Genomic DNA, 144,179 nt, shown 5'->3' with positions numbered 1-144,179 from the left:
GTGTTGTGTTTCTGTGGATGTAAGGAATTAGGAAGACGGCAAATTGCATTCTGTATAGTCTTTAACTTGTGTTATTTTTGAATTTCATATACAAGTAACTAAAATTTTTCTTTGTAAAGGTATTGAGAAATGTTCTTAAATATCAACAACCTTGTAAATTTCTTATATTGAAGAGCATTTGAAATTTCATTTATATTTATATTCTAAAAATTGTAATATTGTTTTTTACGAAATATTCAAGTGACAAAGAAAGCAGCATTATGTTCAGGAAGTTATGATAGGAAATACAGAAAGCTCTTATATAATATCAGGAAAGCATCAGAATCAAGCAACGGTATACTACAGATGAGAGATTCAATGAACTCTCACAAAAGTTCTTCTACAAAAGTTGGAGAAGGAAGGTTAACAATATGCTAATGAAAAATCTTAAATCCCAAGAATTCAGACTAATCGATTTAATGGTAAATAATCTAGATCTAAATAAAGCTAAGTCTTCTCATACGATCTCCGTTTGCTCATCCGGATAAATTACCACATTGTTTCTTCCTTGAAAGTGATGTTTTCCCGTGCTCCATTAGTTTTATTCCTGTCTCCATATTCTTTCACTAATTTAAATACCCCGCCTTAATTCATTAAGTTTCGTGTTTATATCATCCACATTTCAAAAACTATCACAAAAAATAACAACAAAACTATGTAGCTTCGCTTTGTACAATCTGTCTGAGAGAACGCACAACACAGTGTTCTGAAATTTATAAAAATACTTCTGATGCAATTAGACCCGAGCTAGGAATATTTCAAAGAAAGGAGTCTTTTAACTAAAGATACTTTTTGAAAATCCTTGCTTGAAGACGTGTGAAACAGTTTTTAACACTTCATACGTTTATTGATTAGACATAGACCAAATTCCCTTTAGTTATGAAATCTTTGTTCTATTCGAGGAATAAAAACTGAAAGCGAAACAGTAAATAAATGTACAATGTACGTTTCCCAAGTGTTTAGAATAGTGAGAACATGTTCTTCCTGATTTCACAAATTGCTTTTTAATTGTAATGAAAGTTTTCATGGATAAAAATTTGATCAGAGCTACACCAGTATTCCAGTGTAGCTTACTGAAATTTTAAAGAATCACACGATTAAATGTTATAACAATCAAAGTACATTTACCTCAGGAAGAAAAATGTTTCAATTGTAATATATGAACGAGATGCTATTTCAAAAGGAACTGTAGTGAATATTTCCGAGAAGTTGTGGTATCTATCTGTAATAAAAAGAGAAATAGAAAATGTTAATGAAAAACTATTAAATAATTCATATTTTATATTCATATCCGTAATTCAACTATAGTTTTAATATATACACATCTCAGCCGTCGATGATGGAAAGTACAGCTAGTTTCGAGAGGGTATAAATTCTTCTTTCTCGGGGGATTCTGCTTTGTACTCTTTAACGTTCCCGCTACAAAGCTTACAGTAAACTGTCCATGTATGAAAGGGTGCTTCTCAAATCTATGACCCTCTCATACACGATTTTCTCATGGAATCATTACCTCTCTCTAGGGTTATTTTTAGTTTTTTCGCCCTGTGAGCACTAAGAGAACTTTTAAATCAGGCCCACAATGAAGGCGACCGGATGTTGAGGAACGGTGTCTGACATAACCGGGTTGGACATCCCCGAATAATTCCTGAGTCGACACATCTGGATTCATTCTCTGAACTCCCAGAACGTATTTTGACACTCTAATTCAGTATTTTTCAGCATTTTTCTAGTAGTGGAACCTCCAACCTGTTAGTTTTCTTACGGCACCCCTATTTCTTCATCAATGTGTTATTGTCAGCACGTCAGCACTATATTTTACTGCCCTTCTGATTGAAAACCACTGCCGTAACCGGTCGGCTATTTTGTCTGTATCGCTAGGACTAGACATATGGATTCTAATTCCTGGCTTTATTGTTTAAATTTTCGTTCACATGTAACTTCTTCGAACTTTTTACCATTGCAGACTGGAAACAGTCTGCAATGTTTCTGTCTGCAATGCAGTGTGCAATTGTTGATGTTTTAATTGTCGGATATCCTTGATTAATTAACATACAGTGCTTTTTCTTGGCATTGGCTCAACATTAAATCTTTGAAAAAGTATCTGCGAACCCAACGTTTTCACTTTGCATCAGGAGCCGCGCGTAAGATTTAGCCTTTTATAGGCGAGGAGAGTTGAGGATACGCCATCAAATAGCCTACAACAGATTACCTATACTTTCGATAGTGACAGAATAGACCGCCAGACGACTAAGTTAGTTGAAGCATCATCTACTGTTTTGCAGGATTCGGGATGGACTCCAGAGATCAAAAACACCAGAAATTTTTCATACATGAACTAAGAGCATTTTTCTAGCCTACCTTGGCTTCGGTCAGGACTACTGTCAGGTGATAAAGAAAAGTACCCAACATATAAGCATACATTTCTTTGATGGTAAAAACTAGATAAGTGAGACGGTAATTATATATTATGGTAAACTAACTACAGTTTAAATGTTTTCATAACTATGCTAAGATGGAAATCTTAAGATAGTTATGAAATATGTATTTATAACATTTTTCTAAAATTCAAGTACATTGAAATTTTTATGATACCTAAAATAATATACAGTATTATAAATAATAATTTTCTTAAATTTATATTAATTTTTTTTGAAACTTACCTGCCCTTCCAAGTTCCAAAAATAAAGTCTGAGGAATGTGTCCAAATACTAACACATTTATTAATAAAAATTTAATTCCACAAAATGCAGCAGTTTTCACTTCATTGCAATTATGAACCAATTTTCGAGTTGATTGATGCAACGAAACGGAGGTTATATATTTTATTGTTGTATCTGATTTAAAAAAACATAAATGTATTTTTCTTAAAATAGAGAAATCTATGCTGTATAAAAATTAAATTTAATTTGTTTTTGTTATAGACTATATGTGTTTTAATTTTATGAAAATAACCTATATCAATTTTATACCAACCGATCAGTGGATGAATGGATAACACTGGTAAGTGGCACAAATCCTCAAACACTTGATTGTGGGTTTGCACCTGACAAACGGGCTGGTCACGTGGAATTTTTTAAGTTTTCTTCATAACAGCTAACTAAGTGCCAGTTAGCAGATCGTCCAATGTGTGGCGTTGCCTTATCTCATCAAACTAAACCATCCTGGACCCACCAGTTCTCGAGCAGTTCTGTACCCTTAACAATGAGAGTTCGCGCCTTGCCCGGACGGGCAGGCGAGAACCTATGACAGACGTAACGACCATCATAAACGCATACAACTACTATTACAAGACAATAACGTCACACTTTACCACGGAGCGATATAGCCTAGAAGCTCATGCCGATACAAGGCAAGACAAACCATCGTCAAAAACAGAATTAATATGCATTGTTATTATTATTTCATAGAGAATGTAGTGCCTCTTGTATGTCGTAGCTTAGAACCACAACTTGTTTAACTGCACGGCCACTGGTAGGAAATTCGGAGAAGGATGCCTGGAGTTTGGCAACAATATCTAATTCATTTTAGTGCTATTTTATATAGTTTGTGAATTTATAATTAAAATTATCGTAACCATTTATTTAAGATATAAAATTATTAAATATTCAAATCATCTAAATTATTGAATCATCGTTTAAAATGTATATGTTACTCATTTAAAATGATCGATTTGATTATTCTGAAATTATTTGAAGAAAATTTTATATTTACCTTTCTCTCTATTTGAAGAAATAATATGTAATTTAATTAGAGAGTCTGCAATAGTTGAGATGACAACCCAAACGGATAAAACAGCAAAGATTGTTCTATATGAATATATAATTATAATGAGACAATTTGAAAAATAAAGGAATATATTTACTATAAATTGAGTGGCTACTTTATTACATAGGCCATTTTCTCGAGTAGATGGGTCAAACATGCAAGTTGTGTTTGTGAGTCATACGGGAAAAGCTCTAGTCTATCGCTCTATGGGATCCGAGTTTGGTCCAGATCGCAAACCTTAAGAAATTTTCATGGGTGATCCTTTTCTGTTATATGAAGTCTCACCATTCGGCCCTTTCCATTGTTGACCTGGAGGAATCTATGTTGGAATCATTATTAAGGTCATCTTAGTGCCCAAAGGATTGAGTTAAAAAGAATACTAAATCCCCTTTCAATTGCACGAACTAGTTCTTATGTAAGAAGGCTGCATCTTGTAAAATATTTCATATCAGTGAATGAGCTAGTTAGGCCAAGAATGCAGCCTATGTATATATTTATTATACCGGTACTTGTAAAACGTACATATTCAAATACTAGAAAATATTTTAATGTATGGTCGTATACAATATATATAGTAGGCTACTCGTATATATAGTAAAGTTATATATAGTATATAAAGCTAACACATACATGTGTTGTTTTTTTTAGCCTTACGAACTTACTCATTTACTAACATTTTTCTTACCTAAATGTTATTAATTAATATCATTCTCATTACAGTCGTCATCAACCTAGAACTTATTACAAATGCAACAACTGACTGAGAAACTACTCACTTAACAATACAGGGCATTGTCGCTAAGTCAGCAGGTGTAAAAATTTCCAGTGGACCTATTTCTATATCTCAATAAATCCTTGCGAAAAATGAAATCATATTGTTCTGCAGAAGGGTACACCCGAAATTAGGAGTGTTCGTAATATGGTAACCACTCAATATATGTATTAGCGTAAAGAGCAAAACTAAATAGAATAAATACATTGAAAACTAAGAAGCTTACATGCATATTATTTGAGCAGTAGTGTATTTCATTCTTTGGAACTTGTCTGTGCAATATTCTACATCAATAAGTTTCTCATTTAACACTAAATAATGTTTAATAGAAAAACAGTATTTTGATAATTAATATACATTAAAATTTATCAAAAAATAAACGAACGAACGAAATCTTATGATGAATTATACTCACACCAATCTAAAACATTTTTTACATCATTTTCATTTTCATTACATTATTTGGAACACAAAGGTCGAAACGCAAGTCGTTTCTCGAGTTCACAAAAGATTTTATGAAATTCGAGAGTGGCATGGGTTTCTGAAATTATATTATTAAAATTCAGTTTAAAAGATGAATGACCGTAATTTAAGTACCATTATCTAGACCAGTGGTGGGCAAACTTTTTTAATGGGGGGCCACAAAGTTTAAGAAATTTTAGAGGAGGGCCAGAATTATAGAAAAAATGTATTTTGTGTTAAAGCTTTTAATCATAATATTATAAAAACATTACAGCATTACACACAAATGTTACAAATTACCTTTTACCTTAAATAGTAATTAATTTAACTTTTATTCGAAGGCCCTGCCATGGTAGGCGTGTGAGACATATGGAATTGTTTTTGATTTTCCATAATATTTTCGAAAGCAGGTTCCAGCTGTGACGAAGCAACTTTCAGCAGTGCGAAAAGGTGTTCATCAGTCAATCGGTTTCTGATTGAGTTTTTCCGCAATTTCATGGTCGAAAAAGTCTGTTCGCACACATAAGACGACGCAAACATCGCCATAATTTTCTGAGCGTGAGCAATCATCTTTGAAAATTCAGCTTTCCGCAGTGCTCTATAAAAATCTGGTTTTGTGGAATTCAAGAGCAATTGCTTTAAATGGGTACTGCACTGCATTTCAATAATTTCCAACTGCAAATTCTGCAGATACATTTTCCGGATCCACATTAAACGGCATCGAGAAAACATCTAGCGATGATTGAATGTTCTTAAAATCTTGAAACCTAGTCTCAAATTCTGTGTGAAGTTTTTTCAACGCCTGACTGAATTCTTTTAGTTTGTTCTCACTCACTGGTGACATGGATTTTAAACGCAGAAAGTGAGTTAAATCGTTCTTTGCCATGCAGTTATAAAACAGAAAAAGCTGAGTTTTAAATGATTTCAGACAACCCCAAGTCTCATCTATAAATTGGTTCTTTCCTTGCAATTTTTTATTTAATTTGTTATAGTGTTCCAGCAAATCGGTAAAAATGCAAAATCGGTACGCCAATCTTTGTCTTCGAAGATTTGGAAATCAGACCATTTTTCTGTTTTATTCTTTAAGAAATCTTGTATTTCCTCTTTTAAATTCCAAACCCGTTCAAATGCATATCCACAACTTAACCATCTTACTTTCGTGTGGTAAAGGTCAGAATAATCTGCGTCGACTTCAATAAGAAATTATTGGAATTGTAGGTGTACCAAGTCCCGAGATCGAATCGTATTAATTAGTATTAAAACCACATTAAGTACATGGGTAATATCTATTGCAGCTTTACAAAGGACGTCCTGGTGAATTATACAATGTAAAAATACAACATCGTGATTAGGATTCTGGTTCCGAAAAATACCTGAAAATCCCGCGTTTTTTCCAACCATATTTGGGGCTCCATCTGTAGTTATATTGCATAATTTTGAAATAGGCGCATTTAAATTTTGAAGACCTTCGGAAAATTCGTTATGAATTATTTGCCCCGTCGTTTTTCCTTTTATCGATTGCAAACAAGCTAGCTCTTCAGTAATATTAAATTCGTCGTCAACGCCTCTAATTAAGATTAATAATTGAGCAGTGTCACTTCTATCCGTACTTTCATCCATCGTCACGGAAAAATATTTAAAGTTTTCTATACGCTGCCTAAATTGAGTCGACAAGTTTGATGCAATGGCATCAATTCGCGTTGTTACTGTTTTTCGCGATAAGCTGACAGACTCAAACTCTTTAATTTTTTCTGGACATAAAATTTTACTCATACTCACCATACAATCTTTTACAAATTCTCCTTCCGAGTATGGTTTGTTATTTTTAGCTATTTTATAAGCCACAACATATCCAGCCAGTGAAGAAGCCTTTTGAGCAGTGTTTTGCTTTATAAACACATTCCGTTGAGCAGATATTGTTTTTTTTAGGTTTTCCGCATTTACCTTTTTTTCTGCGTCATTCATCAAAGCATATTTGGTTTTTGAATGTTTGGTGTTGAAATGACGAGCAAGGTTAAAATCTTTAAATACCGCCACTGCTTCATTACAAATAAGACATACTGGCTTACCGTTGTATTCCGTAAAAAAGTATTTTCAAGCCCACTCTTCTTTGCACAGACGACACTCGGAATCGACTTTTCGTTTTTTATACGCCATTATCCCAAAAGCGCAGATTTTTTTTAAACGATTATGAATGTAAAGCGTTACGCGAACAAGCAAGAACAAGAGACAAAATTAACGTAAAACGTGCGGCTTGGTCAGTGACAGCTGGCGAGTGGCGAGTGGCGACTGAGTTCACTCGCCCGCGCCGCCCGCGCCTCTCATTTCACCACGCTTTGCGCCCCGTATTACGCAACACATGACCTACGCGGCTAGTTTAGCTTCACCTATAGATTATGCATCTATTATTCTACTAAGTAGAATCTACTTTATACTTCTCGACTGTCAAAACGTAATTATAGCGGGCCATATGCTATCCATGTCGATGAACCGTCGGCGGGCCAGATTAAATACTTTCGCGGGCCGGAGTTGGCCCGCGGGCCGTACTTTGCCCATCACTGATCTAGACAGTTAGTAGTCCGATTTTTCCAAATGCCAATCGAATTTGGTATAGTGACAAGACTTGCCACTATAGCACTATTAACTCACACTCCTCACGTGTGATTCAGGCTTTCAAGTCACCCAAGTTTGCAGCATGTTTCGATGTTCCTAACGTGAATAAAACCCAAAAAACTCCATGAGGCAGTCTCGTTGGCAAGGCGCGAACCAATTACAGTTCAGTGGTAGTTGGTTGACCGAGTACATAAAACAGTAGTTTTAAGTATTCGGCCACTGACGGGCCTGATTGATCTTAGATGTATTAAACACTTGAAAGATAATTTATAAGTTTTATCTTATGCTGCTTTTTCGTTTACTTTTTTCTGTCTTGTGGACAATAAGAGGGCCTTTATCACGACAGAGCGATAAAAGACAGATTACCCGAAAAATTCCTGGGAGTTTTCGACCGTTCGAATTCGGTCCCGATCCCCAGTCACCTTAACAGATTTAGCCATTCCTTATCCTCACTTTGCATTATATTATAAATTTTCAATATAAAAGTACTGTTAGTTAAGAGATACTTACAGTAAATGCTTCCAATAATTGTATTATTGTATTGTTTGTAAGAGATATAATTGTCTCTAATGCTTGAAGACTCAGATTAAATGGCCTAGTTGTAACGGCACAGTATTTACCATAAATATGTTCAGATGCCATTCTTGGAGGATTTATTATGTTTTTTTCATTTTCGATATTTAGGCATTTGTCATAATCCCATGAATCCAAAGAGTTAAGGATGTCATACCAGCGGATGGTTTTCCAACAGAGTCTAACACTGAAATGATAAACGATAATTGTTAGAAGATTCTTGAAAATTTCTCCTATAAATTTCAAATATCCAGTATCAAAAGAATTCTGGTTACCATATCCTATGGAAGTAGTTTATTCAGCCTAATACATATGTATTTCATATTTCAGATAGGCCTACATATTTCAATAATGGAAATATGTGGTGTGTCTAAAAAGTTCGGCAAATCTTACGATATCTCGAATGCAAAGCATGCGCACGGACATTGAGGGACATGCTTAGAAGTGCCTTCTAGCGTGGAAAACGTGTGACTGCAAGTAGGTTTCTGTTGCAGTCATTCGAGCACAGTCTGTATGAGAGGTTGCGTCAAAGATCAACGGAACCGCCATCAAGAAGTTTTGCTTTAAATTAGAGAAAACAACGACGGAAACGTATGAAATGTTGATCAGTGTGTACACGGAAACGATGCCGTGGGCAGAAAATGTGTGTTTAAATGATTTTGATAAGGAATCAGAAAGTGATCCGCATTCAGATCGGCCATTTTTGGACGAATATAGAATATTCCACAAGGGATTTGTTCCTGCAGGTCAAATCCTGGATGCCTCATTCTATCAAGTTCTGATTCATAATAATTGTTTCAGAATTTTAGAAACAATTGTTATAAATTATTATTGCTTTGTTGTTGTTGTAGTTATAGCATATCCGACGCGTACGACTAGAATTCGATGAGACTGGAAAGTGGGTTTTGTTGCATATTGTGCGATTCTTGTGCGCCAGTTCTTGGCTTAGTATGGCGACTGTTTTGGATCAACTTCCATATTTTTCGATTTATCATCTACGGACTTTTTTTTGTTTCCTCGCTCGAAAGAGGTCATTAAGGGTGCATGTTTTGCTTATGTCTCTGCGATTCAGTCCCTTGTGACAGTGGTTCTTAACCGCTTCGGTCATCCGATTATCTATACTTTACACTTATTTTACAGTACGATTTGTCTAGTGCAGTGTTCTACGTAATTAAAGTGCTGTATTTATCTCATTAGAAGAATAAATCATACTCTGGTCTCTTTCAATGTATTATATTATTTACCATTTGGGCTGCAATTTGAAAAAATTGCAGTATTTGTAAGACCAATTGTAGAGCCTATATTTTAACTGAAATAAATTAAATATTGTAGCCCGGCATTGTGACGATGTCACAATAAATAATTACTCATTAATATAGGAACTTAATTTTTAAAGTGTGACTTGCATTTTTTAAAAAATGTGAAAAATAAATAAAATAATGTAGATAAAAACACTTACTCTTTAACGTCCAAGGTTTCAAATGCATGAAATCTCTCATAAAAACCATTCCACTTTTAATGCAGGATGAGGTCAAATTAGTTTCATCCATCATTTTCGTTGCATACGGAAGAATGAACATAACAGAAGTTTTTACAAATTCCTTTAACTTCCTTTCAGCTTTGTCCATCATCCCGACCAGTTTTCTCAAGTCATTTGCAGTAATATTATCATTCCTCTTCTCTATTACCTGTTCAGAGTTCTGTGAAGAACACGAGATTACAAAGAAGAGCAATAAAAGTGAAATCCAATCTACTTTCATCTTATAACCGTTGAGAATGTTGAAGTGCAACTACGTAAAAACTTCCTTCTAGATTTTATGAAATCAAATTTTAAAACATATTTTCCTGTTGTTTACATCATTCATTGGCTGGAACGATTTCTATTATTTTCTATTCATAAATTTCCTTTCTATTCCTGTTTAAATTTCTACTTTAATATTATTGTAGTTATAATTTTTTTTAATTTTCAATAAAAATGTATTTAACAGATGATCATTGATGTATTTTATTATTTGTTCATTTCGATAATTATATATATTCTTACTTTAAAGGAAAGCCAAAGATTGAAGCAAATTACGATTAATCAGTATAATAAATCAGCAATTGAAGATATCTTAAGGCCAGGAAACACGTGGACAATCTGCCAAGGACTTTCTACGGAAAACTGGCCCCAATTTAGATGTTAGACACGTGAAGTAAACCCTGCAAATTCTATGTACGAACCATTCACAACTGACATTAAACACTAGATAAAACTATTGAATGCCGGTAACTGTTAGTGTTGAATGGGATAGTGATCAGAACAGCAATTGCCATTATGGCATTTTTAAAAACTGAAATGCAATTCTCACGTTCCTTAGTTGCAGTATTTTATAATAGTAAAGATATTGTTGACATTCAACAAAGTATAACAGATTTCCCTCAATGTAGACATGGAAATACACAATACAGTAATGAACAGGTGGTAATGTTTATTCTTCTATATACAATCCAGCCTCCATCAACGGCTATTGTGAATGGCAACCATTTTTCAAGAACTTTTTTGAATTAAAATGCACGCAAAGTAACCTCTAAACAATGACCACTGTTAATGTTTCCTTCAGTGGGCATTGTTCAGAAGATTGATTGTATTTAATTAACAATTATTATTTTCCTCGCTTCCCGGAAATTTATAAGTAAAAGCGTTTTACCGAATACAGCACAAATGGACGACTGTCGCATAAGTAAACGAAAACTTTCAAAAATCATTCACATCCTTAAATATTTTAGTGTTTATTTTGATCAATTGGCTTATTGAAGTGGAGGTAAGAGGAAATTTTAATGGAATCCATTATGAGTTGGACAAGGTTCTCGTTGAGACTCGAATTCAGACACTAGAGCAGTTCACTGATTTCATAAGCCGTAAGATGTGTATGAATTATTCTTAAAACACGTTACTGAAGTAAATGGCCGCTGTTTGTAGGTGGCTGTTGTTTGAGGTTCGACTATATTTATAATTGCGGCATTCTATTGAAACGTTCTCCTATGTCACTCGTCCTCTGTTGCATTTATGTAGGATTTGAGGAACAATGAATGAACTTCCAAAATTTGACCACCAGTGACTGATTGAATAGAACCACTGAACACTGCTACATAATCGTGGGTGTCTGCCTGATCTACGAGCTGGACACGTAGCGTTTTCGGATTTTCTTTACATGTCCAATGCTATAAGTTTTTCCTATAGACATATTGCCTTGTCAGTTCGCCCATGTGTTGTTGCTTTGTTCCATCAACCTAATCTAATGCTATAATTTGTCTGTGGAATTAAAAGAATTTTTGATTGAATTTATAGATGATTTCTGGTGTATCAAAACAGAATTTTCTGAAGGACATCGACTCGAATCTTTTTTGAAATATTAATAATAATATAGATATGAATATATTATTATAACCTTTACAAATATCAAAACAATTGTAAATGATTATCCTCAATTATCTGAAATTAAGAACAACAGATCGCTTAAAAAATAGATAACAACACATGTCAAAATAAAATTATATGATACTAATACGTATGGAGTGAAATGACCCGATAGAATTACACAACGTAGCACGTGAGTATTCGCCACGTGTTGCGTGAAGATCATTCACGTGTTTCGCCCACAACACCTTATTGAAACTCCGAGTTGTTTCCACTTTAATCAGGCGCGAACCCGTGACTCGAATTAGCCACTCGATATGGCTCGGAAAAGGACCTTCTATCGAAAATTGACCCTATTTATGTATTACTAACATGGACCAATTTTCGCAAGTCTTTAGCATTAATATTATCTTTCTTCTTCTCTATTACCTTTTAGTATTCTGTGAAGAACACGATTACAAAGAAGAGCAAGAAAAGTGAAATCTAATTTACTTTCCAAGAAATCCAAGAAAATACAGAAAACCCCACTTTGCTATCCATTGGCGACGCCCGAATCCACGACCAATGTTCGGCTGTTTTATTTTTTCGGCTACTGATGGGCTTCCTTTCATTCTGATTTCTACTGAAATTATATTTTTATTCTCTAAATTAACAGGTGTGTACTACTTATAGTTTTATTTCTTCTTAATCATTTCATCTACGTGTAAATGTACTTCCATATCATAATTTGCAATTTGTGAAAATAAAAGAAAAATTAAATAATATTTTTAACTAAATTTACAGGTATTTGAATAAAAGTTTGCACAGGAAACTTCCATTTTATTTCTATTGAATGTAAATGATATAACCTTCAAGAAAGTATAAACCTGCAGATAATCATTTACTATTGTTTACGGTAAGAACAATAGACATAATTAATGTCATTACGATAATACAACGAGATTACAGAAATGTAATGTATTGTTTATTACGAAAAATTAAACTTACGTTTTACGAGCAGAACTCTTGAAATCTCTGGATTAAACATATTCTCGTTTACATTTGCAAAGTATAAAAATAACAATTGAATTAATTAATGGAATAAGGCAACGAAACACGTCAAAGAATATGTCAAATAAGAATACGTAAAAGATATGTCAAAAGAATAAGTAATATATCAAAGAAGAATGCCTGCCCAGAGATCTTTCTGTGGGAAACTGGCCTTTTTTTTGTGTTAGACCGATGGAAATATAGCCCCTATTTACGCGTTAGACAAATGAAAAATCACAAAGAGCTGTAGATGATCAACCCCTTCGTGGTTATTTCTTGATAGTCTGTCGGCCCCGGGTCAACATCGTTGGAAAGTTCGTATGCGGCGGGAGGGAAAATTGATGGCAGCACATTGGAGGCAGAAATAGTGACGAACAAATGTGATGGCAGAAGCGAAAGCACAAGAACACTAAAGAAGTCTTTGTGCCGCGTCTTTGTCCTTGAAATTCGGATTTTTAAAAAGATCTGCCCTTGAAACTCTGTTTTAGCTCCAAGACAGGCTGGCCACTTGAAATTTTCTGGGTTTTCCCACGTCTGTAACGCCTGAATTGCCAGTTACCCTTAAAAGATTTCCCGGAAGGCATTATCCCTCGCTCCTTGCGTATGGCCGAGCAATAAGCTTCGGCCGGCTTATCGGATAGTAACATCACAGCTAAATCAAAGAAATAAAGCCACATAGGTTGATCCTTCAAATGAACCATGTGAATAGAGAATAGAGAATAGAATAGGAAGAATAACTCTATTTTAGTTGGTTCGGACTACTTTTGCTTCTGCTTTAGGCTGTAAGATGGATTGTTTTGCTTCATCCATCTTACTGTTCAGATTTAGAGCCTGCTGACCACCATCTATTTTGCGCCCTGCAAGACCACATTGACAATATACAGTTCAGTGACAATATTCATTCGAGACTTTCTTAAAAGAGAAAACCCAATTATTTTGTACTGAACAGATTTAAAGTTTGCAGCAAAAGCAGCGAATATTCCCATTTTTAGTTGAAATTACTGGATTAATTTGGATGAAACCTAGTAATGAAATACTTCTTATAACGTAACCGTGTGACATTCAGCTGCAGTACTACAGCTTAACAATTAACAGAACGCACGCAGCAAATGATTATTACACCATCAAAATACACTTTATGTTGCCGAGATATGTCACAGATTTTCCATGGCATTCACTGTGATCCCAGTCGTAGACAGTGCACAAATATTCTTGAAGAAAAAAGAAATACTGGGGTGTTTCTATCCTTGCATTTCGCAAGAACCCCACCATAGAAAAACTTATTTATCAATCAACCCGCGTATTTTTTTTGAAAATTACTATTCTAATTAAAATGTATCTAGTAAATATGCTCTTCTATTGCTACGTCAACCTGCCATTATGAGGGACCCAGAATGGAATCGAAGAGAGATGATACGAGTATTTTATCGGTCATCTGACTAAGCTATATTAGGTCCACTATCTTGTCGCATTGTGGGCCTAGCGAAAACCTCAGTAGGCACGATTAAAAATATCCCATTATACTGCTTACAGAGCGAAAATAGACCCCTAAAATAACAGCCAAAATCACTTTGACCTATATAAATATGGCGGCGAGATTATTTCTTTCCTGTACATCATTTATAGATTTTTAATAAAAATTTCATTTTATTCAAACTGTATAAAGTGTAAATAAATGAAATAAAATCCTCATTTTCGTTTGAATGAAAAAAATTCGCCAATTTCGTTCAAATTATGGAAATTTGTCTTGAATAATTTGTCGATAATTTTAATATTTGAACGTCAATAAATGTATTATAACAAATTTATGCTCGTTTTTATTTATATATTATTATAAAGTATTAAATCAAAAATTTTTTGATTATTTTAAATTCCCTTTTAGGAAAATTTCAGTTCTTAGGGAAATTTCTTAGGGATTTTTACCTATTTAGTTGTGGGTGTTTGTTACTTCGTTGCCATGACAGCTACTACCATGACCAGGTAAAGTTACGTGTTCTAAGTTGTCTCGAATTATAAAATTTACTGAAATTTTCTTGTCGTTTTATTCATAAATAAATTTTAAATAAATATTTACACGATTTAATTGTAAAAAAAATTAAAAAGTACGTATTTAACATATTAATAAGCACGCGAATTTTCGCGTCGCTTGTCGCGCCCTCGAAGCGACGAGAACATGCTGTTGAATTCGCACGTGGATGAAATTATTTAGCAATTCCTTCAAAATTTCAAATGTGTAAAGTTAAATCGCTCATATAATTATTCTAGTTTTTCTCTATTAAGTGATAAATCGATATAAGTATCCAAAATTTAGAAATCGCAGGTAGTCGAGCGCGACATCTCGCGACGCTATGTATCTAATATGACTTGTATTGTTATTTTATTATTTTTACGTTCTTAACGACAGGTAATATAATTTTTTTTTTACTTAATTTTATATAAATAATATAGTTTTAAATCATTTATATATAATGTTCTTGCAAGGTATATATAAAATTTAATAGTGATTTAAAAATTGCTGTTTTATGACGGCAGATGGCGCTATGAATTATAAGCATGCTCTATGTTTTCTACGCCACGTGTGCGTTTAGAATGTGCGATTGTTTATGACATAACTACCGAAAATCTTTATGTTGTGACGTAGATTGTTTAACACATCGATGAGAATAACAGTAACAGATGAAAATGTGAATCGGTCGAGTGGCTAGACGGAGAGAACTTTGTAAATAATCGCACGTCCTTTCTCAAACATGGCGTCGAAGTGATGGTGTGTTAAACTCTATTACTTTAGTTTATAGAAAATCTGATAATGCATTCTTAATTACAAAACAGAATACTTTGAAGTTTCACATTTATTGTAGCTGACAGAGATATGTTACAGTAATTAGACCTTTGACCTTAAAAATAAACTTTCAATAAATACAACAAAGTTTAAATAGGTACAACATGAATTGTACAACATACTTTCAGTAAAATGAAAGTTTGTTGTACAATAACCTTCCTGTTCCTACTGTTGTACAAATTCCAACCCTTCTCTTTCTTTCTGGTTACAAAGTGTTTGAAGCATTGAAATTTGATAAAACTGGATTCATTATGCTGCTAAAGTAATGTCAGAATGATAGAACATTCTTTAAATACCAAACTCGCCTTTGATGTTTCACTTATTAAGCAAAGAGATGTGATACTTGTCTACAAAATACTTCTGCGTTATAACAGATCCTGTTATATGAGCTAGCAGGATGCTAATAAATGAAAGATACAACTATTTTATAACATTCCACAATAAAATATATTATTATTTAATACAAACAAATGGAATTTTTCTTCATTTAATATAAATAAATATATTAGTAATACCATTAATTTGCATATAGACTACATTCCTGTACAGTGGTGGACCGGTGTAATGGTAAATTGGGAACTTTTCGGTGAGCTGTTTACTTGCTGGCTTTTCTTTATTTTAGTATAACCTATTTTATATTTCACTTGAGAAAAATAATAAATAGCACTGGTATTTTGTTTATTAATTTATGTTTATGTAGTTGTATGCTAGGGTATATTGGCCAGATGTCCCCTCTTTTTAGTTTGATTGTTCTGTCTTTGCAGTTCTGTTTGTAGGTATTGGTTGTATTTTGGAATGTTTTGTGGTATGTAAATTGTTGCTCTATAATTTATTTTTATTGCTTTGATTCTCTGGATGGTATGCAGCCTTGCATGCTGATGAATAGACTAATTGAATGGCTTTGAGTCAGCATAGGTGTTTGAATGTTTTATTTTTGTATTGAATTCCCCTGAAGATGGATTTGTAAGCATGAAAAGGGTTATATTTACACTTAGTACCATCGGAGTGAAGAAAATGCATAGTCATTGGAAGCACGGACAAAACAAATTCATAAAAATGTAAACGATTAGTAGATTAGTATGTATGATGAGCATCTGTATGGATTATGATACTACAAATATTTTATATTTACTATTGTCCAGAGATATATGAAACAAAACTAAATAAATTTTTGTATTATTAGTAATTTTAATAATTGTTTTAAGTATAGGAAATATTCTGTATGCTGGAATGGGGTTAAAAAAGGTTAGAAGGGTTTCTTTTATTATTACAAGTTCCGGTGAATAGAGAGATTATATGGAATGTACAGTGTTTTTCATTTGTAATGATTTATTCCATTTAATTATTTGTTAGAAATTTGCCTTTAGTTTACTATGTAGATTTTTTTAGATCCTTGGGTCATTGCCAAGTGTACCTTTTTTCTCAATAACTATATTTCTCTGAGGTTAACTACATTTTTCTCAGACTTTGCAGGTGGTTCATTTCTTCTCAATCAAATAATTTGTTCATTGTGCTCTTATTTGAGATTAGTATCACATAACTGGCAAATAATTTCCCTTTTGGATAGGCTATAATGAATTTTTCAATATACTCTTGATAGTGAAATTGCAATGCAAGAAAGCAAAGGTATAGAATGAACCCAACTTGACACTGAGCATAGAACATGTGGCAGTTTTTTCTCTCTTGATTCTGTAGGTAATAACTAAAAATTAGAATATTTTCGTAACTAAGTCAGTCTTGAGAATGTTTTATACAAGCTGCAACAAAACACTTGAAATTTTTTACACTTATGATTAAACACTTACAGAACCAGTTTTCAATGTTGAATTTAATACAGAATGCATAAAGTGCTGTTTGTTGAGTCAGTATATATATCATAGGTAAGTTTGACATAATTTATTCATATCATCAAATTCCATTATTAATTTTCCATGTTCAGTTTGTAAACTAATTTAACTTGAGAAATGCTGCATTTGTTTTATGTATTATTATACATTTCATCAAATAACAAACCCTGTTTCTGTTCATGCATCAAGAGACATCTGTGTTGTCATTTTGATGACAACACAAAGCAGTTTCTAGGACACAATAACATCACAGACCAGTTTCTCTTTTTATCACACTCCCAGATTACGATTGCACAGTCTGTTTGTCTGAACACATTCTAAAATTTGAATAATGCTGCAGCATAATTTTTATGGTCTAGCAAAATTTTAGAGTGGTTTACATCCTACGACTCCTCTCTGATGATCTACATTGTACTTTATTTAAATGAGGAATTACTACATTATTGAATTATGTTTCTATTTTAAGCTCCTAATTTATAAATATTTCTATTTTATAAAGTTTTGTGATAAAATAACTGTCTATAAAAATATCTACAAGATGGATATTCTGTGTATCTTGTGTTTAATTCTTATCAAAAATGTTCGTTCATACAAAAAATACACACAAATATTTATCAACAGATCTCTTATCTTTTCTCGGATACAATTTCAGGATAAGCCGAAACGTGACTGTTAGGAAACACAGATAATCCAGTTTTATTTCTCTACATTATTTCTGTTAGTTGAGAGAAAAAATTCAGAAATTATTAATATAGAAAATGGATCTGATTTTTTATAAATTCCTGCTACTCTGCACATTTGAATTAATATTTTAAATGCCTTTCTGTTTGCTTTGACTCCACCTTCCAAAAAATTTCTTCTTGTTTTACATCTTCAACTTGGATCTTCTTTTTCTCTTATCATCATCTCAGTTTGGATTCGCCTTTTCCAATTTTCTCTTTAATCTTTCACTATCCTTCTTACTTTAAGTATTCTCAGGATTATAAAAATCTCCAAGAGTGTCCAAGACATTCAAAAATTATCAATTATCATCAGACATTTCCAACAGCATTATAAGTCTTTTGGCTAATTATTGATGTTACGAATGGTTTACTATGACAAAAATTAAGCATGTGATATTACGCGGTTCCAGAAGAAACTTATTGAATATTTATCATTTTAAATAATGGATCTCTCTGATAACTGGTGAAACCTTGCTCAATACTCTACAGTTTAGTAAGTTTTGACCTATTTTTCTTAGTTATCATTGAAGTTTTTCCCAATTCTTTTATTATAAAATGTATCAAAACGATGCAGACTGCAAACTTATGAAACCACACCTTGGGAATCCAGCAAACTATTTATAACCACTTTGCTGGATTCCCAAAGTGTGGTTTCGTTTAAAAATTTCGAATCACGTCTAGTTATTTTAGGTTATTCAATTTTTTATTGCATAACTTAAAAGAAAATTGGAAATTGACCTCATTTTCACTGACAGTAATGTTGCCCACAATGAAACCAATAGTGCCATTTTGTATTCCCCTTGGGAAATAGCTCAAAAATATGCATGTTACAAAAAAATATTTGTCTCAATGTACTGTAGGCCTTGTACAGTGTATGTATATATGTAAGCCCCAACATTACTTTAAATATATAATATATACACTTACACACAAACACTGGCTGTGTTCCTGATAGTTCACGGCCATTGTGTGTTCACGATACTACATTTTCGTACATATAAAAAATATTCCATAAAAATTATGGAATCATCTTTCGATATTAAATTATTTTTTGCCGGTTTTATTGTTTTTAATTAACGAAGACCATAAAAATGAGTTGCAGTCTTTTTTAAATCCTGTGTACAATTTTATTATGTGTGTGTATTGTTTTTAATTGTGTACTGTCTGTTCTTTTTAATGAAGATTTTAGTATTTTATCTTTAAGTTGTCTGCTATCCCAGGTTTGTGTGGAATTGTAGCTTTAATTGGTGTTAAGTGTCACTTTAATTTGATTAATAGTAGTAGTAATAATTGATGATAGTAAGACCAATGAAAAAGCACTGATTTCATAAATGACACTAGAATTGACCATTTGTACATTTAAACATTGTGTTTATGTACAGAAGTAAACTCAAACTGCCTGTTAAGGAAGCCAAAAATACTCCTAATAAATTTTCATTTGGTTTCCTTTTTATGTAGATATGATGCCATGTTTCATTCTGCCTCGATGTTCATGTGCATTTGATATTGAAACAATCAGATAGGACAGTTTTGCACGTTACAACATTAGATTACAGTAGTCGCACAAGGAACCCATTTTTTCGATAATAACTTACAAGAAGAGAATGGCTGACAGTGTTAAATTTTGACTTTGAGTAAATTTTTATTTATTGCAAGTAGAAAAGTGCGGTGAATTTCGTGCATACTCATACATTACAGTAACAGCCAAATTGCAACATTTGTTTTTATTAAATTTCATGATTTTAGAGTATTTGTGCATAAATAAGTTGGCTTCTTTGTCAGATTGAATGGAACCAAGACATTTTTGTTCGATTTGACTTTTTCTATTTGGCCAAAAGTACTATTTTCTATTTGATGTTCAGTGCATATCTTTCCTTATGTGAAATCTGTCAATAAAAATTACCCAGCTACCGTTGGAATAGGAGCGCCGGTGTTTGATCTAAGTATAGACGAGCTAATAGTCGATATTCAAGAATGACTATCTTGTAGATAACACATTGGACTTATGATTACTTATCAGACAAGAGATTTGATAAACTTGTTTTTCAATATATTATCCCAGTTATGTTGAACTTCTATCTTTTTGATTGCATTTTTATGGATATTCAGAAGCAGGGGAGTGCTCGATTCAGATAAAAACATATATAAAGTGAGTATTTACTTTAATGCGTTCGCTAAAAAGACAGAATTTTATGTTAAAAGTTAAGTCTTACTAAGCTCAAAACATTATTTTCTAGTTGCGGCTATCAATATTTGGGATTTAATTCTAAAAATTTCAGGTTAAAAAAACACAACTAGTCTGCGATGAAAGTCAGAATTCAGAGTTCTCTTACGGAACCGGTGAGCGGAATTCTGGATATTGAATGCAATCCTTCCTCCACACCGGGATCGTTGATCCAATCATTCTTCAGGAAGAAGGGCGTGCAGTTACTCCCCCCAAATGTCAGTTTATATAATTTGTATTATCAACCGCTAAAACCCGGCGCCACTCTAGAAAGTTTAGGAATTAAAGACGGATCTACTTTGCTCTTAGGCTGTAGGAGTAAGATATATATTTTTTTAAAAATTCAACTCAAATTGTTCTCTATATTTTTAATGGCAGAACATATTTTTAAGTAATGAATTCTGTATTGAAATAGAGGTGGTAGTGTTTTTTGATTTGCGGATTTACTTATTTTAATAGGAATTCTTATTTCAGGTGATGCTGACAACGTAAGCGGCATGTTGAAGTGGAGGGTCCTAGCTTTTATCATCTGCATTCTTGCGGTTTGTGGAATAGTTACAGTGTGCCTTCTGCACAGTTTAAGTGGTGGAGAAATACCTTACGATGTGAGTAACTGCCTTTAAAATGTATATATAAAAGCAACAAAAGTAAGAACTATGAAATAAAGGTACAGTAGTGTTGAAAATATGAATTTCTAAAATATATTTGTTACGGACAATAATATATCTTCTACTGAAGGTACTTCTAGCTTATTGTGAATTGTATCAATGCTGACTGCTTGTCCTTCATCGCCATTGTTTCTAAGACTTTTTTAAGAATTTTATGTTTGCAAAATATTCATTCAAAATCTGTACGCTAACATTTCAGTATGGAATCGTTATGGATGCTGGTTCGACGCATACGCAAGTCACCTTATATCGATGGAAAGGAGACAAAGACGAAGGAACCGGAGAAGTGTTGCAGATTGATACTTGTAAAATAAATGGTAAATGATTGTCTTAAAACATGTATTGCTTTCCGAATGTGTTTTGTTCTGCTTGTTTCTTTATAAAAATCGACAACTGTGCCACAGTAAAAGATCCAGTTAAATGTAAAATGCCAATTTGCATAGAATGGCCTTAATAGTGTAAATTACCCAGTGATCATAATTAAAGTTGTCCTATTCAAAGGACATCGTAGCTCCAACCAATAAGCCAACTGATGCCAAAATTTGTTCCACCATTGTTCAGGTGTAAAATTTGTAGATGATGCAGTGGTCAGTGGCTGACTGCACCTGTTCCCCCATGATGTACACGCAACACAATACTGTCCTTTAGGTCTGTCAATGTTACAACATTATAACAATTTCACATTTCTTTGCTTGCAGTGGCATTTATCTGCTAGGGGACAATTTTGGAAGTAAAATTTTTCTTTGCAAAATCCTTTTGTGTGTCCTCTTGACACGACAATTTATGTATATGCTATTCGATTGGCTTACTGGTATGAGGAGCTACAGAGTCCTTTGAATAGGACAACTTTAATTATAGTTGCCCTGTATATTAAGAAAAGATGTGCCTTGGAAGATATGGAATAATTTTAACTTCTGTTTTTCTTAGGTGGAATTCACAATCACACATTTGAAAATTTTAAGGAAGCCGGGAAAAGTCTCTTGCCCTGTCTGAAGAATCTGTCCGTCTCAGTACCTGATAACAGAATATCGACGACTCCTGTTTACTTGGGAGCAACAGCGGGGATGAGATTACTAAAGTAAGTTTTTATAAAATGTGAAATTTAATCTTAAAAATATTATCATCACTGATTACATTAATTTTTTTTTTCCTAGCTTGACCAATCCACGTCTGACAAAAGCCATACTTGTGTCGATTCACGACACTCTGAAGACCGATGGCTATGACATGAAAGTCGTCGACATCATCAGTGGGCAGTCGGAAGGGTTGTTTGCCTGGACCACTGCAAATTTCCTATCCGATAAATTAGAACACAAACAGGTAAACATTAATTAAAACAAATAAAACTTATAATGAAAATTAATTTTCAACTTTTGTTCTAAAAGAAAGAGATTTCAACAGTGGGAGCTCTGGATCTCGGAGGAGCATCCACTCAGATAGCTTATGAAATCAAAGACAGAAAAGAAATTGAAAATGACACAGTAACGACACTAACACTGTACGGCAATACACATGACATATTTTCCGAAAGTTACTTGTGTTTCGGAGTGGAAGAAGCTATCAGAAGGTATCATGCTGTTCTTGTTTTGGTAAGTTTCTTCATACTTTGTAATTATGTACTTAATAAATAATTAAAATGATGAATCTTTGGGTACATCTCATACTTTTCTTGTCGTTAATTTGCATCTGTTTGACAATTCTCTTATGCACTGTACAAAAAACAAAAATAGCAGAATTTACAAATATTTTTACTATACAGGGTTCCTTGTAAAACTTATCCCACTCACTGCATAATAAAACTAGACAGACTGAAAAGTAGATTTCACATTTAGTAAAGTAGGTCCCTTTTAACAGCAATACCTGTAATTGATTTATATATAAATCTCAAGATGCATTAGTTTGAATCAGATGTAGATAGGAAGTCATGCATGAAGAATTGACCTTTTAAGTGATCTTAAATCATTTTTAAGTAATTTCCCTGGACATTGAAAGATTTATCCCACTGCCCACCAAGCTAGAGGCTACATTCCTTCAAGTGCTGTGGCTGCTGGCAAATCTACTCAGAAGTACTGAGTGGATTTGCTTAGTGTTGGAAGCCAGGAGATTGAAGACGGGTAAATCACACAGGGATTATGGACTGTAAGAGGGGTTAACCGGGACCTCTTGTCAAAGCCTGTCCAATGTTATTCACAGTAAGCAATCTTATATCATCATGCAATAAGATGACACCATGTGTCGGCTTACTGGATCATTTGGTTTTGATGAGCCTGTGCAATTTTTCAGGGGGTTTGGTTGTATTGTTCTGAATTTGTTTTTGTGTTTCTCGAGTGTTACCAACAATAGACTCTTCGTGGTCAAAGAAGAAAGTTGACATCACTTCACCCAAAGAGACAGTCACCTTGATGCTTTTTTGTTGGAGGTGGTGTCTGGTGTTTCTGATGTATAGTGGCCAACTTGCTAGCCAGTTCATACTGATGGTGCCATGTTTCATTTCTGGCCACAATTCTCATTAAAAATGAATCACATTCTCATTTATGCTGCATCAAATGTTTCAGTGACACTACTATGCAGTTAACTTCTCAGCTTCCTCCAAATAATTGGCGTGTCCAATTGTTAAATATTCTCCTCAATCAACAAGTTTAGTATCTCGATCAGTCTGCATCTGATGTGTTCTCACATCTGCCAAGAAATTCCCAACACCAATCCTTTGCTGTCATATGTAATACACAAGCAGTGCTATGCATGAATTTTCACCAAAATCCTTTCTGTATGCAGAAACTGATCACATTTATGCTATTTGCAAGAGTCCGTAATTAAATAAATTTTTTTATAGGAGGATGTCAATGAAACCATCATAGATGATCCATGTGGACTTAGAGGAGACACTGTAAATTACACAGCAGATTTTCTCTTCAATCATCCATGCTCAGTACACAAGAATGAATCCGAACCAAACCAGTTTTTGCCAAACTTTATGGTAAGTGCTTTTGCATGATGCTTATTAACAAATCGATAAAATACCGGTTCCTTTAAACAAAATACATTATTACATACTTTAGAATACTACATATATTTTCAACGGACTCGGAGACACTGCACAATGTGCAAATGAAGTTGCAAAAGTGATGAATTTCTCAGTCTGTCAAGAATCTTATAGATACTGCTTCAGACCTTTACACCAGTCACTCACAGATGCAAGATACTTGGTAAGATATACGACTACAATAGAATGTATTCAAATCATACTTTCCTGAACAAGTTTTCACTCTGTAGTATTAATTTTAGGCAATATCAACATACTATTATCTGGCAAAATTCCTGAAGATAAATATGTCGGACTCCAACATGGAACAGTACGAAACTGCAATGAATACTTTCTGCAATACTTCGTACGAGGATGTAAGGAAAACAAATGCATTATTGGTTGCGATTTATCCAAAACTTTAAGCTACATAACTTTATTTTGTGTATTTTTAATTTCAGGCACTGAAGATAGATCCCGAAGAAGACGAATATGTGAGCGATTTCTGTTTTGAAGCTCATTACATTTTTTACATTCTGACGGAAGAGTACGGATTCAATGCCACGTCATGGAGGAATATAGCATTTATAAATAAGGTAAATATTTAATAACTCTCTTGACTCGACATTAATTACAAAAAATACTTTGTATTTATATAATGACCATGTCATCTTAAGTAATTTTCTACAACGACCGAAATTGTTGCCATTGTATGATCTTGTATAGAAATATGTTTAAAATTTTGGAAAACAGACAGAAAATTTAACATATAAAAAGAAATAATTGATTTGTGGTATGTAACTTTCATTTACAACATACTTACTATACATAATTGGAGGGCCGAGGCAGTCGAGCATTGATTTGCCACTTCGACCAACCTGGATTAAATCCATGCAAATAACTCTGGGAAGGGGATGGTAAGTCATGGAACTGACCAAACTCACAATGGGTATGAATTGAAATACCCATTACTGCTCATGAATTGGTAAGAGACTTGCGTACTTTTTCACTTTTTGATACCTTTATGGTGATTGACAAAACAAAACATGCCATTTCATAATCATAATAGAAAATTTACACCAGTCATAAGTGTGAGGGCTCTTGAAGCAAGAATTTGACAGCCAGATATCCAATAGTCGGCCCTCCTCTTCGGGGACTCCAGATGAAATCTGGGACGAGAAACTTTCAGCATAAAAATTTGTGGATCATGTATCCTGGACGCATCAGGCCTGGCAAACTTGTGACAGGCATAGAAAAGGATCCTCTTAGAGCCACAACGTGGAAAGACCGTATGCAGGTTAAGCCAGATTTATCCGTCCCAGAAAATAGAACAAACAAATGCTGTTGGATGAAATTGAATAAAATAAAAGTAGAAATACACAAAATCTTCAAAATTTAATCAACATTTCCAGATTACATGCAAATTTTGATCTGTTGCAGGATAAGGTAAAAGAAAGTTTCGATCTTGTCCAAAGCCAAAATGCACTTTACGAGCCCGTATCGGTTCCAAAAAGATGTTTCGAGCATTCAGCAGCAACATTAATTAATAAAAAAACATTAAATTTTTCTTTGCAGATACACAAATTCAACGTAGGTTGGTCTCTGGGTTACATGATCAATGCCACCACGCTGATACCCTCCGAGAAACCACGGCCACCGCTGATTTCCACCGGCGCATTCATCACTGCCAGCATCGTCTGTCTGATCTTATTGGTGCTGTCCATTATTTTCATAGGAAAACTCTGTTTTCGCAGATCCCAGACTGGCTATACGCGCATCTCAGAGGCATGACTCTTTCCTATTATATAATTTATTCTTAATTGTTACAGTCAATAATAAGTTTATTAAAAATTGTTTATATTGGTATAGAAGAATTGTTTTAATAGCATGTATGACTTTGATACACTCAAACAATTTGTGGAAAATTATTTTTTAAAACCCAAGAGAGGCAGAAATTTGTGAAAGCCTGCAAAATTAGTTATTTTGGCATTGTTGTTCCATCTACACGGGGCATTGTAGAAAACATAGAACCCAGAGTCGCAAGCAGAAAGCCCTACATTGTATAATACTTTCACACCTAAGAACACAGGCTCACTTGTCTTGGGTCAAGAATGTATATTTTCTGATCACTTTTCTTGTTCTGGCCAGTCCAACGCAAAACCTACTTTGGTCGAAACCCGCTCGCAATTCCACAAGTGTGTTTGTATGTAAATATAACTAACATATAAAGCAGCTACAAATAACAAGGAAACATTATAAATACTAGTGTTAAACTTGTCAAGGATGAAATTAGATAACAACAAAAGAAAATTAGATTTTGTAAACAAATCTTCAAATCTCCTAGTTCTACTAAATTCATTTTATTTATTTAAATTCTACAACAGGGGTGGACCACATTTAAACCTTTTGAAATGGCATGGGCTATACACAAGAGGAAAAAAAACATATGAGTAAATTACAATTATTTATTCATATATGATTATAAATGACAGAAGTCAAATTAGGTATACTGACATGAATAGCCAAAATATTTGGTTGAATATTAGTCACTGCTAGTTTTAAATTAGTTTTGATACGAATGTTAGCCTATTTTCTGTTTTACCGAATTGTAGAAAATGACAGTAAGGTAGTATGCAGCAAAATTTGTTGGGAACGTAGAAGACAAATTCTCCGACGACTAAGGAAAAATCCTTTTCGAACACATTGAAAATGTCAACAAAAATGAATACTCGTACAAAAGTAAGGGAGCAAGAGCAGAATTGTTCCATCTAGTACTTTTGTACTAATCTAGTACCTTTTTACTTGTCCCAGTACCAAGATACCCAATACCATTTTCCTAGTACCATTCATGAAATCCTAATACCTTTCCTTTCAATTTAGTATCTTTTCAAAAAATTCATTTTTGTTGTATATTCTTTTTACTTTACTTTGACAGTAAATAGCACTGTTGTGCAAAAAAAAAAGTTTTTTTCTATTTCTGAAAAAATATATTTTGTTCCTAGTTGTACTTCGAGCACTGAATTCAAACCTGTTTTTAGTTTTTTTCTGTCAGGGATAGTTTATGAGTAATCACAATTTTATTTTTTCTTTATGTTTCTGATATAGTGCAGGGTACATTAGCTGAAATTTAAGAAACAAATCTGCTTTTTTATGATGTTATTAAGTTCATCACATTAAGGGAGGTTGGGATCTAATACACAACACAGTACTCTTAGTGTATTTGCTTTGTATTATTTATTTCACAACGAGCAATTACAAAAAATTGACAAAAAATGAGCCACCATATAGTAATGCACGTCACTTTTTTCCCTTGTATTGAGAATCTTTCTTCTCTCGAATGATATTCCCGCAATAATCTGCTAACATAGAAGGTACCCACTTTTGTTCATAACACCTTTCTATAGTAGAAATGTCTTTATGGAATCTTTTGCCATGTTCATCCGATACGTCACTACAACTCTGTGAAGTAGTCCAGATGAGAGCCCATCATATGTACCTTCAGAGACATATTGCACCCCAGATCTTGATATGCTTTGTAGTTGATAGCTCTTCTTCCGAGGAAGTTTTCTGATACCATCTTGAAACACAACCATGCTCTCTTTTCTTTGGCAGTCAAACGTGCTTCAAAGTTTGCATCTTTCTGCAGTTCCTTGTTTTGTGGGTCCACAAATACACCTTCGTTTATTTTTGCAGCTGAAAGATGGGGGAATTTGTCAGCTAGAAATGCAAATCCACTGCCTGTTGGATCCATGGCCTTTATGAATTGTTTCATTAGGCCAAGATTGATGTGAAGCGGTGGAAGTAGTATATCTTCAGGAGCTACCAGACTTTTGTGTTACACATTCTTTTTGCCCACTTTCCATCTCCACTTAGGCCATTTCTTTTTCACGTAGTGAGAATTTCTGTCACGACTATCCCACTCACGTGCATCCTTCGTGTAGCCTTGTTGCATTCCCAATGTCATAGCAATTACTTTGAAGTCTCCACATATTTTCCATCTGCTGTTGAACAAGAAATTGTCACGTTCGATCACTACTGGATGCGGCAACATACACATACCTCTTTATAACGTTCCTGTGTTTGCCATGAACTGTGAATATATATATACATTACACAAAAAGTATCCCTGACAACGAAATTCTGTTTCCAGATTTGAATTTTCCATATAAATTGGTTTAGAATCACACATTTTAATATCAGAAATAGAACCCTTGTCAAACAATGTAGATTTTTGGGCTCTAACCTCTAACAGTTCCAATACTAAACAATTGGTAGTGCTCAAAGTAATCACTAGAGGCGCATGAACATGACACTGCCAGTGAACACTGAATGTTGATATTAGTGTAATGTTTTGGATTGCACTCCACCTCCAGCCTCCAAATGGTAATATCTGAATTTAGCCTGTATGAATTTTGTACATTTTATAGAAAGACTTGGAACAACCTGGGTGCGAGTGTCTGGAGACAATCAAAACCGAATCATCACATAACAAAATCCTCTGGCTTTTGTTTTGCCCAGCATTCTGAAACAAAGGAAACTATCCACTATAGCTGCCTATAGGGAGTCTGCATTTTTCCAAACAGCATAGTCACAGGTATTTGCCAAACATTTTGAAAAATGCCAACATAAAACTCATCCTAGAATAGGTAAGATTTCCAAATACGGCTCCCGTTACAAAGTTATCGAATTTTCTGGATAATCGAGATATTTTCCAAAATCATTTCAACAATGTGGTTTCTAGCAAATAAAATCTTAACATTATCAGTTGTATTCTGTTGTTAGTTGACTAACATAGTTCAATTCTGTTTGTTCTTGGGATCTCGTCGAACGGAAGGAAAGAATAAATATTCGCCCTGCAACCAGACTGGGTTCTTAATCCACATGCAGGCACCTAAAGTGCTGCCTACTAAGACCATGCATTGTAGAATGACCTTTTGCTTGTGTTTCACCTTCATTCTCTCAAAATATCAGATGTTCCCTAAACAGAATTAAAAATAATGGCAAACACAAGCAGTAAAATGTTAATTTTTAGTAATGTTGATTCATACCTTAAGCTTTATAATTTATGTTCGTTGTCTCATTAAATGTCTTGGTAGCCATTTAACTGCCAAAGAAACCCAAGTTTTTTGCCATCTTAGCTATGTCATGACAAAATATCACCATAATTTCTGTACTCATTATACACACTACTTTGTTAATGTATCTTTACTGTTATACAAAATGATTATATACCATGTAAAATGTTTTTTAAGTAAGTTCTGGTACCAGAGCACATATGTTACAGGAATTAGAGAAGGGCAACAGAATTAGCAAAGTTAGTAGTAACGAAAGACTTCTCTGGCCAACTTATCACCTGTCATCACAAAAAAAACCATTGAGTTTTAGAGAATCCCTGCAAATTCTTATATTAAAAAAAAACCTTGCATCAACATTGGGGAAAGAAATGTTTCCACATTTCTCCCCCTCCAACCTTTTAACTTGTAAAATGTTTTAAAAACCAGAAACATGTTCGAACTTTTGATTCGTCAAACAAAAATGTTTTCATTAATAAAATAACACAAATGAAGATTCATTAATAAATTGTAAAAAACAATGTTACCTAATCAAATAATTGATGGTAAAATAATTACAATTTTCCCTTTAGAAAGTATTTTTTATCTAGAATGGTCATTGCATTCATTATATTTTGGCACTTTTTCATTATTAAAACAACCTTCGTAACTTACATAATTTGAAACAATTTCTAGTTCTTCAAGGTCATTGGTTACTTTTTGATAAGACACAAAAATAGAGTTTTGTTTCCGAATTCAAAATCATCTAATTGTATCAAAATTCATCAATTTAAGCAAATATTGCATATTTGTTAACTACCATTCAATTTACACTTGTGCGATCAATTATTTGATGCATTTTTCTTTTGATCCTAAGTTTGTCAAGAACGTACTACAAAAGACATAAATTTTACTTTCCTTTGGTTTGGACACACAAGAATACAAAATAAGAACTATCCACAAACAGTCGAGAGTGACAGACTAACAAATATCATAGTCTTTGGGAGGATGAGAGACAGAAAGAAAAACCAACCCCTCTGGAGACATGTCATTGATAAATTTTAGTATAGACTTTTGTCAAATGATCTTTCAAATAAAAAAAAATGCACTTCTTTGCTTTTATCCAAAGTAATTTGTTTGTGGATTCAAACCCCGCCTCGGGTCAGTTCTTTTATTCCAGGTTCTAAATTTACTAATTAATAATTATAATCTTAAAGAATTATTTTAGTTGAGGTAGACGTTAGGTGCCATCTCTTTAGTGACAAATTATATCAATCATTTAATTAGGCCGATATTTAAGGCGATTGTTGGTTATTTCATTATATGCATCGGGCTTTGAGTTATTATACATGTAATTTGACGGTTGCTGCACCTTCAATACTGAAATATTAACTGTGTAAAAAAAATACTAATTATGATCCAAAAAATAAATTATACAATAGTAAAAAAGAACAAAGAAAGTTATTTAATTTTTCTATCGCTTTAATGATTAAAAAGATCACAAAATATGTAGTGTACTAAATTTTATGTAAGTAAAAGTTGTTTTTTTTTTTATTAAAGGATATGTCGTATGATCTTGTATAATTTTTTTCTCTCCCGGCATCATGGTTATACCAGTATGCTTAAATAAATGAATGTGTGTGTGTATATATACACATTTTCATAAAAGTTAAGTTCACTGGATAGAAATATATACTAACAATATTTGCTTAAAATGACAAAGTTGTTGAAAATTTTCTAAAATATCAGTGTTTAATGAAGTCTAGTGTAGGTAAACCTATACTAATTTAAAGTCACAAGATGAAGTATTTGATTTAACTTTAAATACTGATCTACAGGCACCGAGAGTTTCATTTTTTGTCGCGACATATCTCGTACAAATCTGAGAATCCAACTCGAATCTCTGGATACAGAGAACCGATAAGTACTTTCGCTGATTTGGTCAATTGACACGCGATCACATACATTAATACAAACATTCTTGTCAAAAATATATATATTTTTATTATCAGAGAAGCATGATTTTACTGTTACGCCATCGGATACATATAATTTATGACTTGGGAATGGTGCTCGATTATGGTCGCTGATGTGAAGGGATAAACATGAAAGTATTCAAATGAACAAATCATATACAGCTAAATAAGTATACCTTATTTTATTTTTATTTATATATATTCATGCCATATGATTTAAATGATCATTTAAATGGAGATAAGTATGTTTCCAAACCCAAAAAATATGAAAATTCGAAACGTTTGAGAAAATATATCTTCCCGTTGTATGATGAATGACTTATATGCTACCTCTATTCTGTTAATCTTGTCCGTTTGTCGTTTCGTCCGCGTTCAATCTCGTAAACTAGTGTCCGGAAAAATTCGGACGAGGCACCGAAGTATCAGATAGTAGAACTGTTGAGAAAGTGAACTAAATTTAATCTGTGACACCCATGTGAATCTCTCTCTCCGGTCCGAGGATGAAATGTTCATTGAGTTGATGGCAACGAGAAACATACTTATCTCAAATGAATACAATCAAAAACATAAATGAGTGAGAATGTCCACTGACATATTGCCGATGCTATACCAAATTTTTAGGAATCTATAACTGAATTATATATATATTTATATATATATAAAAAATCAATATGTGACATTACAAAATAAATACAATCAGAATCCTTCTTGGAACTGACGAGATTCCAATTTTGCTATTAAAAGTTCTAATTCTCTTCTGGCTTCACACTGAGGGAAATTTCCCATGTCGTAGTAATTTGGAGCAATCTTCACTAACCTAAAATAAAGCCAACTTCAATAAAAATAAACTGAAAAGGAAAAAAAAACAGGTAACAGTAAATCTTACCAATCTGCTTTAATGTCTGTCACTGTTCGAATGTAATTTTTTGTAGTGAGCACAAATTCATTATAGATGACCCAATCTGGCTTATGATCCAGACATGTAGATGGATGAAGCTGAACTACTTGATTGTCCTTAATTGTTAAATAATGTCCCGTCCTTTCCAGATGTGCAGCCTAATGGTCAAATGTAATTCTATTATATTAAACGGGAAAAAATGTACAATTAATTACAATTAAATCCTGCTATAATTACCTGCATGAAGAAGCCTGCTACTAAAGCTTTCCTGATGTTGATGTAATAGTCTTTGCTCGAAAAATCTGTAGACGTTCGCCGTAGGTTGAAGCGATCCATGATGCGATAAAGTTGTTGTCTGACGTTATCTGCACTCTTCAGGGAACGATAGTTGACGAAGTTATCGTAACACCACTGAGGATCTTCGTGATCTGATTAAGTCAAATTATTTTATAAACAACACAAAGAAACTATATTTTATTCACAAGAGAAAATTTACTAATAATTAGTAATACTATACTTACTCTGTTTGAAGGCGTGATATACGTTCAGGAGCGTCAGGTGGTCTCCGTCTATGTGGGCAAATCTCATCTTTGCATCATCCGCTGCTTTCTTTGCCTCATTTGGTCGAACAAAGCACTGTGGAACTAAAGAGTGTTGGAAGGGGGGCCACAAAAATAGTAACCCCACATCCACTGGGCTTAGTCAACTACATTAAACCCAAGGGGATGGCTATTCTTAAAATCTCCAGGAATGTCCAGCACAAAAAATAAATTTTTACTAGAAATACTGGACATTATAAGTTCGCGTTACTAATTATTTAACTTTACTACTTTTTAAATTATTTAAGTCGTTAATGCTTTTAAAAATTACTTTATTTAAACTTTACATTAAATTTCAATTTTCTTATTAAAAACGTTAATCTTTAGTCTTTAATTAATTACAATTACGATAATTTTGACTAATTTCTAAGAAACATTAAAGAAAAGAGACAGAATTACACAATAAAAGAAATTTGATGAAATCTGATGAAATTTTGACATATCCACTTTAAGATTTTTCAAATTACTCATTAAACAAAACTTATTTCTAAAAACCTACAGATTTATTTACTTTAATTTTAGATAGTTTTACATCTGATACTTTACTGAAAAATCCACTTTTAGAAACTACTCTCAGTAAATACAAAGAATTTTGGAGTTCCTAGAAAATATATAGATTTCGTTAAAATTCACAATGATCAGATCAGTATTTGTGACATTTTCCAAGAATAGATAGAACTAAATTTGTAACAAAAAAACAACACTAGTGTCTACAAATCATTTCATACAGTTTTTCTATTATTTGCAGTACGAGGTTAATAAGGAATCAAACACGATTTATACGGAGATTACCGACAACTTATTAATGGGTAATTTTTCTACTTTAATCTGTCTACATGACAATCATTTCTTGAAAAGTACTAAACAGCATTAAAAATAAAAAAGTTATTTCAACAATGCTAATTATGAAATTTTGAATATCAAGAAAATTTAAAACAATTCCAAAATAAAATTTGTGAAATGCAAAAATTTTATGGCACATGTTCATTACCAAACCCTTAGTATTCTAGAATGTTGTAAAAACATTGTAGCACCACAAATAATAATTATAGCCAGTTTTAACTACTAAAATCAGATTAAAGAACTCTAAGATAACATTTATGGAGCTTAGTCTGTTTTGAAATTATATAACAGTCTTTGATGTTTGCTATCTTCTTTTTTCATTTTATCAGGAAGTTTTCATATTTTATCATCAACAGCCAGACAGCTGGTAACAGCCGTCTGCTTTGAAAACAGCAATCATTACATTATTATTTTAACCATAGAAAAAAAAGCATTTTTTTAATGACTTTATAAAATAATAGTGTGCTCATAGATGAAATGAAAGATTGATTTGACTTATGTATATTTATGTCCTGAAAGTCCTCTGAAGAAAATTTATATTCCTGCAGTGAATTTTTCTATCTTGTATTTTAAAACAAAATTATTTGGAATTATATTATACGTGAAAGAATTGGCTGCAATTTGATCATTGACTGACATGTAAGCTAGATCAATCAAAAGGCACTATTACAGTGCCTTGTTTACATTAAGTGACAACTTACTTGAAACAGATTATAACAAATCACAGATCTTGTCATTGTTTCTTCAAATGAACTAAAATTAATTTGAAATTTATTCTCTATTTATACTCAATCTATTTTTAACATAATTTTCAACATTCATAGTAACTGTGGAATAATAGATGAAGGCCATCAAAATACAGATAATTTAAGCCTAATATTGAAGTACTTGAAATTTATTCTTTGCTTTCATTTAGCAGAAAATAAGACTTCATATTCTTCCAGATGCTTTTAAACCGTTTATTATTTTATTTATGAAAAATTTATACACATTTTTTTCTCTCACTAATTCTTTAACCTAAACCTAACCTTACAGATTATTAGTTTACCTAATAATTGAAGAAAAAAGTGCCAACAATTTAAATTACTGTACTATGAGCAAATAATGATTGAAAAGTAATTATCATCAATTGAAATGTTAAAATGGAATGACAAAGTGATAATAGAGAGGTTGCAGCCAACTTAAAACTTCCAGTATGGAATTCAAACATCAGACGTGTACTGTGCTTGCCATACAAGTAACACACACTGCGCTACACATTTAAGTCATGCAATGCATCATGAGATTTGTCGTAAAATGGCAGATGCACTCAAGAACGACGGTGACCAGCAAAGATAAGTAAACAAATTAAACTATTTTAAAATATCTACAGGATAATAAACACTAAATAATTATTGTGGACTTTAATTAGCATTGACCATACAATATAGTAGTAGGAAAATTTCAAGACACTTTGCCTGTTCTCATGACATACCTGCATTGAGAGAAGTGTTGGCTAAGTCTGTACAGAGATGAGAATGAAACCAGCTTTGAAAATTATTTCTAGAAATTTAGAAAATCATGCTGTTGATGGTAGATGCCATGAAAGAACAAACCTGCTTCTTCAGTATTATGATAGAATTTCTATAGCTGTGTTCATAAAATAGCTTATTTGCAAGTGATGTGAAGTGTCCATAATTGAATACTTAAATGATTTCTGGATTAAAATCATTATTTTTTACGCTGTTATTCATAAATGTTTAAATAATCATTATTTTAATAAAATTATCCATAATTTTAACCCAAACCACAGAATGCAAAAGTTTAGGCTGAACTTCGATTTTCCATGCTCGACATTCCAAATGCCATTGTCAAACTTCTAGGCTTCCAAGATGGCAGTGCTAGACATTCAAAGTTCAGGTCTTTGAAATAAAAATTTTGGCCATAACCTAACATCTGGGTTCCATCAGCTGCATGCTGCTACTGACAGCATTAAAAGAATGTTTAAAAGTGAATATTTTCTTCAGCAATAGGCTTAACTATAACCAAAATCTAACATCAATAGGCAAAGTTTTTATTGGAACATTCTAATTTTGATAACAATGACTAACAGCAACAACTTCTATACTTACAATAAATAGATTTTACTGTACTTTAAATTTTAAGTAAAAGCAATATTTCATCTATCCCAACTTCCATTAATTAATTTATATAACCTCATAATAATGATTTAAATACCAGAATCATATACAAATTCAATTTAAAAATTGCTTTTCAACAATAATGTTTGATGATAGCTTCCTACAAATTTGTCAAAATTGCATCAAATTTCATTATGTGATAATAGAAATTTTAATAAAATTTATTATTAAATCCATACCTGACAGCATAGCTGTTATAGAAAGAACTTCATTGGAACAATTGTAATCACATGACGCAATCAGCATTTTTGCTAACTGCGGATCTAGTGGAAATTCTGCCATGACAGAACCAAGTTCAGTCAGTTCACCTGAATCATCCAGCGCACCCAAATAATTTAATAATTCTAAAGCCCTCATTAATGTTTCTGGAGCTGAAAAACAAAAGCATAGTCTTTTAAAACACGATCATCATTGGAAACAAAATACACTAAAAATGATGACAATAAATACCTGGAGGATCCATAAAATCAAAATGTACAAGATCATCGATTCCCAATTTTTTTAACTGTAAAACTACTGATCCCAGATTAGATCGAAGAATTTCTGGATACGTCTGTTCTTGCATTTCTGTCTTATAGGCTCTTTCCGTGTAGAGTCTGAAACATTTTCCTGGTCTTGTACGACCGGCTCTACCTGCTCTCTGTTGAGAACTAGCTTTACTTATTGGGGAAACTAATAAAGATTCTACACGAATTCTAGGGTTATATACCTAAAAAAAATAATTATACGTAAGTTTTTGATATAACAATCCAATTACAAAAATGAAATCAGAGTAAGCTTACTTTTTGCTTAGAGAAGCCAGGATCTATCACAAACACAACTCCGTCTATTGTTAATGATGTTTCTGCAATATTGGTGGACACGACAACTTTCCTACCAATGGCTCCATTTGGTTTACTTGGCGGCGGTGGTTCAAATATTCGCTGTTGTAAATTAGGTGGTAATGTTGAATATAAAGGAATGCATTTTAGTTCTCCTACTTCTGGACCAATGTTATCTACTTCACGTTTAATTCGTTTGCAAGCTTCTTCTATTTCCTATAAAAAAAAAATATAATAGTAGTCTTGAAAAATTTAATAATCACATTTTTACAATAAAATATTTCTACAGGATTCATTTATTAAAATCACTTTACACTACATAAACTGATGATAACCAAATAACATTAAGTGTTACTAAGATTGCAATTAACCCTTTACATTAATGACGAGTTTGAAGTAAGCATTATTATTTGCTTTCCATTATTAATCTTTTTTTTTGCATTTTCAATATATTATTTTTGGTGTTTCTATTTGCTGTTTTATCTATAATCATTAAAAACTGTCAGGGTTCCAACAGTTTTTACTAAGGTGAAGAGAATCCCATGATATAAATAAGCTGAGAACCACTGATCTAAGGTATCTATTTAGATATCTATCTTTAGTCAAATTATAAAAGGAAAGAATTTCAGATTTTTGTAAAAAACCAGAACTGATTATCTATAGTATCTTTCTGCTGGATTGAGCTATATTATAACCCCCTTGTTAAACATTTCATTTCTTCCAGTATATGGACCGTTGGGTTGTCTTCCCCAATAAATTTCAAAGTTGTGTCCATAGTATATATGGGAGTCAACTATCAAAAATTCTGATGTTGTATTTATTTAGTTTACTCAGTATGTACTGATGAAAGCTGCATCTCCTCTCCATAATTTCTCCAATTTTTTGTCTACAATACAGTATTCATCAGATATAAAAAATTGTCAAAAAAATGTATAAGATTGCAAACTGCATCCAATTTTATTTGTTTAAACTCTATCTTACTTGTTTTTTGTCATCAGATCCAAGGTTATTTATTAAAAACTTAAACCTTTTCTCAGATATCACAGTTCTCACTATTTCTAATCCATGTCATCTGTTGTTCACAGTTCATTGTTGCAGCCATTAAATTTTTTACAACCAGCTAAATACAGAATCGCCATTAATAATTTTATTTCACCAAGCCTGTTAAATTGTCATCCCTTTCTCTATCATAGTTTGATTGCTCATTTGTAAAATTTTATGAATATGAAATTTATGAATAAATTTCAACATTCTATTATAGATTTTGCAGTTACAGCTTATCAATAGGACCAAGTAGATGAGTAATAATATTTTTTTCCCCTTGTCTTTCCAGTCAGAAATAGCACAATTTCATTCCAGAGGGTCAAATAATAATCAGTACATATAGAATAAAAGCGACTAAAGATATAGATAAAAAAGATATAGCAAGTGACTACTGTAGATGTATCAATGCAGGAAATATTCATGAAAACACTTCCATGAATAATTAAGGCAATGATGTTTTCTTTTGGCCCGAATGTAACCTTAAATTAATATTTAATAGAAGGCTTTCAACTGAGCCATTACAGATTACAAATCAAACAGGGCTACAAATCAAACATCTATAAACTTATTCCAATCTTATCATAGATAACTTTTTATTTTTCTTCTATTTTGTTCTGAAGAAAATAGATCTAATAAATACAACTTGAAATATTGTATCACATAAATTAAAAATTACATTCATAAGGAATAAAAATGTTTTCTTTACACAAGATATTTCTGACATACTTATTACAATAATTCTAATTGTCTTAGGGCAAAAAAAAAACATAAAACATACATAAACTGACACAAACTGGAACTGTATACTAAACAAATTATCTTTGATGAATACTATATATATTGTATTCATAAAAACTGTATAAACAAATAGTCTTTAATGTTCAAATGTTTGAACATTAAACATTATTTGTTCATTATATGCTGGAATTCACATTTAGATGTTAGTTTTTTGTTTACAAATAAAACACAATTAAAATATAAGAAAACATACTTTCAACTGATTAATGCTGATTTTTAATTAAGTTGAATACATGGATACAACACAACAAATAAAGAATACTTAAGTATCAAATAAGAAAATAAAATGAACAGCAACAAATCTTACCTTTTAATTTATAAAAATACAAAAATTCTTCTAATTTTTATATTTTTATAAATTAATTACTCTTACTATAAATAATACTTATAATCTAAGAAAACACATTCATTTCTCTTTGGTGTTCTTTTTTTACTATTTTATCATCAAAATTTCTTTACATACCTCTTGACCAGTTAAAAATAGTAATATATCTCCTTCCGATTCTTCACACATATGAATTTGTATAACTGTTCTAATTGCTGCTTCTAAATAATCCCGTTCAGGCTCTGGTGTATAAAAAATTTCCACAGGATGGGTTCGACCAGGAACGGTCATAAGAGGAGCATCATCAAAATAATGCTGCAAGAAAAAGTAAAATTCATACGTAGAACCATTTTTTAAAAACAAAAGAATGGCGTTATTTATTTATTAATATTATTTTATTTAATGCCTTTAATTCAAATTAAACAGAATTTTAATTTTAAACTCTAATTTTTATTTATATAAAAAATTACTTTTTAAAAAAAATAATTCAAATGAAAAACAATTTGGCCATTAAAAGTATGTATCACTGGAGGAAATATCTCTGAAATTTAAACATTCAAAAATAATTAAGAACAGTGGTAGTTATTATTCTTGGCCAAAGCGTAACCTTTCAATAAATAGATAAGGAAAGGTTTAAAGATAGGCCTACTGTTGCATATAATTAAAAAATAATAATAATAAAGCGTACATAAAACATTAACTCAATTACCTGAAACTTTCCAGCATCTAATGTTGCACTCATCACAACAATTTTCATATCAGACCTTTGGTTGATTACTTGTTTCAAAACACCCATCAATATATCAGTAGCCAAAGTTCTTTCATGAGCTTCATCCAATAATACTACTCCATAAGCTTCTAATAAAGGATCACTCATTGCTTCTCTCAACAACATACCATCAGTCATGTATCTGTTAAATAAGATTACACAGTATGTAAGTTTACATACTTAAATCAAAAATAGGTAATAGAATGAAATATATTTTAAATAAATTACTTTAGAATAGTTTTAGATGATGAACAATCTTCAAATCGAATACTGTAACCAACTTCCTGTCCAAGCATTACATCCATTTCTTCTGCTACTCGAGCAGCAACACTCATTGCTGCTACTCTTCGAGGTTGTGTACATGCCACACTTTTTTTTACACCTCTTTCTCTCAAAAATTCTACACACCATTGGGGTATCTGAAAAATAGTAAGTTTTATAAATTTTTTATATTACTAAAAAATTAAATTGATTTTAATTTCCTAACACTTAATTATAACTACAGATAAATTAATACATTTATGGGAAAACAATAAAAACACAGTTCAAAAAACAATGCTAACACCCACTACTTAGAACCCTTAGCTCACCTTAACTCATGTATTATTTGTTAGCATCTAACTTCAGATGGCTTTATGGATGAGCACAAAAGGTGGCAGTCCACCATTATGGAAACCCATGATAAAGTCTGGTTAGGTTAAAAATCCCAAGAATTTTTCAGGAGGTGATCTATCTAGATGTGTGTGGGTGAGCCAAACATATCTGGACAGATTACTCCCTATACAAATGTCCCTCACTATCCAGCCATCTCATTATGATCCTGGACAAAGCTCTCTTAGTGTTTATAGAGAAGTTTATATATATAAAGGATCACTCATTCTCTCAACAACAAAGCCTCCAACCCCAATAACTTCCTAAGCCTACATTGCCAACTCCAAATATTGGAACCTTGAATAAGTTCTCGCTGTTTTTTCGTAAAAATTAATGCTTTATTTAAAAAAAGTCATACAAAACATGTTACTGAAAGTATTGTCCATCACTAGCCACTACTTTCTCCCATCGTTCTGGCAGCATTTGAATTCCACGTCGGAAAAATGATACGTCTTTTGAGGCTATCCAAGAATCAACCCAATTTTTGGCATCTTCATAAGAATGGAAGTGCTGCTCAGCCAGGCCATGTGTCATCGATCGGAACAAGTGATAATCGGAAGGGGCAATGTCTGGTGAATACGGCGGGTGGGGTAGGACTTCCCATTTAAGTGTTTCCAAGTAGGTTTTCACCAGTTGTGCAACATGTGGCCGAGCATTGTCATGTTGCAAAATCACTTTGTCATGTCTCTGCTCGTACAATGGCCGTTTTTCTTTTAATGCTTGGCTCAAACACATCAATTGTAGTCGATAGCGATCTCCTGTGATGGTTTCATTCGGTTTGAGCAGCTCATAATAAACTACACCTAGCTGATCCCACCAAATGCAGAGCAGAAGCTTTGAGCCATGGATATTCGGCTTTGCCGATGATGTTGATGCATGGCCAGGCTTACCCCATGATTTTCTACGCTTAGGATTATCGTAGTGAATCCACTTTTCATCCCCAGTCACGATACGATGCAGAAAACCTTTCCTTTTCTGCCGTTGAAGCAGCTGTTCACATGTGAAAAGACGCCGTTCGACGTCTCTCGGCTTCAACTCGTACGGCACCCAATGTCCTTGCTTTTGAATCATTCCTAATCCTTTCAAACGTTTTGAAACTGTTGTATGATCAACTCCTAATGATTCTGCAAGTTCAGCTAGCGTCTGACATGAGTCTTCATGAAGTAATGCCTCCAATTCCTCGTCTTCAAACTTTTTCGGTGCGCCAGAACGTTTTTTATCTTCAATGTCAAAATCATTATTTTTGAAGCGTCTAAACCAATCTCTGCATGTTGTTTCCGACAGAGCATGGTCACCGTAAGTCTCAACAAGAATTCTGTATGCTTCAGCTGCAGATTTTTTTTGAATAAAATAGTGCAATAAAATTCCCCGCAAATACTCTTTTTTTGGCACAAAATGCGACATTTTTAACACCACGAGAAAAAAGTTGTTAACACTTCGGCGAAATGACATATACTGATTTTCAAGGTCGCTTATTGTACTTCCTTACAGATGCGTCACCATCTAAAAATACACGCACACAGTTCTAGTAACGCCCCCTGCTGTAAAACAGCGAGAACTTATTCAAGGTCCCAATAGGTACTTATTGTTCAATCATTCTGAACAAATCTCCTATGGTGAGAATTTCTATAATTTACTTACAACACCAACTTCCTACAAAGATTAAGAAAGATTATATAACAAAATATTCAATATCATGCTAGTCTAAGATATATTCAAGTAATTTTTATTATTGAAAATTATTCATTCAGCAAATAACTGCAATACTTACTAAATAAATTTATTAGAATCATTTACTAAAATATGCGATTCAAACAGCAAAAATCTGAGTTTTAACGTTAAATAATGTCAATAGACATAATTAAAATCGTGATCAAAAAGATTAATATATAATCTTGATGATAATTTTCACTCACAATTATAATACTGAGTGACTAATATACACAGATAAGATATCAAGGAACTAAAAACAAAATTACGAAATTCGTGATTTATACGATTTTTATAATTATTGCCTAGGCCCTAGATATACTTTACTAATGTATAATCTATATAACTTACTAAACACTGAGATTTATAATAGCAAATACTTACTTGCGTTGTCTTTCCTGAACCAGTTTCGCCAACTAATACCAAGATTCGATTCTTTGTCAATAATTCAAAAAATTTATCTTTATATTCCCATACGGGTAATGTTATACGCTTTTTAAAATGTTCAAAGTATCGTGGTGTATGTGGCAATCCAGTTAGAGTATTAATTTTCAACTGAAATAATAATAATAATCATGATTATTTAAAGAATTTAGTTATTTAATAATAATACAGAATAAAAACTGTTAGGTATTAATTTTCTTAAATAAATAACTTACACCCTCACATGCACACGTGCATAGCCTTTAATTAACACAATTAATTGATTCCTTGATGCTACTGAGCATATTAAATTTACATTAATCAAACACAGTGGTAACTCAATATTCAACTGAATAATCACAACCGCTAGAGCAAATTTTCAATTAATAACAAATACTTTTATTTTGTCACCCGTAAAAAGTATTTTATGATAAAAATGGTAACTAATTCAGAAAAAAATTAAATTTTAGAGCTGCCTATCTTCATCAGACAAAAATTATACTTGATCCATTTTACTTAATGCATACAGAATATAATCATTACGTCAGTGACACACTAAAATTTGTTGTAATTTTATGAGTTGTTATTCATCAATTTCTTCCTGAAATTTTTCATCAACAACAGCTTTTGGGTGCCTCATATGTTTTGTATCCTCCAGTTCAAAACTTCCCAAACAAAACTTTCAAAACCACATTTGACATGCCCAACATTTAGGAGCATCTTTCCCACACATGACAAGTATTTTTTACTGTTTGTATAGCATATCCTTTATGAAACTTAAGTATACAAAATGCATTTTATTTGTGAACATTTTGATTTGATTTCACACAAACAAAATGTGAAATAAAGTTTTAAGCTTCTAAACAAAGAATACAATATCACATGTGTTAAATTTCAAAATTAACATAACTACAGAACTACATTGGAAATCACCTAAATCATCCTATGCAAGAAAACAGTAAATTCACAGACACCTGTATTTGCTGAGAAAAACATATCTATGTTAAGTAAAGATCGCTGTTAAAGCACTATTAATTTAAACTTGGTCGTGTATATAAAGAGATTTTCACAATTTCATGTGTTAATCAAATCATGCATTAAGCAAGGGATACCTGTATACACATACACACATTTACTCATGCACAAACTCATTCAAACTCACTTATTCACATATTTGATTTGGTAACAAAGATACAAGTTAAAGTAGCATATTTCTTTTGAATTGTTTTCAATTAAACAATTATTAAGGAGTTAAACACTTGGTCATAAAATTCAGATTTTTATTTAGGATTAAGTGTATGATCTGATTAATATTCAAAATTATTAAATTTCTACTATTAGTTCACACTCTCCCTATATATATATATATATTATATATTATATCTTGTTCAAATTTTCAATCATTAATAAAATACTTTTTATTCATCCACTCAAGTTCAAATACATTTTTTTAAACTTGTAGTGGATGACACTTGATGCTAATACAGTTTTTTCAAATATTAATTCATTAATTAAATTTAATTATTGGTTAATATTACCTGTGGTATCAAAGATGGCAACGGGGAATTTTTTCCCTAGATACTAGACGGAAACGGGAAAATTTTTTCCCCTGCGTTCGAGATGGCTGCGTTTCCGGTAATCTCGAAGTAGAATACCAAGTGATCTAAATGTTAGGGGCGTACCCGTACTATCTGTCGCATTATGCAAATTAATAAATTTCCCCGTCGCCATGTATCTAGAAAAAAATTTCCCCGTTGCCATCTTCGATACCACGGGTTACATTAACCTAATTATTAATACTTTAAATAGAGTTTTAGCAGTTCGTAATAAAAATTGAAATCAACAGGCAGTAGCTCAATCGGTAAAATGCAAAGATTTCAGTATTTTTCACATCAAGGTAAAGAATGCGAGTTCAATTCTTGCGAAAATCAATAATTTTTTGATAAATTTTTGAAAACTTTTCCTTTGAGTAAACGTTTTATCCAAATAATTTTCGAGAGTAAGTTAGCAGTTGTGGCTTAGTGGTTAGAATGAAGGATTTTTCTCAAAAAATAAAATTGAAAAAATTTTATGCTTTGGGTTCAATTCCAACTTCTCTTTCTATTTTGCCACTTAATATTGTGATTCTGTCACATGTATATACATATTTAAATCTTCAACCAAAAACCTAATAATCGGTGCAAGTCCAATTAAATTTCATGGCAAACGTTTTCGGACACCTCACTGTGACCTTTCTCAAGCCTTCTTGTCTTCTTAAAATGATTTTCGAACAATCGAACTCTTATTTCCGCTACGCACGTGCCAACCGAATAAATTGAAAAATTGAAAAACTCAAATTCAAACCGTTCGACTATCTTCCGTAGAATTCCAAACAAATAAAGCTTCAACCGAAAACACTAATCTTTTGCTATTTACAAATTCCTAAACTGCTCCACCCTTCCTCTAAAAAGCGATCACGGAAGCAGTTCTATGTCGATGCCATACGCTGCAAATTTTACAAACTTCAAAGAAATGCTCCTCCATTCCTTCAATAAAAAGATCTTCAGCCACTTTCCTTTCTTTTACTCCGTCCCGTCTTTATGCAGTAGGGCCTGTCAAGCCATCGATAACTTCATCTCATCCTTTGCATTTATGGGCTGTGATGTTTGGAAGGCCTTATAAATCTCCATTTGTTCCAACCATCGAATTTGATTAGCATGCTTAGTGGTAGCCAGTAGCTTCGCGGCGTTGAAGTCTGGGATGATTTCCGGATCGGATGCATAAATCGATAATGAGGTGGTAGCGCTCCCGTATGCAATGTCCTTCTGGTGCTCCTTTCATCTTACTTCCACCGCTCTTTTGGTGGATCCAATGTATACTAATTCCTTATTGCATCTATTATTCGTTAGTGGGATAGCGTATACCCCAGGAAGTTTGTCCCTATTTGGTCTATCCTTATCATTCCGTAGTAGTTGCAGCATAGACGGGCATCTCCTGTACACTATGTCAAACCCTTGTCTTTTTGCAATTTTTCTATATAAAGGTGCCAAGATCGGGTTGTACGAAAGGGGTACGATATTATTCGCTGTTTTTTCATTATTCCCATTATCCGGTGGAACAGGACTGGTGCCATTTACATAATTCCTAACTAGTTGCTGTACCAATCTGCTGTACCCGTGCTCTTGTGCCACCTCCTGCAAGTATACCAATTCATTCCGTAATGCCTCCTGGGTGGTGCTGTGGGTGTGCGCCCTTTTAACCAGGGACCTGAATGCAGCCATCTTATACCCAAACGGGTTACAAGAGTCCGCTGGTATGTAACTTGAGCTGCCTGCTGCCTTCCTGTATATCGTTGTGTTTATCCCGTTTTTTGCTATTTGAATGCCTATGTCCAGAAAGTGCACTGCCTTATTACTATGCTGTTCCATTTCGTACCCCTTTCGTACGACCCAATCTTGGCACCTTTATATAGAAAAATTGCAAAAAGACAAGGGTTTGACATAGTGTACAGGAGATGCCCGTCTATGCTGCAACTACTACGGAATGATAAGGATAGACCAAATAGGGACAAACTTCCTGGGGTATACGCTATCCCACTAACGAATAATAGATGCAATAAGGAATTAGTATACATTGGATCCACCAAAAGAGCGGTGGAAGTAAGATGAAAGGAGCACCAGAAGGACATTGCATACGGGAGCGCTACCACCTCATTATCGATTTATGCATCCGATCCGGAAATCATCCCAGACTTCAACGCCGCGAAGCTACTGGCTACCACTAAGCATGCTAATCAAATTCGATGGTTGGAACAAATGGAGATTTATAAGGCCTTCCAAACATCACAGCCCATAAATGCAAAGGATGAGATGAAGTTATCGATGGCTTGACAGGCCCTACTGCATAAAGACGGGACGGAGTAAAAGAAAGGAAAGTGGCTGAAGATCTTTTTATTGAAGGAATGGAGGAGCATTTCTTTGAAGTTTGTAAAATTTGCAGCGTATGGCATCGACATAGAACTGCTTCCGTGATCGCTTTTTAGAGGAAGGGTGGAGCAGTTTAGGAATTTGTAAATAGCAAAAGATTAGTGTTTTCGGTTGAAGCTTTATTTGTTTGGAATTCTACGGAAGATAGTCGAACGGTTTGAATTTGAGTTTTCTGATTTTTCAATTTATTCGGTTGGCACGTGTGTAGCGGAAATAAGAGTTCGATTGTTCGAAAATCATTTTAAGAAGACAAGATGGCTTGAGAAAGGTCACAGTGAGGTGTCCGAAAACGTTTGCCATGAAATTTAATTGGACTTGCACCAGTTATTAGGTTTTTGGTTGAAGATTTATTTATAATCCGGTGTTTTTAGAAGTTTATTAGTATATACATATTTATATTAATTGTAATTATTTAATAAAAAGTAACTAAAATAAAATTTTTCTTTATTGACCTAAGTAGGAATTGACTTTAAAAAAATTTTTTTTTTATATATATTACTTGTTTTCTGATGACAATTTCACTGAAACCAAATTAAACTTATAAATACCTGAATAGGTGTTACTACAGGACTAGCAGTTGGTAGTTGTATGACTTTTTCATTCTTTCCAGCTTTATCTCCTGGTTTTTTAATATCTTTTTCATCTTTTACTGTTTTCTTATCATCTTTGGTCAGCTTTTTTAAATCATCTTTATTCTGAGCTTTCAAATCTTCTTTCTTACGCTTAAGTTCATCATAATTATCACTGCCAATTTTTCTACAGAAAGAAAAACTATTGGTTTTATATAAGTAATATTTAACATTAGAGCTAAAGTTTTCATATTCAATCTTATCATCATTTATCAAATAACTTACAAATAAGTAGTTAAAAAACTATGTTGAATAAACCTTAAAAGAAAAAATGGAAACCAAAAAATACAGCAAACAATATTAAAAGGATAGGAATCATTACAGAAATTTTGTTTAAGAGAAATCAAAACAGAGAAAAAAGATTAAATAAAATTGAGAGGTGGGATAATTTTTATTTACAGTTATATTTAGTTAATCATATTATTTGCCATACCATTTTTATTAACCTAAGTTTTGGAGATTCTGTTAAATTCTTACATACAACCTCAAACATTCCTTACTTTTGTTTTCTTTGCTATTTGTTTTAAGAAGTTTGTTTCTAGTAGAAATTAGTTTTTTGAGATTAAGATTCAAAGCTTCTTTATGCAAACAGCACAAGAAAACAATACTATTCAATCTCAATACTTGCCAGCTTATTATCCATAATCACGCTGATGTTTTTATGGAATGTAACTCCATTACATCAAAATTTATAAATAATTATTTAATAAATAAATAAAAATTTGTGAAATACAAATGCATATAAAAAAATGATTAAAGATGATAAATTGTGCTTTTTGCTGTATTTATCACTTGCAAAATCTCAGTAGATATTGAAATTGATTATTGGTTTTCTTCTACTAGGTTGTTTTTTTCTCTCTTAATCTCACAATGATGAAACACAAAATTTCAGTAACAGAATTTGATGAATTCTTCTCAATCTCATACACAGAATATGGGTTTATCATTAACCTATACTTAATTTTTATGATAAAGTATTAAGTTATTCAGACTCAATTTTCTGTTGCATAACCGCTACCATACATTAATTAAAGTATTGATAAAATATCTAAATAAATCAGTTAAAATGTTTCATATTTATTAAAACATTTTACTATTTAGCTAAAAAATAATTTACACCCTTATTAAGTAAATTAAATTCTGCATACCCCGAGGCAGTTTTAATTAATCAATCTCCAGATTAAATATTTACATACAAATGAAACATGATAAAAAAATACAAAGAGAGGATCTGAACCATTTAAGATGTCATGTATTACTTCAGAATTTTATTAAAAAAAATACTGTTTTATATAATATAGTCAGATGTAGAGGTATGTCAGAGAAGTTTTGATAAAATTTTACACTAAAATGAGCATTTTCTGTTCGACAAGGAAGAATAATTCTGTAGTAATTAAGTTATTAATATGCTAATAGAATAATATTAAAAAGTTTACCATTATATTTTTTGTAACTCGATAATCTCTGTAATAAGCATTTGCTTAATACATTCAATAAAGTTGTTGTTATTACATTTATTTATTTAGAGTTTTGTACAGGAAATTATACATAATAAAATTAAATTACACATTAACATGTAACCCAATTTGAAAAAATATTTTAATAGTTCTAACATTTAATATTAAAATTTTAGAACTTAAAATATTCATTTAACAAAAATATTTATTTAATACTAGCTGACCCGGCCACGCGTTGTTGTGGCTCAAAATGTATCTTTTATAAATGTGTAACACTTCCCCGTGGGGGGAATTTCAAAAAATTCCTTCTTAGTGTACAGTACATTCGGAGCCAGGATGTACATTAATTTGTACCTTTTAATAAAACTGAACTGAACTGAAACTGTACAGTACATTCTCTTGACATACCCTATTAAAACACAATCAAAAACGCATTTAAAATAGTATAATAAAAGCAGAGTTCTTCACAGTAAGCCTTAATCCTGTCCCTCTCCCCGCTGGGAATATCGAAAAATTCCTTTTTAGTGTATATTCTGTTGACGTACCCTATTAAAACGCAATTAAAAATGCAAAAAACCACATGTAAAATAGTATAAATAGAAGCCAAGTTCTTCACAGTAAGCCATAATCCTGTCCATCTCACCCCCCAGGGGGGAATTTCGACATGTATATTATATAAAAACACGTGTGTATTTGAATGCAACGTCGTGTCAAAATTTCAAAGGAATCGGTAGGAACAAACAAACATTATATTTTATTTATATAGATAGATAGAAAATGATCTGCTTTAGTCCATTCTCACAGAGAAGCATAATGCCTCACAGAAAAGCAAACTTAGATCGTCGGAAGTTAGCGCCATCTGTTGGACATAAAAGCCTTAATCCATATATAAATATATTTTTGAAAGGGGGGAAATGGTGGTCTTTACATGTGCCAGAAACCTTCGCGGGAGTGTATTAAACAACTTCCCGAAGTTTCATGGCAATCGGATAAATGGTGTGGTAGTGCATGAAGGACAAACACACACACACAGACATACATTCATTTTTATATATATATGATAACAGAATCATTTAATGCAACTGTAAGTGGACTGAATTTTTAATGACCGTTATAGACATTAATGAGAGCAGAGGAATTCTAAATAATTACTGAAACTGCATCCTGTTCTGAATATCTTTTACTTTCAAATTTAATATGGATGTAAACTTTCGTAATTTTCGTTCGTCCGATGGCTATTTTATGTTTAATAATTTGAAGACAGTTCGCTCAAACACGAGATCACCATTTTTAATTCTGTGTTTAAGACAATACAGTTTCGGCGACCGACCTTTCCTTAGAGGCTACTAGCCGCCGTAATCGCTAAAAAAGTCTTTTTTAAAACACAAATTTTCCAATTAAAAATATAAATTTTTAAAAAATAGGAATTGGTGACATACGAACATCTTGTTTAATCCATCTAACCTTCTTGGGAAGTTTTCAGCTTTATATCCACTAAGTAGTAAGCGCTGGAAAATGTAGATGCTGGAAAACCCCCTCTGGTGACGATATTTTACATTTTCTTTCGTAATTTCGTTCGTCCGATGGCTATTTTATGTTTAATAATTTGAAGACAGTTCGCTCAAACAGAGATCACCATTTTTAATTCCGTGTTTAAGACAATACAGTTTCGGCGACCGACCTTTCCTTAGAGGCTACTAGCCGCCGTAATCGCTAAAAAAGTCTTTTTTAAAACACAAATTTTCCAATTAAAAATATAAATTTTTAAAAAATAGGAATTGGTGACATACGAACATCTTGTTTAATCCATCTAACCTTCTTGGGAAGTTTTCAGCTTTATATCCACTAAGTAGTAAGCGCTGGAAAATGTAGATGCTGGAAAACCCCCTCTGGTGACGATATTTTACATTTTCTTTCGTAATTTCGTTCGTCCGATGGCTATTTTATGTTTAATAATTTGAAGACAGTTCGCTCAATACAGACGATCACGAAATTACGAAAGAAAATGTAAAATATCGTCACCAGAGGGGGTTTCCAGCATCTACATTTTCCAGCGCTTACTACTTAGTGGATATAAAGCTGAAAACTTCCCAAGAAGGTTAGATGGATTAAACAAGATGTTCGTATGTCACCAATTCCTATTTTTTAAAAATTTATATTTTTAATTGGAAAATTTGTGTTTTAAAAAAGATTTTTTTAGCGATTACGGCGGCTAGTAGCCTCTAAGGAAAGGTCGGTCGCCGAAACTGTATTGTCTTAAACACGGAATTAAAAATGGTGATCTCTGTTTGAGCGAACTGTCTTCAAATTATTAAACATAAAAATAGCCATCGGACGAACGAAATTACGAAAGAAAATGTAAAATATCGTCACCAGAGGGAGGTTTTCCAGCATCTACATTTTCCAGCGCTTACTACTTAGTGGATATAAAGCTGAAAACTTCCCAAGAAGGTTAGATGGATTAAACAAGATGTTCGTATGTCACCAATTCCTATTTTTTAAAAATTTATATTTTTAATTGGAAAATTTGTGTTTTAAAAAAGACTTTTTTAGCGATTACGGCGGCTAGTAGCCTCTAAGGAAAGGTCGGTCGCCGAAACTGTATTGTCTTAAACACGGAATTAAAAATGGTGATCTCTGTTTGAGCGAACTGTCTTCAAATTATTAAACATAAAATAGCCATCGGACGAACGAAATTACGAAAGAAAATGTAAAATATCGTCACCAGAGGGGGTTTTCCAGCATCTACATTTTCCAGCGCTTACTACTTAGTGGATATAAAGCTGAAAACTTCCCAAGAAGGTTAGATGGATTAAACAAGATGTTCGTATGTCACCAATTCCTATTTTTTAAAAATTTATATTTTTAATTGGAAAATTTGTGTTTTAAAAAAGACTTTTTTAGCGATTACGGCGGCTAGTAGCCTCTAAGGAAAGGTCGGTCGCCGAAACTGTATTGTCTTAAACACGGAATTAAAAATGGTGATCTCTGTTTGAGCGAACTGTCTTCAAATTATTAAACATAAAAATAGCCATCGGACGAACGAAATTACGAAAGAAAATGTAAAATATCGTCACCAGAGGGAGGTTTTCCAGCATCTACATTTTCCAGCGCTTACTACTTAGTGGATATAAAGCTGAAAACTTCCCAAGAAGGTTAGATGGATTAAACAAGATGTTCGTATGTCACCAATTCCTATTTTTTAAAAATTTATATTTTTAATTGGAAAATTTGTGTTTTAAAAAAGACTTTTTTAGCGATTACGGCGGCTAGTAGCCTCTAAGGAAAGGTCGGTCGCCGAAACTGTATTGTCTTAAACACGGAATTAAAAATGGTGATCTCTGTTTGAGCGAACTGTCTTCAAATTATTAAACATAAAATAGCCATCGGACGAACGAAATTACGAAAGAAAATGTAAAATATCGTCACCAGAGGGGGTTTTCCAGCATCTACATTTTCCAGCGCTTACTACTTAGTGGATATAAAGCTGAAAACTTCCCAAGAAGGTTAGATGGATTAAACAAGATGTTCGTATGTCACCAATTCCTATTTTTTAAAAATTTATATTTTTAATTGGAAAATTTGTGTTTTAAAAAAGACTTTTTTAGCGATTACGGCGGCTAGTAGCCTCTAAGGAAAGGTCGGTCGCCGAAACTGTATTGTCTTAAACACGGAATTAAAAATGGTGATCTCTGTTTGAGCGATATCTTTTACTTTCAAATTTAATATGGATGTAACTATTTTCTTTAAGTCATTTTTAGCTGGTTGATCAATCCACTAATTATTTCCTTTATCTAAATTCAAATATTTTATTCTATTTAACAGAATATCACTAAACACACATTTCTATAAAATAAATACACAAATATTTAATGTTCTAACCTTTTTTGTATTTTCTTCCTGAAGAGGGCCGATAAAATAGTAGCCGAAAACGTATATTCAATAGTAAATATTCTATAATTTTAACTAAATACAACTTTTTTCTATTTGACCAGATTTTATCAAACTGCTTATCCAGACATTGGTTACTGCTAACAGTAAATATGTTGAGAACTATTAAAACATGTAATGCAACAACCTGCAATGTTAACATTGCAGGTTGTTGCATTACACGTATATGTATATATACATACTCTTAATGACATGAAAATGATACTCGGACTATGACTAATCAAATAATCAACCTGAATTTATCATCAGGCTAAGATTCAGTTTATTAAATATATAAATGCTCAAAAATTTGGATTAAAGGTAGCTGATTAAATTGTCACACCAACTTGGGACAAATAAAAACCCCTTGTTCTCCATTGCTCTTAGCCCCAGCAGGATATGTATGTATAATCATAGATAAAACAAAAGTCCAAATCATATTACTAATCAATCAAGGCTAGTTGTCACGGTGATCAGTATAGCTATTAACTTTAGATTAACTAGATTGATAACTATAACTGATACACTAATCAAAACCTGAAATAGATCTTGTGTAAGATTTAAAATGTTAAATTTACTTTAATTACTGGGATAAACAAGGGTTTGATTGGTGCGCTAAGTTACAGTATGGCTACATTTTCTAGATTAATTGGTCTGAAAGTAAAGATTGGACTTTTTCTTTCAAAACATTCCAAATTAATAAATTTGACTATTATTATTATTATTAAATTTAGAACAATATGGCAACTTAATCACTTACTTTTAGTTCAAATTATATAGAATTTATATATTTAGATAGCCAAAACACACCTCAATAAAATCTAGCTTGATTGTCTAGTTATATGATTCAGACTTGCTTTCTTACATATTCATTACTGTATATAACACTCAATGCCATGCTAATCCACAGTTCTATTCAGTTTAAAAAAATATTTATTGTTAAACTGATTGGACAAAATATTTAATCAAGAGATTGACCAACTAAAACTGCCTCGGGGAAAGCAGAGATTACATCTAATAACACACTAAATAAATAAAAGTTTGAATAGAAAAGGAAGAAATTACTATTTTATTGCACTTATTTCTTGTGAAAGAAATCAGCCATTTCAATTGCTTTCTGAATTTTTTTTTTGTTTCAAGTTATCACTTTTGACTATAGAAACCAATATAGAAGTTGCAGCTATTTAGCTCTTAACTTCAACAATTAGATAGAGCTGCCATCACTACAACTTTAATTATAAAATTTATGTTATCTCTAGAGACAAATTTGCAAATTATCTTACATTTAGTCCATAATATCTATAGCAACATAAAATTGGCTTACAGCTGTTTAAGTTAGTAAGTTTCCAAATGTGATATGATCAAGAATTACACAAAAGCTGTATTTCTAGAGTAGATAAACAATGATACTAAGATTAATTATCTCATAGAAACATTACAATTTGGGCTAATATTCCACAAACAAAAATTATTATTTTAACAATTTATTTATTTATTTTTATGTAAATAAATTAACAGTTTTTTTTATCAGCATAATAAAATTTTTAAGAATTTGTATCAAAATGTAAACATATTTGAGAAAATTTTTTTTAAGAAACTCAAAGTATTAAAAATTTGATTAAATTCATATAATACAGTTGAAGAATACAAGTAATTGTAAATATTCATTATAATCTTGATATTTTTGAATTAGCACTCAATTTTAAAAACCTTATTATGTATTCATGCAAACTTTACATATTTTCATCTTACAGTACATTCTTTTGTACCTAAAATTTGAAAAAATAAGATGCATCCTATAAGATTATTTGTTTCTAATGAAAAATGTGATGTGTCCATTACAACGGTGCATCCTTTAAGGCAAAAAATACAATTTTTATGCAAATAACAACACACATCATCACAAAAATCATAACTACTTATCAATGCAAACATTAGCAGCATAATTCAATAAATTATGAATCAAACAAATAAATAGAATATGAATAATAATGTTTACTAATTATTTCAAATTTCCAGATTCATTTCTTCATCTAAGCCAGGGGTTTCAAACCTTTTTCACATTAACCTCTTAAAAAACCCCCTTATCTGTGTGTGTGTGTGTGTGTGTGTGTGTGTGTACTGTACAAACACACTACAACAATATTCTCCAACTGTACCAGAAAACTGGAACTGTATATGCAGCTAAGAATTACATCTCAATGCAAAATTATATAAAGAATTTTTTCTGAAAATTTTGCATTGAGGTATAATTCTTAGCTACATACACTATAAACATTTGTTTTTAAAAATGTATGTATTTGGAAAGTTTTGAAAATGATACTTAAAAATTATTGAAAATATTTTCACTGATTGCATTTACTAAATAATTAAACAATATTAAAATATTACATATGAATGTACAATAAACAGGTACATTTCTGTATGCAAACAGTACATCAGTGAGCCACAATGTACTGTTTGCATACTGTGAACTATGATGTACGACAATGTGTTCAGAGATTCACCAAAGAACTCATCAGTGCAGCAACTGATGCACATTATATTCACTGGGCTGTGGCTATTGTGAGCTCTGATAAAGCAATATGAGCACCTCCATGGTTTTATTAACACTATTTTTACTACTCATCTATATTAACCTAAAGTTATTTTGACAAAGTAAATCTGAAAATGCCAATATACCACCACTTTTTCTACCATCTTATTAGGTTGTCAGACATTCTCGTAAGTTATTAAATCATTCACTGGTTCATCAGTTAGGACTGAGATTGATGATTACTGGAATGAAGTCTACATCTAAGCTGCTCGTTGACCCTTCCACTGACTCACTAATGTTTTACTCAATGCCAAAAAGATTAACAAAAATCCAGGCTAATCCACCAAAACACCTAGATTAAGTGCAGAAAACTCATGTGACAATAATCAGTAGAAATAATGTAATGTTTATTATTTGATCAACAAGCAAGTATATTCCATTATATGTACATATTTTTATAGATACAAAAAAATTACCAATGTTGTAAAACAGTTACAAAGTTTTCCATAACAAAAAATACCAATAAAATTCCAAACTCAAGTTCCAAATAAATAAATAAGTTTCCAAATAAATTCCAACTCAAGTTTGAAATATAATATCTATTAACAAAATACATCTACATCATCATGTTTTTTTGTGTGTCAGAAAGCTCTAGTTTGTCATATTAAGCAATTCAATCTTACATCAAGTAAGATGATTATTCTTTTCATTAGTATTTTTTTCTTTTTTGGAAATTTTACTATGAGGAAATTGCACTTTATAATCTCAACAAGATGATAACATGACTGAAGAGTACATAATGTTCAGAAAAATAACCTGTCAACAGTAATTCTGCTTTTGCAGTCTTCTAGTAATTCTCTTTTTTTAAAAACAATCCTACTTTATTAAACTTTTCATACTTTCAAAACATTTTTTATGATCCAAGAGCATATTTTTATTTAAATTTTTAAACTGAACATTGAAGCTGGGTCAAACTGGTCAAATTTTTATCACTGTCTTGGCACAATCAGTCTAAATACAGAGTTGCAGTCTCTCTGAAACACTGAGTCATATTTCATTTTTACTTAAGTTATTTCATCTATTTTTCAAAATATATAATTTCCCTATCAAATCAGAAAGTGAACAAACCAGTTTAACAACTTTCAGCAATAGCAGATAACTCTATAATTACTGTATTAAATCAGAGGCTTGCTATATTTTTTGAACTGTTCATTTGACAAATTTATCACTTAATCACATGCAGTTAATTCTAAACTCTTTCAAATATAAAGTACAGAATGTGGACTTTGGAAACATTTTACTTAACATTCAATACATATTATTTTATACCAGTTGTATTGCATTCCTGTTTTTTTATCTAATAAAAACAAAAACACCTTAAGTATTAATATAATAATATATATTTAAATTTTACATAAACACAGCAATTTTCAGAGTAAAAAACTATTCTCAAAGAAAAGAGATTAAAATATTAGGAAAAATTTCCTATTCTGAATAGCAGCATTTACATAAAACTTGATTATATTCATTACAACGAGGAAGATAAAATGCTTATTATATAATATTTCAAACATGTTTAAAAATAAAAAAAAACATTAAATAAATTTCTCTTAAACGTTTCAATATGTCACTATGAATAGAGGCATTAATTTCCAATATATCGCAACTAATTTTATTTTCACAATGTTCAAAGAGTAAATACTTTATTTTCTAAGAAACTGAATAATTCATCTTTGAAAGTGTATTATTATTGTAAAGCTACAAAACTCAAAATGAATTTTTTCAAAAATAATATCCTTAAACCAACTTTGTTATGTTTCTCATTTTTACACTACAAAATACTTTTAAGATACATGAAGCCTTATTGGAACTCCTCCAATGGTAATTTGATTCTGCAAATTTTTATTTGACACATTATTACCACATTCCTAAAGAAATTCAAGACTACAAAAGTATTTGATTACTTTCAAAACAATCTTGCAATATCTTTTGGGTTAATGTTACCTTAGGTAGCCAAGATGGCGGCTTGTCTGTAGTTCCAGCAAGGAAACAGTGGGACGCACATTCTAACCTTACCTATTCTAATAATTTGGTTGCTAATAATTATGGTAATTTATTATAATAGGTTAGGTTAGAACGTGCATCCCACTGTTTCCTTGCTGGAACTAGAGACGAGCCGCCATCTTGGCTACCTACAGTAACATTAACCATAGTTTGGTTTGTGCTACCATGCAACTAACGAAAATACCTGGAGAGACAGTCCAAGACTCCAAATTACCCTGAAACTGAAAACTGATAAACTGAAAAACAAAAAGATTCAGTTTCGAATTGTTTCTGCTAAGCTCCACAGCATCTGAAAATTGTGACAAACTGCGTAACTTATCAAATTTAATCTATCCAAACAAAAGCATTTCCAACACCATGTTTCTATTTACCATTAATACTAAACTTTCCCTCTATTGCTGGCCATACTGTTTTAAAATCATATCTTTATACCTTTTATCAGTTTAATTATATAAAACTTTTTATTTTTTTAATTCTAGAAATAGGGTTGGATGCCTATTGCCGATCACTTCCAGTAATCAAGCACGTAAGCCAAAATTAGACGAGCCATCTTCACAGGAAGCATAAGAAGAATCCATTCTCAATGACATGTAAGAACAACAGGTTGTCTCAGTCACAGTGATGGAGAAAATTATTGCACAACACTCCTGGTAGTCTATCACATAGTGAGGCATTGTCAGGTCCTCTAGAAAATAATGAGACCACCATGTTTCAGATGCACATTTTCTATAAAATGCCATTATTGACCTCACTTATCCTTTCAGTCATCACACTTGTGGGGATCTCAATGAAGGAAAACCAAGTTTTCAACCATCATAAACAATAGTGCAACTCACTGATTGACTACTAGGTGAACAGCCAATAATTATATTATTTTTTTATAATGTAAACAAAGATCTCATAAAAAGAAGTCTCTTTTTTTCATGGAAAGTATGGAACAAACTTAATTTTCATATATAAAGTTTGCTTTTGGCATTAAAATACATATCAAAATTCAAAACAGCTTTAAACAGTCAACTACTGGTGCCATCATCCTAAACTAAATGTGCTCATATTTTCTTGTTTTTCATTTTATAAACAAACCTCACAAAGCAAAAAGAGCAAAACCAAGTTAACGCAAAGAGGCAACAAGTTCGACATTTCCAGTTTGCCGACGAACAGACATCACCAGCACAACACTTCGTATTACAGAAATCACAATCGAAATGCCAAACAAACAAGACATTTTCAAGTTTGCTTTTGGGCAAGATCCCGCCAAGCAGAAAAGGTGTCAGTTCCGGTCATATTTTCGGGTAAAATGGCATCTTTATTGTATTTATTAAACTTCACTTGCAGAAAAATTAACTTGGTGTATTACTTAAAAATAATTACCAAACATACCCAACACACATTTGTGTCTAGTAATTAATACTGGTTATTACCACCAATATACATGCATTTTCCACAAATAAACAATTTCAATTTATAATAAAATGTAATATTAAAAGTAAATGAGAATAGAACCCGAATTCTAATTGCTTATTTTCAATTTTTCATCATTTAAACCAATCACAATTAAGCACAAAGGAAGATAATTGCACTTAATCCACTTAATGATATTTAGCAGGCGAAATAAGCACCTTGTGCTTATTGCGCCACATGCTGCTTTCATTCGAATCGATTAAAACGTAATTATATAATGTAAAAACTCGTCGTGCGCTTACAGAACGGATATAATAACGATTTAACCTTCGAATTAACGCATTTTTAAAGGAAATTTATACCAATCGTACGTATTTATTCGTCTATACACGTAAAGCCGAATGCGCCATTAACGAGAGGCGTAAAATTAAACTTTCGCTTACCTTTTTCTGGCATTTGGTTGCACTCCGATATCGATTCTAGTATGTCTCTGCGACATTTCCTTTCACTTAGACGTTAAATTAATTAAAATTATACCGTTTATTTAAAATAATTACGTGTTTCTTTACGGGCTTTGTTCCTACACAAAAATGGCCACCAGAAACAGACGTAAAAGAGTAATAGCGCGTGCTCACGAGTAAAGAACCATCTACACATTTAGCCAAATTATCGCCCAAAAAAAGGTTTAAATTTATTATATTATTATTATTATTATTATATTAATAAATTTAATGTTTTATAAAAATTTCATAAATAAAAATTAAAGATGTAAATGTAAAGATGAAATATATAAATACAGTGGGTGATCGGATAGCGAACAAAGTCTTGAAACAATCCGTTCTAAGACTTTGTTCGCTATCCGAATTGTTCGTTAACCGATTATCGATTTACCATAGATTTTTATGGAAATTTGATTAATACATTCTGGTGACCCCAAAAAATAAAAAATATATATATACTTTCTTACTACGTTTATTTATATGTAATTATTTATTCATATATACACAATCTTGCATTTTTATTAGTTATGTTTTTTTCCGTTAATTTGGAGTTAAAGAATCTGTCTAATGTCGATTGCTTTTCTCTTTTCTCTCTTTTTCTCTTTTCTTCAGGATTTTTCAGAAGTAATTAATAGCATTGTAATGGTAGAGATCTCTAATCTTATTAACCTCAACCTGGTTTGGATACCATACTAAGACCGTTGTTCTGACATCTTCCCACTTCTTAAAAAAAAAAAAAAAAAAAAAAAAAAAGTTTAATAGCAGATATCGACATTAATTCTCTTTTTCAGAAGAAAACATATCTCACCAAGTTTCTTGTTGTTCTCTTCAAGAGTTCTTGGTGTTCTTCTGTTGTCAGAACAGTTTCAGGTTTCATTATGAGCTCTTCAATGTTTTTTATTTCTCAGATACGAGTTTTGTTACTCCTTTAGCTGCTTGAGTCTTTTTGACTATACTGTAGCTTTAGATAAGATTGAACTGCAGCTTACTGTAGACCTGTTCAAGCCATACTGCCCAGCAACATCAGACATCTGTACACTTTGCTATTATACACTCACCTTTCGGAAATAAAAACACACGCAATACCTAACGAGTGCCCGCCCGACAGTCTCGCGAATACTATAAAAGAATTGTTTCTGTCAGAAAAATAAAACGCTGGAGTTACAAGGGAGAGTTTCAAAGTTCGGAGGAATACTATTCGATCATATACTGGGTTGAGGGTCTCCCGCGCTCCAAAAAGTTTAGAATTATTGCCTGAAGACAAGGGAAGACCAATCGGTATTCATTATTTTACGTCGCCTCTTGTGTTTGTTCTGTGAGGTGTTCGTTGTCCGATCATAAAGATCTTTCGCAAAAGTGTTCGTTATCCGATTTGTTCGCTAACCGAACTGTTCGTTAACCGATCACCCAGTGTATAGCCAAAAGTCTACTTTGACGGCCTGGCGATTAAAGTGGCGGCCTACCGCTCTGCGCCCCCGAAATCGAATCCAGGCGGGTCGGGTCCCATTCCTCATAATCTGGCCGCCCGATTTTTGGCATGATCGAATCGTAATGGACTGGCTAATAAAGAATAAAGCCTTCTTAGTGTCCATATAGCGGAAAAGTTAAAAAAAAAAAAAAAAAAAAAAAAAAAAAAAAAAATGGTTGAGGTTAAATAAAAATCAGAAAATATGTTACTACTAATGCCATAGTTTTGTACAGTACATCTTAATACGATACATTATAAAAAACTTTCTGATTTTTTATAATAATTTCTTTTTACACATATAAAATTAATTTAACTTCAGTCTGTTTCAGAGAGGAAGCTTAAGTTGATTCCGAACGGAACGGAGTATTTTTTTTTTATTAATACTAATTTTATTAGCATTAGTTTATGAATTATTTACGAAAATTAAGTGTAATGAACTTACTAAAGAATACGAGTAAATACATGTATCATTGATTTAAATATATTTAACAAAAATGAAGAGGGCGCTTTTGTTATTATAATATACATAAACTTTTTGTAATGGTATATAAAAAAAGGAAAAGAAAGAAAAATCCAGGTAAAAATATTTAAATATGAATTCTGATGTTTTATAAATTAATTTTAAGAGAGTTTTTAAAGAGAAATTGATATTAAACACAATTAAAAACATACAAAACAAATATGTTTAACCAGGTAATACACATATATTTTATGCCGTTCACACTCATTTAAAATAAACGATTTATTTTGAACAAACTCTATATTCCATTTATAAACATATTTCACAATTCATTAACGGGGATAGAGAAGGATTACTACAGAGACGCCCGTACATTGTGGCACGTGGTCCCATTTCGTCTGGGTTAACTTTTTCTCAGTCCCCAATGGGGCCACAAATTCCATGAATTTGGGGCCCCTTGGGACTAGGGTATAATTTTCTGTAGGGAAGAAAACTGTAATATATCTGTAGGGAAGAAAACGGCATAACTAGTAATATATAGAGGGCCCAATATATTACTAGTTATATTGTTTTCTTTTACTAAAACCCAGTTTCGCTTTTTAGAATATACATAGGTGCATGTAGGTATTCTAAAATATATTGGCATGTATATTGTTAATATGAAATACATGAATAGAATACATGAACAGCGGAACAGACAAAGTCATGTTGTCTGTTTATCAACAGAAAATACACGACTTTTAGTCTTCCTCTGTTTCACAAATGTAAATGAAACTAATGAATGATATTTGTCCATTGTCTGATGCAAATATTTTGATATACTTATTTGTTCGTTGTATGTTAACCAAAACCACATTCTCTGTTTTTGAGGTCAAACTGTCCCCGAAACAACCAGCTTTACATACTAGGAAAGCTGATCCAACATTGAATCATAAGGTTGAAGCTTTTAGCATAATGTACGATGCGGTGGTATATTTAGGATTTACACTTGGGGGCCGAATTGAACGGTTAAAAAAATTTCTAATGCGAATTCAATAAAATTTCCACCTTATGTGACCGCTAATTCATAACTAGACACCAAAAAATTTAAAACAAAAAAAAATTTTAATTAAGGAAAATACTTTTTAAAAATTCTCTACTGTTCTCCATTAACTTTGGAGGGGGGCCAGGGCTCCTTGTCCCTCCATATGCCCCACTGGTACGATGCACTTTTTTTTATACTTTGTGCCATCTCCTTTTTATAGTCTGCAGGTGCCGATGGATATCCATTACGATATTAAAAGAAGGACATTCATTTTCACTTTAAAAATTCCTCCACTATTTTGCAAAATGCCCATGAATTACTGTCAAAAACTACAATTATGAAAAATAAAATAAAATAACTTTTATATTTAACATTGTTTCTCCATTTTATTATCAATACCTTTATTCTAACCTCAACATTATAACAACAACAATTTTTTATATAATGGGCATATCACACATTTAGCGTATACATATCCCGAGATGTATTTCGGACATTTAGTTCTTCTTCAGTTGGCGTTTTTTACCAATATATATCATATAGCCTATACAAAACTACTGAACCCGAGAACTGACACTTATACAGTATACATTATAATAGTATTAATGTTAGTACTACAATTTCAATCCTGTTATTACCTTGATTCTAATTACTTAAATCATCTTGGCATACACTTCTGCATGTACACAGCTTGTTTATTTAATACGTCCATAATATCCTCATTTTCAGAATAGTTTCGTTTTTTAAGAATATACATATAGATCCATGTAAAAGTTCTAAAATATATTGGCATGTAAATTGAATAGTAAATACACATGAACTTTACATGAATGATAAACAACCTATTGAAGCTGTTCCATAGTACACTATGGAAATTAATTTGTCGCCATGTCTTTGTCTATATTCAGATCAGTTTACTAGATTTATGTTTAACAATAAAAATATACTTTTTATATTTTAAAAATATTTTAAAGCGATTATTTGTGGTTTCCAATAAACGTAACAGCTAGATTTTTCAGATATAGCGATTACAATTTTAAATATTCGCAATAGCATGTCTCCGGCTTTATTCATTTATAATTCAACAGTGCTTATTCTTAAGAATAAATAATTATTATTTCTCTTGACTTTTAAACAAATAAGACTACTGTAATTAATTATATGCAGTGGCGTAGCGAGGGGGTGCAAGGGGGTATATCATGCACCGGGCGCCACTCGCAGAGGGGCGCCCAAATGGTCTTCAAGACAAACTATATGGGTGTGTTCTTTAATAGCGGTCGTTCCGCGTCGCCGCTATTACGGGCGTGCGCTCCTATTTGTAGGCATTTAGGAACGACGGTGAAAGAAAGATGGCGGCGCCCGCACTATCGATAGTATGGTAATGGAGGAATCTATAATTCTAAATTATGAGCTTTTAAAGGCAAAAGAAGGGTCCCAATTGTAAAATTTAATCATAAAATGGATTATTTGTTGAAAGAGCATTCAAAATAGCCACAAAAAATTTAGAATGCCGGCTACCATTCGAAAAAAATTCGAAAAGACACTTGCATCACCGTGTGCACTAACTTGCGCTCTCACAAGTTCTAAATTTTCATTCATAAAACTACATAATGGACCCCGAAACGAAACTATCTGAGCCGTGAAGGACGCCATTTTGCTTTCCATCGTAAACTACTGCTACAAACGGCCGTTTTTGCCGTTCGACGGCGCGCACTCCCACCGGAATTTAGGAACGCGTTCCGCAGGAATTTTTAAACGGATGTCGCTTGCGCAGAGTTACGCGGAGAAATAAAAGAACGCACCCTATGTGTTTCTGGAAGGGGAGGGGGGCGCCAATAAAGTGTCATGCCCCGGGCGCCAGCTATGTTCGCTACGCCACTGATTATATGATACAAAGTTTTCACAAATTAATTGAGATGGTTCTTTAATATCTTTGATTTGAAAGACTATGACATTTTGCAAAGTGGCCCATGACTCAGTTAACCGAAACTGTTTACTCAGATAAAGATAAGCGAATATTCTCAATTTTATTACAGAACTACAGATTATTGTATTATACATGATCTTACAAACGCTCACTTTTGTATATATTACATATAATATTCAAGACAGGCACAACATAGGTGAATGGGGCAAATGATAGGCAAACAGGGACACAAATGAAGAAAGACTACGTAAGGGAGGCTACACTATAATTGGAAATAGTAGAATAAGCTGAAAATGATGATGATTTACGAAAACAAACAATTTATTTACTTAATATACAAGTTAGAGGCAGTCTATTAATTACGCGTACAGTTTAAAGGGGAGGAGGTGGCGAAAGGTATATCAATGTAAACGATGGAGAGGGGTCGAGACATCCTCCACGTGGATATGATACGATAGTGGTGTAAGTTTTGTTCTTATAAGCTTGTTCACTAGTCATGCGAATAAACTACCAGTTAGAAAATATTTGCAGAACTTTTTAAAGTAATTTCTTTCACGACAGAGGAGTCCATAAAGTATTGTACACGTAATTACAGGGGAGAAAGTTTGCCAAAAGCACTGTACATCATTATATACAACAGGTAGGGAGTCAAAAGTGGTAAAAAGCTGTGCATTTAATTGATGGATGTCTCTTAATATAGGTTTTAAATAGTTTTACAAGCGGAAACAGTCAACTGCATTCCAAGTTTCAATAGTGCCGAAATGATAAGAGGAATGTAGTTATATTGATGATTCCTATTACAGAAATTCAGTACAATGGATTCTTTAGTGAAATTACTTAGGTTGCAAGCTGTATTTTATGGCATGAAAGAAACGAATACGGTACTTCCATTTATGTTCGGTGAAAACTTATACAGTATGGAATTGAAGGTATCTCTATAACGTCTGAATGACATTTTATGTAATCTTTAATTTAATTTTAAAGTTTGAAAATATGAAATGATGCAATATTTATGAGAGAATAAATATAAAAAATTTTTTCAACTACGCAGCTACCGCCATTGATGAGCGGCGATATAACGGTAAATTTATATTATTAATTTTTAAAGTTAATAATTTTTAAAGGTAAATTTTTTAATTTAAATTTTTATATCTAATTTTAATTAATTCAAGATTTAAATTGATTTTAATTACGTTTACATAAATTTTATCTTTTGGCGGTATTTGGGCTACACGTTTCACGTCTTGTTTTTTCATTTGTCTGAATATTTTAAGTGACGTAATCCGTCAAAGACACCACGTGTTCGTCGCCGTGAGTGTTTTATTTTTTTGATATTTTTATGATTTAAATTTACAAAACAAAAATGATTGAAATATTGGAAGACATATTGCTAAGGTTGCTTGTTCCCGATAATGCTGTTATACAGAGAGCGACGGAAGAGCTTAAAACACACTTTCGAGATAATTCTATCATTCCTTTCCTTTGCACCGTTCTAGTGTCTTCTACGAATGTTCAGGTGCGACAATATTCAGCAATTTTATTAAGAAGAAAGCTTAGCAAAAAGAAACAGTGGGAGCAACTGGATCAGCAGTTAAAGAACAGTTTGAAGGCCAGCTTATTAGAATTTGTAACCAAGGAAAGCGAGAAAGCTGTAATTAACTGTGTTGTGCAGTTAATTGCTTCGATTGCCAAGCACGAATTGGAAAATCGAAATTGGCAAGAGTTATTCCAGTTTCTGAATCGGTACGTGCATGGCGGCAACCATGCAGAGAAGCATCTCGGCTTGTATGTTTTAAACGCCATCACTTCCACTTCCGCTCATCACTTGAAACCTTTCTTCAAGTCGTTTCTTTCTCTGTTCGGTAACATGCTAATAATCCGTGACGACAAGTGGATACCCCTGTATTCGATCAAGATAATGACTAACATGATAGCGCACGTCGGAACGGACGAGATGAACAAGTTCCAAACTTTGATGCCGCTTGTCATAAACGTGATTAAAGATTTGTCCATCACGGACGAAGATCTGGCTTGCGAGGCTATGGAAATTTTCGATGAATTGATTGAGAGTGAAATTGCCATTCTTGCCCCACATGTTATGACCTTAAACAACATGTGCATATCTCTAGCTTCGGATAAGAATTTGGGTGACAGCTTAAGAGTTAAATCGCTAGCTATAATGAGATGGTTAATAAAGATGAAGAAAAAAGTCATTCTGAAAAAGAAGTTAACTGAAAATATATTAAACATTCTTTTTGTGATAATGTGCGAACCTCAAGATTTGTCGGATGATGAAGAAAATGACGATTGTAGTAGTCAGTTGCCGTCCACTTTTGCAGCACAAGTGATAGATACGATGGCATTACATTTTCCGCCTGAAAGAGTAGTTTTGCCATTATTAAAGCTTGTTGAACCGGCTTTATTGAGTAATGACGTGTTTACGAGGAAGGCTGCATACATAGCAATTGCAGTAATGGTAGAAGGTTGCTCGGAGTATATTAAAGATGAATATTTGGATTCGTTCTTAAAGATAGTATGCCGTGGCATTATAGATGAATGCATAATTGTAAGAAATTCTGCTTTATTTACATTCGGACAGTTTGCAGAATTTCTTCAACCAGATATCAATAAATATATTGCTGACCTGTTGCCTTTGCTGCTTCAATTTCTCTTTGATACGTGTAAAACATTACAAGAAGGAAAAGTTAATTTACCGAATTTAACAAGATCGTTTTATGCACTAGAAACATTTTGCGAAAATTTAGATGATGATTTGATACCATATCTTCCTACGCTTATGGAGAGACTTATGGAATTTTTGATATCTGTGCATTTGGCCAGCATTCACGAGTTAGTTATCAGTGCAATAGGTGCAGTTGCTAGTGCCGTGAAAGGTGCTATGAGTCCTTACTTTCCGACAATTGTTGAACATTTAAAAGCCTTAATAAGTGGCTATCAAAGCGGTTCAGTTTCATCTTTGCAAGTTCAGACTATTGATACTTTAGGCATATTAATTAGAACTGTTGAACCGAGTGATATTGCCATGTCACACGAATGCATTAAGCTTGGTTTAGAAATGATTGATAAAATACATGATCCAGATTTAAGGAGAAGTGTTTATGGTTTATTTGCTTCAGTATCTTGTGTTTTGAAGGCTGATATGGCTCCCTATTTGCCATCAATACTTGAACATATGGTCGATTCTTTATTATCAACAGAAGGCATTGTTCCTTGTTATACAAATGAGGCAAATGGCAGCTTTATGCTCTTTGATGATTTAGATAATGATAACGAAGAGGATATCGGTTCAGAAGATGAGGAGGATGATGTTGATATTGCTGAATATAACATCGAAAACGCATATCTTGAAGAAAAGGAAGACACTTGTTCGTCATTGGGAGAAATTGCCGAAAATGTTGGCGTTGTATTTTTACCATATTATGAGAAGTGCTTCGAAGAATTAAAAAAATTAATCGACCATCCTAATGCAGAAATAAGAAAAGCTGCTGAACTTGCCATTGGGAAAATTTGTCTGTCATTACTCGCTGTAGCCAAAGAGAGTGGAAATGATGAACATCATTTAATTGCAAACAAACTATCACAAGTGGTCGTGGCAATGTTGATCACACTCATAACAGAAGAAAGAGAGCGAATGGTTGTTTTGTCAGCATTGGAGACATTAAATGACATTTTAAAAGAATGTGGAAAAGCAGTACTTGGAAATAATTGTGCGACAATATTTACTATTATAAAAGATGCTTTTAAGCAGAAGTTACCTTGTCAGGGTGACGATGATGATGGCGAGGAAGATGATGATGATGTAGCAGAATATGATAATGTGTTAATTGAATTAGCAGGCGACTTAATTCCAACAATGGCTAGTTTAATACCCTCGCAAGAGTTTATGCCATACTTATCGGTATTTTTACCACTTCTGTTTTCAAAAGCTAAAAAATCACATTTGATAGCTGATAAATCTTTTGCTATAGGAATAATTGCAGAAACAGTAAAAAACTTAGAAAAGGGAAGTATTGTACCATTTGCATTGCAAATTTTGCCAACATTTTTAGAAAGTATTAAAGACAAATCTGAAGAAGTAAGAAGTAATGCTGCTTTTGGAATTGGTGTACTTGCAGAGAATGCCGGCGAAAGTCTCTTCAGACAATATCCTGTAATACTTCAAGGGCTGTCAACAATGATGTCGAAGGAAACAGATGCACGTGCGAAAGATAATATCTGTGGTGCCATTGCTCGACTGATTATGACGAACAGAGAAGGGGTCCCCTTAAAACAAGTTTTGCCTGTGTTTTTGCAATGTTTACCTTTAGCTACAGACTTTGAAGAGAATAGTACAATTTTCAACTGTATAAATGAACTTTTTGTCATACGCTGTGAAGAAATATTTGAAAATTTGCCACAGGTTCTAAAGATAATCGGGACAGTTCTGCCTACTCCGCATATAACAAACGAGACTAGTCTGCAATTGCGGCATTTAGTTAACTGCGTGCACAGGGAATATCCAAACGATTTTAATTCTGTCTTGCAAAACATGCCTAAAGAATGTTCCGAAGTATTAAAACAGGTTGTTCTTAGCGAACAATAAATTTGAAGAAAGGAAAAATATTTATTAAAATTTTGTTATAAAATCCTTTAAAACATTAATAATTTATATTGTAGCAATACAAATTTTCAACTTTTATTTAAATAAGTTTGTTGATGTATTTTATAAAAATCTTTCATTGTAGAAGTTTATATCAAAATTGTTTAAGAGTAAGATTGTTAATAATTGTGCAAAAATGTTTGGAAATTTGTATTTTCCACAAAGTTCCTTTTGATTAAATTTTGCAACAATCTTTTTAGTTTTCATTTATTGGATTTTAAAAATCAAACTTATCTAAAATATTAAAATTTTTACTACAAATTCAAAACTTGTTTGCGATTAATTTATATATTAGAATTTATTTAATATTGTAATTTCATTTATAAATGTAGGAAAATCTATTTTAAAGTGTGGTTTCACTTTTATCGCATTAAAATATGTTCACTACGAGTAAATACAGTGCAAAGGCAAACTTAAGATTATATATGATGGCGAAGTGGTTGATTAAACCATAAGACATTTATCCATCATTTGAAATAAAATTTCCTCATGGTTGTACACATTATTGATTATAAAGATATTAAATAAAAATATACGGATTTTCAATAAATTATTAATACGAAAAATTTGTTAATAATATACAGTAACAGTATGCCAGTAACTTTTTTATCGGATATAATATATTTGACATCACAAAAAGAAATCAATCACTTTCAGGCATCTACAATCCATCCTTAGGGATTAATGTTGTTCTGAACTGCCCCAAAACCTCCTTAAACAAATTGGAATCAAAAACTAGAACATCTTTTGAATTAAAAATATATAGTTTAGAAGTAACAGAGCATTAATGTCTGAGGATGGACTGTAGAAGCTGAAAGCGCTTTGATTATTTATGCTGTGTTAAATATTATACTCCAATAAAACGGCTGATTTGTTTTTAAAGACTTGGAGTGTTAATGAATTTAGTGGATTATATTTCAAAACATTCCACAACAAATTCTTTGAGTAGTTGAAAAGCTACTATCAGTTCACTAATAATTACTTAATAGCTATTTTAACAATCTTGCTATTGACACTGTACCTAATAAGTTTTTAACTTGATTACACTGCAGTGTCAGTGATTGAAAGTCAAACTATAGTTTATCAAAACTGTAATCTATGAGCTCAATCGCATTGCAAAGCTTACTTAATTAGCATTAATTAAAGTAGTAAGATAGAATTCTTAAAGATGTTGACCGAACTCGTAACATTTTCTAACTGCTTGACCTTGAGGTCAAGCAGTTAGAAAATGTCGAGAGTTACAAAATGAAATGTACCGTACCTACCTCAAAATTAAACACTTATCCTAATAAAATTCTAATATAAATGATAATTTATATAAAGTTTTTTTTTGTTCAAAAGTCTTAAGTATAAAGCTGTTCTTAAATATTCAGTTTCCAAATGCTGTTACTTAGATAGATTATAGCAGTGATTGTAAGCAGTAAGCTCCATAAAGGCCATAGGAAGGAGAAAAGTGATTCGGTCATAAACGGATAGCAATTGGCATGATTATGGCCATAGTCTCTTAATTTCTTTGTGAAAATTTCATCTTCACTTATTATCTAGTTATTTAATTTCAACATTTCTAATTTGTAAATCTCCCTGGGTGGGATATATGTTTCAAGAGATACTAAGCAATACCTTGGGATAACCCTCTCTCCTCGTAGTATGCTTTCCCCTTTGGAAAAGAGTATAGGCTTGTTCTGACAGTGTTGCACACTAGTGGGTGATTTGAAATTAGAATTGTATTTGTAATGTTGGCAGCAAAAATGGTCCAAACATGGCTGGACCTGTTCCTGTGGCCTTGCATGAAATTATTTGTCTGATTCAAGCATACTCAAGTACTTTCATTTTCTATTCTGTGTATACTAATAAATTACTCATGCCTATCATGGGTTCAACTAGTTCTACAATAGAAGTGGGATGAAGCCATACATATTTAGGTCTTGACACCCATGAAAATTCAAATCAAATTAGGATTCAAACCCAAGTCTCTAGAGCAGTGATTCTTAACGTTTTTTTCTTCATGGTACACTTTTAATAATTAAAAAATTTGGCGGCACACACAGTTACTTCAGTAAATACCTCAGGACAACTGGTGACGTCAACAGTGATTTCTAAATGCAGTTGGTCATTTAGGTCACATTTTCTAAACACCTTGGTAACTACAGGCAGTTACAATTTCCAAATGCACCCTGGAAAGGTAGGACCGATTGAACTACTTGTCTGATGTTGCTTATGTATGAGTATTTGCAATGACGGCACACTTCAAAAATTTTGCGGCACTTTAGTGTTCCATAGCATAGTGGTTGAGAATCACTGCTCTAAAGCATCAAGCCGATGCCTTTACCAATTTGTCATCTGCCACTCACAAATTAGATTTCTGACAAACAAACAACTCAATTATTTAATATGGAAAGCAATGATCCATTAATGTGATCGATTACAAAAACTGTGTTGGACATATAAGAGATACATCTAAGCAGAGATATGAACAGTAGTTACCAGTGTGCTTTCTAGTTGATATTTTACATAGTAACAGTTGCAGTATGATGATCTCAAATACTGTACTTCACCCCAACAGGTGTCTTGGAATGAAAGGATTTGATTCATTGTTTTCAGAATTCATTATGTTTTTGAGTCAGTAAAATTGAAATATCAATAATATTTTCATTTTAAGAAATTCACAAACAATAATTTATAAAGAAAAACTGAACAAGAGTTAGAAATCTCACAAACTGTAAGATTGAAACACCTTTTACATTTTTATCCAAAGGCAACTGCCTAATAGATAATCTGGTTTAAAGTAGAAAGGCAGTTTATCCTAACTTGCTCTTTAGGCAAACAACGGATTTATTGACTTTCAATAAGAATCCTGTTTACTTTTTGCTCAGTGTTGTGATTGGTTTTTATCACTTTCGGAAACATTTGTGTCAATTGAACTTCTTCCTTCAGCCTTTTGTTGCCTTCATGGATTGCTGTAGTGCCTCTAAATCTCCTTTGTGAGTGTGGTGATTGTTGCTTGGGCAAACTTGTTTATTCAGGTTCCACTTTGATGAGTCTTGGTGCCTTTTAAGCCATCCCTCGGCTTTCATTCAGAGGTTGACTGTCTTCTTTAAAAGAGATTAGACTTTTGAAGTAGTCACTTATGGGGTGCATAATGGACTTTTTAGGTTGAGGTGCATTTAGGCTAAATGCACCTCAACCTAAAAAGCCTCCACTTACACAATAATGACAACAGAAGAACCACTTGTGCATGCAATTGTTTTCCTAGGTTTGCCAGTTAGAAAATATCTCAATAACAAATTCACTGGGTGATACTGTAGATGTGAATCTGGTATGGTATGGTCTAAGTCCAGACTTAATAATTCATCGCAAATATTGCAAAAGAAGAAATTTTTTTATTCCACTGAACTTGACTCTTTACATCAGCCAAATACCTAAATACAAATATTGGAAACTATTTTAATGACTTCTAGTTATCAACATGGAAGATATTCAGAAGAATAGAAGGAAAATTTAAAATATGTATGAATGGTGAAGAGAGTGTGCAGATAACATCTTATTAACACATGTAGAAACTTCATAGCCACTCTGTGAGGTTGCCAATTGGGGATGTGATGGCCAAGACAGACAATAGATTGAGAGGGTTATATATGGGTGTGATCGGAACTTAGACTCTACAGTTACAAGAAACCATTTATTTGACACAAAAGCAGCTCAAAATTTTTGTGGATCTTGGAAGTTGAAAGTCAGTGGCAGTCTCTGGGTCTTCCTCTCTTTTCCAAAATAGTTTCAGAAGAAGGAATGTCCATGATTCATGAGCAAGAATTCCTTCAATGTCTCAGCAACTCTAGGACAACATGGTTGACTTCTGGTGAGGGGAAAGATGTTGATCTGAAGAAGGGAAATGGAAACAAAGGTAGGCATGAGACACACACACAACAATTGGTCCAATACTTGATATTTTTGGGAGAAGTCGTCAAGTACTTGAAATTTGGAATTTTTATTATTTTCTCTTCCTGATCGCCCATTCCAATTAGTCACTTTTCCTCCCTCTTGCTTTCTAAGTGGTTGGTCCCATCCCAACCACAGATAGTTGACATTGGACTTATAATCTTCTGTTATTTATATGTTTACATTGCATTTTTCATATAAAAAATTATTTCTAACTTCTGTCTTTTTGTTTCTTTCAAAAACATTTCAATGCTAATTTTTTAGTGTGGGCTTGGACCTGTCCAGAGTCTCACGACTATGTTGTGTTTATTAAGTGCACTCCTACATTAATCTGAGCTTAAAACTTAATTATGTATAGTTAACATGCTTCACAGTTTTGATTGCTCAGTACGTAATTAAAGAGCATTATGTAAAAACATTGATTAATCAACTGTTTAGTAATTGAGACAAGTACAATTTATTTTTAATTTTAAATTAAATTTTATGTACATAAATAATTTATTGAAGGTTTAGAGTACCCCTCTGACATCATTACAAAAAAACTCTTATGTTTCAAATATGTTGTGTAGATCTTATGACTGGCCACCATCTGTCAGTAGCTTTAAGTGGCTAATTTACTTGACTGCTGCAGTTGTTCAGTGGCTTACTACTACACTCACAGATAGATTTGCTTGTTCTTTCTGTTATAACCGTGCACGAAATTATTGTTAATGAAAATCCATTGTGAGCTCAGATTCTATAATGAAGAGACTGTCACATAATGTTTACACCTTAGAGTCACAGAAACAGGTGGAAGCAGAAAGTGAGTTTTTAACTTTTTGTCCGAGTGACGTAAACTCTTAACTAAATAATTTCAATATGAAATGTTTTGTTAATGTGGAAATTAATTACAGATGAGGAGAACGAAGGGAGAGAAGAGAAGGATAAGGATCAGAAGAATGCGGTCGAAGTACTACACCATCATGCAGGAGTGAAATCGAACAGGAAAGAGAAGTATCAGGCAAGTTTGCTGTTGAAAGTGTTAATTTTTTAAAAAAATTTGAGTTAAAAATTGTTCAGAATTACTTGCTTTTAAGTTTTATTTCTCTGACTCAAAGATAACATCTGTTCCAACATATAAAATATGCTCCGTTAATTCAAATTATGTGGCTGAATATATTAAAAAATATCATACAGTGAAGTAGATAATACATTATCTCTTAGATCTGTTATTTAATTATAAATCTCAGTTTTAAATTTCTATTAAATAAAATTATAAAATATAAATGCAAGTTTAGATGTAGCATAAGAAAAAATACAATATTAATCAAATTTTAATTATACACAGTTTTAAATTATAAAAAATATATAAAATGAAGTAATATTATATATATATACATATATATATTTTTTAACCTGAAATCTTGTAAAAATGAAGAAGGGCATGAAAGTAATGTGGGTGTTGTTTACACAGAGACAGGTTACTTTTACAAAACCAGCCATTTAAAAAATACACGATGCTTACAAAATTTCAGTCAAGAACTTCTTGAAGATGGAAAACAAAATGTGGGAAGTTCGGTCTGTAATTCACCATCATTGGTTATCCAACAGTGATTTGATGGAATTTCGACAGTGATCAGATAGCCAAGGCATAGTGGTTGTAGAACAAAGATGAAGTTGAAGACAAAAGAGACACTGGTGCAAAGAACACATGGGTTGAGCTAAGGAGAAGCCTTTATCCTTGGATTTTGAAATTTTTAAAGGAGGCCCCAAAATTCTTGCTTTTCATGAGTGTCATGTCGTTTCTTACCATGATTTGTAAAGGGTGTGTCAAGCGCAGCACCTGAGGGCGAGGCTGCGCGATATATAAGCTGTGAAACCAGTGGCACCCGCCTCTTTTGGTCCTGTTCTTTACTTACAAATATACATGTTAAATAAATGTGTAATGTGTTAAGCCTTGTATCCATTTACTTCCACAGACACTATTATTAGACCATTCTCAAACTATTTAGTAAGATTCACGGGAATCTTACATCCGGCGACGAGGATGGGATTGGATTGAGAATAAGTCCCGAGGAAGCAGAATAAGCACAATCTTCACCGGTACCGTGCAGAGTGAGATCAATGGCTACTTTTGGCTGTCTGGAAGAGTTTGACCCTACACATCCAAGTGAGTGGATTCCCTATTGTTAAGGTTAATCATATTAGTCATTGTAAACCGCGCTTTAGTCAGTCGCTATCCGCTTATTTTGTGTGTCCGACCGTCAAAGAACCACTCGGGATCGAGTTACGTATATACAAGCTAAGTTTTTGTTTATTGTCTGGTCAATGTACACTTCCGTTTGTCAATTGTTCACGATAGGAGGCGTCCTTTTCGTGTAAGATCCAAGTCGGATGTATGTGAGTTAATAAATGTTCTTGTTGCCTTTGCCTCGCCCTGTTTTTGATTCGTTCGCGGTTATAGGAAATCACCACAGGTTATGGGCCCAGGTCCCGTGAACGAATCTCAACAGTCGAATTTGTCTGAAAGAAAGGAAATTGCATAAATTGAGAACCGCAAGTTGCGTCGAGACACGTGTCAGCCACATCTTCGTTCATCGTCCGCAATCGCCATCTTTGACGAGCTTCATTCGTCGGTCAACCTCGTCAGTGCTCTCTGTCAATATGGATATCGTGAAATCTCAAATGGAAACTTTGTCAGAAGACTCGCAGGGAAATATTAATTATATCTCATGGAAGTTTAAGCTAAATCTTACGTTGAGATCGAAGGACTTGTACGACGTTGCGAACGGAATCATTCTTAAACCTGAAGATGCGAATAATGCGGCAGATGTCGCAGCGTGGATTAAAAAGGATTTAGACGCTCAAACTTGTATAGGTTTAAATGTGAGCAGTAATATCGCAAAGAAAATTGCAAATTGCACCTCTGCGTATAGTATGATACACAAATTAGAAACTTTGTATGGTAAAAGGTCCGATCTCACAATTGAAGGACTACAGAGAAATTTTTTTAATTATAAGTATGATTCAAGTAAGTCTGTAGTGGAGAATTGCTTATCAGTTCAACAATATGCAGAAGACTTAAAAGCTGAAGGAGAAACAATTAAGGAAAGCTGGATTATAACAAGAATGCTCGGAATACTGCCGCCGAAACTACATCACTTCAGGACGTCATGGGATAACGCTAATCCAACAGACAAGAACATCGACACTTTAATTGAGCGACTTCGACTGGAAGAAGACAGACTGAAGGAAGACGACAAGAAGGAACCAATCGCACAGAATGCCCTCATTTCAAAACAGAAAACGCAAGGTAACAAGGACAGAAGTCAGCAGAAAAATTCAGGAGTCGAATGTTTTAGATGTGGACAAAAGGGACATATAAAGAAATATTGCAAGAATAAGCCGTGTCAGAAATATCTTGAATACTGCAGGAAAACCTACAATTGTAACAACTGCAATCAAAAGGGCCATTTTGCAAGGGAATGTAAAAATGAGAAGTCAGACGAATCAGACAAAGGAGATAAGACCAAAGGACAACGACGAGCTCTTGTCACTGTAGGATTGACGTCTACGAAAATAAATGACAAGAACTCAAGACGAAACCGACAGGATATTTGGTATCAAGATAGTGCTGCCACACAGCACATGACCTTCAGGAAGGAATGGCTGACAAATTACAAAGCACTGGAGGAGCATACGAAAGTGATACTCGGGAACAACACAGAAATCAATGGAATCGGAGTAGGTGACGTCGAACTCGAGGCCTTTAATGGAAGGGAATGGTATCCAGCAACCGTGAAAGACGTTTTATATGTTCCTAATATATCATTCAATCTATTTTCGGTTACCCAAATGTTGGATAAAGGGTTTATTCAGACTGCCAATGCCAACACATCAGTTATCAAAACGGCCGATGGAAAGGAGCAAATAGCAGTAGCACAACGACTCGAAGGATTATATCAAATGATGTTCCGCAGAGAGGTCACAGGAATGTGTATGGTGGCCAACTCAATCAAAGTCTGGCACGAAAGACTGGCACATCAGAATGTGAAGTATTGCAAGAGTATTTTGGACAGAAACAATATAAGATATATTGATGACTGGGACAACAACGTTTGTATTGGCTGTGTCTACGGCAAACAACATCATATCTCTCACCCAAGAAATAACAAGGTAGCGAAGGAAGTATTGGATCTGATACATGTTGACTTAGGTGAAATGGATACCTTATCTCTGGGAAAGGCAAGATATTTTCTCTTATTCAAGGACGACTTTTCTCATTTTAGAACTGTTTATTTTTTACGAACCAAGGACGAAGCCCCTGCAGCATTGGATAAATACATGAAACTAGTTGAAAATCAATTTGGAAGAAAAGTGAAAAGCCTAAGGTCTGACAACGGGACAGAAATCAAAAATTCGACTACCAGAGAGTTATTGGAGGAGCTTGGAGTTTTACATACCAGAACAAACACATATACACCGCAGCAGAATGGACGAATAGAAAGGGAGATGCGCACCATAGTAGAGTCAGCTCGATCTGTTTTACATGCCAGAAATTTAAGCGAGAATCTTTGGGCTGAAGCTATTAACTACGCTGTATTCACCATTAATCAAACAGGAAAGAGCTCTGTAGATGACAAAAGTCCTGCCGAACTTTGGTTTGGACGTATGGTAAACATCTCAAAATTAAAAAGCTTTGGCTGTGAATGTTATGTGTTGATTGAAGATCATAAAAGGAGAAAGATGGAGAGAAAGTCTATGAAAGGAATCTTCGTCGGATATGATCTCGATTCACCCTGTTATAGAATCTACTTACCAGATGAAAAGGAGGTCGTCTGCTCTGACAATGTGATTTTCAATGAAAAGTCTGAAACTAAAGGAAGCACTGCCGAAGTCGAGACCTGCATGAAAGAAAAAGGAACAGGAGAGAAGATAGAAGAGCCTGAAACTGAGGACGAAACCGTGGAGGATTCGGATGATAGATGTTCACAGAATCATTCACGATACATCACTCTAGAAGAAACCGATGAAAGACCACAACCGCCAGAGGAAACTCAACGAAGTTTACGAGATCGCCGAAAACTAAAGGCTCCAACCAGATTCAACGATTATGAGATGGGACTCATTCACAACTATGCCATGATAGGAGAAACCGAGGATATTTCAGTTAAGGAGGCTTTGAAGGACAGAGGATGGTATAAGGCTATGCAGAACGAGTACGACAGCCTGATCAAACTGAAGACTTGGAGCTTGGTGGAACCTCCAAAATATGCAAAACCTCTTACATGCAGATGGGTGTTACGTCGTAAGCAGGACGGCAGGATGAAAGCCAGACTTGTTGTGAGAGGATTCGAACAAAGACAAGGCATCGATTATTCAGACACCTTCAGTCCCGTAGCCAGACATGCATCTATCAGACTCGTGCTCAGTCACGCAGCATCCAGTAAAATGAAAGTAACAGTTTTTGATGTCAAGACAGCTTACCTACATGCCAATCTCAAAGAAGAGATATATATGAACCAGCCGGAAGGATTCTCTGATGGGACAGAAAAAGTTTGCAAGCTTGAAAAGAGTCTGTACGGTTTAAAGCAAGCCGCCAAAGACTGGAACGACGAAATTTCCGACTTTTTTCTCACGATAGGATTCGCTAATACCGACGACGATCCGTGCGTTTATTATAACAACGACAGAAGTGTGATAATAATATTAGTTGTAGACGACGGGTTCATTGCCGCCCAAAATGAGAAGGACATTTTCAAGATTCTGAAGTTACTGAATGACAAGTTTGAAATTACTTATAAAAGGACTTTACAATCACACATGACATACTTAGGTATGAAGATCAAAGTGTCGTCTGAGGGAATTTTTGTGAGTCAACCTGATTACACAGAACGAATATTAAAACGATTTGGGTATGATCAAGTGAACGCCGTGAATACACCGATAGAGCCAGGAATGAAAACGAATTCTGAAAATCTTGTCAATGACCAGACACTAGAAAAACAAAATCGTTACCTCGAAGCCGTCGGAAGCTTACTTTATTTAGCAACAATTTCCCGCCCAGATATAAGCTACGCCGTCAATTATCTGAGCAGATTCAGTAATCGACCCATGAAAAGTCACTGGAAGATGATTAAAAGAATTTTTCAGTATTTAAGAGGAACTACACATTTTGGAATATTTTTTAACCGAGATCCGAAATTGATAGCATATACAGATGCGGATTACGGAGGAGACGCCAATAGTCTACATTCCACAAGTGGAGTTCTTATCATGAGAGGAGGTCCAATTGTATGGTATTCAAGAAAGCAGCGTCTCGTGGCGAACTCAACAGCTGAGGCCGAGTACCGTGCAGCAGTTTCATCTATCGACGATATCTGCTGGGTACGAAGAATAGGAATTGAACTGAGATTATTAAAGAATGATAAACCCACCCCGTTATTTGTCGACAATCAGTCGGCAATTCACATGCTTAAAAACGCTCACCAAGGAAAGATAACTAAGGGTAAAAAGCATATTGAGATTCAGAGAAAATTTATTCAGCAGCATATTGGCACGACCGTTGAACTGCAACATATTAAAAGCGTCGATCAGCTTGCTGACATATTAACAAAACCTTTGAATCGTGTAATATTCGAAAAGTTACGCTGTAATATGATTAAGGAGGAGTGTTAAGGTTAATCATATTAGTCATTGTAAACCGCGCTTTAGTCAGTCGCTATCCGCTTATTTTGTGTGTCCGACCGTCAAAGAACCACTCGGGATCGAGTTACGTATATACAAGCTAAGTTTTTGTTTATTGTCTGGTCAATGTACACTTCCGTTTGTCAATTGTTCACGATAGGAGGCGTCCTTTTCGTGTAAGATCCAAGTCGGATGTATGTGAGTTAATAAATGTTCTTGTTGCCTTTGCCTCGCCCTGTTTTTGATTCGTTCGCGGTTATAGGAAATCACCACACCTATGCTGAGAGGCTCGATGCATATCTTACTGCTAAAAATATAGAAGACAAAGAAAAGACAAAAGCTATTCTGCTGACAGCATGTGGATGAGAAACGTACAACCTATTGAGATCTTTTTTGTCTCCCAACTTGCCAGCCACAAAATCCTTTCAAGAACTGAAGGACATCTTGAGGTCACATTTTGCCTCTCAACCCTCATGAGTTGTTTGTAGAAATCAATTTTATAGATGTGATCAAAAGGTGGGAGAATCTCTGTCTATCTATATTGCGGAGTTGCACAGACTCAAAGAATTTTGCGAATTTGGTCCTCGCTTAGAGGAAATGTTATGCAATAGATTAGTTTGTGGTCTGTTGGACGAGATACTCCAATGTCACTTTTTCGCTTGATAAAATCTATCATTTTTAGAGGCACAGGAAGAGGGCTTAGCGGCTGAAGCCGCTGTTCGCTACACAAAAGTAGTTAGGCCTAACATGGGTGCTGAAGCTGAAGTAGGTCTAATTAGGAACAAAGGGGAACTGGGCAATGAACGCCTGCAAATTCATCAGGAATATAATAGGGTCAATTTTAAAAGCAAGGGATCACAAATATCTTCTTGCCTTACTATTGTCATCCAGATCAACCCCAAGCATCATCTCACCCCGGATGCTCTGATGGAATAACCTCCTGTCATCATATGACTATAGACTCATCTACAGACAAGGAAAATTATACAAAACACGGATGCGTTGAGTCATCTTCTGGTGGCTGAAGTCCCAGAGCAGCAACAGAACAAGAGTGACATCTTCCTTATAGACATCATGGAGTGTCCATCTCTGTCAGCTAGAAAAATAACTCTAGCAGTTGATAAAGACTGAATCTTATCTATAGTATAGACTTGGTTGTGAATGGCTGGCCCAAGCAGAAAACTTCAGGCCTTTTTCAACCTTTCGAAAACAGAAGTGTAGAACTGTCAATCCATAAAGGATGTTTGCTATGGGGAAGTCGTATCATAATTCCTCCCCAGCAACAGAAAATATGTCTAGATATGTTGCATGTTGCATACCCAGGCATTGTTAAGATGAAAGCACTGGCCAGGAGTTACATTTGGTGGCCTGGCCTGGATAGTGACATCGAGAAATTAGTTAGGTCATGTATGAGCTGTCAAGCAGTCCAGGCCTAATCACCAGATGTAACTCCTGGCTAGTGTCTTCATCTTAACAATGCCTTAACACCTCTTGATTAGTCTCCTTCCTGTTCCAGCTGAAATTAGTTGACCAGATTAGGCACATAAAAGATTGCTCTCTGTTAATCCATTTGACACCTTCATTCAACTTCATCAAACATGTTGATTGGCCTTTCAAACTTTTGCTCTTATCTCGTGATGATTTCTTTTTTGACACTTAAGAATTTTTTCCCCATTTTTTAATTTACTAACTACAATGCAATGGTTTTTCTTTTTCTTTCAAATAAATGCTAAATTTCCTTGTTTTTCCAATTTTGTCATGTCTATGAGTATCAGAGTTTAATCTTGATCTTCACTTTTAACATTCTAAATGTTCCAACACATTAGTTTGCATCAGCCCATGACCTCACAGTCGACTGTACTTTGTTTATTTCACACCATCACAACAGATCTACTTTACACATTTTTTTTGTTAACAAAATATTTTCTTTAAATGAAGTGAATTTTTTGTACATTTAATGATGGATTTAGATTATCTGGGACTCACAATATCAATCACATCTTGCTATCTTTGCTAAAAACTTCTAATCCTGTGAGCATAGGACAACTGGAGTTTTTCTTTGAAGAAAGTCTCGAACATCAGGTATTGTCATTGAACTGTACATTGGCAATATGGCTATGCAGGGCATGAAATAGATGGTGATCAGTTGGCTCCAAATCTGGCCTGTAAGGTAGATGAGGCAGAATCTCCCAGCCCAGACTGGCCAGCTTCTGTAACGTCATCTTTGCTCCAGGTACTGGCATATTGTTCTGATGGTATCAGACTTTGTCAATTTTTAGACAAAGTTATTTGATCTTGGAACACTCAAGTTGTGTTAATTCTCTGATCAACTGTGAATTATTGTCTAACAGTTGCAGGAAAACATCTTCATTGATGGTGGAATCACTACCTGGATGGAGTTCATCTTGAAGCAAGAAATTGCCATGCTTGAATTTCTTGAACCAATTCTAATGGGTCTATCTGTTGATTGTCTTCATCAAATACCTTGCAGATGAGATCACGAGTCTTCGTTGCATTGTAGCCACTTTTGAAGTGTTAAATTAAAATCTAAAAAGTTGTAATTGATCAGATGAATGAAAATTTTTCCAGATGATCATATCAAGAAATATGTAAAAGAAAATATAACAGTTTTATGAGCTTTATATTCAATGATTAAGTGAGGTGCCAAGGTTTTGTTTATTTTTCGACAATGTCAAGTGACCTTGGATTGAGCAGTGGCTAATTTGCACATCTCACTTAATTTTCTGTCTGACTTTAGTGAATCTAGACGAAGGGTGATTGTGTTCACTTGTCACCAAAATAAAAATTTATTTATTATGAATCCTATACACTGCAACTACTGTGTTACCAACTTTCAGAGATAGTTAATTAAAAATCATATGTTATTTTGCAATTATTAAACAATAATTGTATTGTTTAATAATAATCCCTCACTGTAAAAATAGTGGTAGGTGCTATGGACTATAAAACCCTGAGGATGGAGGTTTAAAGACTAGTAGTCTTGAGGATGGAGTGTAGCTCTGAAAGTTCTTAGTTCATATGTTGTATTGAGAACAATATATTGAAGTGTCAGTGATATACTGAGGTATTTTTGGTATTGTTTGTTATTGTAAAACTGATTTTTAAATAATAATAGTGAGTTAACACTGCACTTGGAATCAGAGATGTGTGACAAATTAGGTGACACTGGCTCATGACAACACAAAACTTCACTTTACTCACTGCATGTATTCTTATCATTTGCTCAATATTTTGTTATTAATGTTGTATATGGAAATAAATAGAAACATGATTTAATTCTTGGGTATCTTTTTAGGTTAGAGTCAAAATTATTGAAGGAAGGCAGTTATCCGGAGCTAACATTAATCCAGTCTGTAAGGTATCATTGCACGGAGTTTCCAAACAGACTCGAGTCGTCAAATCTTCTGTGAATCCGTGGTGGGACGAAATATTCTTTTTTCACCTCGAAACAAGTCCTGCTGACCTCTACAGCGAAACAATTGACTTTCACGCAAGTTCTCATTTTCAAAAAAATGTTTAAAAATTTAAAACTTGCATTTAAATAAAAGATATTTTTAAATATTATTGTAGGTAAACAATGCTAGAGCCTTCCGCTCAAATACTCTCTTAGGATCCTTTAAGGTTTGGGTGACAAAATTTATTATTATTTAAAATAATGTTTTGCTTTTCACTTACATGTTAAATATTCTGATATTTTAGCTAGATTTAGGGATTATATATGAACAACCCGAACATGTATTTCTAAATAAATGGCTGCTGTTAGGCAGTACAGACGACACGGTATCGAGAGCAATGGGTTATTTAAAATTTTCTGCAGTGGTCTTGGGACCGGGTGACGAGTGCCCCGTAAGTACAGTATATTATGATAAAAGATTTTTGAACTTCATTTTAAATATTTGTTATTTTATTCAAATAAGAATTTAGCAACTCCTGAGCATAAAGAAGACGACGATGTGGAAAGGTAAGTGAATCATATGTGTTTAAAGTAAAGAACGAGACGCGCAACAGCTGTTCAAAAAAGACCAAACTTTTTGAATAATGCAAAAACCTGCAGTTGGTGTGAAATTTGGCATTTGGTTGCATGTATTGCATTATGACAATGCACTGACTCATGCATTACTTTTGATTTGCAATTATATCACAAGAAACAAGACACTTCTGCCTCACCAACCTTACTCTCTGGACTTGGTCCCAGCAGACTCTTGTCTTCCGGCTTGAAAACAACCTTGAAATAATATTGCTCTCAAACCCCTCTCTAGTTTGAAAACAACATTCTTTCAAGGAGATAAAGGAAAATTCAGTATGAGGACTGTGTGATTCCAGAAAACATGTTCCAGCTGATGTTCTAATCTTATAACAATAGCTGAAAGTGGTAGGAGGAGGGACTGCTTTGAAGGGTACAAGACTTAATAAAATTTTATGTAAGTAATAAAGTTTTTATAGCAAAAGTTCGGTCTTTTTTTAAACAGCCCTTGTACAGATATCTCTTACTTAATGTGGGATTTGATTAACACGTAAAATTAATTGTGGCAATCCCTTTATATACATGGCCAAAGTGGAAATTAATGCAGCTAGATGATGGATAAACCATTAGATTTCAATAAGATCAAGGGTCTGAGATGGCTACCTGAAACAGATTGACATGAAGTGTTACAATGGCAAGTTGAATATATAAAACACACAAAACAAATATACTAGATTGCAGAGTGGAAATGTCACTCATCTTACACTAGCGTGTTGGTATGAGAGAGAGAGAGAGAGAGAGAGATTGACTGCTTGACATCACTGGAGTTGGGTCAGCATTTTGTTGCCAGCTGCCACACTATAAGTTATTAACACATACAGTGGTACCTCGGTATACATCTGCTTTAGAATACATCCAATTCGGAATACGTCCTGTTTGGACAAAACAAATTTTGCTCGGTATACGACTTAATTCAATTATACGCACCATCTATGAACAAGTAGCACTATTGTTGTACTAGACCAGACTAGACATTCGCAGTGCCACAGTCTATAACTTTGTTAAATTTCTTCTGATTTTAATTTGTAAGTAAAACTTTATTATTTTTATTAATCATGAATTGCAAAAAGGCAAACGAAAAGCAACAGAAAACTAAAAAAAATTACTAGAATCACAATGGAACTGAAAAAAGAGATTGTTGAGAAATATGAAGGTGGCGTGTGTGTTCGATATTTAGCTGTTGCATACCGTATCCCGAGAACGACGACATCAACAATCGTGAAAAATAAAGACATTATTAAATCTGCTAATGTTGAGAAAGGGGTTAAATCAATTTCTAAACAGAGATCGGAGGCATTAGATCATGTTGAGAAATTGCTTTTGCTTTCGATAACTGAAAAACAGTGTGCTGGCGACAGCGTATTGGAAGCAATTATTTGCGATTATTACTGTAATAACTTTAAAAAATTTATAATAAAATTAATTTTTTTATTAATGTGCTCAAACAGTGTTTCAATTATTTTACAACCCCATTAATACACCATATCAAGAGGAGTTTTTTTTTTACATGAGAACGGATTAATCATTTTTACATTATTTCTTATGGGAAAGGTTGGTTTGGTATACGTCCTATTTGGTATATACCGAGGTTCCACAGTAACTGACAGTTCTTTGCTATAGTTTCAGTTCTTCAGTTGTATCAACAACACAGAACTTTTAGTCTTGTTTAGGATCTTGCTCTTCAATGATATTTTGTATATGTTTTAATTATATTAAGAACTTATTTATGACATAATGAGAAGCATGATTTGTAAATTCTTTGATATTAGTCAGTCGTAAATAATGAAAGCTGTAAACAGCACATGATTTTATGTAATCCAGTATAGCAACTTCTGTGTTTAGTGATGCAAAATTGGAAATAAAGAAATAACATTGTTATATTAACCGTAGTGATTTACTTTCACAGCAACTTATTGCTCGCATCCGGCGTGCAGTTGAAACCGGCATCTTTTATAATAGATGTATATCAAGCCATAGATCTACCACAAAGTAATAATTTCTCATAATTTTTACTAATTAAATTATATCATTAAATATTGTTAACTGTAAAACTCGTTTTTAGTGGATTCCAGTGTGACTGACGGCGTTAAGAAAATGTTACACGTGGAAAGAAAGAAGGATTTGGTCGACCCTTATTTGGCCGTAGTTTTTGCCGGACATAAGGTTGGTTAATATACTTTATTTATAATATTTGAGTTAGTAACTTATGTAAATATAATTAATTAATTATAACTGAATAAATTTAATTATAAACTGTATCAAATTCTAAGTAGAGAAGACAAGAATTCAGAATTAAAATTGATATTTATTATTAATTGGGCTCATGGTGTTCTACGGGTATGCAGTACTGGATTACAAAGCAGATGAGTTGAATGAAATCTTGATGCCAGCAGGTTTATACTTGTTGTGAGCCTTATAGATCTTAAATCTGTCCAGTCTCCTTTCCAGTCTGGAAGATGACTTCTAGGAGTTAATGTTGATGTTGATGTTAATGTTAATGTTGATTTTTTAGATTTTCAGGTACGTTGACATGAGATTAGCTACTCATTCACTCATTTGGTTATGCTATGAATGGAGCCATAGTCCTCTCCTACATGCTTTCACTTATGTTGAACATTAAGAAGACTCTATACCTTTTTATTATTTTTTTCAGTATTTTGTACAGGGTTGTGGAGTCAGGGTGGGAGTCAGATGTAAATTCATTTCTAGGTGAGTCAGGATTGGTAAAAATAGATTGACTCCAACCAACTCGTTTTTTTATTATGTACTGTACTTATAATGATGAAATGCCATTCTGGTTTAAAACAATTCAAGTATACTTTAAATTATCATTTAGAGGTTGGAGCTGGACCTTCTGAAATTCTGAGTCGGAGTTGGGGGTTTGGTCTATTGACTCCATGGTATCGCATTTAGGTTTAGAATCTTTCCTTTTACACGATTGTAATTTTAACATGAAATTTTGAGATGAATAATAAGAAACCTCCAAACTCCAAAATTATAAACAGTTTATGATTTATTGACATAAATCCTTTAAATGACAGAAGCATTAATTGTTATGCATGATAAGTATTGTTTCTGTTTGTCTTAAACTAAATATTGGATTGTTTGTAACATTTAAAATATTAATAATTTGCTACAAAATTCAAAATTGTTTTCTCATAACTAAATAATACCAACAAGGAAAATTAATAATATTTTCCCTTAGGTACAGTCTACGATAATTCATGGTAAAGATCATCCCGAATGGAACGAAAGGATTTTTTTAGATTTTCAGGTATGTAATTTTATATTATTTTAGTTAAGGAAAGACAGCAGAGAAGCACAGAATTAACTCTAGAAGTGTAATTAAGTTAGGTAATAATATTTTTGAAGCATCTATTTTTATTTTTACATTCAATATTTCAATGGTTAATTGCATTTGAAGCCATGAAGCTTTGTAAATGTTAATGCATAAATGAAATTTATATAGTTAAGTCATGCTATTCTATTTTTTAAAATTTCTTCTACCTCGTGGACAATTAAAAGGTCCATTTTTGATGCTCGTGGTTTCAGCTAAGACCGTATTATAGAGCTTGATGGTAAAGGATGGGGCACTGATTATCTGACTCTCGTCCACCTCTATTGTAGAAAGAACTTCATACGTTACTACAGAACTTTAGAATTTATATATATGTATATGTACACACAAAATGTTTTATTAGAAATTTATTTAATGAAAAATGAATATCATATTGCATTGGATGGAGTGTTAAGCATGAGATTATCTTATTAATAGTTTTCCAGAAGTTAGTAATTGCAGTCTGGGATGATCCAAATAAATTATGTAATGTTATTTTTATGCTTTTTAAGTACTGCCCACCATAACACTTCATAATTCTGTCATGTACACGTCTCCAAAATTATTTAACACATTCTCGATCACTTCCTCAATTGTACTATTGAGTAATATACAGCACAAGGTACCAAACCTTACATTATTTTATTAATTACAGCCAGACAATCTGCCAAATTAATAGACAATAATATCACTAAGTTTATAATTACATACAAAGTAATTTGTCCAGAGGTAGGTGGTTGAGCTGCAATCTTGTGCTTGACTCGGAGTGGGACTTGAATTTCTGCTTACAATGCATATGCATTGCCAGTTATGCTACCCAAACTGCCATCTGATTATCTAGAACTATTAATTTACATATAATTTATTTTATTTTACTTATTAATTACATGTATAATATACAAAACAGTAATGTAAACAGTACAGTTTACTGCACGACACCTCAGAAAAAAAGTGAATCATTTTGTCACCCAAGCATAGCAACTGTAGCATTACATAATATTTCTTTGTAATATTTCAAATTCCTCTCATAACAATTACTCGCATATCCATCCATATCTGTGTTATGTAGTTTTGGACAGTCTTTCTCCTAGATGTGAGTAAAACTATAATTGAAATCAAAGAAAAACAAGGAATGGATAAGGTATATATCTGTTTGATATTGTGGATAAAGGAACAATGCTTTAAAACAACTTTATTCACTCCAGTCACTCCATAAGTAACACAGAAAAAGCATTCAAACAACACGACAATATATGTAACAGAATTGCTCCTCTCATGGCATATTGTAGTAAACAAAACATATTAAAAATTTCATTCTGATTAAGCTAGCCCAGCAATTTCAATTAATTTTCTTTTTTATGACATTCCTACAATCAAAGACCAACTGAATAATTTTTAAATTGCAGAATTCTTGCTACCATATTATAAAACTAGAAATCTGCACTACTTTTTCACTTGGCCAAATGAATAATCCTTAAAAATATTTGACGATAGTTTGAGGATTCAGTCGAATGAAGTGAATCAATTGTCTGTCAAAGAAAAGTTTTTTAGAAGGAATTCAAGTGTAGTCGAAGAAATTTAAATAGTTTTGCGAGTACAAAATGAGAGATGTCATCGAACTGTAGGACAACACGTCTTAAAATTTTGATGATGATCTTATTTTATCTCTTCTCCTCTTTTAATTTGTTCTAAAGTGGGAGATGCAGAATTAAGAATATTATTTCAATCATTTTTATTGCATGAATTGCAAATTCTGAAGTAGAAGCTATTGTCATCAACCCTTCTAAATTTAATCCTTTTCTTGTAGAAGAATTTCGGATACTATATCTAATTCTCTCTCATAAGATTTTTATGACACTTAATCAGATATTTATAAGCTGAAATTTTGATCTGCTGGGTATCCAGATCTACCCTCAATTTGTGTGCACTTGCATGACTATGCTAGTTTGTAATGTGGAGTTTCACATTCAAATAAGTAATGAATTGCTAAAATAAAGGACAGAAAGTAAGACTTAGTTCTTTATCTCTTTATAGACACAATTACGTACAAAAGAGGACTCTACTTGCATGAAACTCAAGTTAGACAATGCATTTAGATCATTAATAACACTAATTGCTGATAGATCTGTATACAAGTTTGCCTGGTTGTATGAATGATTGATGGATCTGTCAATCACTAGTGTAAGTAGAACCAATATCGGAATTTAAATGAGAATGACAATTAAACTCTTAGATACTGAGTCATGGCAGTGACTCTTGATATCTGAGAGTTTAATTGCCACTGACTGACTGTATATATAGAAATCAGAGTTGCCAATTTTCAGGTCGGTTTCTTTGCCCCAAACACCTAAAGTAATTCTGAATATCTTGTATGAAAGATAATTGTTTTCTTAGGCAATGTGCAAAATTTCAGAGTTTTCTATGAAGGGTTTGCCAAAATATAAGCAATCAAACAGTGCAAAAAATTGCCAGAAAAGTTGTATTTTTTAAAAATTTTTATACAGCACTGCAGATGCTCCTAGAGAGAAACTACTGGGTCTAAAAGCTCGAATATTAAACTTAATCTTTTCTTATTATCAATGAGGCGCTGTAACACTTCCGGGTTGATAAATCAAAGTTCACGGAGTTCCCCATAAAGCTATTTTACTTTTATGGCTTAATTTTATGCTTACAAGGATAAAATTGCATTGAAAGGAATAATTGTTATTCAAAACATTATCCAGAATAATGAAAGCTCAAATCTACACAAATTAAATCTTTTATAAGAATTTTACTAATGCCCTATTGAAAGCATTGGGCTGGCAGCTGTTGCCAAGAGCCAACCGTACTGGTCATTATTGTCTTCATGTAATAACACAACTCAATTAAATTCAAATAATACTTATTTGAATTTAATTTCATATTTACAAAGGTAAGCGGACTTTAGGCCCCCGGGTCTCAAGTCACCTTAAAATTCAACGGCAATATCTTATCTGCGAGGTTTCAATGCTATATCGAAATCCCACGAATAAGAATTTGCCGTCAAATTTTGCCGATGTTATAATCGCACATTGCGTGTAAAATATCTGTAAAATAAAGAAAATATAACTGTATGCAAGTTGTCTAGGTGTTCCTCCACAATATGTACAGTACAAGCCTTCAATTAGCTTGGGATAAAAGGAATTTATATACAGCAAGTTTGACTCTTTTTATGTGAGATGTTTAATTGTTGAGTTGTTGTTCTTTGGACTTTTTCACATTATTGTCATGGATGGATTTGTTACTAAGTAAAGCACATGTAAGTTATATGCACGTGTGTACAGACATGCAGACTTAGAACTTGTTTAGTTAGAGAAATTCAGTGAAGTTATAATGGTAACTGCAATGTAAAGATTTTCGTAGAAAAATAAAGCAGTGCACATGCATTTTGGAAATGGCACAGAATCTTATGAATTATAAATATCATTTTAATTTTATATGTTGTGAATATTATTTGCCTTCATGTTTGCTATATTCGTTAGGAATCTTGTACACTGTTCGAGATTTCTAACAAATATACAAATCCCAAAGGATTTTAATGTTGTAGAATATTATATGCTTTAATTCCTTACTTATTTTATTTTAATAAATTTTATGTAGTTTCCCTCAATGTGTGAAAAGATAAAACTTGTACTCACCGATTGGTATGCATTTTTTAATCTTTTATTAGTGTTAATTAATGAGTTTTTTTTATAACAGAGAAATGTAATGCTTACTTTCAGGGATCGACTGACAGAAGATGACATTATAGCTACGTACTTGATGTCTATAAATCACATATCTGCTCCAGGAGAATATGGTAATGTTTGTGTATATTTATCCTATGTTATAGTTGGTTTTTATGTTAAAATATTTAAAATTTATTAATTTATTTTTCCCATAACAATAAATGAAATACATCCACTTAAAAACTATCAAATGGATGACTGAGACAATAAAAACATTGCCTTGTCACTCCAGATTAGTGGTTCTCAAAGTTATTGATCTATCGGCTTCTTAAACTGAATTACAGGTAAAATGCAGGCTATCTGTGCTCTCATCTGCTTCTTATATCATAAATTGGGGATGGGCAACCCTCTCCTTAGATCAGGGATGGGCAACCCATGGCCCCCGGGCCGCATGCAGCCTGCGTCGCATAAAATATGAATAAATATATCAATTTCCCAGCTTAAGGAAGTATGCAGAAAAAATTCAAACGTTATTTTCTGCAACTTATATTGCTTATGTATGTGAATAGTTTTTCCACAATAAATTTAGTAAAAATTAAAACAAGAAACCGGGTAACAGACACATCAAAACTAATTTAAAACTAGCAGTGTCGAATATTTAACTAAATATTTCCAATATATTACGTTTACATCAGTTCCAGAAGTTAAATTAAGTATATATATGCTAATTTATAATTATATATGAATAAATAATTGTGATTTACTGGCATTTTTTCTCTCTTTTCTCTTGTATGCGGCCCACTTCAGTTCAAAAGTTTTAAAATGGGCCCTTACATAGAAGAAGGTTGCCCATCCCTGCCTTAGATAATGTTAGACAAAATATTTTGAGACATAATCTATCCAGTAGCCTAATGTAAGAGATACATTTTGCATGAAAATGCTTTTTTTTTTCTTTAGCTAAACAGCATGAAATTATATTTTGGAAAAATGATTAGGTTAGACTGTGGACCACCAGTAATATAGGTACAAACCTTTAAACAGGCAAACCAAACAATATGTTTAAATGGAAACAACCATATATTTTATTTAGAATCAAATGTATTGGCTATTTCTATATTTGTAACATGAAATTTGATCATATTATTCTTTATTAGGTTATCTTCCGACTTACGGACCTGCCTGGGTGAATTTTTATGGCTCTCCCCGAGAATACACAGATCTCAATAATGGATGCGATGGTCTAAATAAAGGTATAGGGGAAGGCTGCTCGTACAGAGGCAGGGCACTTCTTTCTTTACGAACAAATTTGGGATCATTTTCCGAGGTCAAATCTGTTCCGGTAGAAAAGACCGAATTACTACAAGTCATGGTAAATATAGAAATAAATTTTAAATTTATAGAATAAATTCTTATTTATAGTTTTAATCCTTCTTTTATAGCCATACTGTAGGAGAAGAAAATATAGATTACATGCAGCTTTTATTGATGCTAGTATGGTTAGCGTCATCGATACACCAGTTGAATTTGAAGTCAGCATCGGTAAGATACACAGAGAAGTTTATATAAATTATTTTATAAGTAAATATTCAACAACAAAAAATAAATTAATAAAATAGAATAAAATTCCAATTTTTTTATATAATTATTAAAAGTCATAACTGCTATCGTAGTTATTTGATTTGGTATTTGAAATGAAGTGTGTTAAAGATATTATTTGTCGTCATACGATTAACAAATAACTAAAATCTGTAAAGTGAATTGTCAAAATTCTTACACAATAATAGGATGTCTAATGGACTGGAAATCTCTAGGAATTTATGAGATCAGGGAAAAGTTTTGGAAAGCACAGGGAATTTGGTATTAAACCTGAAAAAGGAAAAATAAAATTGTTATTGCAGAGTGCGTCATATAATGGAAAATGGAACGACAGAAGCAATTTGAAAGTGCGCATCGTTGTGTTGTGATATGAATGACAATCTAAGATTACATCATACATGCCGATTAAATTTAAGTATAATAATTACTAATATTTACTCCAATGTTTCAAGAAAGTACAATATTTGAATTATGCACCTATAAATTGTTTTATGAACAAATCTAGCTTTTTCAATCTTAAATCACCTATTTTAAAATGTCATCTGTGGGTTTTATTGAAAATCAGTTGGCAATTCTAGCTAGCAATCAGTTTTATTTAAAATAAGGTTGTAGAGGAGGTCTGATTACAACATAGTTCAAAGCTCTTACTGAGTAAATGGGTATGTAGAATCTGTGTAAACTTCAGCAATGCTTGCAGGGTTGGAACTGGTCTCTATTTCAACTAAAACTCACTTTTTTTTCAAAATGTGATTAAAAGACCCTTTTGGAAAGATGTCATTGTATTTATTCTGTTTTAATGTGCACTCATTCAACTGTTTGGGAAGTCGAGAAATGAATTGCACATTAGATTCGAAGTATAAACAAGTAACTCGGAAGCAAAAAGTGATGAGAGACATTAGTATCATTTCAAGTATTATAGAATGTTAAACCTGTTAACTAATTTGAACAGATTTCATTATCGTTAATTTATTTTACCTCATTTGAGTGTTACCCATTATCAAAATTTTATCAATAGATGTAGCTTATATGATATAGTGATGTCAGCTGGTGGATTGGGGACATTGTATATATCAAAACAGTTGATCCATACAATTCAAAATGCAGCCCAGAGATAAAAGGAAGCTATGGTACCTTGTAAACAGGAATAAATAAGGCAAGAGAAAGAACAGAGTGAAAAGTCAACAGCTGCAGAAATAACAAAAGAGCTGAAAAAGAAAGATGACGACAATTCTTTCAGAAGCTAATAAGGTGGTCAGGGACATTAAAGAACAGTTGCAATAACTGTAAAGAAAGGTGTTGTTATTTTATTCTATAATTAGTAAAGAGTATGATTATTTTGTTTATTTTGTGAGATCTACTCACTGTGTATTGCATAATTTGGAAAAGTTGTATTGAGTTTACATTATAATGTCAATTATGTCAATTTGAATTTCCTTACTTTAATAAAATTGCTGTGTAAAATCCGTGTGTAATATACACTCGAACCTGCGGATAGGGACCACATAAAAGAAAACGCATTAAAAAAAATCATATGAAACTTCACAAGTAGCTATAAAAAATAGTTTTCGCAACACAATTAAAAAGTATTTTTTTTATGCGGTGAATAGGAACTGCATAAAAAAAGTCTCACGTAGAAAATAACTCAAAACCATACGAAATAACTAGGAATTGCTTTTTTAACTCCTTGGGTCTTTTTCTGCAATTCCTAATGGGGGAAAAAATCCTCTAAAAATTTTATTTTTTATATTAATTAATTATTTCCACTTAAATACGAATCTAACATTAAAAAAATTTGCCGGGAAATAATTTCCAGGAAATAAACACCCTCCCAAAAAGTGGTTTTACAGAAAAATTATATAAAAAGTTAAAAATAATTGTTAAAAAATGATTTTATTTGATAAGTATAGCTGCAGGAAGTGTTATTCTTTCATTTAACAAGGTGTGAAATTTCACACCTGCAGGAGAAAAAAATTTTACTGAATAAAAACTGAAAAAACCTGCTGATGTCATAGAAAACATCCAATAGAGTTTTAAAAAATTTTACAGAAGTCAATTATGTCCCAATTTGATTGAAATTTTCATATGCCGCACAAAAAAAAATCACACAAAACAAATCGCACGAAATAAGACCACACAAAAACAGGTTTGAGTAGACAATCTTATGCATATTTTGAAGCAACAATACATGAATTGATTAATCATAATTTGTATTAAAGGGAACTGAACAGCCTTAAAACTGAGTTACATTTGGTAACATCAAATAAACTGTGAATTAATTTCTGCCATAAGTTGTTTTCAGTCAGACAGGGAAAATACTGGTTTCCATCCTAGAAAACCTGGAAATCTCGGGAAAATTGGAAATTGTTGGACACCCCGAATAAACTACAATTATGAAAACAAATTAACAGATTATAATTGGGTTAAGTAATTTATTCGATTATTACAAAATTTCGTAATATAGAGATTGATATGCATTATGGATAAGATGTATCATCATCATCATCACAGTATAACTACCATTATGGTGCAATAAAAGTTTATTTATTCTTAATCAACCTTCCGCGGGAAATTTAAATTTCTCGAGGAAGTCGGTTAAGAAGACCGAAAACATTTGAGAAGTAAACTTTTACTGAATTATAAAGGTAGTCATACTGTAGTTACCAAGATAGTATGATTTAATTTATTTTTAAAAATTCTGTTGTTCAACGAATGACTAAGCACTGGACTCGACATCAAAGTCAAATTTGTAACTCTTGTGTTAAATGCAAATATACAAATTATGCTATCAAAATGTACCAAATTTATGATCTCCAAACCATTGTTTAATGCATACTGTACATATTAATTTGTAGCACAATCAACAATTATGTTGTCTTCAGTCTTTATTGTGGGTAGTTTGGATTGGTACGTTATTGTTTGCCTCTCTTGCAAATAAGTCAATTCTATTATAGGTCATGCTTATCTGTAATAAGTGAAATCGTAGTCCGTTAAGTACCTTGAATTTGCGTGCACTTTTTACTGATATCAATCACCGATTATACTGTATGTTCTGTTCTAAATAATGTAATTATTACCTTTACTACAATAAATTAATGTATTAAATTACATCTTATTTGCTTCATAACTTTTATGACATTGTCTGCATAGATTTACGATAGCCAAACTGTAGCTTGCAAGTCACGCGCAGTCTTCTAGACCCGTACCGAGCATCCTATACATTTAATTAAATATATGGGAATACGTATCCATTATGTAAAACACAGATTCAATAGAGAATGGGGCTCTTGTATTTCTGATAGGCGATGTATAGTTCCCATTACGATAAGGTTTGGCCAGTCCCGACATAGATCTTAACAATAGACATATATATTTAGAGTATTTTATTGTTATTCTGTTGTTTTTTGAATGTTGAATGATGCAAATGATGTTACTGATATTAAATAAGATTAATCCATGCCAATTACACAGCAGAATGCATCAGCACTCATGTATTTATGCACTCAAGCATGCACACTTAAACTGAAAGAACAAAGTGATGAACTACAAAATATATTTTTGTATAGTTTGTGGATGGAAATTTACATGGGGAAATGAATGACAATTAAAGTGTTGTAAACGAAAGTATTGAACATTTTTACATTTAAATTTATGCACTTTTTGTAATATTTTGTATATTAATATATGTAATATATCGAAAATAAAAAGTTTTCATTTCATGCAAACAGGCAACTTTGGAAATAAATTCGAAGAAACATTGACACCCAGTCCATCCACTACCCAACCTACCAATGCGGCATATGACGGATGTAATTACTATTATCTACCGTGGAAAGAAGTAAAACCTTGCGTTATCGTCACATCTCAATGGGAAGACATTGCTTTCCGTTTGGAGACTGTGAATTTGATCACAAAGGTGATAGATAATTTGGTAAGTTATCATTTTCTATCTTCACGCATTTAATAATGAGAAAAATTAATTGTATTATAGAATTAACAGTTTATGTCAAAAATACTTTCTTGTATAATCGATTTGTAAAGTTTTACATAAATAACAATTGTTTTTAATAGATTAAATGTTTTTTATGTATTAGGAACAACATATAAAAACGATTCAAAAAGACATGAAAACAAGAAAACCTCTTCCCGAATTAGCGGTGCAATTCATATATATGATGGATGATCTTTTGAAAGATTTGGAGTAGGTGTACAGTACATTTATATTTTATTTATTTATTGGATATAATTACTAAAAATAATATTTTTTATTATTAGTTTTAAATTGCCCGAACCAATCCCAGGCCAGCACATTGCAAACGAATTGGATAATCAGCTGAGACAATTAAGGAACGAGGAGTTACGTAACATTAAAAAACGAGCTGCCGAATTGCGGGAAAAGGCCACTGACATAGAAGAAGCAATGTCTGAGACTGAAGGCTATTTGAAAATGTTGCAGTCTTTATGTGTCGAGGTATGTACGTTAAACGTCTCCAGGAAAGACTTTAATCCCAAATAAATTAATAATTTTATTCTTAATACAAAGAATATTTTTACAAATGATTGACAATAATCACCACAAGCAGACAAATCTCCTATAAAGTCATGTTTAAGCAGAGAGTTGTCCGCTATTCCTGGTATTGAGGGATGGGGTTTGACATATCTGGGATGGACCACCTAAAAAATTCCTGGCAGTCAAGAAAGGAACAACTTTATGTCAAAAAATAGCTTTGCTATCTTGTATTATCATCAGTTCATATCACATAATTAGAAGTGTTAGGAGAAATGTTCCTGCACCCGTCACATGCATCGAAACACAAGCTTCTTTACAGTAAAACTAGTGCCATTGTCAGAAGAGGACGTGCACAAGTCTCTTGATTCTTGGTGTGCATTAATATTTACATTGCTAATTAATAACAGTAAAAGTTTCACTGTAATTAATCAGACTATTATTATGTTATAATTAATAATTAGAAATTAAGTACTTTGGTACTAGATATAGACATTAGGCACCATCTCTTATCTAAATTAATAATTATAATAATTTATTAAATAATTTAAACATTCTGGAAGAAAAGAACTAGCCTGGAGCGGGACTTGAACCTGCAACCTCTGCTTACTGTGAGGTGCACTTGCCAGTTATGCTATCACAGCAAGAGTAATTACTTAGTTTCTAATTATTAATTACAGCATAATAATAGCCTGATTAATTATGGCAAGAGTTTGTATTAGTATCGATACATCAGTCTTCGGGATGTCAGTATATTTATTGTTGCTGTAGAAATGATTCTTGAGCTTGGAATTTTGTTGATATGAAGTGTTGACAATATAAAATTGATAATTGCATTGAGGCAACAACTAAAAATGACCACGAAGAAATGCCAAAGTAAGAGATGGCAACACAGAAAGTGACGTTACTCGCAACTCACAACACACCAGCCAGTCATTGTCAAACTTCAGACTTGTGTTCATTTTTATTGTTTCTTGTCACATAACTCTAAGACAAAGGATTAATCAGTGATTGTGGGATAACACGTTACCTTTTTGTGGTTACGTGTCCTATTGTATGATTGAAAATGGAAACAAAGAATATTTTCAGAACTGCATTGTAGGAAGAAGTTTAAAGTGATTCTTGTGAAACATTGATTTTAAGGACTATCCATCTCCCACAGTTAGAGCTACCAGTTATCAATTTCCTGAGAGTAAACTGTGTTTGTTTTAAAAAATCTTTTAATAATTAAATAAAAAAATATTTTAATAATTAGGAACAATGCCACATCTATTGTAGCTCATTCACTTTCAAAGAAAAATCTCTATTAGTATTTAATATACTTAAAATAATTTGATTAAGGCTGTTAAAATTGGCTTTGATTAAATTGTTAGACAAATAATGTAGATTCAAATTGTTATTTGGGTCTGTATTATATTGAAGAATATGCCATAACATAAAGAGCCAGGTAGAAAACAATGTTATTAATGTTCAAGGCAGCAATAACTATTTATTGCAAAATTTTATCTTGTTTATCACATTGTTTTTTATTTAAACGATTAATTTTAGACTTAACTTTCTCATAAGGAGTCGTAAAGAAAAGTGAATGGGTTAAGTACGGCCTATTACAAAGTGTCCGAAAAGTTATTGTGCAGTGGGAAATGTGTAATGATGTCAAAGTTATACATAATTCATTGTGTATGAGATTTGTAAGTCACGTGTCCCAACTTTTCACTTTGTGGTAATCGTGTAATCTCCCACGGAATCCAGACCTCGGTCACCCAGATTTTGGATCTCTGGGGGGACATTTCCAACATTTGCTGTAGGAGAAACTGCAATGTTGTATGTAAAGCTTCACTTTTCATTTAAATATTTCTGTTGTACAATAACTTTTCAGACATTAATCTGTTTTGGCCAACAAATTTATTTTTTGTTTCTATATATTAATTTATTTAACTTGTTTTTGGTACTGTATTTTAAATATAGTCACATTTTTTTGCAAAAATAAAGAAAGAATTCTATAATATTCGGAAACCATTAGTAAAATCATATTTTAAAAAAACAATTTAGACTCAAAATAGTATCCCAGATGTCGTGATATGGATGCTGAGCGGAAAGAAGAGAGTAGCGTATTGTAGAATACCCACCCACCAGATCCTCTTCAGTCCGGATTTGGAGAGATGTGGCAAATACTGTGGAAAATTACAGTCTGTGATGCTAAAGGTATGGTTACGGATAGATTTAACCAACTTTTTTTTGTAGATGTAACTAAAATTTAAAGTGTACAACCTGCAATCAAAACAATTGTTATATTGGATTTGCCGTAGCTTTGTTTTTTATTGATGAATTTTAAAAGTTCTATAAAAGAAACATTTCCCAAAAAGTACATAACCTGTTGTGTCATTACAACAGGTTATGCACTGTTCTTTCTCTGTTCTGTTTTTCTCACACCTCAGGAACCAAGTTGTAAAGTTTACATGCAGAGACAAAAAATACATTTTAACAGTTACTGCAGTTTTTTGTAAGTCTATTCGTATGCAGAGGGCGGTTTGAAAATTGTTCTGCTTCCAATTGGAAGAAGAGCAATTTTCTATATCAGGAAACCTAAACAATATTTAGCACTTTAGTGCTACCCTATGGTAAGTAGTTTTCAGAGAAAATAATGGGATTGTGGGAGCGTTGTCAAGCAAAATGGCTTTTATATGGCTGAATAATTTGAAATAGGCTACGTCTTCAGCTTGCTTATCAAAACCGCATTAAAGCCACTTTATCACACAATCTCAACTTGCAATGTTTGGTCTGTATATTAGTCTCGATGCTAAATGAATGCCATGGCAACATTACTGGATTAAGTGTCTTAGTGACATTTAGACTAGAAAACAAATTTTACACTGTGTGTGAATAAACAAATAGTAAATAATGCTTCTTCCATTCTCCAAAAAAAATTGCTTTTGGATTCTTTTGAGAAACACAAATAATATATTTAAACACTAATGCACTAAATTTACCTTGGTATCTGGTATTGGGGCTTGAGGATTACGTATTTTTCCAGAATCGAGGGACACTGCGTACAGTTTACGTTCATTTCTGCTTTTTAGTCTACAGGAGCTAAGGTTGAAGATTGATCCAAAATGAAAATATAAGTACCAAAATGGGTATCTTTGTTGAAAGTCACTTTTTATTTCTTCAACAGTGCTTCCATTACAGACCCTTGTCGCGGGTTCTCTAAAATCCAGTCTTTCGACAAATGTCTGTCTGTCTGTCCTGTCCCCTTGTAGGAGTCGCACACAAAGAAAGCAATGTCTTCGTATCTTTTTTTAGATTTTATTTCATAGATTCTGAATTACTGTTTCCTGTAAATAAGCAAACTTATTTACTTGATTGGTTTTTTTTATCTTCTTATAGTATCCAATTCTGGAAGCAAGTTCTATCGACGGTGGTGACTCGATGAAGAATAGCAAAAGTTTTAGCAAATATTGGAAAGTTCCTGCTCTCCTGAGAATAAAATTATGGTTTGGTTTAGAGGTGTACGATGTGTTTTGGAGCACCAGTCAGACAGATGCAGAAATGTCCGTGTTTGCCGAAACGGTAGGAATTTTACTTTTACGAATAGATAACGTCAGTTGTAATAGTTCATTTAAATACAAGTTAATTGACTTTTAAAATATTTATCATAGTACGAGAATCAGGTAAATGTCTTTGGAAAATGGACAACCAGCGGCCCCGCTATGACTAGACCCGCCTGGTCTGATGCTAGTGGATCTGTAAGTTAAGATTTTTTAATTATATTCTCATAATGTAATATCTTTGAATATTCTGTTTTCTATATTCACACTTTGTTCTTTACTGTTTATATTAATGAATATTTAAGCTTTTGTTTATTTTTGAAGACCAGTTCACATGATTTGGTGCAGATATTTGGGTCGCAACATTATCTTGAGCAATTGGCTGCCAGAATAAGTCATAATCATTTACATTGAGAAATTTCAACTTGACTGCAGTGTGGAAGTTATACAGCCTTTCAAGCATCTATGCAAACTACTATGTTGTTTCCAGGCCCGCCGTAAGCAGGCGTGCAAGGCGTGCACCGCACGCGGGCGGCACGTCCAGGGGACGGAAAATTGGTATTGCTGGCAAGTTCAGCATAGGTAGTCGTAGCTAAACAGGGGCGGCAATAATCGGTATTGCACACGGGTGCTCAAACAGCTAGCGGCGCTGCTGGTTGTTTCTGTACAGTTGGAATGTAGTACATATGAAACTGCTACCGCAATAATGTGAATTAGACTCGTACAGATACTAAGAGGATATTTTTTTGTGCCCATTGTGCACTTCTGATTTTAGAATCAGTTTACTCTTAGGCATCATTTCGGTATACTGAAATATTGTCAAAAATTTAACATTCCAAATGAAATTGTTTAGTTGAAAGTACCATGTTGATTGACGTTTGACATTTTGTTATCGACATAACGTCGAACACAAGTGTACTGTGGACTATTGGACCAATCTTGTCATCTTGATAAATACAAATAGTGCAATTGCATTGCAAACAAGTAGTTATAGCGATTAAAGGTGGCCATTAGGAAGAAGGAAAACTTATTTATGTATTTATTTATTTTTGTAGTGATGGCAGGCACCCTTGTACACAATGCCTCTAGGCAATCACCTACGAAGTCTAGTGGTAAAACCGGTACTACTCTTACGGGTTTTGGTTAGGCTCACGATGGAGTGAGCAAGTGGCAAAGGATATGATCCAACATACATTGGTCAAATCAGTTATGAAAATTTCTAAGGTTTTGACCAATACTTAATTGAAAAACTCTCAGAGCAGTAAGCGTATGTGTAATTTAGAATAGTTGGCCATGTGGTAAAAGTCGCCAACTATTCTAAACTATTAAAGAATCTAACGACATAAAATGAGTTTTAAATGCTAATTTTTAATGTAATTTTTGAAAATAACTGTTTCAAATAATAAAATATTTACTCTGTATATTTAAATTAATGATTTTGAAACATTTTCTTTAGATCGCTTTACCCCAGGAAAATTTCATTTCCCCATACGGATGGAAATTTGACGGAGATTGGTTCATTAGTCCCGAACCGAGGTCTATTGTTCCGTAAATATTTTTCATAAAATTAATACTTGGAGATTTCTAAAATCTCTGTTTTAATTTACAGCATGATGTATGATGACGAAGTGTTTCACAGGGTTTGCACAGACGAAATTTATGAAAACGAAAGTCGAATGCCAGGAGGACCCTGGGGACCCGCATTATTTCCGTGGACTGATCTTGTAATTATTTTATTTATTTATTTATATAATAAGAAATGAAAGAAAAACAGAAATAATTATTTTATTTACTAAGAAGTCCATTTAGTTGAATGAAATAAATGTTTTGAGGCTACTTTGGCTTTTGTTTCAGTCCTTTTCTCAAGCTTTTTGAATGGTTGGAATTTTACAGACTTAATAAAACAGAAGATAATATAATTAATTCTAAAATATGAGTCTTTACTTGCCGAGGTGTCCATCTTTGCTTGGGTAATATGTATTAAGTAAAAGTAATATACTCTGAAATATGTATACAGTAAAAGAATATGCACTTATAATTTAGTAACTCTGACAGAAACAATTTTACATTGAATTTTACTCTAGATACATTGTATAGTGCAAGAAGGATTCAGCCATTCTTGTGTGATACTCAAACAGATGCAAATTGAAAAATAGCCTATAGCCTTCCCATGACTGTCCTTAAAGTTTTATACAAAGTGGCTCAGCCATTGTCACATGATACTTGAACAGACAGACATATAATTATATAATTAGATAAGGCATTGGTTCCTTTTAGTGGTAATTATAGGCAAAAGTAACCTAGAATACACTTTTAGGGATTGCAAATACTCTGTTGATACTCTGTGTCCAATACTAGCGAGGTTTGTTGCATACTTTTAACCTGTTCTCAATACAACAAGGCCACAGAATGTCATCTAAAATAATAAACCTTTCCAGATGATATAAAGTGTTGTACATACTATTACTGGATGACAATGGACAAATCTGACAGGTCCTCACCTTTCTATAAAATGTAAATTTGTACTCGATGATCAATGGCGTGCCGTGACATTTAATGATAGGGAAGCTGTGTTTCTGTAAGAAGCGGATTTCTAGGGGCAATCAGTTAATTGTGCATCAGTAATGGTCTAGGGTCCATTCGTACGTGCGTATCTGACAAAAACCGACAAAAAAGAAACACAAAATAAACATACAGTATGTACAAAATAGTTTGCTTTAGGACAATCAGCCATTCGGACATCCTGGGCGTCGATGTGGTTCTTTGATGGTCGATCGAAGGTGGCCCCTGGACAGTGGCGTAGCGAACATAACGAACATAACTGGCGCCCAGGGCACGACACTTTATTAGCGCCCCTCCCTTCTCCAGAAACACATATAATTTGTCTTGGAGACCATTTGGGCACCCCTCTGCGAGTGGCGCCCGGTGCATGATACACCCCCTTGCACCCCCCTTGCTACGCCACTGCCCCGGAACAGTGGCGTTGACAAGTCTTTAGGGCATGGGGAGACTTCCTCTGTTGGCGTCGGGATCACGGTCTAAGTCCAAAGTGGCATGGGTTACTTGTTGGCACAATAGACGAGAAACTGTTTTTTTTTTTTTTTTCCTTTTGCGCGTTGACACACAGCATTTTGGTTATTCGGAACATTAACCGAGTACCAGGTGTCCTCGATTGTCGGGAATTGTATTAATCTCCGTTCTTTCTTTTATCCATTTTGATTGGTCGTTCTCCCTCAATCGCGCTTCCTGAGTGGTTGGTCCCTGGTTACTAAACGTAACGAGACTCTTACTTGGAGAACGAGAAAAGAGAAAATCGAAGATGAATTTGATCTTCTACCGATCATAGGACTTCCTTCCGCGATTTATGGTTTCTGCCTGGCAGTTTGATATAAACAATGGGTGTCCGACTACAAACGAGTTTTACCTATGTTTTTTTAAACTAACAAATTTTTCTCTAAATTAACCGGCTTTTCGCGTCTTTCGTGATGGGTCAGACCAGTCCGGTACATGACATTTCAATAAAAGTTTTAAATAAATACTGGAAATGACAAAAATAAACGATTTATGTATTTTAGTTATAAAATACAATTAATACACGCATAATACAAATTGATACGATACAAACAAAAACAGAAAAACTTATTTTTTTAATTTTTTACAAACTAACTCTATTTGACGATTTTTTTCCGCAAAATCGTTAATTACTTTATCATAAAAGTCGCTGGTCGTCGACTCCATCAACGTATTTGAAAGCTTTTTGTATCGAAAGCAATGCTAGCAACGACAATGTTTCCTCCGACTGAGTGAGTGTTCCTGGCCAATGTACGAATTTGCTTCGTGGTCGAAAAACTGCGCTCAGCAGACCCACTGGTAGATGGTACCGTAAAAATTAATGATATTAAATCATATAATTCTTTTAATACGTCTTAGTTCGGATCGTCATTAATTATGATACTTCTTATGTCTAAGAATTACTTGTCAATATAGTTTGGACACGAATATAAATATTGCGATTCACCACGTAATTTAGATAAACCAAAAAATTTCCCATAAAATTTACTTAATTTAAAGAATTAAAACACATTTGGAAAAATTGTTTTTCGTAATATTAAAATTATTAACATCTAAAACTGATAAAAATTCTAAAGATTTTGTCTGAAAATCTGTCAATATAATTACAGTATAATTAAAAGAAAATGTTAATGTTACCTTAGGTAGCCAAGATGGCGGTTTGTCTCTAATTCCAGCAAGGAAACAGTGGGACGCACGTTATAACCTAACCTAATCTATTCTAATAAATTACCATAATTATTAGCAACCAATTTATCAGAATAGGTTAGGTTAGAACGTGCGTCCCACTGTTTCCTTGCTGGAATTAGAGACGAGCCGCCATCTTGGCTATTTAAGGTAACATTAACCAAAGAAGATTATAATTAAATATAACTTTGCAAAAAACATACATAAAAATAACATTGAATACTCTTTACTTTTTAAATCTTAAACAATTTACTTAGCTTCCTGCCAATGGCTAAGGGATAGAATCGTTGGAAGCGTTACGTGTGTATTTTCCACCAGCTAAACCGGCTGAGGTTGGTGCTCTGTAAAGCGCATGCGCCAATGCCCTCTGGCTGCTTTACACCATTCAGTTATTCTCGCTGTAGAAGCTGTCACGTAAGCGCTTCCATTCCGCCACTGATATTCGAATATAAATAGCAATCTTATCGTTTTTTTTTTTTCCACATTTGGTATAGAAATCTGTAATAAAGCACATAATGCGGTTATAATAAAATATTAATTTTAATTAATTCAAAGTACGTTAAAATATGAAAATTTATATTTTAGACAATACAAGGGAAGCGGCGCTTCCACCGCTTCCAATGACGGCATGCCACTGTCGATGATGTAGATTACTGCCGTAAATAGTTACAGACTAAACTAATACTTCTGTCATGCTGTGTACTCCTTGGTCTAATATATCATGTAAACCCACAAACAAACAATACTAGTTAATTCCAGACATTGTAAAATATCAAGTATTGCATGATAAAGGCTTTATATAAACTTATAAGGCTTTTTTTACATAATTTTGAGCTTACTTGGGACCTTGCACAACCTAAAATCATCACTGGTTATTTCCATTTATAAAATTGATACCTGATAAATAACTAAAACGTAGTATGCTTTAATTTGATAGATGATACAATTTAGTAAAAATAATTAAACATGAACATTACTAAACACTTAATTTTTAGAGTGGGGAGGCTACGGTGGCCAAGAATGAAGTGCAAATTCCATCTGGATGGATATGGGAGACTAATTGGGAAATTGACTTGAATAGAGCTGTAGACGAAGACGGTTAGCATTCGATTTCATAATTTATTCCTCAAAATAATAATAGTATAACCTATAGAAACTTTTTAATGCTATCAAGGTTGGGAATACACCGCCGAAATGGAAGAAAGCGGCTTCCAACCTGTAGAAATGACACTTCACCTTCGTCGTAGAAGAAGATGGATCCGACAGAGGGCCTGTCTTCGAGGAATATCGGATTATTTTTCTGAAAAGGTAATCTGTCTTTTTAAGTATTTTATGTATTTCATAGCAAGATAAGCAAGTAAAAACTTTAAATATATAGGATTTCGACACCATATCCATCTCTTCTGTGGATTCGCAAGTCACAGAGGAAGGATGGGAGTACGCACCATTATTTAACATGAAATTTCATGCAAAGGAACGAAGAATGGATCTGGTCAGAAGGCGACGTTGGCACAGGAAACTAATTGCAGAGGATCCCAGTGCACCTCTGGTGTTCAATCTGGCTATTACTCCTAAAAAGGTTAGTTTTTAATCCAAAATTTATATAATATAATCAAATCTTAAAATTATTATAAATTGTTTGATTATTTACTAAAATATATATTAATCTGACTGTATTCAAGATACTTTTTATTATGGTAGGTTGACAAAACACAAAGCGTGTTCTTATAGAAGTTCAACCAATGCACAGTAAGCTGTAGAAAGAGAGTCACTCTCTTCAAAAATTAATTGCTTCATCTTTCTTAATTGTTTTGTAAATCTCAAAGGCCTCAAAATGTTTCGACCGTACTCGGTTTGCCATGTGACATATTATATTTGCATTGTGAAAGTTGATCTAGAAACCATCGTCCCCATGTATTCAACTAGTGCTATCTTGGCCATCTTCTTTTCGATATTATATTGGCTACAGATGACAACATGGTTAGACTCCTGGCCATGTTGTCATCCGTCCACCCTTTAGTCAAGTAAAAATAAACACTGGCCACGTCGGCATTCTTGATGATTGGAAACACATTAGGAGGTCTCCTATAAACAATCATAACCCTGGTCATCGTAGTAATCTCTCTATATTTGTTGGATCTTCATCAAACTCACTGGTTTCTTTGATTATTTGTCTTATTTGCTGCATGTGTAACTAGTTTGAGTTATGTTTAATGCTAATTTCTAAATTTGCAACTTACACTTTAACTTTATGACTTATATATATAGGTAGGTGATGAATCTTTTTGTCTTATTATTGCCTTGACAGTATATTCATTGTAAATGTGATTAATTCTTCATTTCACTGTGTTGTTTTTGGTGAGGGTAGAATCTTGTTCACCCATTTTGTATATTTTCATCTGTTTAAATCCAAATCCTACGGGACTAGTAAATCAAATATGTAAAATATTCGGGCGTAGGCAGCATAGGAATACGTCAAATTAGGAGACTAATTTTTGTTTAATGGTAAGAACTATTCTGTGTTTTGACATAGTAACTAGGGTCATACTGTGTTAAACTTTTAAAGAAATATGAAGAGCAATACATGCAAATATATCACATAGTTAACTTGCAATAAACTGGACCTTTGGCAAAGTCTACTGTTATCTTTCCTTTCTTTTCAGTCTGCAAAATGAATGAATTGTAAAGTGTTTTGCGACAACTTAATGATTCATTTGTATGTATTCCACTAAATGCAATCTCAGATAATCAAGAGTGCCATATTACAAAGTTATATCATATCAATTTATTGCATACCAAACATTGTTATAAATAATTTAAGTTGTTTTTAATCAAAATATTTAATAATTGTTTTTTTTTATTTTTTATTCTTACATATAGACAAGTATTGTGAGGAAAATTATGGGTTCCGAAGCATCCACGAGTGAATCGAAACAGGTCAATTTATTATTTTCGACAATCTGTTATAACTTACTCAAATTAATTGATAAATAATATAATTTTAAATAAAATGAAATTCTATGTTTTCTCTTTCAGACTGTGGAAGATGCCAAGTTGGCTATGCTCAGTTGCCCTCGTCTGTATTTAATCTATAAACGTATGCATTATCTATAGTTTTCTCTTAATAAATATGATTTTAATACATAAAATTACATACATAATAAAAATATAAGTAAACAAGAAGTTCACTTGCATGAAGTAGCAAGGGAGCAAAGAGGTCGATTTGGCAACATTACGTAGTCAGTGACATGTGATGAGTCATTCGGGCTTGTTACTCGTCACTACTTCTTGCAATAAACTTTATTTTATAATCTTGTTTAACTAGATTAAAAATATCACTAACTCTACTCTTTCACTAACTTTAAACAGAATAAGAAATTTTAATACGGGATGCTCATAAAAGATTATCAGGGTTTTAATGTCATTTAACGTCTCTTAGATATGATATACAATAACAAACCTTACGCGAAATGGAAGATGAACTCAATATAAAGTTTATCAACCTTATGTAGGCCTTGTATATAAGTGTGTTACTAATGTTTTCAGCCTACACCTAAGATTTTCTACAGGTAGATTTTTCCAAAATCAAATCTTTCTGGTACTGGCGTTCTAGATTGGAATGTGTAGAAGACTCTCCAACATATTCAGATTTGAACATTTTCGTCTCTAAAGTTTTTCTTAATTATCCAATCTATTCACAGTCTATTACCTATTATTACAGTCAGTTCATTATCTATTACAATTTTTGGTCTGCCATACCCTTCAGATCTGTTTTTCTTCTTTAAAATTGTTAGATAGGCCGTGTAGGTCTGCCTTAAATATTTCTAACACCTCTGAATTTTTGAGCTGATTTGTATGGTATGTTTTTTGTATTGGGCAGCTTGTTAGAGTTCTTGTTTAATCTCATTATCACAAGCGTATATAGCCAAGGCAGTGGTTTGCCTTGTGCGGGTAGTGGTGGCATGTACACATGACCTTTTATATATCCCTACAGGGAGAAATCATGTGAGATGATGTTGAAGAGCTCAGGGTCGTTGGAGTAAAACCTTATCTGAAGGGTTGGCATGTCTAATCCACCATTGGAGAACAACATTGTTCCAACTGTTCTCACATCATGAAGAAAATGAGGGACCTTTATTTTTTTTTATGATGCACAGACTTAAATGATATTAAAACTCCAACAATCTTTTATGTTCAAATTGTGTTTTTGAATATAAATAAAAATTTCCATACTCAAACTGTATGTAATTAGACATTAAATTTGTTTTACTGAAGTCTTTCTGTAATATATAGTGCATCTTACATTTTATTTTATGTCTAAAGGCTTATCCACAGAGACTTTTCTCAATATAACAGTTTAAATAACTAAATAACACCAAAAATCAACAGTGGAATTGCCAAGATGGCAAAGCTATTAATCTGTCACTTTATAAGATCCGAAATCTAGTCCAGATCAGAAATTGCATTAGTAGTTTAGAAATTCATTCAGAAATTCATTAGTGGTTTGAGCCTCATCTAAGAGATGAGGCTCAAACTACTAATGAAAATTTCTCAGTCACATCCATTCAAATCCACTTGGTCACATCCGTCGTTGTCCAGACCAAATCTTTGATGAGCATAAGTAAAGGTCTTGTTAGAATCCTTGACAGATAAAGAATTGAAATAAAATATAATTTCAAAAATTAAACCTTAATTGATGAATTAATGATAAATTACTACTTGATTTTTGCAGTTCTATAGTTACATTAACTAGGAAAAGCATCTGTAGATTAGCCCCAAAGAGTTAATGGAGGAATATTCCATAAACATTATATCTAATTAACTGTTTAGTTCATCTAAAAATGCAATTTTTTATAGAATGTGTCATTTAAAAGTTGTATATGGAATAAATATAGATATAATGAGCATTTTATATAAAAATGCTCCAGAATATTAAACAATTTTAAAATTATTATATGGTTGTATGATTAATTACTGTTTTGTGAAACTGTAAATTAAAATTCTAGGAGATATTTAATAAATTTTAACTTTTTTTATTCTTACAGACGCTCATAAATTTCAATTAAGAGCTTATGTGTATCAAGCGAGAGATCTGATTGCATCTGACAGAAGTGGATTTTCAGGTATAATAAATAGCTTTCTAGCATATATTGTATATTTTCAATTTAGATATGCATTAATCACATTTTACACGACACTTTCTTTGGGATTCCATAAGGAAAAGATTTCTCCAAAACATCACAAATAATAACAGAATTGAGAGCATTTATCATTCAAGCATCTAACAAAGTAACAGGATATATGCCTAATGTGTGATGTGAATGTGGATATATGCCATCAAGTGATCTCTTTTTTAGGAAGCCCACCATGCATTCAGATAGGTGCACATGGGGCAGCTAGTTGGTGAGAGATAGGTCCAACACATCCAGATGGACCATCCCCAAAACATTCGTAGGTTTTTTGATCCATCCAGATTCAATTCCAGGTTCTGCATTAGGTTATGGATCTAATTGCTCAGCCATCTGGCCATTGCCATCGAGTGATCAACATCACAGTTTGTGTCGAAGTTGCTGCATGTAATGGTGGTCATGTCAAATACTTAATTGAGTAGAAACTTAATAGAGTAGAGTGGAAGATCTATCCTCCTCACGGAAGATAAATCTTCAATTGTAATTTAAATAAAGATTTTAGTAATAAAATAAATGCCAGATTGTTTTTTATGCAACCCTCTAAATAGAACTTTTACTTTGATTTCCTCATGTATATTATATCATATGTAGAAATATTTCAAAGTCACCCTTGATCCATGTAGAAAATTTTTAATTAATTTTAAAATATTAAGAATTAAGACATTATTTAAGATATATAATTGTAAAAAAATGAAGTGGTAATCAGCAATGTAACTAGAAACAATGTTAGGGGGTTCCTGAGTCATATTTACCTCTGGTACTAATGTAAATGTAGCCAATAGTGCTGTAAATGAAGAGTAAACTCTTAGATATTGTATGTACAGTACATGTGTATAAGTATGTTTGTCATGTTCAAATCATTTTTCTATAATTATTTGATTTGTTTCTTAACTTATTTATTTATAAAGATAAGGGAGGACCTGGACCAATTCTTGGTTACACTACTAATAATAATAATAATGATAATTTTTTTTTTACTTTTAGATCCGTACATATGTGTGTCTTGTTTTGAGTCAAAGTATGAAAACTGCCATCATTTTCCAAAGTCTCTGCCCGATATGGGACCAGACTTTAATATTTGATGAAGTAATAATTTATGGCGATGTAGAGACTGTAAAGTGCGAGCCTCCAATAGTTGCCGTGGAAGCTTATGATCAAGATGCTATTGTACGTATGATTGATGGGAGAATCTTCAAACAAGAATTACAGAAAAATTTGAATCAAAACATTTATAAATTCAGGGTGAAGACGAATTTTTGGGCCGCTCTTTTGCAACCCCTTTTGTTCATCTGAATCCCGACAAATATCGACCACCTCGACTCGAATGGTACGAACTCAAGAGAGGGAAGAGACCTGGCGGAGAACTATTAGCATCTTTCGAACTACTATTGGTAAGGTTGTAATGCTTTAAAGAGTCAAGAGTGCTAGGTTAAATATCAAAAATCAATCTTTTACAGGCCGACGTTGGAGATTTACCATTTATGCCGCCCAAACGTGGAGATTTTTATATCGTTCCTACTGGGATAAGACCAGTTTTACAAAGAACGGCTATTGAAGTAAATATTGAGAACCATTTTAAAATTATTAAGAATAGTTTCATCACAAATATTGCATGTTAGTAAGTTGTAAAACCTTCTTTGTCATTGATTGGTTTGCATTAATTGCCAGATGGAATTTGCCGGTTGTCTAATTTGTAACATTGCAATGAAATTGTTCTTCAATGATGTATCTTTGTGCTGTGACATAATAATGAATGTTTTATTTTTTCGCTGCTATTCACTACATATAGAATTTGGTTACTACTGCACACAAGCTTAAACGGGTGTTGATTTTTTGCAACAGAGTACAGGGTTCATAATAAAATCCTTACACACTGATATATATGAGCAATACACAACATACAATACACAGTAACAAATGCATCATGTAGGAAAATGAGAAATACATGCATTATAAATAAACACATGAGAAATACACAAGAAATACACATTTGATTGTCTATGCTTGACAAGCATATTAGCATTTCATGCTATTCATATGGGGTGTCCTTTTGTACTAAACCATTGTGCTCTATGACTTTATAACCAACTTTCTTTCTGTATCATGTATCATTTATGAGAGAAACTTCCAGATTTTACTGCTAAGGACACTGCAAGTGGTTCGTTTTGTACATTATACTTACTTTACTACAACTAAACTCCATGTCTGTAACTGTAGCTATCTGCATTCATCAGTTACATTGGTGTATACAGACTTTACTAATCACTCTGTCACATATTTTACATATGGTTGTACCTCCAATAATGGCTGACTCCTAACAACAGCTGTCTCTAAATGGCAGCCATTTCTTCAGGAATGTTTATTTTTGAAATTTGTATAAAATAACCTCTAAACAATAGCCATTTCTTTATATTTCCATTAGTGACCATTGTTTAGTAGTATGACTATAGTTTCCTTCTCAAAGAGTATCTTATTATTCTGTCTGCTAGATACATAGCATCAGTATCCATCTGAGTGAAAAATAAGGAGTTCTTAATGATTTTAAATTATTTTCTTTGTGAATTTAGATTAGAATGATTTATGGAATCTTGTACATTATAATAATTTGAACTACGATTGACCCAGAATTCTGATGGAAAAAGATACAAATATAAAAGGTAAAAATTGAAAAACGTAAATCAAGTGACTGTTAAACTCTTTTACTTTATTTTCAGATTCTCTGTTGGGGTGTGAGGAATATGAAAACATTTGAATTTACCCACATAAGCAGACCTTCGATAGAATTCGAATGTGGCGGCACAATCGTCGAAAGCAAATTCATTAAGGATGCAAAAGTTAATCCGAATTTCGACGAGCCTCTATTATATATTGAAATGGTAAATGTTGTTTATTTATAATTAATTTTATATTTAGTAATGTCAAAACATTAGACTCGACTCTGTACTGATTGCAGTTACTTCCGGTTGAACAAGTTTACATGCCACCCATGCATATCAAAGTAAGAGATCATAGACAGTTTGGACGTAAACCCATCGTTGGAACTCACGTTATTCCCTGTCTACATACGTTCATCATTGAACCCGTCTTTCCGAGCAAAGATTCTTTTGGGAAAGTCGCAGTTACTGTTGGAATGGAAGGAAATAAAGATAAAAGTAAGATTTGAGAAGTTTGTTAGACTGTATCACACATAAAATGTGTTAGACTGTGTGATAGTGTTTAAACAGCATTGCCATTATCTTACATTGTTAATGTTTAACTTTATCATCATATTCTTCAGTGACCGAGCGGATAAACCCTTCAAACACTAGTAGTTGGTGTAGATTTACATCTCACTAACAGGGGCATGGCATTTACCAGGTTTACTTCATGTGTCTAACCTAAATAGGGACCGTTTTCTCAGAAAAAGTTTTACTCATTATAAATGCTATTTATACAAACTTTTGTTGATACATAATTTTATATTTATTTAGCATATAAGTAATCAAGTAATACACTTGATTATTTATATGCTTGAGCTTGGCAAACTGAATCTCGTGAGCTGCAAATGGCTCGTCTAGAGCGTTACTGTGGTTCCCATACAACCTGCTTATACAATTCTTTTTACGAACATAAACTTTGTATATATAATACTGTTCTAATAGAGAATTTGGCCCTGCCTTATTTCTGATAAGTAATAAAAGGCTTCTATTGTATTAAGGTCAGGCCATTCTCGGTCTATAGTTTAAACAGACATTGTCTTAACGCATATTACATACATAATATCTAAGAATTTGAAATTAATATCATATGAATTCCTACTGCAGCCACTCTATGTGCAATATTTCTTTCTATGCTATTTTCTTAAAAATTTATCAAGTTTTATTGCAATTGAAATATGCAATACACTGTTAATGACATCAATATTTGTGAAAATTTTAATTATTTTGAATAATCAATGTTTCGGAAAGTAGATTTATGTATTATTTAAATCTGTTCGTTTTCAATTTTAGCTTTAGTGGAAGAAACTGCCATCGATATGCCCGATTATCTTGAAGACATGGCGGATAAAACCGAAGTAAGTAGAAATTGGACGCAAAATCTAAGTTGCGTTAACTAAGTACAGTATACAAAAATGTTTATCTTAAAGGAAGAAACGGAGGGTATCGACTGGTGGGCAAAATATTATGCGTCGATAGGAGAAATCCAAAAGTCTGGAAAATATTTAGAAAAAGAGTATGATACAATTGAGGTGAGTGATTATTAAATGAATCAAACTTTATATATCTTTAAAAGTGAATTTCAGTAACATCAAATTGAGATTTGTGCATAGTATATTTTTAAAATTTCAAAACCTTTTCTACATCTAATATAATTGTATTTGAGGTTTAGTGCGGAAGGTACCAAGAGAATTGGAGCATTGTTATCTGTATAATATAGCCAAAGCCAGCAGTTGCTTTTACTAATGGGGAAACTCGATCAACCTTTGTGTCGATATGCCTTGCCGAAATGGAAATTGATACGTCATGATCGTGGAAGATCCATAGAGGGACGTGGCACATTTTAACCTTGGTGGAACACATAACATTCTATGAAAAACCCTTATATTTTCTACTAGATTACACCGAATGTGCTTAAAGTTAGTTCAGTATGAATTCACGGCCATATTTATCCTCGAGCCATTTTACTTCAAACAAGCTAGTCCAATAGACTTGAGACTGCAATGGCTCGGAGATACCGAGGATGCTCTTTTTGTCATACCTCGACTGAATGGCAACAACATTTCATGTCAACCATTTTTGTATGAGATGGAGTGAATCCATATATCAGGCACTGCATATGGCAGTTTCTGTGACATTTTGTGCAGTAATTGGGCATGTGTTTCTTACATTCTAGCTGTGTCATTCTTTGGATCTTAATTTGCATGATTTTTATTTGTGAGAATACCTAAAACAGTATGGTTCTTCAAGGGCATGTTGTAAATTTGGCATCCTCTAAAGACATTATCACACTGCACGAGAGAATCATCAAAGAGGATCAATTAACAGTTCCTTGCCTTTATTTTATATGTTTAGATTAGGAACGATATTGAGCAGTATCCCCCATCACAGGGATGTCGATATCAATTGAATTTGGGCTAAATCAGAGACCTTTTTTAATCAAATCAAATGACACAATAAATTTCAAAGGAATCATATGGTTGCATACTGTGTTGCAGGTTAAAAAATAAACTTACTATTGTCTTATATTTGAGTAGACTTACTAGAAGCAACAAAACATTGCATGTGGCCCAAAGGCCACAGATTTCCCATCTTTGGGCCAAATAATAATATGCTAGTAACAACATGGCATAATAATAATCAATTGAAGTTTTTATTAATTTATCTATATTTTGGGATGATTTGGAATATGACCCAATTTGTTCTTTTCGTGTGTTGACAGACAAGGGGAGCTGGAAATTTCTCTTCCAGCCTGTAGTGATTCCTACCCTTATAAATAGATATATTTTTAACTAAATAAAAATAAAATCTTTAAGACTGCTTTTTATTTATAAAGAAATATTCTATATATTTTATTTGTTCAGAAAATAAAAGGCCAAAGGAGCCACTAAGATGCATAAGGGGCCAATTTACCCTCATGCCCTACATAAGCTCTCAACAATCATTCTTACAGAACACATTTCCGATGTTATTAATTTTGTTTCTTTATTTTTTTACAGGAGTGTTGCTTGGTATATGTTAATTTCCTATAATCAAACTAAATCAACCTTTAATTTAATTTCTTTTGTAAAAGGTCTACAGAACTGAGCTCGAGAAAGTAGATAAATTTCACAGTTTCACCGATTTCCTCAATACTTTTCCTCTAAAACGTGGGAAGAGTAAAGACATGGAGGAATCCGGTATCGTCGGAGAATTTAAAGTAAGACTAGTGCTTAAAATTTCCCTTAAAATAAACATAAATAAGAATTTATTGAATTTTAAAATATTTTCAGGGAACTTTGAGAGTTTATCCACTCCCATCTGATCCCAACGCTCCCCAACCTATGAAAATCTTTCAGGGTTTGACGCAGGCAACCGTGGAAGAGATTATAGTACGAGTGTACATTATAAGAGCATTTGATCTCGCTCCAATGGATCCGAATGGGCTGGTAAAATGAGATACCGATTTACCATATTCTATATTTACTTGAATGCTTGTTTCCAAACTCTGTCTTGATGTTCCCTATCTACTATTAAAATCTGTACAAACATTTTTTGTCTATGAATGTATGCATATCCATAGATGTCATTATCTCGTGCTAGAGGGGCATTGAATGCTTTTGGCTAATCTGATACATAAACAAAATGGAAACAAACATGCTTTATGAAAGAAATTGCCAGTCGCAATTTTGATTGGTAACATTATATAAGTGACAATGTCAATGAGTTGAATTGCAAAGCATTGAAATAATTGCAGCAGCAATCGAGATCCTTGCAACAGCGTCTTCCTCGGAATCGATGGGCGTCTCAAACACAATGCATAATGTATCAAATTTACAAATGCTGATGACTAATATGTTTGTTCTGTGTTCCCACTTTGCCTCTCTAGGAAATTTTGGGACCACAAAGTGGTGTTCTCTATCACCAAAGAGTGACATCTGTGAACATACATTTGTAGACAAAAATGTTTGTCTCGTCTTCCCTATCTCTTGGTCAACTTTATACTTAGAGCTTGGAAACACCCACAACGTGCATTCTCTCAGGCTGAATTTTGTCTTCAAAATCATTTGAATGGTCAAATGGACCACTAGGTCCAAGTTTAAATTTGAAAATTTCATTTACTGTCATGCACTGTTGTTGTACGGCTTGTATTTTGAATATTTATTCCATTTAAGCATAATGATATTAACATTTACAGGCAGATCCTTACATATGTATTAAACTGGGTAAGAAGAAACGGGACAACAAGAGTCGTTATAAACCAAATACCATTAACCCAATATTTGGAGAGTAAGAGTGTAGTGTTAATATTAAGAAACTTTTTAAGTATTTTATTGAAAAATTATAATTTTGCTTTTATTTCAGAATGTTTGAATTGTCGGGAAAGCTTCCTATAGATAAAGATCTAACCATTTCCGTTTGGGATTATGATCTGGCAAGCGGAGATGATCTCATAGGAACCACCGTGATTGACCTGGAGAATCGATATGTCACCAAACACCGCGCCACGTGCGGATTACCTAAAACTTACCAAATGTAAGTTTGCTGTGTCGAATGTTATTCAAATGATAAAAATTTATAAGGAACAGTATACACAACTATAAATTTTATGCATAAGATAATTAAGTTTTTAGTTATGGAATATGCAGCTTTGTTTATTGAGGATGTACAGACATGGCAGATTATACTGGGTGAGTCAGGAGAAGAAGGAAATGATAGTATTGGTTATTGTAAGCAAAAATCCTTATATGAATATGCGTATTATTCTCAGTAGTTTCATAGATACGTCTGTACGAAAGTTTGTCACATACAACAGTAATCACGAATGGATATGTGTTTTATTCAAAACAAATACTTGAAAATCAAATCCCAAACTTCAAGACACTTTACAATTGATGTTTAGACATAACTTGTAAAGCATGTTGAAGTTCAGGATTCGATTTTTGAACATCTGTTTTAAGTGTAACAAGTGTCATTCATCATTATTGTTGTATGTGAGGAACTTTCATACAGCCATATCTTTGAAACTACTTAGATTTTTGCTTACAATGCCTTATAATATTGTTCTCCAAGATATTTTCCTCACTTACCCCGCAAATTGGATATGTACACACAGATTTATCGATATAATGTGCAGATTATACCAAACTCAAAATCAATTTAGTTATGAAGAATTAATTTCATATTTAGGACTTTAGTGAGGAATACGAAGCTTCAGTTTGAAAATCGTTTATCAAATTTTATTTTTGAATCGAACACAAATAGTTTTAAACAAGTAATTTACATCCACATTTCATTACTTACATAGATCGGGTCCAAACAAATGGAGAGATTCTAAAACTCCTAAAGAGATACTGATGGAGGTTTGTCATCTACATAATCTTCCTCCTCCTATATTTAATGACGAAAAGGTTTATTTGGATAATAAAGTATATACTATAAACGATTTTGGTAAGTATAAATTTTAGCTTTATTGCAGATAATATAAAATGTGTAAGAGTTACAAGTTATGTACTGATCTAATTGAAATTGCTGTCTTTGAATGGAAACTTTTTAAAGAACTGTAATGCTTTAGGTCTGTGTTTGTCAAAAATATACACCAAGATAGATTCCTGTTGATGTATATAACCAAAAGCATCACAGTGTTCTAAGAAGTGTTTACTGCAAGAAATTGAAAGCTTTCATCCAAACTGCAATTAGATTTTGGTTAATGAGTGGGTTATATACAGTAGCACCGCAATTATCCAAGGTAACGGTTACTGATGCTACCTTGGATAACTAAAAACTTGAATAAAACGGATGTCCTCAGCTATTTCACATTAAAATTCAAAGTGAATCATATTTGTAAATTCACTGAGGCAGTGGTTCCTGAACTTTTTCAATCATGAAAATCTTCAGTGGCCATATTTTTTGCAGAACCCTAATTCTATTCGTGATTTTTACCGAGCATTGTGAACCCACAACATTCTTCCTTCTTTTACCTACTCCTAATATTTGAGTTGTTTACATAGTGTAAATTTGGAAGGAAAGAGAAAACATTTTTATACATAACCTCAAACTTTTATTTTTGTACAAAAAAAAATACTGGACTTATATCTACTTTTGTAGTTAAAGGCCAATTTCCAAATTATTTTATGTCCAACAAGTGAGTAGATAAATCTAGAGTGGCATCCAACCTACTCCTAAATTTGTTTTCAGTATAAGCATAAGCCAAGAAGTCCAATCCGTATTGATACGCAAACACAAAAGAGAGCCAGAAAGACTACCCGAGTTCTGCTCCCATTTGTCTATCAACAGTCATTGGTCTATCGGCCCTATTTAAAAGTCATTCAGTTGCTTAAATTTGAATCATGTTTTTAAGGCAGAATATGCCAAATTTCATCAAGCTGTTCGTTGTAAATCAAGTCATTTGGTGGCACAGGTAATGTGTGTGGTTTATTTCAATTGAGAAACCACTGGACTAGGTATAAACAGACATTAAGAATATCATTTTTATTTAATGTATTTAGTATACAGCTAATACGTAGAGTAGATTTAAGAATAAAAATTTGTATGTTTGCCTTGTGTTAAAGTTACTTGTTACTGTTTTATCAATTATGACAAAATGATTTGTTTCTGTTGTTGTTACTCGAGTTACTATATAAGCAAAGTTTAAGAGAAAGTAGTATATTTGCTTACAGTTTCTCTTCGGATAAAATCGGAGTTCTACCGTATTAATCTTTCGGATCGAAGCTAATCTGTAATTGCAAGATGTCTACATGTGATAATTTAAAATGAAAATTGCTTATATTAAATCAGTCGAATAGAAAAAATTATACTATTTAAGTATATAATGTATTAAATTTTGAACGTTACAAGTTTTATTGTTTCTTCACAGAAAAAACTCCACCTAAAAATTCGCATTTAGGTTCAACGGATCAGAGACTGGCTCTCTACATATTGAACCAATTCAGTTTAGTGCCTGAACATGTAGAAACTCGATCATTATATAACCCGGCCACACCTGAGCTAGAACAGGTATTTATTATTGTCAAAATGTTTTAATAAATAACAGATTTTTCTGTAGATTAAACTCAGACTCATACTAAACAGAGTTACAATTTATCATTTCTGCTCATAATTTGCAATCAGGTTTTCTTTTAGTTTATAAATAGTCTTTGATATATGGCCATTTGTATAACCATCAAAAAAGATTTTAGAGTAATTGAAGCCAAGTTAGTATTTGAGCAGCTTTCTAATTAAAAGAACACTAAGTTGTCTTGTTAAAGAAATTTAAAGACTGTTTCAAAGATACTATAGCAGTAAGCTTAAGCTATAGTATCTTTGAAAATTCACAAAGTACAATCGGCTGAAGCATACAATTTTATTTAAAGGGTGATCTTAAAGTTTCATTTGACATCCCTGTAATTTGAACTGCATACAAACTAATGTTTTGCACGAGATTAAAAAGGGAGAGGTATGCCGGTATACTCTGCAAGGAAAGTTCTTTCAAGCCACATTCTTTACCAATGAAAGCCTTGATAGTATTTCATCCAAAACCTAACAAGCAAAATGTGATCATTTGCACTGCATCTGCAGAAAACATTATTTCCATTACTTGTCCTGCGGAAATTTTGTGTTACTGCAAGACAGAATTGCGCATTACACTAGAAAAGCAGACTGTAAATGATGGCTATGGTCAAAATGCCCTTTTGTATCAGAAAACTCACACCAGTTTCCAAAACATCATGTACAGTGCTCATGCAAGGCAGTACAAAATGTCACACTGCCATTGAAACTGTTGTACAATTTGAGAATTTCTGTAGACTTCTGGAAAGATTGGCCAGGTAATTCACCTGATTTGAATCCTATAGAACGTCTTTGGGCACAGTTTTAAGACAGTGTTTGGATGTGGATGGCAGAAAACAATTGATTATAACAGAGAGTACAGGACAAGTGGCTATCATTTCTGGTGGTCAGTTGTCTTATCTGGTGGATACTTTTTTCTTTTGTGATTAATGGTAGATTAGATAAACATAAAGGGTATGGTATAATTTATTTCTCAAGTGCATGGTTATAATTTTTGAAAATTACCAGGGGTGCAAACTTTTAGATCAATCTGTAGTATTTTGTGTTTTGGTATATTCAACCCTGTCCGTTTTCTCTTCTTTCTTCTGCAGCATTGTTAGTTCCACTTTTTCTGATTTGGCAGTTTTATCATCAGATACCAACTCTTTTATGCTACATTTTGGATTGGCAGAGCTACTTGGCCACAGCAGAGAGTTAGACGATGGCACTCTGTGATTCTATATAATCTCAAAACCGCGAATATGATGAGTATAATGAAAAGAAATGCTAAATAAAGATTTCACAAAGAATATATCCGATACTTTTACAGAATTTTGATTTTATATTTCTTTAATAAGACAATATTGCATCACTAATTAGGAAATTATTGTATTTTGACACAGATAATGCCAACTTTCATAAGTATACTTTGCAAAAAATCATTCTCCAAACATAGTTTGAGCGTAAATAACATCAACACAGTTAAGACTGTATTATATCAACTGAGTTACCTCACATTAAACACCTCAAACTTTCATTACAGGGAAAATTAGAGATGTGGATCGACATATTTCCAAATTCATTGGGCAAACCTGGTCCTACAATCGACATCACTCCGAGAAGCACCACAAAGTAATTTATATAAAATTAGTTTCTTTATCAATTATAGTTTAGAGTGGAAATTAAAAATTGTTTTTTTGGCAGATTCGAGTTGAGAATCGTAGTGTGGAACACCTGTGACGTCCTCCTTACCGAAACTAATATTATGGGAGAACAAATGAGTGATATATACGTTAAAGGATGGATCAGTGGCATAGATGACCTACAGAAAACTGATGTTCACTATAGGTAATGTGATTCCGGATCATATTTTCAACAGATCCCTTTGATGATACGTAAAATATAATGTAAAATCATGTACATACAGATCAATGGATGGCGAAGGTAATTTTAATTGGCGATTTGTGTTTCCATTTGAATATTTGATGGCAGAAAACAACATAGTAGTAAAAAAGAAAGAACACTTCTGGTCTCTGGATGTGACCGAACATCATCTCCCACCTAAATTAATTTTGCAAATCTGGGACAACGACACATTTTCCTCAGACGATTTCATAGGTATTTACGCTTCCCGAACTTAATACTAAATGGGTAATTTTTCAATTGCAAATAGATGATAAGTAAATTTTAGGTTCGCTCGAAATGGACTTGACTTGCATGCCTCAACCGGCAAAAACTTCAGACAAGTGTTCTCTAGAGCAACTGGGTTACGAGCGGAAACAGACTGCCCTAGACAAACTGATATTGAAGTCTCATAAAACTAAAGTAGAATATATAAACATTTTCGAGAAAAGAAGAATTTATGGCTTTTGGCCTTTCGTCGCAGAAGATCCAGAAGAGGGAATGATACTAGGAGTCAGTATACATTTATAATATTTAATGAAACTGAAATGATAATGTCTACGGGCATCTGCTAAAAAGAACTGCAATTTATTTGCAACCGATAACTGACTTCAAATTACTAATGAATTTTCATTTTAATTTTAAATTCTAGGGAAAAATAGAAATGGAAATGGAAATTATATCCGAGGAAGAAGTCGAAAAGAAACCAGCCGGACACGGAAGAGATGAGCCTAATATGAATCCAGTATTAGACCCACCAAAGTAATTCAGTTTTGAATTTATAAAGATAAGTTATTTATAAAGATTAAATAAGAGAAATGAACGTTAAACAATGTAACACAAGCATCTTTCTATTCTAAAATTTTGTTTCTTAGTACAGAGTAATCCATGAATGCAACTTACATTTTAGGATCAAAATTGTACACACATGGTAAATCTCGTGCATTTTCATACCTGTGCCAAGTTCTTACAGATGTTTAGAGTGTGGGTTGCATGGCTTTTGGGTCACTCCTGTATTGTAATGACTTTTCAGGATAATTTATAAATACATATCCCAATGATAGAAATTGGTGATTTGATGATCTGTCCCTTGTCATCCGGACGAACCTGCATAGGCTTGGAAGAAAGGGCCTCTCGATACCCAAAAGGTGTCGAGAAGGCCTTTCCTCTGTGGGCTCTTTCTCCACACTTTGTGACCACCGAGAGAGATGAAATAAAACCAATTTAATCAGTTCTTAAAATTTACTTCGGCTGCCGAGAAATAATATGTCCAGAATAATTATAATGATTAGTCTTTTTTTACCACAGTCGGCCGGCTACCTCATTTTTATGGTTCACGTCTCCCTGGAAATCATTCAAACACATCATCTGGAAGAAATACAGATTATTCATAATTACCTCATTGATTATTTTGTTCAGCATCCTACTCGTTCTATTATTTGTTTATAGTTTTCCTGTGAGTATCGTAATTTGTAAGGAATAATAGAACATTCTACAGCTGCAAAATACTAAAATATTTAAAATTTTCTTTTACAGGAAGTTCTTGCATATAAAATAATTCATATTTAAATGAAGAATTAAGATATTTTTGTATACTTAAGAAGTAATTTTTGTATAGAAGTAGTCAAAGAGAAAAGTAAGCTAAAACTGTTATTTATAAAGATTAAATAATTACTTATGAACATTGAGTAAATGATTTCTTTTATTTCTGCTGTTTTGACATAAACACGTATTATTAACATTCACTTTTACTGAGAAAAACTGTAGATAATTTTTTCTAATCAGTGAGAAAGCTATATGAATATCTTCAGCATATCAATAGACATATCAGGAATTTGGACACAGACAGGGATTGTTACATCTCTACAAAATATGTGTCATTCCACACGACAGACAACTTCATTTTTCACTACAAAACACATCGAAGATGCTAACAGTTGCAAGCAACCTCATACTGAATGAATTCAAACATAGAAAATTAAATATTAATTATAGAATTAAAGATGGTGATGCATTATTGTTAGATATTAGATATTACAAAGGAAAAAAACATAAAATTAATAACTCAATGTATAATTACTTTCTATTTTTGTTCTATTTTTAAAACCCAAGCCCATTGTGACGGAATTAGATCAGGTGTTAGAGAAGGGAAAGAAATTTGAGTTCCTTTACTACCCAACGACTTCCACTGAAGTTCGTATTTCCATCCGAGCAGTCGAACGGATGCTGCACCTTCCAGTTTCAATGCACCCAACGTCAATATATTACCTTTTGGCCAATTTAAAACAATGATGTAAACAGTTTCCCCTTTTGAAGTGTACCTGATAAATGATTGATAATGAGAATACTTTCATAACAGTTGAGTAAATACTGTTAAATTCTTACCAGATATTTCGTGTGACGGTGTCGTTCTGATACATCCAAGGTTTAGATTCGTAAATGGCTTCTCCGTTCACACTTAACCACGATCCCAGTTGACGGAGACGCTCTTCGAAGACTGGAATGATTCTTCCGTCATGGGTCGGACCAATGTTGATAAGAATGTTTCCGCCACAACTGTAAAAGTAATAATTTGTGCTTATGACATATAAAAAAAGAGTATAAACTAAGCTTATTTTCACCTTATGGTCTGTGCCAAGGTTGCAATCAGTTTCTCAATGGGCATGATATCAGCTACTTTTATATTTCTTCTGAATCCCCACGAAGAATAGTCTAAAGTCATGGCATCTTCCCATTTTCTCTTTTGTAACTTTCCTAATTTTGATAGAAATGTTTAAAATTACTAAACTTAAAAGCAAAAGTCTTTAAACTTGGCTTCACCTGGGTTATATCTGTCTTTGCACGTGTAATATCCACCATGATGACACGGGATACCTTTGCCCCAGCGATCATTAACCACAATGACATCCTTAACAGGACTGAACATAAAGATTTTTAAAGTTTTTATTGTATTGGAGGAATTATAAAGTTTAAAATGCCACGCTACCTTTTGTTATATAACCATGCCAAAAATCCTGTACTATTCCAGTAAGTGTCGGGTGCTTCCCAGTCGCCATCAGACCATATCAATTCTGGCTCGTAATTGATTACAAGTTCATAAAGTTCGGGCATTGTTTTTACCTATATTGAGAAATTTTGGTTATCTGCCACTTAAAAATAGTAGAAAGGTTAATTTATAGGTAAGGTCTAGTAATCCTTTTAAATTTAGGGATAGAAAAATGTCATCATCAAAATTTATTAGCTACAAGCAGCACCGGATTAAGCCTCTAGTGGGCCCTAGACAAAATTTAAATTGGGGCCCCATTTAAATAAGTTGCATCTAAACAAATCTTATATAATGTGACATTAGCGTAGCTAGCATGGGTGACACCCGGTGCGGATATCGTGGTGTCACCCATAACTTTTTAACTCTTTATAAAACACTATTGAATTGTAATAACTTCGCACTCGAGCAACTTGAACGCTATATCGAATATGTGATGTCGCGACGTATAAGTGTAGATTTAGAAAATAAATCATAACCATCTATACATCAGTACTACCACGAGACGCGGCCTTAGGAATATTTGTAGGTGACGCGAGAGATCTCGTGGCGTACATTACCTCTGACGCGCAGGTGGCTGTTGACCTTTTCTTTTTAGGTAATGGCTAGTCGGGCGGAGCTTAGTAAGAATTGTTAAATACAGCATTTTCTGTCCTATCGAATTTCGATTCAAGTTTCTAAATCAAAACAGAGAAATCTTCTGCACTGAAGCCGGGCCCCTCCGGATTACGGGCCCTAGACATTTGCCTATTCGATAATCCGGCCCTGGCTACAAGTCTGTAGTCTACATTTGTTAAGTCACATTGTAATGTTGAATCAATGGATTGCAGTGAATTTTAATTCAATAGAAAGCAGTGTTTGGCGATTGAAATTTTAGTCTTGAAATGTTTTGTGCCTATTCAAATTTTCAGGTTGATGAAATATTGTACAACCTTACAGATTTCCAAGAGACATATTCAAAGATAAGGGTCAGAAAGAACCATCTTTTTCTTGCACTGTGATAATGCAAGACCATACTTCATTATCATTGTATAGATGCTTAAGAACCCAAAATCACAAATGATTCTGCATCTCACTTAAAGCTCAGATCGGGCATCAAATTTTTCCTTCTCAAAAAGTCTGTTAAAGGATATGTCATAAGGTCAACTTTGTTTTGACGTTAAAGTTCTTGTTCCATTTCAGTATATATAAAAAAAGAAAACACAGGGTGGTCCATTAAATTAATTATGCATACAGTTTAAATGGGGAGGGGATTGTGAAAAATACAACATTGTACACAACAGAAAGGGGGGAGAAAGGCATCAACTAGGTTCGTAAAAAGTACAGTTCAAGAGCAGACTGTCAAGTTTGTGTACAAAAATTGTATACAAACTTGACAGTCTGCTCTTGAACTGTACACCTTAATGAACATTATGTTGAAAAGTGAATATGTACAATCAAAATGAATAATTTTACGTAAACAGACCTATTTATCAATTGACTAACCCTCTTATGTATAAATAATAAGAACCTACTTACGTCAACAAAATACCTAGTAGTCCATTTATTATTCTTATCCGTCAGATAAAGCGGATGAAACCAATCCAGCAACGAATGGTAGACTCCAAAATGCATATGTTTGTACTTTTGAATGGCTTTAGACAAATCACCTAAAACACGAGAAGTAAGAAAATTTAAAAAATTGGTATTTCAAGTTAAAAAAAATACAAAATCACAAACCTAAGAGATCTCTTTTAGGACCTAAATCTACGGCATTCCAGTTCCAGGAGAATTTGGAAGGCCACATTGTGAATCCTTCGTGATGTTTACTTGTAAGGACCACATATCTGAAGGATAAAAGTGTTATATAACAAGAAAAATTGATTGTCGTCAGTGTCCCCTTTCTTTTAGGTACTACGTTTGTTCCTAGGCCATGTTACATGCTACTAATCATAAACAAACCTGATTGCATAAAGTTACTTATTATCAATAACAACCTAAAGTACATGCTACAAAGTCTTGTAGCTTGTAATCTCTATAAAACAGAGCTCAGAGTGTACTCTTAATTTGTGTTGGTAGCAACACATATGACAACCTCCCAGATAATTTTGGCACCCAAGTGAAACCAAAGTATAGCAACAACATACTTATATTCAATTCTTTATTTTTAACACACTTATATCTCTGTAAATATTTTAATATCCCTTCCAATTTGGCACCCAAGTCACCTTGCTATCACGTCAGCACAGCCTCGTCAAGGATATCAAATAATACAAAGTTACTTGGCAATCGTGTCAGACAGAACGAATTGGTTTGGTAAAATGAAAGTACGTGTTGTTATTCGCATTGCTCAACACCTAAACGTTCTGGATATTTGGGAGTGGGGCAAAGTTTTGCTTCCCTTCTCTTGCCCCATCTCATTAGTTTAACTGCTTGATAATTTATTAAAGTAAGAATTTGGCAGGTTGATTTTTACACTAGTTTTCTGATACACCTTCTTGGTACAAATGCCACAAAACTATATTGCAGTAATATAAAATAATTTAAGGAAAACCTGTTAACAGTGAGTAATACTCCTAACAACCGTGTCAAATAACTCTGTTTACTCCAATTATAGAAATAATATTTACTAATAACACAGTTAAAACTTGATTAACACAGACTTTGGAACTTGATAAGTAACCTTACAGACAAAAAAAGATTTAAATCTCTGCCACTATGATAAAATCACTGTCTGTTTATTATTCGTTATGGGGCTTAAACCTCTTATAAGTATGATTATAATAATAAAAAACAAATCTGATTATTTCTAAGCATCTAGTATATGTATTCTGCTTTCCAAAACTGTGGTTCCCCATCTACGCAGAAGGGGGATGACGAATTGTTTTGGTTATGGTATTGCATAGGGGGAGAAACACGTGTAATTGAGGTAAAAAAGAAACCTCACCTGGCTCCCGATGCATTAAATATCTCGGCCCAATGATCCGGATCATAAAATTCGGCTGTGAACATAGGGCCAAAATCTTGATAAGTGAAGTTAGGTCTGTAGTTTTGTTGCATGAACTCCATATACTGGTGTGTCTTGTCGCGCCAGTACATCCAAAACCATTCGGATCCGAAACTAGGTACAGAATACAATCCCCAGTGCAGGAATATACCGATTTTGCTCTTATCGAACCATTCGGGAAGGGGTCTACTGTCTAACGACTCCCAATTTGGTTGATAATTGGCCCCTGTAAGGTAGACAAACACCAGCAGACAGCTGAGACGTAGCAACATGTCTATACTTCGAGCGAACTGACCCCGCTCTCCCCGATACAAAGTTCGAATGCGTTTTATCGGGTTGGAAGTTGAGCTATATCGCGTCCGAGGTTAAGTGTCACATACGTGTTGTATAGGCTACGTAGGGAAATGAAATGACTCATTATTCAATTTATTACTTTGACTCGTTAGTGTTATTAAATTAGTCACGGGTTCGGATGTTGAAATATAATCTAATTAATTAAATATGAAGGTTTTTATGTGTTGTTTTCTTTTTGTATGCTAAGAGGAGGATGGAGCATTTCTTTACAAAACTTACGTGACGTCGATGAAAAACTAACCTTTATATATTTTTGGGATGAAATTCAAGTTGCATATCTATACATACCCACTGCCGACTGTCCTATCTAAATCCATGAATAATGGAGTTAGATGAAAATCGAAACCGGATATAAAGAGCTTAGGGGCCGGAATTTCGATTAATTATACGGGAACTTCAGGTCTGAATCGAAAATCACGTGTATTTTTAAAATAAAATATGATTAAAACACGAAACCCTGAATTGGGACCATGCCACAATAATACACATTCGATTTTTCGATGTACAAATCGAAGTTTGTTCCTAGTTTTTGGGGAGGGCTGCTTCGTGTTTCAATAATTTTAGACTTTCTGCAGTGTTGCAAAATAACAAAGTACAATAATATAAATATAGCCTAACATATTACAGGTAACACGACATAAGGAACAAAACACTATGCTAAATTCGATGTAGATTAAAAAAGAAATCGAAAGTTTTTCGGTGGTATCACGTGCGTTTAAAGAAATGTGCCATTCCACCATCTCCATCCAGGGCAAACTCCCCACAAGCATCCAAGGATATTTGTTTACATCAGGAGGCGTAATAATTGGAGTAGTCTATTTTCGATGTGCAGGCCCAACCTTATGACGTGTGATTCACTACCGAAGATCAGTATTTTTGCTTACGTATGACGTATGAAAATAGTTGCCAGTGTAATAATAATAACTGCAATTTTACTTGTGTCGTGTTCAAAGAACACGTTTTCTGTCTCTTGTTCTATCTAATACATATAATTTTCATTCTATTTCCTATTTATTTAGTGAGTATGATAAATGTTTGGAGACAAAAAAAATGCCACGAAAGAGTTTTTTTTTGTCTCCTGGTGTTTCCTGTTATGTATCATCAGATAGGAATGTAACACAGGAATCAGAATATGCAGACGTTTTATGTTTGCTATTTTATTAATATTTTAAATATATATTTACTGGCAGATGAGCCCGGGCAAGAAAATAACAGCAAAGATTGAACGTTTTAGATTATTTCGTCCTTATAACCCTTATTATAGTACTGTGTTTGATTTATAATTTACAAAGGTTATCCTAGGTAAGAGTTTATCACACCAGTGCCAGCTCTAACACATTTTAAAAATTCTTTAATCCTCTAATATACGCAATTTAAAGACTACCCAAAAATGTTGTTGCACCTAATGGTTAAATTGTTTAAATTGGGCACCTAGCGTGATAACCTTCGTAAATATAGCTCAAATACTATAATATAACGAACATACGAACACCGTATATGGAGTTCGGATATTTCAGCCTACCATTGTCACGTCTAACGCGGTAGTCGGATGGTACGAAATGGCACAAATTTAATGAGCAGGTAGACTGGAATTGAAAATATATCTTAAATTTTTCTAATGCTAACTCTAAGAAACTGTACCATTCACAGCCGAATATCAAACGGTAATCTGCCAACGAATCAAATTTGGCGAAAAACGGACCAAATATTAAAAGTTGGCACCCACGAAAACCGCTTAAAACATATTTTCTGCCGACCAGTAACCCGTATTATGTAATTTTCCTATTCGAATACCACCACACTGCTGGTCCGATAAAAGGAAGGGATTGTTTAGGAAGGCGTTGAAATAATTCGACCAAAACTAGCGGTTGACCTCCTTCCGGAACAGGATGGCCAACCAGTACTAATTAATATCGGTCTACAATTAATATTTGAAAAGTGATCCGTGTTAGACAGGTTGTGATGACCCCGCACGTGATCGAAGTTGCTAACCTTAACGTCCGAAAGACTTCGTACAAAACCTCTTTAAATAAAAGTAATTTGGGCTACGAGCTACCTGTCGCAGTAATGATACAGCTCATCTATTTCGCGCTATATCATTTTTGCAGAAATTAAGTGAATGTAATATATATTTTTGTAAAATTATATTTTGTTTTGTAAAAATTATGTTTTGTTTATTATTTTGTTAAATTTAAATTGCAAAAGATGGCGCTACGTGTAAATATACAAATTCTATGTACAGTACATAGATATTAATTGATTTACAGAAATCCGATAGATATTTTGGGATGGGATGTACGATGTGATCTAAGACAAAGGTATGTGAACGTATTTGCCGAATTTCGTAGCAATTGGTAGAACGGCCCAGGGGTGTATAGCGAACAAACAAAGAAACAAACATCCTGTTTTATATATATATATATCGATTACAGTAGTATAAATGTATATAAACTAAACATTTAATTAATTTTCACGAATGTTCTAGTTTTATTTTGTTTTGGTAACCAAATTTAATAAGCGTGAAATGAATATAAAGTAAATTATTTAATTGTGAATGCAGGAGAAATATGGCAGCATCATACAATAAAATTAATAGTAAAAATATTTCTATCACACGTGGATAATACTCGGTTTTAAAAAAATGTATAAAATTTAATAGATGAACTGGAACTGATTTATCAAGACAGTAATATTGTTGTATTAAAATGATTTGCAATTTATCAAATTATTGGGCTATAATAAAGCTAATTCAATAATTAGATATAAAGTAAGTTGACTTGACGTAGTGGGTTATACCGTTATCTCGTGATAATTTTAATAATTATAAATTAATTAATTGTAGTTTTTTATTTAGAATATTCTTAAACGAATCGAACCCACAATTTCGCTTACCCTATGGTAGCGTTGCCAGTGTTTTTCTTCCGAAACATTTTAAATTGAAATGTAAAATCTATTTCTAATTATTAAAATTATCACGAGATGGCTGCCTAATCGTGTATTTTTTAGTCAAATTACATTATACGAATATTAATTTAGCCTTACTATAGCCAAATAACACGGTAGATGGTTCGATATAAAAAGTGTACTGTTAGCATTTAATCTATTGTTATTAAATAAGTATTTGTCAAATTTGTATATATTAAATTACTACGTATTTAAAACTTCGTTTATATACTCGTGTATATTTGAAATTGTAATTTAAAAAACTTTTAGTTTAATTATACTGTATCAAGTATTTATTTATAAACGTACAAAATAACGGGAAGAGAAAGCACCAATAACAATAGCTTTCATCTTTGTTTGATCGTAAAATGGCGCCCTATTGTCGTGTGACTTTCTCTCGACCAATCAGAAAGCAGGGAATTTTTTAAAATATTTTTCTTTCTGATTTCCTTGAAGTTCATGAGTTCAAGTGCAGCACCCTGGCTGCATCCCTTCACGTAGAATCTCACTAAAAGCGTGCTTCTTATAGGACTATTATAGATTCAAAACAATACACTTATGCCCCTTAATTATTAATTAGGTTTGGGAAAGTAATAAAACAAATACATGCCTTTTGGGCCCGTTTTCAAGTGGACCCTCTGAGGATGCACCTGTTGCACCTGCCTAGTTACCGCACTGTCACATTGTTTTGAGATGTTATTTAAAAGGTAAGTTTTATATTATTAATTATTATATAAAGGCAAACAGGCTTGATTTTCAGGATACTCGTACAAAGAACCAGAAAACTCCACGTGGCCAGCCGTGTTGGATATGTGCTAACCCACGACAAGTGTAAGAGAAAAGTGAGCTCAAATCTTCTTATTTATAAAGATTAAATAATTAGTCGAGAGCATTAAATGAACGATTTATTTGGTCTGTTTTGCCACAAAGACGTATAGTTTACATTCAATTTACCGAGAGGAATCGTAAACGAGTCTTTTCCAATCAGCCAAAAAGTATCATCACACCAACAGACATATCAGAAATTTCAACACAAGCAAATTTGTACTCTACAAAATTCACATGGTTTTGTGTCGTGGTGTTTCTCAAATATCCCATTTAATTATTTTCTACTTTTGTTCTATTTTTAAAACCCAAGCCCATTGTGACGGAATTAGATCAGGTGTTAGAGAAGGGAAAGAAATTTGAGTTCCTTTACTACCCAACGACTTCCACTGAAGTTCGTATTTCCATCCGAGCAGTCGAACGGATGCTGCACCTTCCAGTTTCAATGCACCCAACGTCAATATATTACCTTTTGGCCAATTTAAAACAATGGTGTAAACAGTTTCCCCTTTTGAAGTGTACCTGATAAAGTATTGATAATGAGAATACTTTCATAACAGTTGAGTAAATAGTGTTAAATCCTTACCAGACATTTGGTGTGACGGTGTCGTTCTGGTGTGTCCAAGGTTTGGATTCGTAAATGGCTTCTCCGTTCACACTTAACCACGATCCCAGTTGACGGAGTCGCTCTTCGAAGATTGGAACTATTCTACCATCGTGGGTTGGACCGATATCTATGAGGATATTTCCTCCACAACTGTAAAAGTATAAGTGTTATTTATGTTTATGACAAACAAGAGTATAAATAATGCCACCTTATAGTCTGCGCCAAGGTCGTAATCAGTTTCTCAATGGGCATGATATCCGCTATTTGAATATTTCTTCTGAATCCCCACGAAGAATAGTCTAAAGTCATGGCATCTTCCCATTTTCTCTTTTGTAACGTTTCTAATTTTGATAGAAATTCTTAAAATTGCCAAAACTTTAAACCAGAAAACTTTGAACTTGGCTTCACCTGGGTTATATCTATCTTTACACGTGTAATATCCGCCGTGATGACAGATGATACCTCTACCCCAGCGATCGTTGACCACGACGATGTCCTTTACGGGACTGAGGTAAACATTTGTAAATTTTTTATTATGTTAGAGGAATTGAAGGTTAAAATACACGTTACCTTTTGTTGTATAACCATGCCAAAAATCCTGTGCTATTCCAGTAAGTGTCGGGTGCTTCCCAGTCGCCGTCAGACCATATCAATTCTGGCTCGTAATTGATTACAAGTTCGTAAAGTTCGGGCATTGTTTTTACCTATATTCAGAAATTTTGGTTATGTCCGTTTAAAATTAGTACGAAGGTAAATTGATAAGTAAGGTCTACTACATCTGCAAAGTGTAGCGATAGAAAAATGACACCACCAGAATTTAGTAGCTACGAGTGTGTAGTCTACCTGTGTGAAGACACATTGTTATGCTATATTCTATTGCACCATTGCATTGCAGTCAATTTTAAATATGAACTCATTCTATAGAAAGCAATGATTGATGATTGAAATTTTAGCTTCCAACTGTTTCGTGCTTACCAATCATTTTAATGAAATATTCCACCATACAAGCATCCAAGATACGTATTCAAAGAGTAAAGCCAGAAGGAACCATCTTTTTCTTGCATCGTGATAATGCAAGACCAATTTGCAGATGCATAGAAACCCAAAGTTACAAATGATTCCGCACCTCTTTTATAGTCCAGATTTGACACTAGATTTTTGTTGTTTTCGAAAAAATGGTGTTAAGGGATTCGTTAGGAGGGCAACACTTTTTTCTGACGTGAAAGTTCAGTGTATCCACAAAAGATAAAGTTTTTTCGTTCAGGGAATACAAGAAGGTATTGAATTCACCACTCTAAATAGAGTCTCCGGGACGTCCATTAATTATGTGTACAGTTTAAAGGGTCGATGATTTGCGTAAAGTACATCACTATACACAACAAGTAGGCAGAGGGATCAACAGCAGCTAAAAAAATGTACACGTAATTAATGGAGACCCCTTTATATTATGGGGAAAATGAAAACGTAAACAAAACAAAATAATTTTATATAAACAGAGACTTATTTACCAATCGACCCTCGTATGTATGAATAATAAGAACCTACTTACGTCAACAAAATACCTAGTAGTCCATTTATTATTCTTATCCGTCAGATAAAGCGGATTAAACCACTCGTACAACGAATGATAAACTCCAAAATGCATATGTTTGTACTTACGAACGGCTTTAGCCAAATCACCTAAAACACGAGAAGTAAGAAAATTTAAAAAATTGGTATTTCAAGTTAAAAAAAATACAAAATCACAAACCTAAGAGATCTCTTTTAGGACCTAAATCTACGGCATTCCAGTTCCAGGAGAATTTGGAAGGCCACATTGTGAATCCTTCGTGATGTTTACTTGTAAGGACCACATATCTGAAAGATAAAAGTGTTATATAACAAGAAAAATATGATTGTCGTCGGTGTTCTCTTTATTTTAGGTACTACGTTTGTTCTTGGGCCATGTTACATGCTACTAGTCATAAACAAACCTGATTGCATAAAGTTGCTTATTATCAATAACAACCTAAAGTACATGCTACAAAGCTACAAATATCACGGCCCTGCTAGGGACATCAAGTTATACAAATTTATTTAGCATGGTTTTACAAAGTAAGAAGTAATAGAATTAACATTCATGCCAAAAAGAAACTGTTTAGTCTAATTATAGAAATAATATTTACAAATAACCCAGTTAAAACTTGATTAATGTGGACTTTGGCATTTAATAAAACTCCCTGACAACATTCGAGATTTAAATCGCTGTGTAACTATGACGAAACTACTATCGGTTTATTATGTGTTATGGACTACCTGTTATAAGTATGCTAATTTAATTATACTAATAGAAACAAATTAATTACGTTTAAGTATATAGAAGATGCGGCCCTCTCTGTAAGGCTGAATTGTTCTGGGCTGTAAAATCGCATTGTTACAGCATTTTAGACGTTTCAAGTTCAAGAAACAGCAAGAAAAAACCTCACCTGGCTCCCGACGCATTAAATATCTCGGCCCAATGATCCGGATCATAAAATTCGGCTGTGAACATAGGGCCAAAATCTTGATAAGTGAAGTTAGGTCTGTAGTTTTGTTGCATGAATTCCACATACTGGGATACTTTTTCTCGCCAGGACATCCAAAACTTCGCTGATCCGAAACTAGGTACAGAATACAAGCCCCAATGAAGAAATATACCGATTTTGCTTTTGTCGAACCATTCGGGAAGGGGTCTACTGTCTAACGACTCCCAATTTGGTTGATAATTGGCCCCTGTAAGGTAGACAAACACCAGCAGACAGCAGAGACGTAGTAACATGTCCAGCGCTTCGAGAGAACTGACCCGCTTCCTAATGCAAAGTTCGAATTTGTTTTATCGGGTTGAAAGTTGCGCTATATCGAGTCTAAAGTTAAACGCCATATTTGTGTTGTATAAGCTACTTAGGAAAATGAATTGATTCGTTATTTATAATCCCCCTGAGATTAGTAATGAGCAGAAAGATGTAACCTGCTAGTCGCATCCCTTATGTCACTACTCATCAATATGTTTTTTCGGTGTCTGTACACTCTTAGTTTTCGAGGTTTTTAAGCGCTGCTTTTTCACCATGTGCGGACATGAGGTGGCATCGTGGTTTTGTAAAGAAATGTGCAAACACCACATCTCTGCGCGTGATAAAACGAACACAGATATGTATGTTTATATAGTATCTACCAGTCTATACATTCTTTGAGCACGGTACATTCTTTACATATAATTTTCATTGTATTTCTTATTAATATTTAATGGCGGAAGATAAATGGATGCAAACAAAAATGTCATCCGAGAGAATATTTTGTATCCTGGCATTTCTTGTTATTCACCATTACATATACGAGTATAAAAATACGCAAATATTTCATATTTCTATGGGAAACTGGCTCCTATTTAGGTATTATAAACTCGAAGAAAACCCGAAAAAGTCCAAGTGGTCAGCTAGTTGGCGAGGCGCGAACCCATTGATACAGCTGTATCACATTCAATTAAAAAAAAAACTGCAACAGATTAACTTGAACTGACATAACAATAAGACAGTAATGTTGTTAAATATTAAATGATTTACCATTCATAAAATTATTGCTAGACCTTAAAATATCTTGCTTAATTAAAAATGTTACCGTTGGCACTCAAGTAATTGTTATTAAATTAGTATTACCAGTTATGTATATATGAAATTATTAATACTAAGTGATTATTTAAAACTTTACATAGGGAAACCACAATTAAACTTTCCGTATTCAGAATTCCCTGTAGCTGTAACCAATAAACGGATTAACACCGCAGTTTGTATACGGACTACACAAAGAATGTAGAGAAGAATTTTGAAAAAATAAATTTTACTTTAAAAACTTCCGCAAGGGAGCGCTTCCGTATGTATGTCTTAGAACCCTGGCAGACTTAATAAATCGTATTACACTGCAAGTGCGAAACACTACTTTATAACAGTTGCAGTCAGCCGTAGAAAACAGTTCATCGTTTTAGATTTTACACCTGAACAATGGGCACATATTGATTAACATTTCTTACATCAGTAAACAGTCACTGTAGAAGGCGTGTCTTATTCAAAACAAATAAATACGTTTTCGTTGTGTTTTTTGTTCTGTTTTCTGTATTTTCCCATAAACTGGCTCCTAGAGGATATTTTAAAGTAAATTTTTCTTTGGAAATTCTTGTCCTCGTCCTTTGAATAGTCTGCACACGAATTTTAGAATAGATTTGCTTATTGGTTATAGCTACAGGGTGCTTTGAATACAGTAGAGCATCGATTATCCGACCACCGATCAACCGTCACATCAGTTAACCGACCGCGTTCTAGTCGGCAAAATTGAAATGTCCGCTAGTGATGTGGCGCTACAATATTTGGCTATGTCTTGGCTACTTTAATATTATTTTTGTTAAATTTTTGCATGTTTTAGCTGGCAACATGGCTCGACCATGGAAGGGAGGTCAGTATTTAAACCAGGCTTAATTTTCTATTATTCTTTATTTTTGTATTTATTTTGTGCAAAATAAAGGAATAATTTTTAACGATACAATAGCGACGATTATTATTATTTAAAAAATTTTGTTAGGCTTAACATCGATGAAAATTGAACGCGAAGTAGGTTAATAGCGATATACTAATATACTAATTACATGGGATATACTAATATACAGATATTCGCATTTTTCACCCGGATGCTCGTCCCCTGGTGTTTAAAAACAAAACTGCAATCTGGTGAAAAATGCAAATACTATACTAATGTATTTTTTCATTCTTTTCGGTTATCCGTATTTTCAGTTATCCTTCCAACCCCAGTCCCCAATTGAGTCGGATAATCGATGCTCTACTGTACTTTAAAGCTCCGGTAGTCTTAGTCCCAAAAGTCTCTTAGGTGTTTCGCAACTGCTCAATGTATTACTTTTCAAATGCAAGTTAATTCTGCAATCAATAAGTGTCCTTATTTTGTCTTAGGAGATGCTTAATAATAAACTACTGCATTTTCTACATCAATAATAAGATAATTGTTAAACACAATGATGAGACTTCGATGATCAACAAATTTTTATGTATATTCACTTTTATTCGTACAACAATCAATGTTTCTCAATTTATAAAGGTTGCTATTAATTTTATACAAGAATTGTACCACATTAAACAGAACATTAACCTTGATTTATTTTTAGAACCCATGCCCATTGCGATGGAAGAAGATCTGGAGTTAGAGATGGAAACATAATCTGAGTTCCTTTACTACCTATCGATTTCCACATGAGTGGATTTTTCCATCCTAACATATATACGGTTGCATCTTTCTGCAAAGTTACAGCTCCTAAAGTCAATAAATTCTCCGTTGGCCAATTTAGAACAATGGCATAAACAGAGTCTTCTTTGGACGTGTACCTGCAAAGAATTGTCGTTAGCAATTGCTTACAAGAATTTGTGTCTTGATATAAAATTCTTACCAGATGTTTGGTGTCATGGTGTCATTCTGATATTTCCAAGGTCGGGATTCGTAAATGGCTTCCCCGTTAATTTCTAACCAGGATCCCAGTTGACGAAGGCGTTCTTCGAAAACGGGAATGATCCTTCCATCGTGAGTTGGACCGATATTGATGAGAATGTTCCCACCACAACTGGAGGAATGTATGTTACATCATGTTATATTTATAAATTGCACCATAAAACTAAAACACGTGCTTATGCTGACCTTATAGTCTCTGCCAAAGTTGCAATTATTGTCTGGATAGGCATGATATCCTTTATCTGAGCATTTCTTCTATAACCCCACGAGGAGTAGTCTAGAGTCATGGCATTTTCCCACTTTCTGGATTGTAACTTCCCTATTGGTAATAAAATGTTTAAATTAATGTCTTTCTCCAAAAGTTGTTGTATTTTCGTGCGGATTACCCGCGGGTGATCTGTGTTTAAAAGACAATACGGGTGATGTATGGAGTGATTAATATGCTAATTTGCTAATTTTAAATTACAATTATAAACTCGTTCCCGTGGAGTAATTTTCGTGCTATTTTCTGCGGGTAATAGGCAGAAAAATACAGTGATTCTTTAACAGTTTACCTGGGTTATATCTATCCTGGCATGTAAAATATCCACCGTGATGGCAAGCCATTCCGCTACCCCAACGATCGTTGACTGCAATTACATCTTTAACTGGGCTGATATATAAAACGTAAGATAGCTAAATAAATTTTTAATCTAATTTAAAAAGTTACAATTAAAAAACAACGAACCTTTCATTGTATAACCAGGCTAAAAATCCAGTGCTATTCCAGTATGTATAAGGTGCTTCCCAATCTCCATCTGACCATATGATTTCGGGTTTGTAGGTTGTTACCAGTTCATATAATTCTGGCATAGATTTTACCTATTCAATTTAGGCAATACTGATTATTATCACCCTGAATAGAGTAATATGTGAAATCTTGTTGAAGTGCAAAAATTTAGGGATTATAGGAAAAGTATACAATACCATACAAAGGAATTGTATGGTATACAATTTTCAAAAACTCCACGCCATTTTTATTGTTTCTTATTCACGTCTTTATACACGAGAAATTATTAAAAGAGAAAGTAAAATGTCGACATTTCGTTATAAACCAACAACTTACTCGAACGAAGTAATCAGTAGCCCACGAATTATTTTTATCTTTCAGATAAAGTGGATGAAACCAATCCATTAGAGAATGATATAAGCCAAAGTGAATGTGATCATATTTTCGAACTGCCTTAGCCAAATCACCTGCATAATTCAAACAGTTTTTGTTGTTATTATTATTATATATAATAATAACTGTATTATAACTGATATTACGAAATGCAAGAACTTACCTAATAGATCTCTGTTTGGACCCAAGTCTTTTGCATTCCAATTCCAGGAAAATTTGGAGGGCCACATTGTAAACCCTTCGTGATGTTTACTTGTAAGTACCACATATCTGAAAAGGAGGAAATATGGCTTACATTCTTATATGGAATTCGATTTCATGTGTTTAAATACCGATGGGGTAGTTGCGATACAATACGATTCCCCATAGTTTAAATTGAGAATTGATTGGAATCGATTTCTTAGCACACAGGAAGGAAATCGCTCTTTCTTATTACTTAATGATAACATGTAAAAGAGACTTCAAAGTCTTCTCTCTCTAATAAGTAAACCCTTAAAATTCCCTGAAAATCCCACCAGTGGACGAGTGGATAAAAACCACCGAACACTACACTGGTAGTTAGTGGATTCGCTTTTTACCAACAGGATGGCTACGTTGATGTTTCCGGAACTTCGTCACTTATCTAACACCTTAATATGGGCCATTTGCCCATAGAAGTCCTTTTGAGTGGCACTCCTCCCTTTGGCAGATTGACCTTTTGTTGCATAGTCTTATTCCATGAATTCAATCCTATATTTCAGGATTTAATCTTAAATTTTCACTTAATCTATGAACTTTATAGAAAATATCTCTGGATACTTGCCAACAGGTCTCGTGATATTCATATCAGAAAATCTCTGCTTAGGAGATAAACTTTTTCAGAGCTTGTAGATTATATTTTCTGGATGCAATTCGATATTTTAACATTATGCTTGAAACTCAGCATTAACCACTCGGTCAATATGGCAAAGAATACGGAGAGACGTAATTTTTTATTGTTATATTTTCTTTTTTATGTCATACTTTCATTGCTTATCTCCTGTTATTGTATTTTTATTAGCATGTATAAGGGACCCTATGCTAATCCTCTCTATGTTGCATTGCATTAACAAAGTACTATGTAAATTGCATAGCAAACTGTATTCATTTTTAGACAATAAAATGTTAGCTTTATTATTCTCAAATAGAAATTTACACAGTTAAAACTGATTAATGATTTACAGATTAATATGTCAAAGTTCGGTTCTGGTAATATGTTTTCTGTTAATATAATACACAAAGTGCTTCCTTTCACAACTTTGTGGTGTGAAATATAATATTATTTCATTAAACTGTGGTGTAGTGCGTATCTACTGTATACTGTTTGTAGTATGTGTGTACTATGTGTTTGAATTTGTAGTAAGTGATGTATTGTATTTTATTATACACCACATACCTCGTCAAATATACCTACCAGGTTATACATACAAGATTTAGCGGTGCTTAATAAATATTATTTTATTATACATCACAAAACCTTTGTACATTTGAACATCTCTCTTTTGAACTCTGATTTAATTAGATTAGAATTATCATAGAAACAAATATAAGGAGGAAACGTTAAATCTAAACCCTTTCCATGAAAATAGTCACTTTAACAGAAGCCTGAGGAATGCTATAACATTTTATCATCTCTAAAGTTAAAAGAATGTTGTGATTTGGAACAATTAAACGAAATTTAACTGCATTTTTACAGCATATGATGCAATTTTAAACGTTAATGTTAACAGTTTTACGTGTTATCGGTAAAGATTATTGAGTGATTACTATTCAGTAGAGTAAGTGGCACCCATTGTTCTGAGGACACGAGATCGAAAAACCTCAGGTATCTTTCGGGAGGTGGTCTATTCGGATAAGTCGCGGCCGCCCCGTTGTGGGCCTGGCCAAACCCATAAAATCTCGCTAAAATCGTCCTCTTAGTACCCACACGGAGGAAAGACGAACAGTTAATGTGTAAATTGAAAATTTAACCACACACTTACCTAGCACCGGAAGCGTTAAATATTTCGGCCCACTGATCAGGATCGTAAAACTCGGCCGTAAAACTCGGGCCAAAATCAGGATAAGTGAAATTTGGCCTGTAGTTTTTCTTCATGAATTCCACGTATTGGGGATTTTTCGTTCCCACCCAATTCATCCAGAACCATTCGGATCCAAAACTCGGAACCGAAAACAATCCCCAGTGTAGAAATATTCCAATTTTGCTCTTGTCGTACCATTCCGGAATGGGCCTGCTGTCTATAGATTTCCAGTTTGGTTGATAATCGGCTGTAACCAAAAATGCCAAAAGGAACAACGAACACAGACGTCGCAACATGTCGCTTTCGTAGGGTAAATTAAATGACATCACTTGGCTCGACAATGTATAATACAATGATAACGTCTAGTTTATCTGATTAGATACTGCCAGCCATTAAATAAAACAGTCAATAACCTTATTATTTAATTTAATAGTCATTATACAATAAAACCAGTCAAGCGATGAATCACATAAAATTGTCTCCACGTGTTATTTTATAGCAAAAATATTTATAAATAAGAAAAACACGGCAAATTTGATAATATTAACGTAGAATAATATTTATATTTTATACAGATAAAAGCTTTACTGCTTCTAAACGATAGAAAAAACTTTACTGTAATTATATTCCCAGAAACAATACATAAATACATAATTATATCTGTGTAATTTGTAAAATTTAAAACAAATAAATATAGTCATGTGCACTTTGTTTAGATAACTCGTATTTAAAATCATTATTAATTATTTTCCGTTAATTGTCTGGCAAGGCAAATAGAAAAATGGGTTAATGTTATCTATGGTTCCAAGATGGCGGCTCGTCTCTGATTCCAGCAAATAGAAGAAGGGAAACAGTGGGGATGCACGTTCTAACCTAACCTAACCTATTCTAATAAATTACCATAATTATTACCAACAAAATTATTTGAATAGGTTAGGTTAGAACGTGCGTCCCCATTGTTTCCTTGCTGGAATCAGACGAGCCGCCATCTTGGAACCATAGGTAACATTAACCGAAAAATGTGTGGGTTTATGGGTTAATCTCGAGAAAGGAGTTAGATAGATGAAAGTCGTGACCAGATATGGAAAGGTGGCTTTATCCGCAATGTAAAACATATCCGTTTTACATTGTCATTTTATATATAATTAACTCAATGCATTTCTGTCAATGTGTTAAATTCACTACAATCAGAAAATAATTTAGAAAACAAATGAACTTAATGTAAGAACTTAAAAACACTATGATTGTTTCCATTTAACAATCTTCAACCAGGACACAAAAGAGATAATAGCCAGTAGGAGGGTTGTTTTTAAATTTCCCAGACATAGATTACTATTATTAAGCTTAATACACTTGTGTATACAACTCCTAGACGAGAAATTAGAATACTCACCTAACTGAGAGTTTACATTTTCTCACGAACAACACAGAGTACAAAACTTTTTTCGACCCTACATAAACAAAGTCTATGTATATTTATTATACCCATTAATCAGGCATAGCAACTCAAACGTTTTTTGTTACAAATGGAAATGAAATAAAAAAATAGAATAACAGTTTGATCGTGACAAAATATCAGAATATTAGCAAAAACAGCCAGACAAACAGCCACAAATAACTAAATTGTGATGCAAATTTGCATATTGCTTAGCAGCGCAGTATAGCAGAACATGGGGCATAAGTGCGACTTCAGTGACAGAACTAAAGATACTATCGTAGCCTAGCACAAAGCAGGAAGAACACAAAAAGAAAATGAAAATTATGTAAAGTGCTCGCAGCCAACAGTCTAGAGTACTGAAACAACAAAACTCTGTTCAAATTATAACTAACACACGCCAGAAATGTGGACAAGAACGACCAACGACTGAGAGGGGTGAGAGAAACTTGAGAAGGATTGTCGTGCGAAACCGCTTTAAAAGCGTTAAACAACTTGCATGCACAATGCAGAACAAATGGAACGAACGTTAGTAGCCGAACCACATGCCGAAGGTTGCACTTCAACAGTTGAAGTGCAACCTTGGATTTTATCTTCATAATTGAATTTTAACTTAGTTTTTAATTTGGATTTTAACTTAGTTTATCTTAAAAATCCTCTCTCAGAATTAGATAGATGTAGGTATACATACTATTTAAATTTTTTTCGTGAATAATCTACTGTGTTTATGCATGTATAAGTCAAGTGTGTTAAGTCGCACTCTATTTCTGAAACAATAAACAGTACTTGGAAAAAACATAAAAATCGCAAAATTCTGCTGAGGGACGAGATCACAGATACAGGTATACAGAAATATGGTTACACTGCAAACTGAAAGAGATGAAGTGATGGTTAATTCTTATTGTTGAGTGCATGTTAAATATGAGTCAAGTGAGAGCAAAATCTAAATTGCATTAGGCAGAAGAAAATGGAAATTGAGAAGTAGGAAGAAGTTTGATGTAGACAAAAAAATCGTGTGGCAATTGATTCAAAGGATGTTCTTGAGAAAACATTACAAAATTGACAGTTGTTTTGCAGAAATATCCTGACCTGGAAGCAATTCTGTTGAGATATATCTGTGAAATTCAGGCAAATGGATTTTCTGTGTCTGTTGAAATCATTCAGTTCAAAGCTCAAACAGTTCCCTAAATATGAAAATTCTAAAAAGTGAATTTAAGGGAAGTTATGGCTGGGTAAGACACTTCATGGCAACACATGATTTTATGATTTGGCAGCAAATGTCAATGATGCAGCAGCTTCCTGACATCAACCAGATAATGAATCATTTTAAATTGTTTTAAAATTATTCATTATTTCGTGTATAAGCCGCACTTAATTTTGGTTAAAATATTTAGGGTAAAAAGTACATCAATGAATACAGTATATTGGAAACAAGTGGGTAAAGCCCCTTACTAAAGCCTTCTATAATTTTATTTTATTCACTCCTTAAGTTATAACTTTTGTCTTCAAAAAACGTCAAAACAAATAAATATTTGAAATTTTAAATTAAGTTTAAAAAATTAAGACACTTATTAAAACTTCATATGTAATATAATTATTAATGCATATTTCATATGATATGCATTAATAATTATATTAATCACGAGACAGGTTTTAAATATATTACTTTTTCCATAAAATATTGTTTTATAAATGTTAGAGAAGTTTAATTTTAGGGAAAATGCATATGTTTAATTCTGTTTATGAAAGTTATGGTAATTTTCAACAGGTATTGCAACCAAAGGTTTTACAGTATTATGCTGTGCTAAAATATTATTTTCTCTTTGTGTAGAATATTTCAAAATAAAATTGTCAAAAATATTGAGAATTTATTTTACACACTGTGTAAAATATATTGTGTGTGAAATATATTGAGAATATATTTTACACACTACACAACAATATATTATATTACAATACAATATCATTTGTAATTATAGTGTGTAGTTATAAAAGTACAGTAGAGCATCGATTATCCGACTTATCGGTTAACCGACCGCGTTCTAGTCGGTAAATTCAAATGTCCGCTAGTGTGTGATGTGGCGCTACAATATTTGGCTGTCTTGGCTACTTTAATATTATTTTTGTTAAATTTTTGCATGTTTTAGCTGGCAGCACTGGCTCGACCATGAAAGGGAGGCTAGTATTTAAACCAGGCCTAATACACTGTACTAATAATGTATTTTATCATACTTTTCGGTTATCCGACTTTTCAGTTATCCGACCAACCCCAGTCCCCAATTGAGTCGGATAATCGATGCTCTACTGTATATATATATTTTTGTTTCATTAATCAGAAGATTTTAAATATATATATATATATATATTTATATATTTAAATTACCACATTTAATTGACTTTTCAAAAATTAACTGCCTACTAAATCTTTCTTCTTTAACAATATATATAGATATAAGTAGGAATAATCTAATTATTTTAATCTTTGCTGTTATTTGTTGCACCGGAAACGTCGGGCTTATCTGCTAATTATATAATATAATAAATTAATACAATAATTATAAAAATCTCTGAAATATATAAATTATATTTCAAAGTTTAATTGATTCATTGTTGAGTTATAATTTATTTATATTTGGCATTGTTCGAATAAAGTTCACGGCTACTTTATGTACGAAGAAAACTTTTTTAATGCGATTCTTAAGTAGATACGATGCCCATGGTGTTACTTCAATAGAGGTATTATACAGTTACAGATACCGAAAAAAAAATATTAGTAGCAATAAGTGATTATAAGGC

At 33.1% G+C, this 144,179-nt stretch overlaps 8 protein-coding genes across 13 annotated transcripts in view; 3 read left to right on the top strand and 5 right to left on the bottom strand.

The window, feature by feature from the left end:
- Positions 1-5,063, bottom strand: part of LOC136984794 (nose resistant to fluoxetine protein 6-like) — a 13,779-nt gene extending 8,716 nt beyond the window's left edge. The window contains exons 1-5 of the mRNA XM_067281934.1: positions 4,992-5,063; positions 4,803-4,887; positions 3,751-3,845; positions 2,700-2,873; positions 1,168-1,261 (exon numbers count right to left, since the gene is read on the bottom strand). Coding sequence (XP_067138035.1) covers positions 1,168-1,261; positions 2,700-2,873; positions 3,751-3,845; positions 4,803-4,834 — 395 coding nt within the window. The 5' untranslated portion in view covers positions 4,835-4,887; positions 4,992-5,063. The remainder of the gene's footprint in view (positions 1-1,167; positions 1,262-2,699; positions 2,874-3,750; positions 3,846-4,802; positions 4,888-4,991) is intronic.
- Positions 5,064-14,587: 9,524 nt separating this feature from the next.
- LOC136984800 (ectonucleoside triphosphate diphosphohydrolase 3-like) lies at positions 14,588-25,849 on the top strand. 4 transcript variants are annotated; one of them, XM_067281941.1, is made up of 12 exons: positions 20,132-20,210; positions 20,341-20,603; positions 20,760-20,890; positions 21,153-21,270; positions 21,881-22,031; positions 22,108-22,273; positions 22,339-22,542; positions 23,787-23,930; positions 24,013-24,159; positions 24,239-24,352; positions 24,437-24,571; positions 25,551-25,849. In XM_067281941.1, exons 2-12 carry the CDS (start codon positions 20,366-20,368, stop codon positions 25,764-25,766), a joined length of 1,764 nt encoding a protein of 587 aa, XP_067138042.1. In that variant the 5' UTR covers positions 20,132-20,210; positions 20,341-20,365; the 3' UTR covers positions 25,767-25,849. The 4 variants fall into 4 exon arrangements, with proteins under 4 accessions (XP_067138044.1, XP_067138045.1, XP_067138042.1 ...); XM_067281943.1 differs by lacking the exons at positions 20,132-20,210; positions 20,341-20,603 and adding an exon at positions 14,588-14,633; XM_067281944.1 differs by lacking the exons at positions 20,132-20,210; positions 20,341-20,603 and adding an exon at positions 15,224-15,417.
- A 5,155-nt stretch (positions 25,850-31,004) lies between these two features.
- On the bottom strand, positions 31,005-58,672 carry Dhx15 (DEAH-box helicase 15). 2 transcript variants are annotated; one of them, XM_067281935.1, is made up of 13 exons: positions 58,489-58,672; positions 46,577-46,799; positions 42,025-42,195; positions 39,508-39,698; positions 39,220-39,421; positions 38,649-38,825; positions 36,305-36,559; positions 35,973-36,231; positions 35,702-35,893; positions 32,422-32,544; positions 32,138-32,328; positions 31,889-32,058; positions 31,005-31,819 (listed from the first exon to the last, which is right to left on the bottom strand). In XM_067281935.1, exons 1-13 carry the CDS (start codon positions 58,542-58,544, stop codon positions 31,699-31,701), a joined length of 2,331 nt encoding a protein of 776 aa, XP_067138036.1. In that variant the 5' UTR covers positions 58,545-58,672; the 3' UTR covers positions 31,005-31,698. The 2 variants fall into 2 exon arrangements, with proteins under 2 accessions (XP_067138036.1, XP_067138037.1); XM_067281936.1 differs by having other exon boundaries at positions 46,577-46,784.
- A 6,007-nt stretch (positions 58,673-64,679) lies between these two features.
- Positions 64,680-68,265, top strand: LOC136984799 (importin-4-like). The gene has a single exon (XM_067281939.1). The coding sequence runs from the start codon at positions 64,788-64,790 to the stop codon at positions 68,025-68,027; it is 3,240 nt and encodes a 1,079-aa protein (XP_067138040.1). The 5' UTR covers positions 64,680-64,787; the 3' UTR covers positions 68,028-68,265.
- A 4,275-nt stretch (positions 68,266-72,540) lies between these two features.
- On the top strand, positions 72,541-122,151 carry LOC136984785 (myoferlin-like). 2 transcript variants are annotated; one of them, XM_067281915.1, is made up of 29 exons: positions 72,541-72,822; positions 72,914-73,020; positions 82,003-82,197; positions 82,278-82,328; positions 82,407-82,553; positions 82,625-82,668; positions 84,638-84,720; positions 84,794-84,894; positions 85,937-86,005; positions 89,687-89,730; positions 89,809-89,885; positions 90,909-91,123; positions 91,194-91,293; positions 95,076-95,278; positions 95,442-95,548; positions 95,623-95,818; positions 97,904-98,056; positions 99,239-99,421; positions 99,511-99,597; positions 100,856-100,935; positions 101,009-101,123; positions 104,652-104,754; positions 104,831-104,964; positions 105,035-105,235; positions 106,537-106,593; positions 106,693-106,753; positions 108,702-108,779; positions 109,830-110,012; positions 110,087-110,226. In XM_067281915.1, exons 1-28 carry the CDS (start codon positions 72,762-72,764, stop codon positions 109,925-109,927), a joined length of 3,150 nt encoding a protein of 1,049 aa, XP_067138016.1. In that variant the 5' UTR covers positions 72,541-72,761; the 3' UTR covers positions 109,928-110,012; positions 110,087-110,226. The 2 variants fall into 2 exon arrangements, with proteins under 2 accessions (XP_067138016.1, XP_067138017.1); XM_067281916.1 differs by lacking the exons at positions 72,541-72,822; positions 72,914-73,020; positions 82,003-82,197; ... (20 more) ...; positions 105,035-105,235; positions 106,537-106,593 and adding exons at positions 110,303-110,401; positions 111,560-111,721; positions 111,799-111,997; ... (13 more) ...; positions 121,778-121,925; positions 122,006-122,151 and having other exon boundaries at positions 106,737-106,753; positions 110,087-110,236.
- Positions 122,152-122,153: 2 nt separating this feature from the next.
- LOC136984788 (alpha-L-fucosidase-like) lies at positions 122,154-126,881 on the bottom strand. The gene is made up of 8 exons (XM_067281918.1): positions 126,439-126,881; positions 125,232-125,338; positions 125,031-125,161; positions 123,456-123,589; positions 123,290-123,387; positions 123,091-123,223; positions 122,855-123,025; positions 122,154-122,790 (listed from the first exon to the last, which is right to left on the bottom strand). The coding sequence occupies exons 1-8, from the start codon at positions 126,768-126,770 to the stop codon at positions 122,553-122,555; spliced, it is 1,344 nt and encodes a 447-aa protein (XP_067138019.1). The 5' UTR covers positions 126,771-126,881; the 3' UTR covers positions 122,154-122,552.
- A 3,934-nt stretch (positions 126,882-130,815) lies between these two features.
- On the bottom strand, positions 130,816-134,044 carry LOC136984789 (alpha-L-fucosidase-like). The gene is made up of 8 exons (XM_067281919.1): positions 133,693-134,044; positions 132,978-133,084; positions 132,777-132,907; positions 131,798-131,931; positions 131,636-131,733; positions 131,436-131,568; positions 131,207-131,377; positions 130,816-131,142 (listed from the first exon to the last, which is right to left on the bottom strand). Exons 1-8 carry the CDS (start codon positions 134,022-134,024, stop codon positions 130,905-130,907), a joined length of 1,344 nt encoding a protein of 447 aa, XP_067138020.1. The 5' UTR covers positions 134,025-134,044; the 3' UTR covers positions 130,816-130,904.
- A 2,230-nt stretch (positions 134,045-136,274) lies between these two features.
- LOC136984797 (alpha-L-fucosidase-like) lies at positions 136,275-140,294 on the bottom strand. Its single transcript, XM_067281937.1, has 8 exons — positions 139,910-140,294; positions 138,073-138,179; positions 137,853-137,983; positions 137,475-137,608; positions 137,302-137,399; positions 136,934-137,066; positions 136,689-136,859; positions 136,275-136,626 (listed from the first exon to the last, which is right to left on the bottom strand). The coding sequence occupies exons 1-8, from the start codon at positions 140,272-140,274 to the stop codon at positions 136,389-136,391; spliced, it is 1,377 nt and encodes a 458-aa protein (XP_067138038.1). The 5' UTR covers positions 140,275-140,294; the 3' UTR covers positions 136,275-136,388.
- Between the last annotated feature and the right edge of the window lie 3,885 nt (positions 140,295-144,179).

Source organism: Centruroides vittatus, unplaced genomic scaffold (genome assembly GCF_030686945.1).
Source record: "Centruroides vittatus isolate TY-2023 unplaced genomic scaffold, ASM3068694v2 contig_928, whole genome shotgun sequence".
Lineage (NCBI taxonomy): Eukaryota > Metazoa > Arthropoda > Arachnida > Scorpiones > Buthidae > Centruroides > Centruroides vittatus.
The sequence above is the reverse complement of the archived record's forward strand: the minus strand, read 5'-3'. Positions and strand labels throughout refer to the sequence as shown.

Bases quoted from the DNA above. Each gene is read 5' to 3' on its own strand.
- LOC136984800 (XM_067281941.1), top strand. From the start codon at position 20,366: ATGAAAGTCAGAATTCAGAGTTCTCTTACGGAACCGGTGAGCGGAATT. The intron at 20,891-21,152 runs GTGAGTAACTGC...CTAACATTTCAG, and splicing joins GTGGAGAAATACCTTACGAT to TATGGAATCGTTATGGATGC. The intron at 22,274-22,338 runs GTAAACATTAAT...TTGTTCTAAAAG, and splicing joins ATAAATTAGAACACAAACAG to AAAGAGATTTCAACAGTGGG.
- Dhx15 (XM_067281935.1), bottom strand. From the start codon at position 58,544: ATGTCGCAGAGACATACTAGAATCGATATCGGAGTGCAACCAAATGCC. The intron at 46,800-58,488 runs GTAAGCGAAAGT...TAAAACCAATAG, and splicing joins CAACCAAATGCCAGAAAAAG to TTTTTCTTTCTGTAGAAAAA. The intron at 39,422-39,507 runs GTAATTTATTTA...CTTATTTAACAG, and splicing joins TCATCTAAAACTATTCTAAA to ATACATGACTGATGGTATGT.
- LOC136984799 (XM_067281939.1), top strand. From the start codon at position 64,788: ATGATTGAAATATTGGAAGACATATTGCTAAGGTTGCTTGTTCCCGAT.
- LOC136984785 (XM_067281915.1), top strand. From the start codon at position 72,762: ATGAAGAGACTGTCACATAATGTTTACACCTTAGAGTCACAGAAACAG. The intron at 72,823-72,913 runs GTGAGTTTTTAA...AATTAATTACAG, and splicing joins GAAACAGGTGGAAGCAGAAA to ATGAGGAGAACGAAGGGAGA. The intron at 104,965-105,034 runs GTAATCTGTCTT...TTAAATATATAG, and splicing joins CGGATTATTTTTCTGAAAAG to GATTTCGACACCATATCCAT.
- LOC136984788 (XM_067281918.1), bottom strand. From the start codon at position 126,770: ATGTTGCTACGTCTCAGCTGTCTGCTGGTGTTTGTCTACCTTACAGGG. The intron at 123,590-125,030 runs GTAAGTAGGTTC...TTCTCAATATAG, and splicing joins CTACTAGGTATTTTGTTGAC to GTAAAAACAATGCCCGAACT. The intron at 122,791-122,854 runs GTAAGAATTTAA...ATCATTTATCAG, and splicing joins ACCGTCACACGAAATATCTG to GTACACTTCAAAAGGGGAAA.
- LOC136984789 (XM_067281919.1), bottom strand. From the start codon at position 134,024: ATGTTACTACGTCTCTGCTGTCTGCTGGTGTTTGTCTACCTTACAGGG. The intron at 133,085-133,692 runs GTGAGGTTTTTT...TTTATCTTTCAG, and splicing joins TTTAATGCGTCGGGAGCCAG to ATATGTGGTCCTTACAAGTA. The intron at 131,143-131,206 runs GTAAGGATTTAA...ATACTTTATCAG, and splicing joins ACCGTCACACCAAATGTCTG to GTACACTTCAAAAGGGGAAA.
- LOC136984797 (XM_067281937.1), bottom strand. From the start codon at position 140,274: ATGTCATTTAATTTACCCTACGAAAGCGACATGTTGCGACGTCTGTGT. The intron at 137,400-137,474 runs GTTCGTTGTTTT...TTTATATATCAG, and splicing joins GCCTGGTTATACAATGAAAG to CCCAGTTAAAGATGTAATTG. The intron at 137,067-137,301 runs GTAAACTGTTAA...TATTACCAATAG, and splicing joins CCAGGATAGATATAACCCAG to GGAAGTTACAATCCAGAAAG.